At 43.0% G+C, this 126,228-nt stretch overlaps 9 protein-coding genes across 19 annotated transcripts; 3 read left to right on the forward strand and 6 right to left on the reverse strand.

Moving 5' to 3' along the window:
• Nucleotides 1-1,549: 1,549 nt before the first annotated feature.
• cyth1a (cytohesin 1a) lies at nucleotides 1,550-44,604 on the reverse strand. Of its 4 annotated transcripts, none has more exons than XM_053444352.1 (13): nucleotides 44,468-44,604; nucleotides 15,466-15,548; nucleotides 13,371-13,435; nucleotides 12,156-12,222; nucleotides 11,949-12,067; nucleotides 10,689-10,769; nucleotides 10,401-10,513; nucleotides 9,484-9,632; nucleotides 9,084-9,196; nucleotides 5,365-5,443; nucleotides 5,186-5,254; nucleotides 4,060-4,214; nucleotides 1,550-3,508 (listed from the first exon to the last, which is right to left on the reverse strand). In XM_053444352.1, the coding sequence occupies exons 1-13, from the start codon at nucleotides 44,484-44,486 to the stop codon at nucleotides 3,430-3,432; spliced, it is 1,191 nt and encodes a 396-aa protein (XP_053300327.1). In that variant the 5' UTR covers nucleotides 44,487-44,604; the 3' UTR covers nucleotides 1,550-3,429. The 4 variants fall into 4 exon arrangements, with proteins under 4 accessions (XP_053300327.1, XP_053300325.1, XP_053300326.1 ...); XM_053444350.1 differs by lacking the exon at nucleotides 44,468-44,604 and adding an exon at nucleotides 39,344-39,692 and having other exon boundaries at nucleotides 5,365-5,441; nucleotides 9,085-9,196; XM_053444351.1 differs by lacking the exon at nucleotides 44,468-44,604 and adding an exon at nucleotides 28,524-28,753.
• A 1,013-nt stretch (nucleotides 44,605-45,617) lies between these two features.
• usp36 (ubiquitin specific peptidase 36) lies at nucleotides 45,618-61,037 on the reverse strand. 3 transcript variants are annotated; one of them, XM_053443286.1, is made up of 20 exons: nucleotides 60,932-61,037; nucleotides 57,114-57,379; nucleotides 56,774-56,995; nucleotides 55,933-56,043; nucleotides 54,092-54,194; nucleotides 53,929-53,996; nucleotides 53,187-53,257; nucleotides 52,991-53,073; nucleotides 52,753-52,864; nucleotides 52,525-52,665; nucleotides 51,703-51,803; nucleotides 51,481-51,619; nucleotides 51,010-51,372; nucleotides 50,349-50,573; nucleotides 49,775-49,845; nucleotides 48,977-49,672; nucleotides 48,371-48,585; nucleotides 47,938-48,129; nucleotides 47,736-47,851; nucleotides 45,618-47,651 (listed from the first exon to the last, which is right to left on the reverse strand). In XM_053443286.1, the coding sequence occupies exons 2-20, from the start codon at nucleotides 57,364-57,366 to the stop codon at nucleotides 47,520-47,522; spliced, it is 3,414 nt and encodes a 1,137-aa protein (XP_053299261.1). In that variant the 5' UTR covers nucleotides 57,367-57,379; nucleotides 60,932-61,037; the 3' UTR covers nucleotides 45,618-47,519. The 3 variants fall into 3 exon arrangements, with proteins under 3 accessions (XP_053299261.1, XP_053299259.1, XP_053299262.1); XM_053443284.1 differs by having other exon boundaries at nucleotides 49,775-49,899; XM_053443287.1 differs by lacking the exons at nucleotides 55,933-56,043; nucleotides 56,774-56,995; nucleotides 57,114-57,379; nucleotides 60,932-61,037 and adding an exon at nucleotides 54,301-55,289 and having other exon boundaries at nucleotides 49,775-49,899.
• A 952-nt stretch (nucleotides 61,038-61,989) lies between these two features.
• On the reverse strand, nucleotides 61,990-69,193 carry timp2b (TIMP metallopeptidase inhibitor 2b). Its single transcript, XM_053443879.1, has 5 exons — nucleotides 68,853-69,193; nucleotides 64,224-64,324; nucleotides 64,025-64,130; nucleotides 63,546-63,670; nucleotides 61,990-63,433 (listed from the first exon to the last, which is right to left on the reverse strand). Exons 1-5 carry the CDS (start codon nucleotides 68,980-68,982, stop codon nucleotides 63,236-63,238), a joined length of 660 nt encoding a protein of 219 aa, XP_053299854.1. The 5' UTR covers nucleotides 68,983-69,193; the 3' UTR covers nucleotides 61,990-63,235.
• Nucleotides 69,194-75,469: 6,276 nt separating this feature from the next.
• Nucleotides 75,470-79,145, reverse strand: LOC128458024 (galectin-3-binding protein A). Of its 3 annotated transcripts, none has more exons than XM_053442617.1 (6): nucleotides 78,932-79,145; nucleotides 77,787-77,892; nucleotides 77,415-77,618; nucleotides 77,135-77,269; nucleotides 76,733-77,024; nucleotides 75,470-76,641 (listed from the first exon to the last, which is right to left on the reverse strand). In XM_053442617.1, exons 2-6 carry the CDS (start codon nucleotides 77,869-77,871, stop codon nucleotides 75,642-75,644), a joined length of 1,716 nt encoding a protein of 571 aa, XP_053298592.1. In that variant the 5' UTR covers nucleotides 77,872-77,892; nucleotides 78,932-79,145; the 3' UTR covers nucleotides 75,470-75,641. The 3 variants fall into 3 exon arrangements, with proteins under 3 accessions (XP_053298592.1, XP_053298591.1, XP_053298590.1); XM_053442616.1 differs by having other exon boundaries at nucleotides 78,923-79,145; XM_053442615.1 differs by having other exon boundaries at nucleotides 77,787-77,893; nucleotides 78,915-79,094.
• Nucleotides 79,146-79,190: 45 nt separating this feature from the next.
• Nucleotides 79,191-86,950, reverse strand: cant1a (calcium activated nucleotidase 1a). Of its 4 annotated transcripts, none has more exons than XM_053442621.1 (5): nucleotides 86,837-86,949; nucleotides 82,646-82,784; nucleotides 80,850-81,503; nucleotides 80,237-80,440; nucleotides 79,191-80,146 (listed from the first exon to the last, which is right to left on the reverse strand). In XM_053442621.1, the coding sequence occupies exons 3-5, from the start codon at nucleotides 81,478-81,480 to the stop codon at nucleotides 79,776-79,778; spliced, it is 1,206 nt and encodes a 401-aa protein (XP_053298596.1). In that variant the 5' UTR covers nucleotides 81,481-81,503; nucleotides 82,646-82,784; nucleotides 86,837-86,949; the 3' UTR covers nucleotides 79,191-79,775. The 4 variants fall into 4 exon arrangements, with proteins under 4 accessions (XP_053298596.1, XP_053298595.1, XP_053298594.1 ...); XM_053442620.1 differs by lacking the exon at nucleotides 86,837-86,949 and adding an exon at nucleotides 84,334-86,762; XM_053442619.1 differs by lacking the exon at nucleotides 82,646-82,784 and having other exon boundaries at nucleotides 86,837-86,950.
• A 782-nt stretch (nucleotides 86,951-87,732) lies between these two features.
• Nucleotides 87,733-91,259, reverse strand: syngr2a (synaptogyrin 2a). Its single transcript, XM_053442622.1, has 4 exons — nucleotides 91,048-91,259; nucleotides 89,513-89,750; nucleotides 89,237-89,373; nucleotides 87,733-89,096 (listed from the first exon to the last, which is right to left on the reverse strand). Exons 1-4 carry the CDS (start codon nucleotides 91,144-91,146, stop codon nucleotides 88,899-88,901), a joined length of 672 nt encoding a protein of 223 aa, XP_053298597.1. The 5' UTR covers nucleotides 91,147-91,259; the 3' UTR covers nucleotides 87,733-88,898.
• On the forward strand, nucleotides 91,050-103,085 carry LOC128458023 (transmembrane channel-like protein 6). Its single transcript, XM_053442614.1, has 19 exons — nucleotides 91,050-92,548; nucleotides 92,827-92,930; nucleotides 93,280-93,438; nucleotides 93,552-93,684; nucleotides 93,783-93,855; nucleotides 93,940-94,203; nucleotides 94,283-94,485; nucleotides 94,573-94,717; nucleotides 95,152-95,295; nucleotides 96,470-96,633; nucleotides 97,384-97,474; nucleotides 97,919-98,016; nucleotides 98,105-98,200; nucleotides 98,290-98,365; nucleotides 98,444-98,577; nucleotides 102,037-102,213; nucleotides 102,506-102,584; nucleotides 102,774-102,852; nucleotides 102,949-103,085. Exons 1-18 carry the CDS (start codon nucleotides 92,421-92,423, stop codon nucleotides 102,849-102,851), a joined length of 2,346 nt encoding a protein of 781 aa, XP_053298589.1. The 5' UTR covers nucleotides 91,050-92,420; the 3' UTR covers nucleotide 102,852; nucleotides 102,949-103,085.
• Nucleotides 103,086-103,220: 135 nt separating this feature from the next.
• On the forward strand, nucleotides 103,221-104,994 carry LOC128458028 (uncharacterized). The gene is made up of 5 exons (XM_053442623.1): nucleotides 103,221-103,505; nucleotides 103,681-103,763; nucleotides 103,881-103,976; nucleotides 104,089-104,235; nucleotides 104,393-104,994. The coding sequence occupies exons 1-5, from the start codon at nucleotides 103,427-103,429 to the stop codon at nucleotides 104,525-104,527; spliced, it is 540 nt and encodes a 179-aa protein (XP_053298598.1). The 5' UTR covers nucleotides 103,221-103,426; the 3' UTR covers nucleotides 104,528-104,994.
• Nucleotides 104,995-105,566: 572 nt separating this feature from the next.
• cenpx (centromere protein X) lies at nucleotides 105,567-108,978 on the forward strand. Its single transcript, XM_053443317.1, has 5 exons — nucleotides 105,567-105,630; nucleotides 106,185-106,236; nucleotides 106,336-106,389; nucleotides 106,474-106,562; nucleotides 107,634-108,978. Exons 1-5 carry the CDS (start codon nucleotides 105,592-105,594, stop codon nucleotides 107,646-107,648), a joined length of 249 nt encoding a protein of 82 aa, XP_053299292.1. The 5' UTR covers nucleotides 105,567-105,591; the 3' UTR covers nucleotides 107,649-108,978.
• Nucleotides 108,979-126,228: the final 17,250 nt, after the last annotated feature.

Genomic DNA, 126,228 nt, shown 5'->3' on the forward strand with positions numbered 1-126,228 from the left:
ACGTGATCTAAAAGAAAACGTGATTCATCAGATTAGATCGCTTCTTCCTGTTGCTCCATGGAGCAGGTCTGATGCTCAAGTGCTCATTGTGTAGCAGTGCAGTCACTCGCCTCTGGAATTGGACCACACAGGCCAATCTTTCCATCAATGAGCCTTGGCTGCCAGTTGTTGCCACTTCACAGGTTTGTTTGTTAGCTACCAGCCACACACCACATAACCTGCTGTTTTTAAAGATGCTCTCAAACACATCTTGAAATCCCAATGTGGCCCTTGTCTTGTCCATTTTTATTCAAGCACTGACTGTTCTCAGTGTTGCTGTGTCACATTCCCTATTCTCTTAAAGATGCAAATATACCAATGTTATGTTTTTCAAGGGCGTATGAAATTTCAAATTTCCAAAATTTCTAACCCTAACCCAAGATTTGACAATGCTGGTTATCGGTGTAAATTGTTTAAAATGCCAAACAATGTATCCCTCTGGATATGGCGTGTACAGTTTACCATAATAATCCCACCTGATGGAGTCCACACTCGTCCTCAGATGAGGAATACAGTGTTATATATATATATATATAAATAAAGGCTGGAAAGCCAGATGAGAGGAAATTAATGATCAAATGGTTCCATATAATAACTTATAAATATATAAAATATTTTTTGTCCTTTCTTTTCATTCCGCCTCTTCTCAACGCTTCAATCGACGCATTCTCTGTTAGAGCTTTTTTTACTTTTTTTAAAATTTCTGATCAATTTGAAAACTTAGTTGGAAAATGTTCCCATTCATCTTCTCACTACTTGGAAATTCAACTAATTTGAGCTTTGAGGCCACAATACTTTCAGCTCTGGAATTTGTATTCAGGTTTTAAATGCGTCAGCACCATTACAATCTTTCCAACGAGGACTCCTACATCCTCATGAAGCTGATGTAGTAACTTGCACTCGCACCTGTCCTTGTAGTATTTCTGAGTTGGCACTGGATGCCTAACCGAGACTCTCCTAAAGAACTTCTGGTTTACTCATTTGCATTTCCTTTGGTAAAAAAATACAACCTAGTTCCTCCTCCACAGACCGTAGAGAATTCTAGATCTAGTGGTATGGAACATACAAAAAAAAAATATTCTTCTCTTTGTCATCTAAACAGTAGTCGAGTGAAAATAGTTAAAAAATTTGTTCAAATTTCACAGAAAATACCTCTCCAACTATAAAAACCTTTGTGTGAAAATTCTCTTTGTACACAGAACTTTAAATATTTCTATAACTATAAAACTTTAATCTGGAATTCATTTGATTATATTTGGATATGGCAGCAAACCAGCACCATTTCCTCAGAAATTGCATCATCTAGTTTCATTAGTAATTGATTTGCATACTTGGACCAAGGTGACTTGGTCCTAGAAACTGCATGTAAAACTTCCTGGTTTCCTACAGTCCTATTAACTGTACAAAGCCCAGTGCCTCAACGGTCCTGGTACCATACTGCCACCTACTGGGGCAACATGAGTTTGTTTTGACTTGCAGTTGCCTGTCAGCCATTTACACCCACACACCATTTGTGACAAATCTTTATTTCAGCTTGATTAAATGTCGATGATAGAAACCTCAAATCAAACATTACTGAATAGAAGAACAAACAGAAAATGGCACAACTAATAAGAAACTAGAATTAAGACAAAATAACCACTATACATTTAAGTATGTACAACTCTGATAAATAAACCAATACTGTCTAGAATTATGATTGCTTAGCATTTTTCCATATTTCTCTAAGATTAGTGCGCTGAGAGGAGAAGAGAAAGGGAGGGAAACAGGAGGGGGGGGGGGGGGGCAACTGCTCGATACACAACTCACGCTGCACTTGCAAAATTGTACCTCGATGCAGTTTTGGATACTTGACAAGAGGATACTTGTTAGAACGGCCATCAAATCAGCCGTCCTCCATCTTCTGGGGTCACCACAGTTCCTGATATGAGCAGTAGTTTTGTATTGTTTCATGTCGCGCTTCCTGAGACGGGGGACAACCCTGTTCCTTTCCGGGCATCTAGCTTCGCCACACATTGATTTGGGCTGCTTTTAACCTTCTGCAACAATAATGTCTCTCATATATATATATATATCATCTTATACATAAAACAACCTGAAGCACACAGTATTGTAAAATGATCTTGGGGATGGCTAAAATGCCACGAGTCATTTATAGCTCTGAAAAGGCAGCGGAAAAAAGATTAAATGTTCAAGTGGGAAAAGAGAAGAAGTGAATTACTGTCGCTAACCAGCAGCATGTCTGGTCACATTTCATCTCGAGCGCCAGGCACCGTGCAGCAGTAAAGTAACTTTTCCCCCCAAAAATAAAATGATGCAGTAATAGAAGTGGGTTCTTGTGTTTTGAGACAAAGTGAAAACATGAAAAAAAACATGTAGGGGAGCGGAAACAACAACTAAAAGCCTAGAGCTCAAGAAGAGGCCCAGGGTGATGGACACTCGTCCCTTTAAAAGAAAGACACTAATGCGTGGATATGAATCTCCAAGACCTTCAGGAAATGAACAGATCTGGCGCTGAGACCCGGCCCAGACAGGCAGACACCCTCACCTGCAGCGGTACGCTTCACATTTACAATAAAACTGAAGAACAGTTGGGTCCGGGACACGGGCGAGGTTCTTCACGGCTGAGAGGATCCACGTCAGCGGCGACACGGAACGTTTCAGAACATCGTAACAATCTCCTGAGTGGTAACTTTTTTTTTTTGAAACAGACATGTTTTTTTTTTTTATATATATATAAAATCACTAACAGTTGGCAAATTACCCCTCTTCCCCCCCCAGTAGTTTCTCTTGCAAGACCATCTTATTATAAAAAAGTAAACAAAACAAACGAAGGACTCAAGAGGAATCTACAGTAAAAGCTGTAAAAAAAGTATCACCCAAACATGTTAAAGCACGTCCGAAAAGGTCCTAACTTTTCTTCCATAAAGCGAGCAATATTTTGGTTTGGGGCGCCACACGCGATCAGACCTGCTGAGTTAAAACGATGTGTGCTACGGGTGAGGGTATGCATGTTGTGCACATTACGCGTCGTAATGCGGGAACTGTTTTTTTTTTTATTTCGCTGCAGCAAGATTCCCTTTCTGCGTCCGGAACAGAGAGCGCACACAAAGCCGAGACAGAGAGAGAAGGGAGACATTCACACGAGAGGTTAGAGGAAGCTTTGGCCTTGACTCTTATTGACCATGATCCCCGGCATGCTTCCTGTTTTCTTTTTTTCTGGCCAGTAGAGTCCCAAAGCCAGAGCGAGTGTGTGTCCAAGAGAAGTCCCCCTGGAAATTGTCTGAGGATGTCCTTAACCTTGGCCTCTGCACCGGCCCAGAGAGGGCGAACGGATACCCGGGACCCCCTGCTCCGGCAAGCGCAAAGTCAGAGAAGCGTTCAGTGGATCTAGTGCCTCTTCATGGAAGACACCTTTTTTTTCCTGGCCGCCAACATCTCGTAAAAGGGATCCCTGCTGATTGCGGCTCTGTGGGCACAGGCGGAGAGGAGAATGTCAGTGAGAGGCATAAACGGTTTGAGCGTGCAAAGTGTAGCAGCCGGTAGAATACTGCAATTGGAGCTCCTTTTTTTTTTCCTTTGTTTTTCTAAAGTTTATCTTTCGCTCTGATTTAAGGTCGACATTGAAATAAAAATTGTTAAACTAATATTTGCATGCGTCATTAATCATTTCTTGTTTATTTGGAGGAGTGGAGGGAGAGACGCTTAATCTGGCCCACCCACTAAATTTTGGGGGATTTAGTTCAACCTATACTTTTTGATGATGCCTAATAAACACCTAAATAAACCTTAATTCATAGAAAATGGTTACAATGCAAACAGGAACTGCTAATGATGTATTGGGAAAACGTGAGTGGGGCCAGATTACCAAAATGCAAGTGAAGGCTTAACTGACTGGACATGCAGACATTATTTTTCATCCAAAACAAAGCCCCAAACTTGTGGGAGCTTCTGAGGTGAGACCACCAGATTCAGTCTTTGAAAACTTAAAAAGTATTATTCAAATAAAAAAACATTTACTTGATGCTGTTCATCCACTCATCTTTCTCCTCCGTGGTGGGGGCAGAAATGCGATAGAAGGTATGGTTCCCCTCCACGACGCGTCCGTCCGCCTCGGTCTTACAAGCTTTTATCACCTGGTCCTTGTTGTCCGGGATGAAAAGCTCAAAGCAGTTCTGCAGAAGTAAGAGGTGGGAAATTACAGCAATTCCCTTAAAAGACAGATTTAAACACTGTAATGCAACTTCCTGTTGAGCAGTTTCATCCCTTTGGAGTGATCTTAAAATGTCAACGTGAAATCACAGACATTTTCTAAATGGGCAGCGCAGGGGAGAGTCCGCACTAGCGAAGCCTCTCCCACAGAGAGGGCTGCAGCAGGCTTGATTGCCCCTCTTTTGTCGGATCACTTGTGCACAGGGAGACTTGCACTTTTACTGGGCTTTGCATCAACCACTGGATAATGTTGGCGACATCTTGCTGAGAACACACAGGAAGGCAGCGATTTACCCGACAACTTGTCATCGAGGGGCAGTGAATACTATTATTTATTAGCCTTTCAATCAGGACTGCTCTCGTTAAGTTCCCCCGAATTCAATAATTGCAAGAAGTTATATTTAGTGGTATGGCTCTGAGGAGGAGGGGGGTTGCTGAAAGAATAAGAGCAGTTTAAATAGAGAGCACAATATGAGCTTTGCCAATCGAATGCACAGGAGGAGAGGGGCTGAGCAATCATCTGATGGAGCTGGCGTAGAGAATAACTACCGTCAGATCAGATACTGGATCGACTTTGTCACCCGCCTTCATCTTTTTTAGACAATAAACATCTTTAAATATATTTGAAGACCCCGCCATGTCCGGTTGCTATTTGATTCCACAGATTTACCTGCGTTTGGTAAAAAGATGGGGCTTCAGCTACGTCTGCGGTTTTAACCAATGAATCAGACATCAGCGTATGTCTGATGTGATCGGATGCAGAAGTTGTAAACGCATCCGAGTGTAGGATGAGTCATCAAACAGTTAAGACAGTTTCAGGATTAAATCTGGAAAAGTGGATTTTTCATTTAATGGGACCTTTGCATAGTAGTAAAATCCATCTCCCTCACTGTGTGTAACCATATATTAAACCAGCAGAGGGCGCTGCACTTACTGGCTTCTTATCTTCCACCTCCTTGATGCTCAGGTTCTCCAGGGGGATGATTCCTCTGGGCTCTTTGTCCTGCACAAACATAAAAGGTGTAAATCCACACGGGCGACAACAGGGACATCATGAGCAGCTGCCCCCCCCCCCCCCCCCCGAGTGGGCCTCAGGAACTGAGCTGTACTCACTGTGGTGTACTCAAAGTAGTACAGACAGTTGTCGGTGAGGATGAACCACCTCCTCTTCCAGGTTTTTACTCGTCCCCCTGTGGAGCAGAAAGCGAGCGTCAAAGAGGCTCAACATGAAAAAGAAGAGACAGAGAGAGAGAGAGATAGAGAGGAGCACCGAAGCACCGGGTAGAGCAGCAGACAGGCAGACAGATGTATGGGCAGACAGACAGATGACGGCTCCTTTTACCCAGATCATCCCCATATTCACCGCATTTCAACCATGCACCTACCATCCCCATGACTGCATAGCCTTCAGCTCTCTGCCTCACTCGACTTAATAACGGTTTCTTATTTCCTCTTTGATGTGTTTTATGATAATTGGAGTAGATGTGGTGTTGTAAAAGCAACACATCTCCGTAAACGTCTCTCTGCATCTGGAAACTCTCCTCACGTGGCCTCGTTTCTTTATCCTCGCTGGCCGACTCGGCGTAAATCGGTGTGTCGAGGCAGGACACAGATCTATGAGCTCGCTGAACTTAACTAACTAGAAAATACGAAAAAGAAACGTGGAAACTACCAAAAATTACTGTGAGGAGTTACTGAGGATTAAAGGGATAGTACACAGAAAAATGAAAAGTCACTCAATATCTATTCACCACTATGCCGATGGAGGCGTGGGTGAAGAGTTTGAGTCCACAAAACACTTTTAGAGTTTCAGGGGTAAACAGCGTTGCAGCCAAATGGTTTTATGAAAAGTGTTTTGTGGACTCAAACACTTCACCCACGCCTCCTTCGGTATACTGCTCAGTAGATAATGAGTGAAACTATCCCTTTAAGTTTACTCCTCTTTCACGCCCAGTCGGGGCTCCCTGGTTAACTCTGCTGCTCGCTGATCTGTGGCTGACCTCTGACCTCCTTTTGTCACCCGCACTTCCTGTGAGAGGAAACCTGATGGCAGGAGCAGATGGCGGCCTCGCTCTGGGAGGATGGGATACCAACAAACTGTGATCGGCAGGGAGCTCAGCGCCCGCGGCTATGCTCAGGTACTCTACAGGCATCTCAGACTTGAATTTCCTGTCTCGTCTTTGAAAAGTAACTTCCCGGTGAGCAGGGGGACAGGATTTCATGGTAATCATCCCGAAGACCTGAGCCTTGACTAGACCAGACATTCCCACCACCACTGTTAGTAAAAAAAGCTGCATTGTGAAACCCCATCCACCAGGATAGGAGGCTTTACGGATGAATATTTACACACATATTGAACACACTTGTTCTATCATATAACAGCACTGGCGCTGTATATGATACCCCATCATTTCACACAAATCATGATAGGTGGCACACTTGAGCCTACACTTGTTATTGTCTACAGACGCTAATCGCCACACTTCAAATGGGACAGGGCGGAGATGGACAGCTCCTCGCCGCCTCATCCGCGCAACAAAGAAGCAGACAAACAGACAACACACAGGCGGTGGCAGAATCACAGAGCCAGCGGCCTCTAGGGTTGATTGGGTTGGTCGGAGGGGTTTGTGATTTGTGGGTTTTATGGTCACGTCAGTTCCCGTCATCGCTCACAGAGAGAGAGAGAGAGGTGACCGTTGTTTGATGAGGCGGGGCGTCCCAGCAGGCTGCTGCTGTGGCTGTGGGGACGGCGCTCGGCTGGAGTGGAGCTGGGTGGAGCGAGTCACCCATGCAAGACGGAACTGTGGGAGGCCGGGCAGGTGGAGGATAAGAGGGAGCGGGTTTTCTCCTAAGTCAGATCCAGTTGCTGATTTATTTGTTTTATGATTTTTGTGCAGGAAAAAAAAAATTCAGACCAATGTTAAGACTCTAATTTATAGAAGAGCTTTGTTGTTGACTACAAAAATGCACAAACTATTGAGCATATTAATCATCCCTGAATCCCTTTTCGACACACTCCTCTGCCCACGCTTCTCTCCCACAGTTTCGTCCAGTCCGATCCAGCACCACACGGTTGCCCTTCAGATTAAATAACGGCATGAGATAAGGAGAGCAGAGCCACGTTTGCGAAAAGGTCCAGTATTCCCTTTCCATGCAGCTGGAGAGCAAACAACAAGAAGCCAATGGATAAATGGCTTCATGATCAATTTGGAGAGACAGGCAAAAGTGCTTTTGTTGTGCTCGCTGCATGGAAATCAGGTATAATGCAGCTTCCAAAACAAAACAGATTGAAGAGAGTGACCACCACAGCATACAGAGAAAAAGAGGGTCAGACTGCTGGGCAGAGTGGTCACAAAGCATTCGGCTCCCAGAACCAGGCCCCGGGTGGCAAACGCACCCGGCGACCACCCACAGAGATAAAAGGAGTGTGGTGACACCACCAGCTCAATGGCAGACTGAACAGACAAACATCTGAAATCCAAATGAGTCAGTGGAGACACAATGAAAAAAACAACAACCCTGTATGGATGTAAAAAAATAAAATAAAAGATGAGAACGAAAAGCATGGCAGACCACCGAAAGCACCTGAGAGCTGAGAGACGGGCTAGTGTTTGGGAAGAGCAGGTGTACATACCTCCTGAGGAAAGACAACAGCCAAAATCATGGGAACAAACGAACAAACGAAGAGGAAAAGGAAACAAAAAAATGTAAATTAAATGATAAAGAATTATAGCACCACAGTCCTGTCCGAGGAGGCTTTGATGCACTGCTTCACAGACTTTATGCAGGAGGGTCGGTCGATTTGTACCCATCTGCTGTTAATACGTCGGTCCACAAGGGGGAGTCTTACTCGGTGTGAACTACTGTAAAGCACTACATGGAATAATCACCTCTACTTGTATCAATTTCAGTTTTTATCTCCAGTAGTTTACCTTCCACCATGATTGATCAAACCTGTCAATATGGAGTCATTGGAGAAAGAGAAGTCTTCACTCACTTGCGAGTGGGTTGTAAAGATTCACAGCGATCTGAAGATTTAATGTCAGTTCACTTATTCACGTTTTCTTCTTGTTTTGCTTTCAACTAAAGTTCATTGTGAATCTGTACAACAGCGAGAGATCTCAGAGGAAACAGAGGATGAAAACAGAACAGAAAGTGTACCAGATCGGGTGACTTCCTGTGAGACCTCGGTAAAGACAAAGGTGGGCCTACGTGTGTGTGTGTGTGTGTGTATGTGTGTGTGTTTGTGTGTGTACAAATGATTCAGTAAGAAACTGGCAAAGAATCAGGAGAAAAATACGATAGAAAGTTCATCAAACACTCTAAAACATTAATATGGGACAAAGTATGCATTTCAAATATTAAGGGAAAATTCTCCCGAGACCAAAATGTCGGACAGAAAAAAAAGGGAAAGGTTTACAATTTTATTTATAAATATACATATAATTACAGTAAAATGAAATCTGTGTATGTGCACTGACTTGAAAGTCAGCATTAGTGCATGTCCGTGTATGAAGATGCGTCTTAAATAATTTAGAGGCCTCTTCATGTAGTGCTCTGATCTCAAGGCCACATTCATAATACATTAAAGCAGGAATGTCTTCAGATGTCATAGGTTGAGCGTAACACACACACACGCTCACAGGTGCTTCTCTCACACACGCAGGTTATCGACCTCAGGGGCAACATTCGTTATCACGTTCTGTTGTGGATTTTTGTGTTGCTATGAAACGCAACGCAAGGTTATCCGTCAGCACAGGGATGAGAACCATCTTTTGAGCAGTTATACATTTCAGTGTACTGAGCATACGCTGTATTTCTAGTGCCACTCACCCAGTTTCAGCAGCCAGCCCTCCCTGTCTGGGTTGAAGAAAGTGTGCGTGAGGTCATTGCCGTCGTCCTCTGGGATTTTGAAAGGCTCGTTCTTGATGCTATCATACAGGTTCTACAGCGAGAGAGAGAGAGAGGTGACCATAAATACAGAGCTGGTCTGAGGTCTGCGGACAGTGCAGGGCCACAGTGGAGCAATCACACACATTCTGAAAAGAGTGCAGTTCGGGTCGGAGTTTTTCTGTCAGGACCCGACCAAGCCCAAGAACAAAATTAGCTGAGCCCGTCCCGAAAGAGATGTTTCCCCGATAACACGTGCAGCATAAAAAAAAAAGTACATGGCCCATCCGAACCCAGCCTGACTGGTCGGGACCCAACGAGTCATCTCAGGTCCCCACTCACCCTGAGCAGGTCTTCAGGCAAGTCCCCTCCATCGTTGATTCCTCTGTTCATGGAGATGAATCGCTCCACAGACGGCTTGTCCTTCACGTTGGGGTTGTGGAGGCTGGTGTTAAGCATGATGATGGCAAACGACAGGATGTAACAGGTGTCTGTAGCACACACACACACAAACACACACAAAAAAAGCGGTGAGATTTTACCAAATAGCAGAATGTTGCCGTTTACCACAAAAATGCTGCCAGTGTTTTTAAACCTGCTGTTTAAATATGAATTGGAAGCTGTGCTGAAAAGATTGCACTTTGAGGGTTGCAGTATAACAGATTGGAGAACCTTCGTTAGCTAGGGGAGTGGGTTGGAGTGAAAGGCCGCATGTGGGCAGCTAAGTATGCATATGTATAAGTGTGTGTATGCGTGTGTGTGTATGTGTGTGTGTGTGTGTGTGTGTGTGTGTGTGCATGCTAAGAGACAATGTGGCCGGCACACAGCTGACACAGCAGCACTTTATCTGGCCCGTTAGGCTGTTGAGAAGTTCCATGCATTATTCACATCCATCTGCAATCATGTTAGAGGCAGTCGGGCTGTCTGCTCGGGGCATTATTTCCCAAAAGCCAGACACTTTTCCATAACACAATTAACCTCAGAAGACTTTGTCCGAGTTAGATAAAGACGGTTCGATGCGACTTCTATTGAAATTCCACTAGCTCTCTGGGAAGTATGGAAAAAGATGGCAGAGAATAACAGAGAAGATAAATAACTATCTGGTTAAGTTTCTTAAGAAATAAAATAAGTTAGAATGAACTTTAATGTAGTCAGGTTAGAAATATAACTGTATCTATCAGTGTTGCCAACACACTAACAGCTCTTTTATCTGAGGGCTGCACTGAAAGCCCAGGCTGAAAAAAGCAGGATAGCGTTACCTGTGGACTGGAAAACGCCTGCGTTGCACTGGCAGTAGCGCTGAGCGAAGGCCTCCATCATGCGGTCGATCTTCTGAGCTTCTCCCGGCAGTCGAAAACTCCACAGGAACTGTCTGTCAGGGGGACACGGCTCAGTCGTCAGCAAATACTTTCACTTCCACTGTGAAGAAAAGCTGAATTATTCCGTTCGGGCAGAGGACTCAAACCGAGAGCTGCATCCTAACTCAAGTTAAATAAGGTGAGGATCATGCAAAGTACTCGATACAGTGTGGAAACACGCTGTCTTACCTTAGGGCCTGAACCAGGTTGAGGTCTGTGAACTCATGAAGCTCCACAAAGGCATGGAGGACTTCGATATTGAAGTCATCTCTATAGGAGAGAAAACATACATTTTTTAAAGGCAAAATTAAATATAGGCACAAAATATTATGTCTAACTAACTAGTATTTAACAGATAATAAACAGTTTTGTCCATAAAATCAGAGGATGAAAGATTTTCATGTAAAGAGAATCTGGAACCAGTAAGATAAATGTGCAGTTGTGCTTGGAAATTAACCTAAAATGATTAAAAAAAAACTATAATTCAAACAGCAGGTTAAGACAATCGAACGATAAATTCATAGCCCAGATCTGACAGAGTGAATTTTAACTCTAATTTAATTTCATGGATGTTAAGACCAAACAGAGCCTGTACTGTTGTGGTTGGCTTGAAAATTCTGAGAAAATTCTTATTGCTGCATCAAAATTGAATAAAAGTAGATCTCATCATAAACGTGTCTGAGGATTTAGCTCAGGGTGTGATCTGGCTGGAATGGGCGTATGATGTCAGTGCTATGCTGCGTCCTCCAATCATCACAAAGGAGGAGGAGAGGCCACCTTTCACTTATCATCTAATCTCAGCCATGACATCATTCTTGACCTTCGCGCCCTTCAGAGTAAACGATCCGCCCTGTGGGATCTTGGGTCGGCTCTAAAGAGCTCTCGTTGACAGAGTATTATCCAGTCACTGCTATTCCCAGTGGAAAAGTGACCAATCATATTGGAAGAGCGCCTCACTCCTCAGGCTCTACCCTAAAAAAACATTACTCAGACACCGTCCAAAAATTTGACAACCATCAAACAGAGAGCGCTCCATTTCCCGGTTTTCCCTCACAGACCACGCCCTCACCGTAACGCGCCCTGACATAGAGCAGGGCGTACCGGCCATTTCCTGTATTCTGCGTTTACTCTACAAAGCATGCTCTCGAGTGAGAACTTCAAACGCATGCATTCCGATTCGTGTTGTCACAGTAACTTAGGGATGACTAAGATAATCAAAGACAGATGGAGGCCATTGAGCAACAGGCAGGACGGTCTAAATGTGGGACCAATAATCTGTTTGGGAAAGGAAGGGTGTGTCCCTGACCCAGAGGAAGCGGAGCAATACAGAAAGTATGTGCTCGCCATTCGATGATATTATCAACCACGTGGATGGGAATGATGACGGTGGAGGTTAGACGGAGAAAGAGAGAAAAACCAAAGTGTCACAGAGACAGTTTAAATCCAGACCTCTCTCCGAGGTAGTCGCCGATGGCTGTCTTGTTCAGGCCTTCGCCCTTGTAGAGGAATTGAGCGATGTCGCCGCTGGTATTCTTCAGTAAGTCGTTCTCAATCAGGAACTGGATCCCCTGAGGAGGAGACAGGAGCCCCAGGTTACATCCTGCTCGTGAGGAACATGTGGGGGAGAGTAATGTCTCCTCAGTTACTTCTTCCTACCTTTTTGGGGTCCATGTTGAATTTCTTACGGCCCATCGCCACCTGTTTGTTCCTCTGCATATTTTTCCTGAAAAATGAGAGACTAGTTGTTAGTTTTTCCCTTGAAAACCTTATGAAGCATATGTAAACAATTGCTTTGTATTATTGATTCATTCATAATCCATCAATAATTGATGTCTTGATTAATTTATAAAGCATTTTGTTCTAGATAATATTAGAAGACTATAAAATACCAAATCACAACTTCCCAGAACAGTCTGAGTGACCAAAATACACGAGATATTAAATCTGATCAAATCAAAGACTAAGAAAACCAGACAAGCTGAAACCAGTGACTCTGGACCTTTCTTCCAGAATAAATCACTCTTATATTGGATTCAAATTACATTCAAATTAATCTATCACAATATTTAATCATCGTGGCTCAGAGAACTACAACAAATAATTCATTTCCTGAAAGTATTTTTCCCATTCACATTTTCTCATGTATTTGTCTGGGGCCGGCGTTTCTCCCCCCCCACCCCCACCCCTCCTCCGTGTTGACAGAGCCTTGATGAAGCGTTTAACATAATGCATATGGGAAAGTCTCATTTCTCAGGGCCTGGAGTTATTCAGGGGTCAAAGTGCACTCCACGAGTCCGCCGTCACTATGGCGACATCTTCATCCCCAGCCGGTGAGAGGTCATCACTTCTTCCCACTGACTCACTCACACCAGCATTCCTTTGGCTTCTGTCTGCCAAAGTCCGACACTCAGCTGAACCGATTCAGACGGCCTTTCCGTGCACCGTCTTCGAGCCAATCAGCGGAAACTTTGATCACAAGGAGGTGCCTTATCCCTTAATGGGGTTTAGATCCAAGTGCTTTAGGAATATTCGCCAGCTGATGGGATCCCTATACACTTGAGTAGACCGAACACGAGCGCTCCCTCCCCTGAGACTGTCCATTGTCTGCCTCTGCCCGTACACCCACTGCATTATTCAATGAGGCCGGGGGTGTGCCTGATGAAACATTTAAACTGCCTTAAAAGCATAGCCAATAGGGGGAGGGGTTTTCGGTGTGATGGGCTGGCCCGACCTGGCAATCAAACATGAATAATTAACAGCTTCATTTGCTAAGTTAATAGAAGGCAAACAACACGCCAATTTAGGCTAAACAGGGAGGGGAATGTGTGTGTAGGGGATGAGGAGGAGGAGGGTCGGGTCCGGTTCTCTTACCTCTCCTCAGTGGAACCCAGGTTCTCGATCTCACTTGTAACTTCTGCTATCTCATCCTTCAGCCGCTGAAGAGAAAAAGAAGGAAGCTTTATGAGTAATGGCGAGTAGAATAATTCATTCATCATTAGTATCCTGACACCAGGAGGGGAAACAAACAAGAGTTTTCCATTAAACAATTCAGAAAGGCAAACATCTCTGAGCTTCAGATTGGAGGCAGACGAGGAATCACTTGGCGGTCGCTGATCACAATGTGTGAACTTAAAAGCTTGAGGGGGGTCGCCGACGCTTCACTGGTTTCTCGCATGATTATCCAACTGGATGTGTTGATGACAACTACACCCAATCCCGGTACAGGACAGGGTGAGGTACATGTAGTGGTGCGGTGATCCCTGATTTACTGAGGCGTTTCACCTCATCCCAGTCCCTGTGAAGTATGAACTCACAGTGACTGCATGTAAGTCATATCAGAGCGTGTGTGTGTGTGTGTATGTGTGTGTGTGTATGTGTGTGTGTGTTTGTGTGCGTCTGCCTCCAATTCTGAATTTGATTAGGAGAAGAACATTTGGGGATAACCTCGATACAAATGGAGTAAGAAAGCTTAAAAGTGGATTATAGCTTGTGTGGCTTTTTTGTAATTGATGGCCTTAGAGGCAGATTTAGTCGATCAGGCCGGCTGGTGCCAGACTGGCGCAGAAAGGCAGATGCAGAGGCCAGGAGGGATGGAGAGGGTGACGTAGGGTTGACGAAAGTCTGGAATAATAGAGTGTAGAATAAGAGAGGTGCTGTATACAGTCAGAGCTCTGATCATAAGACACTACAACGCTTCAAGTAAAGGTTACAAATATCAAGGCTCTCCATTCATATCCAGCCACAGTGTTAGTTTATTATTTCTCCTGCATAATACCAACTCACTTTATGCCAAACCAGAAAGGGAACATCTGTGTTTTCTGCGCAATCGCAACACATTCCTGAGATGCTTGTCTCTACAAACAAAGGCCATGCTCATACAGGAAAGTGGGTGGTTGTGGTGGTGGAGGGGAAGTTTCTGGCATGCTGTCCCCGGGTGTGGGAGTCAGGGAGGAGGAGAGGGGTCAACGTGCAGACCACGGAGGAGGAGGAGAAGGAGAGGACTGGGGTGGTGGTGGTGGCCAGAGAAGAAAGGGGAAGGGCCCGGGCTCATAAAAGAGAGAGTGTCGGATCACGATATTTGTCTGTCAGGTTCCAGCGGAAGTTGAGACACCCACTGGGACATCTGGAGGCCGACTCTCCTGCCAGGCCGGGCATGGAGCTAGTTACTGACTGACAGAACTGACCTGACCTGAGCTAGAGTAATCAGCTGCAGTTTCACTTGGGTGAAGGCAACAGTTCAAAAAAAAAAATATTATCAGCATCATGGACAGGAATCAAACCACATAAGGGAAATTCAGCTGAGCTGATTTGAATCCTGGCTCTGTCCGGGAACCGGAGAGTACACAAGATTATTCTAGCGGCTGCACAGGCACAATCCTCATAAGAGCATTATGCTGTTTTATCTGCATGTAGAATCATTTGCTTGATTTATTCTATTAATAATATTATAGTCAAAACGACATTTCAATGAAAACGCCCCAAAAAAGACAAGTTGCACTCATAAAAAGAGAAGCGTGGGCACTTGGTAATAAATATCTCACATTCCTCTTCGGGTGAAATGTGTGAAGGACTCCGGGGAAAGAGGAACTACAGCAAAGGCACTGAGTCTGGCTATGAAGTAAATGATTAATCACAAAGCAGAGGAGGAGACAAACCAGTGCAGTGTCTGCAACTTGTAGGTACAAAACAATGAGGAGATTCAGACCCTCTTGACCATTATGTCTCAAACCTGGTCATTTTAATGGGGGCAGCACCTTAGCATATTTTTTACTATGGTAAGTTCAACTGTGATTTATATGGGATATGGGATTTCACTTTCACGATAATGACTTGCATTTTGACACCCTTTTAAAAATACTGATATTTCAGTATTACAAACCTCTACTTATCAGAATAAATAAAACCTATCTCACGTTTAAAGACAGTTTAAAAAAAAAGCCCTTGAATTGATGTCCACCAGTGTTACCTGAATGTCCTCCAGCAGCTCCTGTTTGCGCCGGCGGATATTCTCCAGCTCCTGGTGCTCCTCTGGGGTGAGGTCGTCTGGGACTGTGGAGACAAGAGAGAGAAGAGGAAGTTTAAGACAATGAATCCCGAAATGAATGAAACCTTTATCCTTTTCTATGTATATCTGTCCGTTGAGGCACATCTCTGATATTACAGTGTACGGGAATAACATTATTTCTCTAACATCTCTTGATTTTACGAGGTGAATGCCGGTGATAAGAGGTGTGGAACCACAGTGACAGTCATGAAAATGTGTTTTTCAGGAGCAGGTGATAAATGGTGGTCAGAGCAGAGGAGGGAAGGTTTCACGACTATTAAAAGCAAACTTAGCCGTGCCTTTAACAATCGGTAAAAAGGCTTAAAGTGTGCAGGGCTCCTACACCAAGTCTGCAGCAGCACAGTGCCCTTTAAACAGGATTTAACTTTGACTAAACGTCACCACTCAGGTCAGCGAGGCAGCGCTGAGCATCAGTGCCAGGGTAGCACAACTGTGACAGGTCTCCCAGCTCCGTCACGCCTGTCACTCACTGTACGCACCTATAATTATCTTTGTCTGTTTCGAGGACTGAGGGCCGAGCAACGTGTCCCCGTTGACGGAACTGAGAAGCACGACTAGTATCAGCACTCTGATCATAACAGCAGCACAAGCACAATCTCAGTTTCATTGACGTTAGCAGTGCACCGCACGCACTTCCTCTTGTTTTTCTTTCAGACGCCATTTACCAAACCAAGTAACTCATGAATCAGATCTCCTTCATTTGTTGCTTGCTTGCATGTGATCGGTTTATTGTCAGTCAATATGGAAAAAATGTCGTGACTTGAGGGAACAAACTTTGATGCGTGCATGTTTTCACTTGCTGAAGAAATGCATGATATGCTGATGCATTGCATAACAACAATAATCTAGTTTAATGACTCCAGACTCTCAGAAACAATGCAGAGCTCAGTAACAGTTCCAGACATAAACTAATAATTAACTACACAGGGTGAAATTGAAATAAAAACACAAATAATACACACATTTTGTCACGATTTAAGTGACAGACTGAACTTCCTTTGGCGTGAAATGAAAGTCTCTGATCTCTGAGGTGAGAAACACTAACCATTCAGCCGCTGGGCTGCAAAACAACTTTTGCAGTTTCACAAGACTATATTGTTTTGCACATGTAGGCCGAATGGCAGTTGAACCCTCTGAACCCAAACAGTGTCAGAGGCTGCTCCGGTCCCAGCGGTTGTTCTCTGTTAGAAGATCATATCTGTCACTCAGGGGCTCTTCCTCCGATTCCCCAAGTGGCCGAGCACACGTCTCCCCCTGTGACCTCTCCTCCTCCCCTCATTGCCTCAGGAGCAGGGTTCGAAGGTTGAAGGGGTCTCGGGCCGACTCTGTGAATGTCTGCAAACGGTTAACTAGGTGTTGGTTATAGAGTGATGGAGGCTGAGGACACAAGGTCCTGTTTAACTCTTTCTGCAGCTTTCCATGATTCCACCAGTGAGTCATTGACCCAAAAAAACAAAGCTCTTTTTTCCTCCAACTTTTTGAAATCATGAATTCAACATTAGTCCCCCATTATCCTGACAAAACCGCAGAGGTAGTAGTCACATTTAGATGTGAGTGGGGAAGTGGCGTACGTGCAGTAAAGGGTCAGCGGACTTAAGGTTAGAAAAGCTCAACAAAAAAAAAATCTGGCTCAGCAATCAATAAAAACAGGGATGCAACCATCCATCCAGAAACTATGAGCTTCATTGGGCTTTGAGAAACAAACACAAAACACACCATCATCAGCTAATTTCTAAATTTCCTGCACAGAAGCTTTAATCCAAATATAGACATTTAGTCTTTCCAGCCTATTTTATCCACTTATTTTAATAACAGCAGGCATGCAAACCTAAACATCTCGAGGCAAATACCCATGACATTGACTGGAATGTCTGCTAGAAGAAAGCTCGGAACAGGAGCCTTATGTCAGGAGACTCCAAAACAAAGCAGTGCTGTCTTCCAGTATTGTTTTCAGACAGCTGGGGTGGCGCTCCATTCCGGGTTGACCTTTCACACACCATGCCTCGCAGCCTACAGTATTCTCGGCGAATGATCCGCAGCCATCCCAAATGTTCTGGGTTTCCATGGAAACCACGAGGACTAGATGACGGTGAGTTACGGCAAAGATAGGAACCAAAATACAATTGTTTGCACGGCCTTGTTTTTCACTCGGTCAAACAGGTCCCTCGAGAGCCTCTCATATCAGCGAAGACATGAGTGTTTAAGATACAGACTGGGGAGCACAAAGAGGCACAAGTTCACAAACACAAAGCCATGATATACGTGGGTGATCTTTATTTATTATTATTTATTTCCTGCTGAGCACAAGCAGATAACTGGTCCAATTTCGTGTGGGCGTTGGAAGTTGTATTATCTAACCAAACAATCCTGTAGTGTGAGGAGGCTACAGAAATAATCTTAATGTCACCCACTGAATCTGAGCCTCCCCGATTTTGAATCGTAAGTATCGAAGATGTTTGACATTTTTTCTTCCGAATCGGGGAGAATGCAATATGAAACCAACAGCTATCCGGGGAACAGAAACCCACGATAGCCAATAACAGCGAGCTGATGAGGAAACGCCATCAGCTGGACGTCATGTGCTAGTGTTTGGAACCAAAACATGTCTTTCTACAGCGTAAATAAGACTTTTGTTTACCTGTAGAAAAGGACAACAAACCTGGTGGTTGTGCAAAAGTCTCTGGAACTGTCACTCAAAAATCATGTGTTTAAACAGCAAGTGTGTGTTCCTGCGTCTCGACTGAATTAAAGATTAAAAGATTAAAAATCAGTTACACGTGTTGCAGTGACTGTGAAAATCCTCTTGTGTACAGCTGGCATTATAGATTTACTCCCGATCGACTGGACAACTTAATGTCAAGCTGAACAAACCCAGATCTGGGCTTTGTGTTCCGACACACAAATAAAACCGAAAAGATAGGACGAAATCAAAGCATGAAGTACATTCCTCTCTCTGAAAGCGTGAGGTCAGGTTGGTTGGCTGGCAGAAGCTAAAAGAAGCCACGCCACACAGCACAGGACAGCGGGATCTAACAACTGCCACCACAGCGCTCTTGGCGTAGAGGAGCACCACAAAGTGAAGGAGAAGAGAGACAGAAAGGACTATAATTTGACAAAGAAGAGGAGACGGAAAGGAATTGCGCAAAAGAACGTGATCATTTGGGGGATGGACACTGTCCGTCTCCCTTCTTGAAAGGGACACAAACAAGGAGCTTTTGGAGAATCCGTATCTCACCCCATCAGCAGGGCAGATGTACGACGACACTCTGAGCCTGCGATTAAAGAGAAGGTCTCCTGCTCAACGGGCCGCCCTACTCCTTCACCCGTCATCCGACATCACCCACACAATCACGACTTCACAGAGCCAATCAGGTGCACCCCTCACTGCCTCCCTGACTTCGCCCAGAATTGTCAAGACCACATCAGGGAAGGGAAAGGCCCCACCCACGCTTGTTTCAAGTGGGTGTCATTTTCCAGGACACAGCAGATGAGAGGGGGTGAGGGACCCGTCCATTTAAGTAAGCGCTGAGAGCTGCTTGTTTCCCTTCTGCCTCCTGGGTGTTTTTCAGCAAACCACTGCACTGGCAGGGCCCGTGAAAAGAGGCCGTCATCAGAAAAAAGACAGGAAGTGAGAAAGACAGGAGGGTAAATGAGGTCAAGATAGAGTGATGAGAAAAGCAACTGGTTCCTTGAAGACACATTTACTGGTAGTCTTATAAAATACACTTCTCATTGATGCAGTGACTTTGATAAAAAAAAGTTTGATATGACGCAAGAGGACATTTTGTGTTTTTCTGCTCCTTATTCACGAGATGCGATTCTGCCTTGTCTATATCTGCCTTCAGGAGCCTCTTAGAAGCAAGGGGCCCCTACAGTAATGTCTGGGGCGAGCCTCTAAGTGGTGATTTCCACAGAGCCGCCCACATCTTCACTCATTTGAGCACTCGAGCTGCCTGGAAAACAGGTCAATCAAGGGGAATATGCACATGGGGGGTGTGCATCCAATGAGTGCAGCCATATAAAGTCAAATTTATACCACGTGCACACACACACACACAGACATCAGCAAGGGTGATGTTTCCTTATCAGAGGAAGTAGAAGAGGCTCATTCGGAGGTCCACAGACTCCATTTTCTGCATGAAATAAGTTGCTGAAACCAATGTGGGGCAAATTGAATAAAAGAACATTCAGATCAGATACAGATCACGAACTTATGTCCACCGTAAATGCTCTTTTGCCAAATCCAGGACAGAATTATCCAGGGAGATTTGTCCTGACACAGCCTGGCCCTCATTACTCTCGAGTGCTTTTGAGCCTAAATTTATCCCTCACTACATCCCATTTTAAAGGAAGATCACATTCAGATCACATGCATGCCGATCCCCTTCAACCCGACACAGTCCTTCACTTGAGAGGCCAAATCTTGTTTAATTTATATTATTGACCACCTCATCTTTTGTTTCTAAGAGTTCACGTATGGGAAAGCAGTTTTCAGGCGAGGGCTGGGTCAGCGGAGCGAGCTGGGGAGGTGACATCAAGGGAGAAACCAATTATAGCTCCCTGTCCCACCGCGGCGGAGCCCACTTATACGCACCGTGATTACCAGCCTGGCAGTAAAGGCAGATGTCTCATTTCCACCCAGATCACTTGAGAACTCCCCTCGGAAAATAAGGAAATTAGAAGTCTGAGTGCTCGCAGGGATGTTTCACCCTCCTCCTCCTCCTCCTCCTCCCTGCAAATGCGACCCAATTTAGGGAGCCCAAAAAAACAACACAGACGTATTACCTAAATAAGCTCCGTGTTTGGCTCCGTAGAAGTTTTACACCATAGTGTGGACTCTTGAAGCTCCTCAGCCGTAGATGGAGACTTTGTTGAATGTGTTTCCACTTCAATACTGCCTAGTGATTTGCTGACTTTGGGAATATGCAAATACATACAAATCGATTTCCGTTGCCACACGTTTCTGTTCCTGTACGTGATCACATTTTGATGTAGTGCACAAACTGATTGGAGAAGGATGAATGACCCCGGTAGCAGTGATCGCTCCCTGCACAAGGTTCTTCATCTGTTCTTGTCCACAGCTTTTTGCCTCCATATCCAAACAACATTAATTTGGTCCACACACACACACTTTTCATTAGAGGTGTTCATTCTCCTCCTGCTGGTCCTCCATCATCTCCCCTGCTCTTTCCGTCCAATCTCATCTCTAAAATGCAACCGGGAGCATCAGTTTTCTCCACCTTCTCCCATCCCCCATGCCCCCCTGGGCTCTTGTTGTTGCTGTACAGCCTTTTGTCTTCGTAGTATCATGGACAGTTCCCTTTAAACTTGTTAAAAGGGCGACCTCCCACCCCAAGGTCCCAATCAATCGCCCTCGAGGGCCAGATGTGAGGAACAAGCAGCCTCTACTTCATGTGGTTGAATATATCTACCACTAAACACACACACACACACACAAACACACAGGATGGACAAACACATATGATCTCACACACACACACACACACAGTCAAGATAACACAAAGTGTATTAAATAGATGTGAGGTTCCTGATCTGTTCTGCTGTTTCCTTCTCGAACAAGCATAGGTGATTCAAAACGTGATTGTCTCGGCTGCTGATCTATGATATGAGACTAAATCTCATTACTAAAGCAAATCCCAAAGGGACCCAGCCTCATATATATTTTACACACACACACACACACACACACACACACACACACACACACACACACACTTACATTATATTGATTTACATTCATTTCCAGAATACATACTTCAGCCCTAACCTGAACCTTGAAATTCAATGACTTGTGATGTAGGTAGTAGGTACTTGCCTCAACCTCATAATAAAGACATTCCAAGGAAAGTAGATGTGAAAGCAGGTCGCCACAACATCTCTAGACACAAACACACACACACACACACACACACACACATCTTCAGCCTTTGAACCAGACAGTCTGTATCAAAGCAGAGTGCAGGGGGTGTGAAGGAATGCAAGTTAATAAACTGGGCATGAGCCCAAAATAACTCGTTGAACTCTGACCTCCTGATCCATAGCTGCTGCTGCTGCTGAACACAAAACAGAATCAGAACGAGACCAAAGAAAGGGACCCCCATCTCTGGATCAAAAAGCCACTCAGCGTCCAAGCTGACCTGGCCTGAGGGTAGGAGGAGGTGAAGGGGGAGAGAGAAGGAGCCCTGTGTTTGGTCGGGGAGGTGTGGGACGGCGAGTGGAGGGACAACAGAGAGACAGTGGGGAGAGCGGTGGGATGATCACAGCTCTCCCTTTGTGTCTGCAAGCTGCCTCTGGGGACATTCCTCAAAGCAAAGTGACGGCTTAAGCTTTCTTGGCATTACATCCAAGTTTAGACCCTTTGTGTCCGATGAAGTGGCCTGACGTGAAGTGAAATGTGAAAACTTTGTTCCACAGCCAACAGGGTCATAATGTGCATCTGGACTTTTACAGCTCCGATATATGAGCGATGATACCCCCTCCCACACACCCACGAAAAGACCCCTCACCCACATTGACAGCACCACACTGCCCTGTCATCTGAAGTGTCAGTCAGTGGTAGCGACAGTCATTGGCCTGAAGGCAACAAGCTACAACCAGGGACGAGGCTGGAGAAGCATTCATTATCTCCACTGACTCAATCATCAATGCTGTCAATGTGTGGAGGGAGCAGGTATACTCAATGAAAACTGACCCACATGACAGCAAGGGCCAAAGACCACAAGCTCCACACACACAGGATCAATTCAGCAAACAAACACACAGGAACCATCATTCAAACTGCTGACCTGAACCGAGAAATCCCCCGAAGTGTCACTTTGTTCCGTCTTTGCAGGAAGCTCCTTGTCTTTTTCTACTCCATCTTCATGTAAATTTAAGAAAAAATTAAATAAAAATAAAACACCCAGCAGTCCCTGCCTCTGTCAGCTGCTGTTTGATGCTGGCCGGCCGCACGTCAACATGTCGAGCGGCAGAGAGAAGGAGCCTGCTCCCCCGATCAGGCACGGAGATACTGCCGGCGTTTTCATCCATACAGCAGAAATATCAGCTCCCAGCTCAGAGCACACACACACACATACACTGACTCAGTCCAACTGGGGAAGGAACCTTACTCACTCACTCACTCCCTCCCTCCTCTCTCTCCCTCTCTCTGTTTTGCTGTCACTACCATTTAACATGGAGGCTCCACCCAGTGGTCATTCCCTTTTTCTGCCTCCTGACTCACACACGCGCACACACACGAACGCACACTCAGACACAAGTCTATACAAATCAATAAAAATATGACTTTCTTCCAATGTTGAGTTGATCTGAGTATATTCAGTTGTAAATGTTATGTTTATTTATCTTCCTGACCAATTCAAATTTTTAACAAGAATTGACAGCGTGCACAAACAGTTTGGTAACTTTTCCTTATGGAAAAATCTCCTGTATGTTCATAATGAAACATTTAATCTTAATAACTTCTTTAAAACTGCGTCAGGTTACTATTTTTGTCGTAGATTGAAATGACAGTGATATCATTTACTTTTCCAAAAGGAAACAGGTGCAACATCTCTGAATTCATTGGCAATAAAAGAAAGCAGAGATTATCTCCTTTCTTGATGTTTTAAGTGTCTCCATCTGATGGCTGAGCCTGATCTGGTGGCCACCGGTCATGTCGGATCGAGCAGAAAACCGGCCAATTTTCTCCAGACAATCCTAAAAACTAAAACTAAAACTAATATTGACTGACCCGATGGGCACACTTAGTGTTTTACAGGAAAAGATGCACTATCATGTCCACCAGGGCCACGGAATTTTCATATTTAAGTCTTAAACATCCAAATGTTTCATTTTCGAATAAGCAAGATAAACAAATCTTAATTCGGTGCCTCCAGAGCCAATATGTCAAAAAAAAAAAAGACATCAACTTTTAATTAAGATGAGTATGAATTGTTCTTTGGACACATCTGGTCAGGAAGTGATGAGCGTTTGTCATGAGTCAGCACTTGAAGCCAGGCCTGCTCTTCCCTGACCAGTCATCCAACCAGTCATACTATCATTAATCCTTAAAAGTCCACATTAACGATTGAGCCTGCGCTGAAGACAATCGTGTATTTTTGTCACGTTCAGGATGGTGTCTGAGCCTCATCCCCCTGCTAATGATGCATGCCCAGAGGATTGCACACTTGCCTTGGGTGAGTCGGCAGCACGGAGCAGACGGGAGCAGTTGCCTCATGTCTGCGTGAAGCGGGATGAGTCAACCTGGAGCCCTCTGCTGTGCCGACTGAACTCTGCAGTCCCACAGTGACGGGGCTTCCTCTGACTCATTTCAGTATGGGATCCATGTGTTTGCATTTTGGGCAAAAGTCAGTTAAGCTTCTTTATGATAAAAGGAATCTAAATAAAGTGATTTTAATCTACTGTTTTCCCCTCTTTTATACATTTTCTGTGTTTTATGTGTCTCGTATTTTTATGTAAAGCATTTTGAATTGCAGTTGTGTCTTTTAAATACAGATAAAACCTCTCATTTAAAGATAAGGTGTCTTGTCTCTGTGTCGTTCTGGGAAAATCACAGAGAAATTAAATATTAGGTATATTAACAATGGATTAAAAACGTTTTGGCCTCCTTTCAAAAGAAGCAACGTCTCATTGGAAACAGGCTCATCTGCTGAAGCACAGTTCGTCATCTGGCACAGCAGCAAATTTCCGTGACAACTTTCCAACTTGTAAACCACATGTCTGTGAGAATTATACTTTTGTAATTTGTAATTTACACTTTGGACTTCCTGAATCTTAAGAATCTGAGTAAAGATGTTTTAATAGAGAGTTAAAAAACTAAAAATTACCCATATTTCACAAAATGACAAATTAATTTAAGCTGAAAGAAAGTCAGGAACTTTACTCTACCTTCATTTTGCTGGTTCTACAGCACTTAACAATTTTGTTGGAAAAAAAAGTATAGCTGAAAATAAATCTTTGCCGGATTTTTTATTTTATTTTCTGTAACTAAGCAACAAACTACAAATAAATAAACCGCTCCCTCTTTACACCGGCACACACTTGTCAAGTGTACATGAATGGTCTGGTAATATTTTCATGTGTGTTTGTATGAGCTGAGATTTATTCTGATATGATTTGATGCTGTCAGACCTCCAGGAGAACAATGGCCACCCCCCCCCCAACAGAGTTCGCAGCCAGTCTGCTAGCAGTGGTAACGCTGCTATGCAGGAATGCTGGGACCAGAGGATGTGACAGGGTGGGAACTGGGAGCTGGAGAACGTATAGCTGGACCCACCACCACACACACTGCTTCAGTGTAAAGCAAACATACAGATACTTCCACAGCACAAACATCCTGCAGCTGCTCACACACACATACACACGTTCAAGCCATCATTATACGCACAAAAGCTTTCTCTACTAATCTCCATTCTATTACATTGGCGTTTATCATCATTAAATGTTTTGATAGGCCAATGTGTTGTTTTCCCTGAAAAGCGGGACAGTTATTTCTATCAACAATGCGTGCTTTTGTCCGCTGATGCTATTGGCCTTGATTCTTATCGGGGCTGTGCTACTGTCAACTTCCTCCCTGGCCAGTAGAAAAAAAAAAATACACACACACACACATTCAGAAAACACATGATGGGAAAGCTGAAGGAACCACACATTTTGTATTTTTTTTACATCCCTTTCAGCTCGTCTTGTGTTCACTTTTTCTGAAGCAGAGCAGTCTCGAACATTTAGCCCACACACACAAACTTCAGGGCATCACTTCCCGTCAAGCACAGACTGTCAAGCTCTCGGCTTCCTGTTTGTGAGCAGTTAGATCAGAGGAGTGAAAGCTGTGGCTGAACCCTCCCATCCTGTGGGAAAGGCAGTAAAATAACCGTTCTTTCTTACTTTAAACCTTCTAATCTATCACAACACAGCTCGAGCGGAGCAGAAGAACCAGGGAGATACAGAACGGTTCCAAAGAAAGCAGTGTTCAAAATATCTGCTAATCCATGTGAGGAACAAAGTATGTAATGTCACGCAGAACATGCTTTCAGTTTTATGTCTGAATTACCTGCAGCGCAAACACTGAATAATGCTGAGCAGACTATGCTAGTACAGCAAAACCAAACCCTGAGCTGTAAACTCATTCACAATGATATCGCTAGCGAGCTCCCGTCAGCCGCCATCTTGAATTTCTGGGCCTTATCAACACGGTGGCTCACAGAGTTTATTCCTGTATGAAGAAAATGACTCCGGGCGTGTCTGTACCTGTTGTGGAACAAACCTGAGACACACTCAGATCAGTGCTGGGAGAGAAGAGAGGAACATGAACAGCAGGCTCAGACGGACGGAGAAAGAAAAGCTGTATGCCAAACTCTTATCTACTGTATCGTCTGGTTCAGTTAAACGTTCAGAACCAGATGATCTATTCGTGGAACACAGAGGATAGCGTGGCTTGTCCCTGGCCTGTGTGACGACAGGTCGACATAAAGACACACACAAACCAGTCATTACTGTCAACAGCAAGTGTGTAGGTATTTAGGGCTCTACGGGTGACTCCTCCTGTTTTCCTGACAGCCAGCAGGACGTTTCAGCAAGGCCAACAAATGACAGTCGCCTTTGTTCACATTTAATCAGTCACTTGATACTTTAGATACTAAGTTCCTGGATCCAAAGGTTAAGAGGTTAAGAAACTTGACTTTGACTAGAAGATATCCACTTACAATCATAACAGAGAGAAAAACTGTAAGTCATCATTGAAAAGCTTCAACCAGCAGGAAATCTGGAGTTTTATCTTAAGCAATTAGTACTTTGTCAAACTTTTTGTGTTTTCTGTTCATTTGTTCTCTGTCAGTTGAATACTTGATATATTTGTAGCACTCTTGAGCTTTCTATTAATAAAAAGTGATTAAAAAACAATGAACACAGTTGAATCCCACAGGTATCTTTACGTTACCATGACAGACAGTGTTTAAATTCCTATACTATCGTTTTTTTTAATCCTTTTCATTGACTTGTTAAACAGCCCTTCCTAAAAACTGTTCAGCAGTCAAACATTAAAACTTACAACGCCCAGATGACCTGGACAGTAAATACTTTTTGTCTACTGTAGGATCTATAAAAAAACTCAAACTGGCCTGGGTGGAAAAAGGAGAACTGCAACTGATACAGAGCAAAGGCTAAAAATGTGATTATGGGGCGAGGATGAGGGTTATCAAACCGCCGGGGCATTAGTGCCAGGCAGGGCACATGGTTCTGGAGAGCCCATTAGCGCTCTCAGCACCGCTCATTAGGAAACCATTACTGACAACTACTTCAACTTCCCAGACCACCCAGCCCATAAACAGCAGAGACAAATGGAGTTGAAGAGAATCGACTGTTCCCCCCCCTCTCATCTCTGTGCATGTACCAACAATGCAGCTGTGTGCCAGCCGGGCCGAGCCGTGGGGCCGCGGAGGCAGAGAGTGTGCAAAGTTCTCCCAATCCATCAGGAGAACAAAGGAGCAGCAGCGTATAACAGGATCACTCAGTCAGACGTGCACTGTTCCCTAACACGATTAATAGTGACGCAGGTCCAGGGTGCTGCTAATTAATGCTGCGAGGCTACGGGACGAAGGCGTCGCACTCAGAAACAAGGGGCTTTCTGTCAGGCTTCAAAGGCGTTTCGTGCTAATGCAATAATACACTCCATTAAAAAAAAAAAAAAAAAAACTCATGTCAAAGTGTTACAATCGTCTTTTCATACAGGTTAGAGGGATATTGCAGATGTCAGAACAGGCTTCAGAGGGAGAAATGTCACTTTTAAAACTGAGCCAAGCGAATTAAAAGCAGGGATCACACTGGAAACTGAAGTGCAACATGTGAAACAATGTGTTGCCTCCAATGCTGACAGTGCAGGAGTGAAGCGCCTGCTCTCACACCTGTTGCTGCCCTCGCTGAAAGCCGACACTAGGGATGTTCCCTCGGAGGCAAAAAAGCTGTTCAACTGTGAACACTGCGTGAAAGGCTGAGGCCCGACTCTGATACCAAACTAATGAAAACACAACACACGCAGCTATACAGCAAAAAGTATTAAACCTGGCGATGCAGACTCACAGATGCTAAATGGTGACAAAAGAAACAGAAAGGGAGCAGATGCTTCAATAAGTATACAAATCAAATGTATAACTAAGATATCTAGAGCCTGATGTGGTGGCAGATATGAGAAATATCAGTATCTGTGTTTGTTTACCCATATGAAAACTTTAAATTTGCAGAATAAACAATGACATTTGCATTTTATGTCGATCCAAGTTCTATATATTTGGTTTGTTAATCGGTTGGTTAAGTTTGATTTCAGTCTCATAGGTCTATATCAGTATATTAAATAGTGCGTAAATACATGTATTTGTGTTTCCTTTTAATCTATAGTTATTTATAATAAAAGTTGATGGTTTAACTGTGTACTTACAATTTGGAAATTACATCTTGGGATCAATGCCAATGTTTTCAAATATATATCAGCTGATTAGTCAGTTTTCAAATTGTATTACACCCTAATAACAGTGTCAGCTTCTGAAAACACCAAAACATAAAACTTGTTTATTGTCCATTCTTTTTTTGGAATCTGTTATTACTATACAAATGACAATATATATATTTTATTAAGTCTATTTCATATTTTCAGGAAAGGCATGAAAAGTGTATCCTTCTTAGTTAAACCACAGCTTTTGATGAATCGTGCGAGGATCTGATTGTGAACATAAACAAACCACAGTGATAGTACAAATGGCAGAGGAGTAAACACTGTAAACAAGGCCACACACACGCACACGCACGAAACTACTTCACGCACACATTTGGTTCCTGAGAGCGACTTCTGTAAAAGCTGCTGACGCCTCACATATTATAAAAATCTAATAAATGTGCGTTTCTACTTCACACGTTCCGGTAAAGAGGTGAAAATGTCTCTCACTCACCGATCCCGTCTTCCGACTTCAACACCATGCTGTCCGTCTGTCTGCGCCTCGCACGTCCGCGAAAAGTTTCAGCCGCGTCGGCAACTTCGTCGAGAGCAACCGGGATTATCGCCTATCGACGAACGTGTAGATTTCTTTAAAGTTTCTATTGTGTAAATGGAGAATTCCTCTGGGTGGCGGATCGCGGGGAGAGTGTCGACAGACTGAAGGAGTGGTCTGAGCAGCCGGGGGAGTTTAACCAGCCAATGTTTCCTGTGCGAGACTTTCTGTCAACGCGCCAGACACAGACACGAGGCAGCTTCCCTTCCACACTTTCATAATAAAACCCACCACGAAGCAATTCCTTCAATCTGACAGTCCCACCTGTTGTTTCGGGTGAGAACGAGAAAAGTGTTTTAGCTCCGATTGATGGAAATGTATTTATTTTTTATTAGTTATTACACTTAACGGCAGATGCATGTGTTGTGAATTATAAACTGTAAGAAAGGGTGGTAATAAAATGCTTGCGAGGATTCAGATTTAACTTTAATCCAATGTAACAATATTGAGGCATATCCATTGCAAACCTGAAAATCCTAATAACAACAATAGATTTTTATGAAGCACTTTTCTTACATAAAACACAGCTCAAAGTAAATCAATTTACAGAAAACTGTGCTGAGTTGTTGTGAGAATCAACACGCAGTGATAAAAGAGCATAAGGAAAAATCAATAAGCACGTGGTATTGGTTGACTACAAATGGGGTTCAATTAGTAGTGCATAATAATAATAATTATTATTATTTGTTAGACTTATTTTGAAGGAGAGCTTGATCTGTATCCGCTAACATTCCCCTGTCCCTGCTGATGACACTGCTCTGCCTGAAGGTGCAGAGAATGGGCCAGATGACGCGTTTGGTGCCGCCTGCGTTAACACCCTGTTGCGCTCTCTCTCTCTCTCTCTCTCTCTCTCTCTCTCACACACACAAACACACACACACACACACACAAACACCCTGTTGTTGAGTCAGGAATGAGTGGGGGCAGGGAGAGTGTAATTAATACACACATATAAATATTGCACATCCGCCAAAAGTATATGTGTGTGTGTGTGTGTGTGTGTGTGTGTGTGTGTGTGTATATATTTAAAGGGTCAGGAATTATCCTCCCTTGATCTACTGACTTAGACAAAGTCAACCTCCCGAACAAAGTGTCCACCGTTCTGGACACCGCCTGGAAAATCAGTCACCATGGGAACCCTCACGCATTGTGTGTGTGTGCGTGAGTGTGTCCACTGCTACACAAGTGAAAGTGTGGTCCCACCCTCTCAAGGCTGGTAACACATTCATTTGGGTGCGTCATTAATGGTGAAACTGGTTCCGCCATATCGGGGTGAGACTGAGAAATATATTATATATAACTTTAACCAGCTTCTCGTCACAAGCAGTCCCTCTGAATTTATGGTTTTGAACACACAGTCACCCATCTCCCTGTGAGAAGTGAATTCATCAGCCTGCTGTTTGTAGAAGTTCAACTGTGCTGCTGTGAGACAGGAGCAGGCCGAGCTTGTGGCTGCCTGTTGATGAACACATGAGGCCAAGAGGAATGCTGCGCTCACAGCCAATGAGAGAGGCCAGGTAGAGGGAGAGAGAACAGCTCCTCTCTCTGCGTTTATTTCTCTCTCTCCGTCGTTCTACCAGACGCACGAGGGGAGAAGACACATGTTGAGTAGCGACAGCAAATACTGGGCTTCACCTCTTGTTTGAAGACTTCATCAAGACTTCTTTCTCTGAGAAGTGCGACAGTCTGCACAGCCACTCCATTGCAGGCGCTCTTCTTCAAGCTGTGCGACGTGAATGGCTCGGTTGTGCGGACCTAAACCCGCAACCATGGACAATGAGGCCCTTTGTGAAAGTGAGCCCCGTACACACAAAGTTTCAATTCATTGTCATGGGTTCGTCTGTTCCCCGGAGCGTTGCTGTAAATCGGTGCTAAAGAGGCTGGAACAAGTGAAAGCAGAGAGAGCGGCGTGACCTTTCTAAACGATCAGCAGAGATCATGAGTCGATATCAGCACACAAAGTTGTCGTTTGCAGCTTCCATGTGGGCACAAAGGCATGTGACAAATTTATCGAAAACCTCCAATCAAATGCTGAACTATGGAGTGAGAAGAGGTTTTGGTTCATGCATGTTAAGAGATAGAGAAGAAACTCTTTGAAGGACCTTCTTCTGCTTTACTTATTTTTTCAGCAGTGAGTGACAGTTTGAAACAGGAACACCAGACAATTTAAAGTCATGCACATGTAGGGGTGGGCACTGAAAAATTATCTAAATATAACCTTCATCAATAGCAATACAACAAACATCCGGTTAGGACATTACGTAGGATAGGTGATGGATGGATGGATGGTTCCTTAAGGATATATAGAATTAGCTCTGTCTGAAATGAAGGAATGCTATAGCTTCACAACCTTCCAGCGGCAAAATCAACAGTCTCAGTTTGTTACAGGCTTATAAAATGTATACTCTCCTATCTCAAGCCGAGATGACCCTAATCATATCATGGGGTTGTGTTCTAAAGGGAAAACTCCAACCGCACACAGACGACAACAGGTAAAGTGATCATATTCTTTAAAAAATCCACGGAATGACCCTTTACATTGATGCTTTCCTGAGGAGAGTCCTCACTGGTTCAAGCTGTGTTCTCCTGAGGCCAGAAAATAACCTGTACTCATCCTATGAGAGGAGATGCCAATAGTGACCCCTGCTGTTCATTTGACATATTTACAGTTGTACCAGCAGGAAAAAAAAACAGAAACAACATGTAGGGAAGCATTACTATTTACCTTTACCAGATTAGGTTATGTTTTAAGAGTTTTTTCAATTTGTTTGTCTGTGGGCAAAATTGCACAAAAACTACTGATCTAATGGTCAGATACTGTCACGCAGACAGATTTATTCTCACATTTAGAAACAACTAGTGGTTTCGTAAGCTGCAGGGTGTTGGGTCATCTCACACGATGACATGCCTGTTTTGGTTCTCTGCCTCTTTCACATACAAACAACAGCCTCATATAAGCCCAAAGAGGCTTATTGAGAAACAGGAGCTTACTATGTGCATAGCAGACATTCTTTGGCAAAAGCTGTTGCAGTCGTTTTATTGCTCCATGCATGACTAAATGCAAGAGCTGATTTAAAAAAACGCTGCTCAGCTGACACAGGTAATGAGAGCTTTGGAGCAATCCATCATATAATTTTCTCGGGGATAGGGAGTGTGCCCCTTCAGTTCGATTGCTGACATGAGTCATGTAGTAATTCGAGTTTATATTTAGCTTTAATGTTACTTTTCTTGTGTGTGTGTCGTGTGTGTGTGAGGGAAAGAAAATATATACCAAGCCAAACACTTTGCAATGACAAACATGCTGTAAATATAGCATGCTCATCACTTATCTCGAACAGCATATTTCCTTAATGTCAGCCTGCAGCAGAGCTCGCTCCTGCCTCTGCACATATGCATGCAGGAAAACTGTGTCAGAGCCTGTGACTTTGCAAATCAGTTTTAGGAGGAGGATGAGAAATGCAGCGAGCGCCTGATGAAGCTGGGAGCCTGGCGAGTCGCTCTTCCTCAGGCCAGGCTCACAGCAGTTTGCACGGCGCTCATTGCTGCACTTCACATGTTCACCAAACACGAGCACAACCACTGCATTGGAAGACTGAAGGCTAAGGAAGCAATCCTCATTATCATCATAATCAATTGGGCAATCAAAAAGTCCCTGCTGGGAGTGTGTCTTCAGGCATGTCAACACAATGTCTACACAATCACACAATGATAACAGGACTTACAGTAAGAAGAGTCATGTTGCCGTGTCATTTTAACAGCCGTCACTGCACCATCCTCTCCTTTACAAAAAGCTGATTTGGCAAATATTCCCGAACAAGCACCACCGCCGCTGCCGCTGCTGACGGACTTATCTGTGCTCTCAAACAGATCAGTGTGTCCCCAGCGGACCCGGGAGCCCACATGACTAATTTCTACTGTCAGAGAGGCCAGGAAAATCCTGGGCACACCTGCCCGACTCAGCAGATGCAAATGTGTGACTCACCACACATGTAGCCGCGTCCTGTGCCTCAATCGAGCTGAATCAAAAGCTCCAATAAAGTAAAACACGCGCCTCCACTTCTGTGTCGGCTTTGTGACCCGTGAAGATTAAGTTGGCAAAAGATTCACAGGAGCCTTTAAAGCTGGGAAGAGCAACAACACTGCTGAAATCGAACAAGTTATATAACAAGAGAGAACTTCTTATTAATAATTACATATTTAGGAACGATGTCCTCGTGCTGCTGATAAAATGTGATGGTGCCAGTTATAGATGAGTCACACATGAATCACTTGCATGATTCACCTTTAAAAGCAGAAACAGAACCACCACCGTCCAGCCTCCTCCCACCATTAGAGGTGCAGAATGTATAATGGCTGCCACCACAACTTTACTGTTATCACAGCTTATGACACGTGCAGGCGGGTTGGCAGCTGAAGTGAATGTGCGGCTTCATGTACTGGACTGGAGGCTGAATATTAAACCCACAAATTAGTATTTTAAAAATACAATTTGTAAATTCAGCCACTAGGGGTCTCTCAATCAAAATCAATCAATCAATCAAATTTTATTTGTATAGCCCATATTCACAAATTACAATTCATCTCATAGGGCTTTAACAGGGTGTGGCATCCTCTGTCCTTAACCCTCAGCAAGAGTAAGGAAAAACTACTAAAAACCCTTTTAACAGGGTAAAAATATGTAGAAACCTCAGAGAGAGCCACATGTGAGGGATCCCTCTCCCAGGACGGACAGAAGTGCAATAGATGCCACGTGCAGGAAAACATCATCAATAATCAAAGTCTCTAGCAGCATTTGATGAGGGTAGACATCCCGAAGGACAACCCCAACATGACATGCCAAGCAGTCCCGCTGCAAGCACAGTCCATGGTCAGCAACCATCCAGACCACGATCCACCATCCAGACCAGACGCCACTCCAGTCCTCAGTCACCGTCCACCGCCGCCCACCAGGACCCATCACAAGCCACCACCGCGGTCCTGGTCCACCGCCCGTGCCCAATGCCAACGCGACACAGGGTCCGCCACCAGCACCACGATCAGCCCAGAATCCGCCACAATGGATCCACCACCGCGACCCCCGGTGTACGATCCACAAACCGCAATCCATGGTGCGGCCACAGAGGCCCTGGATCTGCGGGTGATAAAGCAAAGGGATTCCGGGGAAGGGGGATAGGGATGGAGAAGAGGAAGGAGAAGCTGGAAAGAGAAGCTCCGTGTGTCATGTGTCATAAAATAGAACAAGTAACGTTCTGGCGCACTAATTAGCTCTAACTATAAGCTTTATCAAAAAGGAAGGTTTTGAGTCTACTCTTAAATGAAAAGATGGTATCTGCCTCCCGAACTGAAAGTGGTAGATTATTCCACAGCCGAGGGGCTTGATGGCTAAAAGCTCTGGCTCCTACTCTTTTTTTAGAGAATTTAGGGACGACAAGTAGGCTTGAATTCTGGGAGCGGAGTGCTCTAGCGGGTTTATAAGGTACTAACAGCTCTTTAAGGTAAAAAGGCGCCATATTATTAAGGGCCTTGAAGGTGAGGAGGAGAATTTTAAATTCTATTCTAGATTTAACTGGAAGCCAGTGTAGCGACGCTAATACTGGAGAAATGTGCTCTCTTCTCTTTGTTCTCGTCAGGACACGTGCTGCGGCATTTTGGACAAGCTGTAGAGTCTTTAACGACTTACTGCTGGAGCCAGATAATAATGAATTACAATAGTCCAGTCTCGATGTAACAAAGGCGTGGACTAGTTTTTCTGCATCTTTTTGGGAAAGGACATGTCTAATTTTGGAAATATTACGTAAGTGGAAAAAAGCGGTCCTAGAAATTTGTTTTAAGTGAGAATTAAAGGATAAATCAGGATCAAAGATCACTCCCAAGTTCCTGACGGTTTCATTGGAAGCAAGGGCAATGTCGTCTAGCGCAGCTATATCATTAGATAATGCATCTCTAAGGTGTTTGGGGCCAAGTATTATAACCTCTGTTTTGTCTGAGTTTAATAAGAGAAAATTGCGGGTCATCCAGGTTTTTATGTCCTTGAGACATGTTCGAAGTTTAGTTAATTGATTACTTTGTTCAGGTTTTATTGACAAATATAACTGGGTGTCATCCGCATAGCAGTGGAAATTTACAGAGTGTGTCCTGATAATGTTTCCTAGTGGAAGCATATATAATGAGAATAAAATTGGGCCAAGCACAGAGCCCTGTGGAACACCCTGGTTAACTTTGGTGCGCACAGATGACTCATCATTAATTTGCACAAATTGGGAGCGATCAGAAAAATACGATTTAAACCAGTTAAGGGCGGTTCCATTAATGTTAATTAACTGTTTGAGTCTTTGTAATAAAATTTGATGGTCAATTGTGTCGAATGCTGCACTGAGATCTAACAGAACGAGGACAGACACAAGTCCCTGATCTGAGGCTATTAAAAGGTCATTAGTGACTTTTGCCAAGGCTGTCTCTGTACTGTGATTGGCTCTAAACCCCGATTGAAAGTCTTCATATATATTATTTTCCCGGAGAAACTCACACAGCTGATTGGCAACAACTTTTTCTAAGATTTTAGAGACGAAGGGGAGATTAGATATTGGTCTGTAATTGGCTAAAACCTCTGGGTCTAGGGTGGGTTTTTTGAGTAGGGGTTTGATGACAGCTATTTTAAAAGACTGTGGTACATAACCTGATGATAATGACAGATTGATGATGTTAAGTAACGAACTATCAATTAGGGGCAGAATTTCTTTAAGTAATTTGGTAGGAATGGGATCTAAGATACAGGTTGTTGGTTTAGAACCTGAGATTAATTTGGTAAACTGATCACGGGTGATCAGAGAGAAGCTGTCTAAGTAATGGGTAGGATTCTCAGCTGTTTCTGAGATCTCTGTTGTTGGGAGGGTATTAGTGCCAATTGAGGGCAGGAGATGGTTGATTTTATTTCTAATAGTTTGAATTTTATCATTAAAAAAGGTCATAAAGATATTGCTATTTAGGGATCGAGGAATACTGGGTTCGGTGGAGGTGTGACTCTCTGTCAGCCTGGCTACAGTGCTGAAGAGAAACCTGGGGTTGTTTTTATTCTCTTCTATTAGTTTTGAATAGTAGGCGGCTCTTGCTTTGTGGAGAGCCTTTTTATATTCTTTAACACTATTCTTCCAGTCTATTAGATTTTCAACATGGTTGCTGGAGCGCCACTTCCTTTCTAGTTTTCTTGATAATTGTTTTAACTCATTTGTCTGGGAATTATACCACGGAGCTAATTTACTATGTTTGACATTTTTCTTTTTTAGAGGCGCTATTGAGTCTAATGTTAATCGTAATGAGTCTGCAGAGCTATCGACGAGGTGGTCGATCTCAATGGAGCTCAGGGTTTTAAAGAATTTTTTATTTATATCTACTGCTAATACGGGTTTAAATGTAATTGGGATTATTTCCTTAAATTTAGCTACAGCACTATCAGGTAGACATCTAGAAAATGAATTTTTTATTAGTGGCATATATTCAGTTATTGAAAAATCAAAGGTTATTAAATTATGGTCTGATAGAACTGGATTGCGCGGAAGTACTGTTAAATTTTCAATTCCGACACCGTACGATAATACAAGGTCAAGTGTGTGGTTACCACAATGAGTAGGTTTGTGCACACACTGACTGAAACCAATAGAGTCTAGTATTGAAATAAATGCTACGCTAAGGCAATCTTTATTATTATCAACATGAATATTAAAGTCACCAACAATAATAATTTTATCGGACTTTAGGACTAAGTTTGATAAAAACTCAGGGAATTCCTTTAAAAATTCAGTATAAGCCCTGGGAGCACGGTAAACTACGGCAAATATGATTGGCTGTTGGTGGTTCCTGGATTGGCGTGGAAGACTAAGAACCAGACATTCAAATGATTTGTAGCTGAGTTTAGGTTTAGGATTAATTGATAGACTGGAGTTAAAAATAGCAGCAACTCCACCTCCTCGCCCAATTTCTCTAGGAACCTGTGAATTGATATGACTGGGGGGAGTAGATTCATTTAGACTGACATATTCATCAGGATGTAGCCACGTCTCAGTGAGGGACAGTAAATCTATGTTGTAATCGGAGACTATTTCATTAACTAAAAGAGCCTTTTTTTCCAGTGATCTAATGTTTAAAAGACCACATTTAAAAGTCTGGGTTTCCTGTATTGTTTCAGAGGTTGTTTTTATTTGTATTAAATTTTTGTGTGGAGTTCTCGCTCTGTTATTGTTTAATTTCAATAATTTAATCGGACGGTGAACAGACACAATCTCTATGGGGTTTTGTGATTGATCCAGAGGGAGCGCAGAGAAGTGTTTAGCACTGCAGCTCTGCTTCCTGGTCCCAACTATGGGTTGTCATGTAATAGACTGAGTAATATTCCTAGATAAGGGAGCTGCTCCATCCCAAGTGGGATGAACGCCGTCTCTCCTAACAAGACCAGGTTTTGTCGAAAAAGTTAGCCAATTATCTATAAAGCCCACGCCGTTTACAGGACACCACTTCGACAGCCAGCGGTTAAAAGACAACATGCGGCTAAACATGTCATCACCTGTTGTATTAGGGAGCGGGCCAGAGAAAACTACTTTGTCCGACATCGTTTTAGCAAAAGCACACACGGACTCAACATTAACTTTAGTGATCTCCGACATGCGAAGCCGGGAGTCGTTGCTGCCGACGTGAATTACGATTTTATTGTATTTACCTTTTTTAGTTTTAGCCATTAACTTAAGTTTAGATTCGATGTCGCCGGCTCTGGCCCCTGGGATACAATTAACTATAGTCGCTGGTGTCGCTAACCTGACGTTTCTCAGAACCGAGTCGCCAATAATCAGAGTCTGTTTATCAGCGGGTGCCTCGCTGAGTGGAGCGAATCTATTTGAGACGTGAGCTGGTGGCTCTTTAATCGTGGGCTTTTTAAGTCTAGCACTATGCCCCCTCCGGGTTGTCACCCAGCTGCCCTGCGCTCCCGGCTGCACGGGACTAGTCTGGGGACTGCTAGTTAAGGCTAAGCCACGTGATAAGCTAGGTGGCTCCGCGGCTAGCGGGAGCCGGCTAACTACAGATAACGGAGTTTCTAAGCTGCTGAGCCGAGCTTCTAAGTCGCTAAGCCGAGCCTCCATCGCTATCAACACACTACATTTATTACATGTACCACTACTGTTAAGGGAGGCAGAGGAGTAAGTAAACATAAGACACTCGGAGCAAGAGAGAGCAGTGGAGCAACAGGGAGAGAGAGAAGACATCGCTGCTATAGAGCTGCGAGGGTGAGCTCAAACAGAACACAGAATCACTAAGCACGATAGAGTAAGGGTTGGTATGTGCGAGTGTTTAACTACAGACCGGTGATTTTAGCTGTAGTGCTACAGAGAAACAGTTGTGTTTTAGCAGCGGAGCTAATTCGCAGAGCGACCACCACCAGTGGCAAGAAAACAGGAAATGACGCAGCACGCTTACCGTAATGACGTCAGTCAACCCCCCGGCTTTCTCAGTTCCTCCAAAACAATAACAAAAGGTTTGAAGTTGTTGACCTCAGCGCCATTGCTGTTGAAAATCTGCCTGACATCTTCACAGAGGAGGTCATGTTTGAGTTTAATTCACGATGTGCAGAAAACGACAAAGAATAAATGTGACCTATTACAAAAGTTACAGCAGCGGCAAAGTAAACAGACACGAGCCGTCCTATTTGTGGATTCTTCTGGGTTTATCGTAAATATTTAAAGTCTTCTTTCATTTTAAAACTTGAGCTGTTCTGCGTCATTTTTATTTTTTGCTTGATCAAAATCGGTGAAACGCTGCTGTCACCAGAAGAATCCGGATCACTTCCCCCTCTTCAGTTTTCGTGACAATTTTCCCATCGTTCACACACGTCCCCGCTGCTGATTCAGGCGTTCTTAAAACCCTGAGACAGCACCGCTTCCCCATTGGTACACACTCAGTCAGCTGATTCACCACAACACGGGGAGGTTAAGTCATGTCAACACTTCAAGGTAATACAGCTGCAAAACCTAACAACCAAACCACACACACACACACAAACACACACAGTATTAATACAAAATTAAAGAGCAGATCTGGACACATGGGGACAGACGGCGAGTATAAACAATCTCATGAAGAGACTCAGCCAGTTCCACTCGTCCCAGTTCCCCTCGTGCCTGCTCCTCCATCTGTAATTAAACTGGGAAGCAGTGAGGTCTGTTTATCCAGGTTAGGGAGGTGATCTCCTGTAAACACAACCCCGGCCACCAACACGTCAACTATCAACTGGAGAGAGAGAGGGGGGACATCTCAGTTTGGTCGACTGTGGATCAACTTTAACCGTGAACAGAGTCAGTTGGAATGAGCTCGGCTGTGAACGTGTGTGAGACCTGCTTAAGATTAGATCTGCTCGGTGGAGTAATTACTTTAGCTCGGCTTCTCTCAGCGTGTGTGTGTGTGTGGGGGGGGGGGAGCAGAGGTTTAAGTTGAGCTAAATGAGGGAGCCTTATTAAGCCATGAGAAGCTCCCGCTATTTCTGTCCAACTGCCTGTTTGTTCCGGTCGTCACACGAGCACAACGCATGGAGAGAAGTCTGTCAGTGCTGGTAGTGAATGATGGTTTTTAAACATGATCACTCAACACTTACAGGTGAACCAACAACTACACCAACAGCTAAACAACCTTATGTCAATGGAGCTTGCCCCACATGGCCCACAGGTCTGCCTTTACTCTACCTGGAGCTTGTTGGAGCGCCTTCACAGCTGGACACAAGAACGTCTGAAGACTGGACACGCAGAGTTCACTCACTGTCCCCATAGCTGCAGACCGGCCTGCGTGCGTTGAGGTCTAAAGCTGCTCCCTCTCAAGTCGCACTGGGGTGGAGGAAAGGGGAAGTTGCGAAGGCCCCTGACTCCGACGCTCACTCCGAGCCCCTGGACATTGCGTCCGTGGAGAGATCCCAAGTGTAAGGTCCTGCTGGGCGTCACCAGTTCTCCCAGTCGGATGAATTCCCCTCCTCTCTACTGGGAGGCCGATCCCTTCGCGTTCACCTACTTTCTCTTCCTTCCTCGGTTCGAATGTGCAACTTGCTGAAATCACCTTCTGCTTTTCTCCCTGTTCCCCTTTTGTGCCGCTGTCTCAGCCTCCCTCTATCCTCCTCTGTTCGTTCTCTCTCTCTCTCTCTCTTTCTCCCTCCCTCTCTCTCTCTCCCACTTGCACTCTCTTGCTACTTTTGCATACTGATTCAAGCATAAATTGCTGCGACCCAACAGACTGCACATACAAATACAGAAGCCAGGATGAAATCATATACAAAATGTTCCTTTGAGACAAATCTGTGTTTTCTATGACTTTTGCCAAGGCCGGACCAATTAAAAAAAAACACACTCGCAGTGAAAACCAACAGAAGAAATAAAAGAAAACAATTAAGAATAAATGTAAAGTTTCACACAACACGAGAGTCACAGTGACCTGTCGTCGCTGCTTCTGTTTTGTGCTGTGCAGTTTTAAGTTCCCTTTCTACCCTCAGTTGCTTTTAGCTTCTGGTCGCTCGTCGTTTTTTTTGGCTTCGCAGTCTTGTACATAAAAATCAAGATTTCATTGTTGCTTAGCAACAGGGTGGAAGAAATGATCTGCTCCTGGGCAAAACACTGTGAGCCATTTGTTTTGATTCGATCATTTCCACTGCTATTGGGAGTCGTTCACCACGGCGAAATCACATTTTGGGGTCTTGGAGCCACGTTACACATATGGACACACACACACACACACACACACATTTGCAAAGTCATACAACAAAATAATTGGTCTGGTTCTGGCACAGATGTGCTCCTAATCACCCACAATTGATCACTTCGTCTTATTTGGAGCAAATTATAAATATTTACCTCCACTCCTGAACCAAGTCCGCTCAGCCTGCCACTCTGAATTAGCCGACCTGTCAATCACACAGAGTCTCCTTAACAACAGCCCCCTTCATTCACCCTCGGTCATTAGCAGATCTTTGACCGTGCCCTCTCTGTCAATCACGCCATCAAGGGCAGCGTGTTGGCACCAGGCCGAGGAGGCCGTGGCTGAATGCGATGAGGTAGCTCTGTCACTCCCCTGCACTTGTTTGTTGTTCACATGGGCTGCGACGTTGATGTGGCCATCATCGGCCCCGGTTCAGTACCACGGGGCCGAGTGGCTCGCGCTGACCCCTGGGTGAACTGCAGAGTCAGTCCTGGCGACTCTAAAACGCTGCAGCTGCACATCACCCAGAGGAGCAGCCGCCCTGTCACAGAAGGAAGAGCAGCAGAGGACACAGTGAAGTCAGCACAAATCTTTCTCTTCTCTTTTTTAAGCATGCAGATTCCTCTCCCACTCGTTAACTCCACCACACACAGCTTCATTTGCATGTTAACAGATAGATAGATAGAACGATACAGTGGATGGATGAATGGATAGATAGATAGATAGATAGATAGATAGATAGATAGATAGATAGATAGATAGATAGATAGATAGATAGATAGATAGATAGATAGATAGATAGATAGATAGATAACTATCACTTACTGACTTCTATTTTTTGACAACCCTCTTGCTGCTGTCACTGCAAATTGGGACAAATAAAGGATTATCTTATCTTATCTTATCTTGTCTTATCTCTTCTTATCTCAGGTAGATAGGTCGTTCTATTGGTTACTCATTAAGTAGGTTGGTAGGTTTACTAAACCATTCATGATACTCAAACTTCTAGGTTAATTTATAAAGCTCAAAAAGACATTAGAGACTCACAGCACCAGTTGCTCTCACTGACAAACCCACAAGGGCCCATAGGTGGCCAGACTGCCCACACTCAATGATCACTTATGCAATAGGTCTCTGTTAATGACGAGATCCCACAGAGCTCCGGTTGCTCTCGAGCTTCACTGTCCAAAACATCCTTCAAATAACAGGGACGGATTAATATATAATTAATAACTATCTGTAACTTCTAATAGACTCCTTATATAGACTTATTATTATCTGGCACAATCTCAGAGATGCTCAGATGAATGAACAGGAAATAGTTAACAAACCCTAGTGGAAATATAAGAGAATTGCATAATTGCTGTAAAAGCCACTCAAAATCCACAATAGCGTGACAATACAGCAGTTATCTTGTCTAAACTCAACTGGTAACTAATTCTATTCTTTTATAAAGTGGAGGGTGGGGAAGCATAACAAGAATTATCCTCAATCTGAACCTAATCCGTCTATTTCGTAAATTACTATGAATCAAGACACCTTCAAATCACAAAAATTATAATTATAATAATCAGTGAATGTGCCTCGGCACCATGTTGCAAAGCTCATGTTTTTAGTGGCTGTTCTCAGTTCCTTTATGGTATCTTTGTGCAAATATGCCACCATGTGGACATATCAGGCAACAACACCCTTATTCTCAGCTTCCTGGAGTTGACCAGACTTTGCTTTAACTCATCTGTAACAAGTAAGTGAAAAACCCATGTGCAGACAAGTCAGGGAGAAAAGCTGCTTCTGCCAGAGTAGACAGTAGACCATGTGTTTGTCTTTAAGAAGTCAGGTCTGTAGTTTCCCCAGCTGGATGCAAACCTGCAGAGAGGTTTGTTGTTCTGTGTTGGCGGAACTCCCACACTGCCGCCTAATGTTAGCATCCCCTCCAGTGACTAACACCTGTCTGTGGTGGGAGCAGAACAAGCACCTCTGCTGGCACGGCTCAACCGAACACACTCACACCACACAAGGGAAAAACTCACCCACCTAAATAAAGACTGACTGGGCTTAGTGAGACCTTCGTGTAAAGTTGCAGCACTTCCAGATTTCCGTTTCAGCTGCCTGCTCAATGTGAAAGGTTTGATATCCTTGTTTGTGTGCAGCTGAATCAATTGAATGATAAAAAAAGAAGGATAAGTCAGTTGCCTGTGTTATCAGGATGTTTATTTCTGGGTTGTGTCAGAAGATGAACTCCGAGAACTTTCTCACACTTTGAAGGGAGAGATTTCAAATTCTCATTTATATCTTTTGATTTTTTTTTTTTGGTGACACACTTTGTCTGCTCGGCTGCGTGAGTCCACAGAGACTCTGCTGCTGCTGCTGCTGCTGCTGCTGCTTTGACAGTGTAGCTGCGAGTGTGCTTTGAACACGAGAGCAGCTTAGTGCCTCGCTCATCACGTGGGCAGGGTGGCAGAATACAACCAGAAATAACAAAAAACACACAATACAGGCCAGTGGAGGCAACAGTAATCTTTTTCGCATGTCAATCACTCAGCCGAGGAGGGAGGAGGAGGAGGAGGGGAGATCGGGCCGAGAGCAGCGATGGCACATAACCACAGCAACCACACGTATACCTGCCACGCCCATGAACTTCCTTTTGTGTGTTCAGGTTTCATTATGCAAAGAGGAACCAGGGCTGCGTTGACGAGTGCAGGTAGATGGCAAAAGTGCAGCAGGGAGATTTTGGTTGACACCCTGCAGTTCAGAAGCTTTTGAAGCTTGAGCTACACCCAATGACTCCCAAGATAACTGATGCATCAGGCAGCAGCACCTTAAGCAACATCACAGGAGCATGCAGTAAAAAAAACAACACTATTTTTTAAGGTTACTGCACTTACATCATAGAAAACCTATTAAACAAACAGGTTAACCAGCCAGTCACCTCACGGATACAACATTTCCTGTTGCATAAGTCCTGTCTACACCGAAATAAAGAGTCTTGACAATGGATGGAACAGTCCCTGTGCTCAGGGGACAGACGAGATGCTTTGACTTCATTCAGATCCAGGAGCAGCTGATTTGACTGAGGAGGTGTCAGGGACAGTGTGAGGGTTAATTTGCATCTGCTGGGAGCATCAACGTGTCCCTTCCCTTGCTGCCTCGCTCTTTCACAGATTATTACATAACCATCCAGCAGTTGTTCAGCTGAATTGAATGCAAGTTAAGAAAGGGACAGCACTGACGAGGCGAGGGCTGCTGCAAACAAATAGGATTATCCAGCTGCAGGGCGGAGGAGACACATGCAGGATGGGCTGTCCAGTATTTTTAAACCTCAACGAGAATTCCTTGACACTGCACAAAACATTTATGAAACTGCAGATCAAAAATCTCACAGCTGACTCGAAGATGAGAATAAAACTTTTTTTGTCTTTCATGCAACCCAGACCAAAGCCCACCCTCCTTCTGACAGAGCACGAGTTGAAACCTCCAAATGAGGCCATTGCTGCTGATTCTATTTTGAGATGCTTTAAAGCTCACAGAAAAACTAAAACTGCTAAATAATTGAGATGAAGACTCCATCACGGCCTGAGACATGCAGCCATCAGCTCGATGAGATGATGTCAGGACATTAAAGATGACTCGTCTCAGCCATGAGGGCCTGTGTATGAGATGGTCTAATCGTGTGAAGAGCCTCAGAGCAGAGGCCAACATAAACAAATCGGTTTTTGATGAGCACGAGAACTTTTTCTTGGCTTGTCGCTGCTTTAATTTCACAGATATGAAGATTAGTTCCAGTTTCCACCGAGCTGTCATACAGCTGCAGTGTGACGCTTAATAATTCATCACACAGACCTTTTTATGTTGAGCTCCATGGAGGCCACCTGGTTTATGAAACTGCCAACATGTCCTCTCCTGTGCTTGTATTCAACTGTTTAAACACCACATGAGGAGATGTGGGTGTAGATCTGTGCCATGCGGTCACTTGTGCATTAGACTGGCACCGAGATGAACACATATCAGATCACTTGGCACAGCAGCGCATGGACACTGACGGTGAATAGAAACTCTGTGTGCGCGTGAGGAGCTTCCTCTAAATGCCGTGCGGGCTATAAGTGAGGGTGGGTGGGATGATGACCAACCGTAATTCTCGCCCTCCATCCTGGTGGTCCTGATGCTGCTGCACGCGTCACTGTCCGGGGATGTCTCTCGCCGAAGCGCCCTATGGACTCCTTGCTCTTCCTCTTCCTGCTCGTCCTCCCTCCTCCTCTCAACTTCTCTCTTTCCTCCCAGACTTAAGACACAGACTCGCCACTTTTCTTAGCTTGTTGAATTGTTTTGTTCAACCAGGGCAGTTCTCCGTGCCGTGCCGTGCCGTGCCGTGCCGCGCCGCGCTGTAGATGCTGCTGCGTCCGCTGTTACGCACCCAAAGGAGCCGGTGGGGCACATGCTGGCCCTGCCCACCCCGGGAGTGACGTCACGCTCCAACTTCTCTTTTACCAGCAAACTTTGCTGAACGAACCTGAAACTCTGACAAACGTATTTTTAACATTTCAGTCACTTTGTGAGACCAACTGAACGGAGGGATTGTTTTCTGTGTAAATCTAATCTTAGTGAGGAATTTGACTGTCAAACGTTATTTCACATGTCAGAGACGAGAACTATAACATTGTTCATGGTTAGTAAATTTCACATCCAGGATGTGGCTTAAAAAATAAATATCGAGACTTTTAGATACACAAAAAAAACAACTCACAAAACCGTCTAAATGTAGATTGAACTTGATAGTATTTATTTACTTATCTATACGACGGTTTAAACCATACTGCCACTTCGCTGGATACTCTCTGTGTTGATCACCTTTCTGCAAAGTTTGTGTATATACACATTTGTAAAGTGGTAAACCGCTGAGTTAAATTTAATAACAGGCCTCTGAATCTGCACATGGAGATATTAATCCTGAAGTTATCAACTTCCTTTTGTTTATCACATGTGGATAATTCGTTTATTTTTGATAATTAATTTTACTTAGGTTTTCATTATTTGACAGATATTGAATCTTATCTCATTTAATCTGAAGTATTTTGCATTGTAATGTTGGACCGTATAGTCTCTTCACGGTTGACGAGAATATACAATGGCTGTCTCTTTTGCACATTGACATTTAAAGTGACATTTATCATTGATATTTGTTGTCCAATGCAAAGATACATTATCATACATTATTTGTGTCTTAAGTGGGAAAACACTTCTGTTAATCAACTTTCCAAAGGCTTTAAGAAAACTGCAGCATGTGCTCACAAAAGTCACAACTTTATTGCACCTTTATAGTATAACTAGTGTGGTAAGAGCCACTTTTCATTATGAAAGGTCTCCTCCTTGGTCAGAAAAGGTGGTGCAAAATATAGAACCATCAATGCAAACATGTGGACCGTCCGTTCACAATGGTAAACGTTCCTCTAAGTGAGAGTCACACCTTACAAACACGTCCTATGGAAATCAGTCAGTCGTGGCCTCTCCTGTACTGTACACACTACAGTGACATAGGGAAGGTCTTGCATGAAAACAGACAACTCTCTTTTACACAAATGAACAAACACATTTGCAGATAAATTCTCAAGTTAACATCCACCAACTGATCCAAGTATTAGTAGCACATTAAAGATCTGTCTTTTCTTTTAAATTATATATTTATAACATCATATTCTATACTTTTTTTTGTAGCCAATTCAAGGCAACATCTCTAGAATGAATAGAAATGCATGGGCAAATCTTTACAGCATTGGGAGGGAAACACAGGTAGCACGAGATGGACTGTACAGTCTTCTACACTGGCAAAGCGTTTTGCTGCTATGTTAGTTTCTCTATACGCATCTGTGTCTGGATTGGTGCAAGATGATCCCATGGTTTCCACACCTGAAATACTCGGTATAAAACAGTTTCTACAGGATGTACAGGATGCAAAATGGTGGTTTGTCATCGTATGAAACAGGGGGGGAGGTTTGAACGGAGGTGAAGATGCGATACAGGATGTCTGATTCCTGAGTCTCAGCCCAGTTTGTAGTGTGACCAGCATGAGCATCAGAAAATTGCATAGAGATACAAGGGGGGAAATAAATTATTAGCATGTGGCAGTCCCGGTTTAACACAGTGCCCTGAAGTAAAAAATGTAACCCTTTTATTTCAGTATATAGGTTTTGTGGTGAGGTTGGTTACAGAGTGGAAAACATCCAGAAAGAGCCTCCGCCCTGTGGAACTGGTGAGATGAGCTACAGAGTTGAATAGCTGCACAGTAGAAAATAAATGCTCTTGTCCGATTTCCTCAAGCAACCACAACGTCTCCTCTGCAAATGAACGTTGCACTAATGTGTTGATCTTCAATGTTTCCAGTGAAAATGTTCGGCTGAGCACTCATTTGTGGTCTTAAATGTATCAAACAAACAGTACATAACATGGCATATAACCAAGAGAACAAAAATAAAAACAAACTTACTGTATAATGTTTCTGAACCAATTTAAACCCTAATTTTACCAACAGGCAACATCTGGTCTTTTAAAAAACAAACCATAACGCTGATGGAGGTATAAAATAAAATAAAACATTATAGATTTAATATAGTCATTTTGGATCATTTCATTTTAGTATAATTTCAGTGGAGAAGGATCTAAAAAAGGTCACTTTTTTAATGTCCAATTAACTGAACCCTTGCGTCTGCAAAAGCAACAGGTTATGCTTTAAAACAGATTTACTGAATTTAATTCCATTGTCATTCAGAGTTGCAGGGCAATAACTGAGGCTCACAGGATGCCAACATACAGTAATTCATGTGACATGGATGTGTGAGGCTTTTCTGTTAAATACTGCATGGATTAAAAAAAAGAAAAAAAAAAGCTTGAGCCACCTACTAATGCGTTTCTGATTAAAAAAGGGGTAATGAGTTGTTAAATCCAGCTATGATGAAGACACACTTCAAGTTGGTTAGTTGGAACTTGATGGTGAAGGTGCTCTCAGTCAAACAGTTAACAGTCTGCTGTGCTGCTTTTGGCTCAATCCTATTCTTAAATTTGGGTCTGAGGTGAACACAAGATAAAAAAAAGTTTAAAAAATAAGAAGAAAAAAAAAAGGTAGAGAAGTTTGGTATACAGTATTGTCTCAATATCCAGTCGGCATGATCTCAACAGCGCTCTGGACTCTCAGCGACGGACTCCAAACACTCTCTTCCCTCCGGGTGTCACAGACCACTTGTTCCTCCTGTCCTGGATTTTCTGGAAGATGCTGCTGCCACTCCTCCAGCTTTCTCTTTTATAGTTCTTTATTTTCTTCACCTGTGACAAAGTGAGAAAAGATGAACTCAAATTTAAGAGATTATTCTTAAAATTTTCTGTCCCCGTTTTTTTCCCCCAACTCACCTTTCCACTGTCAAAGTCTTCATCCCACTCATCGATCACAGTGTCGTTCTTTGCGTGGTGTACATCTTCGATGGCATCTCTACTGATCGCAGATGCGTCTCCATCCCAGCTTAGGACTAGATGACACAAACAAAATGTGTAAACGCACACAAAATCTTTTGGATAAAATTACTATTAGGTATGCAGAGACTGAGTTTCTCACCGCTGGCTCCGTAGGCCTTATCTGTGGCGTTCTTGAGCAGCTCCTCTACCACACCACTCGTCTTTTTTCCATCCCAGGCTACGGGAGCAGCACGGGTCCCAGATTTATCTCCTAACTCACTTCTATCAGCCGCTGGAGCCTGGCTGCGTTTGTAGCCGTCCTTCACTTGGCTGTCCCACACCACCACTGAGGCTGGATATGAATACAAAAATAAAAATCAGTAGAAAGAAATAAAATAGCACAGATTAGACTGTGATTGAATTAAAGGCTGAGAGGCTGTGGTCGCGCTGCAGTGATTTTTGGCAAATGGCTGATCAGTATAGAAGGATATTACATGTTTTGTGTTGGCGCAGCAACAAAGTCACACATTTCACACTGTAGTTTGCACAGCATGAACCTACGTGTGTGTTCATCTGAGTCCACGCTCACGTACCTGTGCTTTGATTTCCCAGTTTGTCATTCTCTGTGATCGTCTTTTCGGAAGGGGGCTCTGCCACGTCCCGCTCCTCATCTTGCCCGTTTGAGCATCGCCTGCTCTCCTCCCACAGTCTCACTTCTTCTTTTAGACGCTTCTTCTTCTTCATCTTTAATTTCTTTTTCGACTCTCCCTCGTCCTCCTGAACAGTTGCAGCCTTCACCTCAGAATTGCTGTTGGGGAAATAAGTACTTTAAGGAAACGTGCTTATTGCAAAGAGTTATCTTTGTATATTTGTGATCATAGATGAAATGTCACGAAGCACATGCACTTGAGATTTTAAGATGGGAGAGCAATAATAATAGTAGTGAGGAACTAGAATAAATTCATTGTGGTTGTATTACTCCGCTAACCAGAGCAGTTTTCATGCACATATTTCCTCATACTTTCCTCCAAAGATTGATATAAGATCTCCGTGACCTTTGACCTCTGAAATATATAACTTTATCTTTGAGTCTAAGTGACAACTGATCAAAAGTTGAAGATATTCCCTGAAACAGTCACTCTAGAGGCCAAAACAGCGACACAAAGACTGACATGTATCAATAAGAACCTTCCACCAACCTTTCTGATGCCGAGCAGGTCGACGTCGTGTCCTGCAGAGCCTCCGTCAATTGCATCATCTTCTTCTTTTTCTTCTTCTTCTTCTTCAACAACCCAGAGTCCCCTTCCTGTTCTTTCTGAGGTGACTCACCCTGCGTTGGAACTGTGGAATTTGACTGAGGCTTTTGCTTGGACTGTTCTGCACTCGGATTGGACGTTAGACTCCACATGCCGCCCTGACACCAATCCTCCTCCTGATTTGATGTGTCCAGATGAGACGAGACGCACTCCCTCTCCTTCGCCGGGTCTTCGTTGTCAGTCTCCCTCTTTCGCTTCTTCTTTTTCTTCTTGCGCTTCTTCTCACTGGCTGACTCCACAACAATGGCCTCTATCACTTTAGCCGGCGATGTCACTGGTTTTGCGTCACCCTCCACTTCCGAGTGGCGCCGCTTCTTCTTCTTTTTCTTCTTTTGGTTGACCTTTTCAGCTGAAGGGCTGTTGAGGTCTGGCTCTTGGGCCGTGGAGCTGAGGTTGTTGGAAGACTTGGGGCTCTTTGGGCTGGGACTGTGAAGCCCGTTGGTTTTCGGAGAAAGGCTGGCGTTTGGTTTTTGCAGTGTGGAGTGAAGAGACTGTTTCTGAGGGCTCTGCTGTTTGAAGGAGCCACTTGAGTGGACAAAAGGCGATGACTGGACATTAGGGAAATGGAATGGACCAGCTCTGAGGAGAGAACAAGGGATAACATCTCAATTTACCCTGCCAATGTCATTTCACATGGACAAATCTGTATTTTATGTGTTTTCCTACTGTCGCGTTTCGTACCTGTGAGCGTGAGAAGATGAGGCAAAGGTGGGGGGATTAAGTTGATTTTGATGCGTGGGGTCACTGGACAGCTGGCGTGACAAAGGGGGCAGAGCATCAATGTTGCTCGGACTCCGGTTGCGAGCCTGCAGTTATCGACATAAATAAAAACTTGGTGGTCTAAAGAAAATAGCCATGAATGTGACAAAAACAAGGAAGAGAATCAAATAAGGAAAGGGGGTGATTAAAAAGGTATGGCAGGAAAAGATGGAGGGAGGAAAACAAGGAGGAAAGGGTATGGCAGAGAAGAATTAGAAATGGTTAGAAAAAAAGAAACTAAAAAAGGAAAAGAAGACAAACTCTAAACAAGTGCTACGTTGTGGTTGATTAGACAGGAACACTGGAGAAACAACACGTTACATACAGCAGAAAATAAACTAGGAAAAGGAGTTTACTTGCCTTCATAAAACTACAAATTGAAATCAATGGTCAAATTTGGGACAGCAGTGTGGAGTAAGGGAACAGGAAACCAAGGTATCATGAGCTTGTACAGAGACAGGAAGTGGTGCTGCTGTGGATGGACAATGAAGTTCACCTTCTTGGCTGACAGGGCCAGTTTCTTGGCAGGTGGAGGTGACATGGTGCTGGTGGCTTCGGATGTGATGTTGTTGAGGGCTGGGGTTTTTATTTTCGCCGTCTTCTGCTCCTCCGTGCTCTGGGAGCGCTCCACACTCTTGGCCGGAGACGACAGGCCGTTGGAGCCTTTCCGAGGGGTGGAGGGCGTCTCTCCTACCGGCGCACTTTTGGTAGACAAGGAGTCCTGGCAGAAAGCAAGGCTGTGGTTAAGCTTCTGTGCATCCACAGCCACAAAACAGGCACGTGGATTTAATGTAATAACTGATCACTATTTTTTGGGACTTAATCAAACCAATGGGGAAAATAGTGAGTGAGTCTGTGCCACAGACTCACTCAGACTTTTACATTCAAGACGGGTACACATTGTTTTATGAACACCTTCCATTTAATATATGAAATTTGCAACTAAATGGATAAATGGAAGTTATTCCATGCCCTTAAATAGTTGTTTTTCCAGATCCAATTTCTTTATGACAAGGATTTTATGAGAATCTGTGTCTTAAAGCTTTCACATTTATTTTATTTGTAATACTCTTTGCACAAGAGAAGTGATCAGATAAAATTGACCTCGATCCTGCCTCTTGAGATTTGCGTTAGCTTTTTTTCACTGCCAGCCTTACCTTAGATTCAGAGGTGTCGGCAGAGGAAGAGTCAGACAGAGACTTAAATGAGGTAGATGCCGCAATGCCTCTGCCCTCGCTACCTTGCTTCTTATCTCCCTCCGTCCTACTGACCCCGTTGTTGGAAGGGGTCGGAGTGCTGCTGCGGGACTGCACTTGGTTCTGGGGAGACGGCTTCTTCAGCTTCTTGAAAGGTTCGTCGATAACGGTGGGTCCACCTGGCGGCTTTGGTGGGCCACTGGACGATGAAGTCCAGTTGGAGAGTCTGGGCTGTGGCTGAGAGCTCAGACCGTTCCTGGAAACGGGCTGGCCCAATCCACCATCCACAGACTGGATCTTACGCAGTTGTGCAGGCTCAAGTTTCTGTCAGAAGGGGAAGTTGCACCAAAATCATTGAAAACCGCTGTAAAAATAGGGCACATCCTTTACCAATATACCAAAAGTTTTAATCAAACCACTAATGTCTTATACCTTTGTGACCTGAGGGGAGGAGAGAGGCCCGTTGAGGTTGGCCCTCTTTATTTGCTCAGACGACGTGCTGTTCTTCCCCTGATACAGCATCCCCTGTTTGGTGGTCTGACCCTCTCCATTCTTTTTAGTTTCAGGGATCCTATAAGACATTGCATTGAATTAAACATCCAGGAGGAGCAGATAAGACATCTTTCCTGATCTGTTGCAGTGCTTCAGACTTACCTCAGGTAGAAAAGCACATAGGCCTGCTGGTTCAAGACCACTTTGATGTTACTAGAGTGCACCATTGAATCATTCATTTGGTACCACTGTCCGTTGCTTGCCTGAGAGAAAACAAGGAAGATATATACTTTTTTAACATTAAGATCACAAGACACCAGAATTCAACCATTTTACAATGATAAGCTGTGAAATATATTTTCTTTGCTTGTATTTCCTGCTGTACTGCAAAACAACAACAACTTTCTTAATTAGGACAAACAGTTCTGCTTCATGGCAATACTATTACAGAATAGTTGCAACAATGTGATAACAGCAGACTTGTCATTTTATATCTTATATAACTGAATTTACTGTGAATTTTTCATCATAAAAGTTGATACTTCTGTAAAATACATATCAAATTATTAATACAAAGAAATAAAATGTTATCCATCTTTTACATTCCAAGCTAGAAATGCTTTAAAATAGAATTAAGACACAATTGTACAGTTTAAAATCATAGCATCAAATATTTATGATACTTCTGTGTTAAATCATGTAGTTCCTGAATAGAGATTACAAAAAAATAATTGCTGAGTCATTAAAAATGTTACCAGTTGCTATTTCTACTCATTAGTTGTGATGTTTCGTAGTACTCCTATTATACGAATCCACCAGGTATGGTGGGAGGACATTTTAAGTCACTTTTTTACTTTCAGCCTTAAAACCATTTCCCTCAGTTTTTGTTTGCCTTTAGTGTCCGTTTCTATGACAAAGAAAATCCTTCAGAAAAAGGAGGGACTTTAAAATAACTATAAGAAGATGTGCATCTATTCGCCTCACCTTAACATAGCAGTAGTAGTGGCCAGCGTGACAACTGTACCCCGAGTGCACCAGGACAGCATAGAGGCCATACATTACAGGGTCGCCTGAGCTCTGGGACATGTAGGGGCGGATGTTCAGGAATTCTGGGTATCCAACATCCTGAAGAAATAAGATGGTAAAATTAGACACACTGAGAAATGAGACTTTCTTTCAAACGGTGGACTGTGCGAGGATTTCCTTGTTAACCTTTGTGATTTTGCCACCGCTGAAGTTGGCGAACCTCTTCAGTGAAAGAGTCAGTACGTTGGATGGTCGATGGAGCGTGAAACGCTTGGTTGCTGGCACTTTCTTTTTGCACCTAGAGAGGGGAAAAAAAGATTGAACCCAAAAAGGATGTGAATAAAGGAATATATATGTATATAAAAAAATATTTTGATGTTCTGCTCTACTTAAAAAGTCACGGACTAGAAAAAGTGACACTAACTTGGCACACATGTAGGCATTCTCTCCGCATAACACGTCTGGTTTAACAAACAGCTCCAGGGCTCGCACAATGTTTGCCGCTTGCTAAAAGAAAATAACAGAAATCTACTGAGTTCTGTTGAAGTTAAAATGAACAATGATCAAGTATTAAAGTAATATTTTCATGAAAATGAGACATTAAACTCTTGTGAACCTACCCGAATCTCCACAGCGATGTCCAGGTAAGGGTCATATGTGTCAGACACACTTTTACAAATAGAGCATTTCACTGAGAGACAAAAGCGAAAAAACAAAATCTGACTTTGTGACTTGGGGTCATTTGTGGAGAAAGAAAACCTGTTTATGTCAAAGGTTCACAATAGGGGTTAGTACTCTGTTCAACTTTTATGAACCACATGAAAATATATTAACTTGATATAATTATGATAAAATCATTTTTGCATCTTACAAACACGTTAAAGCTTGAAACTTGCAGAATCCGTAATAAATCAATTTGTCCAGAAATATGCCAAATTTATGCATTTAACTAGTGTGCTCGCAAATCTCATGGACTATAAAAGTATCAACACTTACTGAGTCAGTCAACACACCAATGAGATGTATGAGGTTTCGAGATTTTAAACTAATGCTGAGCATCAGAAAAAACAAAACGAGACAGTAAAATAATTAAGCAGTGAGACCATAGAGAATGACTTGCTAATTTCCCCATACAACTTTTTCACTGGAGGCATCTTAAACCATGACCAGATCCAGATGTGCAGTGTGCAACTACTGCAAGCAGTTTTCACTATAAACATTTTGTTGACATTGACATTAGACCTACTGACGTCTGCAGGGAAATGGATTAATAGTGCAATACTTAAAGTATTAAAGGTGAAAACTCATGTACAATTTTCGTTTTCTATTGGTTAAACATTTTTTTGCGAAGATGGTCAATACCTCTTGACCTGAGGTAACCTCCAAAGATCTGGTGAACCAGCGTTGTGGCCTGGGTCTGCCTGTCTAGCCTACAGACAGGAAGTACACAAAGAAAAAGATCAAATCAATCATCATAACATAAACAAAAACTTATGAGACCATAATGATAATAAAACAGCTTTACTTGGGGTAGCCATTGAGACAGGCTTTCTGCATGGCATCGATGGTATACCGCAAAAATTCATGGGCATCCTCCTGGCTTCCAAAGCGAAAATGTCTGGCAATTTCTGTGGGAGACAAAAGTGGATTTTTAGCTTTGTGTTAATTCCATGTTTTTAAAGGTGCTTTGTGACAATTACTCAACACTGAGTCAAAGCAAAAATGTTCATGCACCTCTAATTGGCAGGTTATGATCATTGTAGTGAGTTCAATAAACTGACTGACCACTGACTGGTCAAAGTCAGTCTCTGTTTAGTGGTGGTCTGCGGTGGCTGAGGCGGTAGAGTGGTCGTCCTCCAACCTGAAGGTCGGTGGCTCGTATACCAGCCCAAGCCGAAGCGTCCTTGGACAGGATGCTGAAGCCCGCATGGCCCCTCATAGATGTTGAATGCACTAATTGGAAGTTGCTTTGGATAAAAGCGTCAGCTAAATGATATGTTATGTTTTTTTTGTTGTCACAGACAAAATATCAGCATCATCACTTATGCTTTGTTCTGTAAACACTCATGTCTAAAACTGCATTTTCACGAAACAACAAAGAAGTAACAATAAAAAGACAAGTGATCCACACAGTTACTGCCACTAGACGGCTAACTAACGGTCTTTGATTAAAAAAACACTCATACATTATATTAGAGCAGGTTACAGTGGGAATGTATCTATTAAAAGGACGTTTACGCATGGCCAACAGGCACATTTATAAAGTAATAATCTGTAAAGATTAAAGACTACTCTTTCGTGGGTACTTAGAAGCCTCTACTGTTTGTACCTCATTCAACTCAGACAAGCAGTTCAATAATGATCTAATAAAAAGCTTACAGTCACTTAGTGACTTCAGCAGCCTGATGTCTCGTCTAAAAGACTCGCATTAGAGCTAATGCAGCTGTGCCTCTGCTGTTATTTCCTAATGGAAAAGAGGGGAAAGTATGAGCTGGTTGGTCATCAGCACATTCCCAGCATAGCATCCCTGAAGATTTATGACAATGAGTCACCCTTGAGGGGGAAAAGGGAATAAAACCATGCTATTGACCTTTTCAGGGAACTTAAGAGAAGAGGACGCCCTGAAGATTAGAAATTTGTTGGCAATACACTGCAGGGCTGTGGTTTCATTCTTACAGACTCCCTGCTGTGAGATCCTGCAGTGATTTCAGCATCAGTTGTAGAAAGCTTTTCGATTTTTATGTGATGACATTGTGCTGTACTGTTTTGATGAGGGGGGGGGGGGGGGGGGGGGGGGGCATGCTGAGCACATATGTGGATTTTTTTTTTTCCAGTGTATGCATTTACATCGTTCTCACTGCTGTGGCAAATTTCATGAAGGTGGCCAACAACTAAATGAATGGCGAGGGAGATTCTGAAACTCGTGGGGTGCTAAAGCTGCTCCTCTCATCCTGCAGTCACAAGGAGACAGAGAGGGCATTGGGGAGGGAGAGGAGGGAGAAGGGAGGGAGCGGCTGAGGGAAAAAGAGGCGCAGGAGGTGGAGACTTGATTGCAGCAGCACATAAGGATGTAGCTAGCAGGCAGGTAGGGAGGAGGGGAGGGGAGGGAGGGAGGGCTCCTGTGCGACTACAGCACAGTACCTCACCATGTCAAGGTTTAACTTACACCTCGTCCCTGCTCTCTACAGGGTGTTCACTAACCCTGCAGCCACAGCGCTCTACTTAAGCACTGCAGTTACTGGCTGTCGTCACATGGGACACTGTGGCCCATTGTTGCATCATTGTGCCGCTGGCAATATTAAACCAAGAAGGTGGCTGTGATTCCTGACATAATCCCACAGTGTTGAGGGATGGTCGCTTCCTTACTTTTCAAGTCTCTGATGAAGGAGACGGGCTTGATGGCATTGCCTGTGTTGGCAAAGGCTTGGATGATATGGTTCTGCATTATACAGATCATACAAAAGCCTGGCTGGTGACCTGAAACACAGACAAGAGCAACGACACAAATGTAAATTTAAATTCCTCTAGTGGACGATGTATTGTTGTAGAAGAAGAGAAAACAAAAAGGGAAATTTTTTGGAGGCAAGGGACTAAAAATCAGCCTGACAAAAAAGTGCGTCACAATCCATATAAAGGTATTTTTCATCGAATGTTTATAAAAACTTATTATAAGCCTTCAATAACATTCTGCCCTTCAAGGCATTTAGAGACACATTTGACGCAATTTCAAAGGCTTAAACCACTTCAAGTCTTTTTCACTTGCAGGTCTTGAAAATGTATTTATCTATTTTGATTTTATTGAATGTATTAAAGGTTATTTAAATGCAGCTTCATCTGGAAGAAAGTAGAAAATAATGCGTTTTTTGTCCAGTTTCAGTGCTTGTCTGTACAAACTAAAAGGTCAGTGAGTTTTAGTTTTCTTGGCTCGTTTGAAAGGATCATAGACTGTTGAAAGAGTCGGGGCCTGAATACAACAATCAATGTAAAGAGCATAAAGCAGCTGTTTTCTTCTGAAGCTGCTTGGGTTTCTATTTCACGGTGACGTTCAGTGAAACCGGTCTGCATGCAGATTAACAGCTGCAGGGTAACGGCCTTTTTCTAAACTTAAACCTATGTGTCCCCATGCAGTGTTTAGGAAATGTAAATAAATGGGGATTGTAAATGTTGTGACACTGACAGCATTGAAGAAGAAGAGACAGGCACTTACAGGCACGGCTGTGCTCCTTTGAGAGTAAGTAGTTGGCAAGTGGCGGGGTGTAGGTGAGACACTGCACTGTGGAGTTGAGGAAGCAGGTGTTTCCTAGGTTGTGGAGGCCGGCTCCCACCCTGAACACACGCTCCCATTTGAGGGTAAGCTTGTTTCCTGGAAAGAGCATCTTCTGTGGACCGGGGATCCCATCGGTCTGGCCACCAACCATGTTCTCTGAGACTGAAACAAAGTGTGGTCAATTTTGTGACACAAACAAAAATAAATCATGATCTAAGCTTTTAGAACAAACCCCAAATGACAAAAAGGAACATATGGAAAATTTCTAAAGAGAGCTTACCTTGCCTCTTAATTTGGAGAGGCTCTGTTGCCTTCTGCCCTGTAGCCCCCTCATTCCTTGGATTGAGGATGACATACTTGTTCTTTAAGCTGTCCAGTTGATAAGAGAACCCCTTGCTGGCAGGCTCGAACTCTATCTTCTGCAAAAGGACCTTCTTGGCAGAAGAAGCCAACAGTTTATTAAGGTCACCCTCATCTCCGGTCTCCTTCCGGCCGGGTTTTAATGCCTCCTTGAGTTTATCCACTATCGGCATTGTTGGAACATCACTGCAGAGGAAAATAGACTAGGTGTCAAGTGTCGTACATTTTCTTTGAACAGTCACATAACATGAAGCCGCACTAAGAATTAATAAAGCTAGTTTACCCAAATTCCCCAAAGGGATCTATAGCAAGTCTTCTGATCACGGCTACACCCCAACGCACCTCACAGTACTGTGGGGTTCAAAGTGGTCACGGTAAAACTTGTGTTGATCTAATTAATGTTGAAATAATCCCTCAGCTAAGTGTTTATTACCACCCCTGTCTGTTTGTGCTACCTAAGGTACCTCTCCAGGCCACATATCCTGACGTGGCTCCACAACAGATATGAGTGCATCTGAGGAGCCAGCTGGGTCTTGGCAGCTGTCCCCACAGTTATGCAAGCCATCAGACGTTGAGAACAGAGGGTTGGGTGTGTGAATGAGATGGAAGAGGGGATGAGCATTGAGAGGACATGAGGTGTAAGCAGCTGCTGTTAACTGACAAGCCAAATTCCAATACATCAAATTCATTCACACCAGTATTTTCCTGGATACCTTGATTCTGTAATGCGGCGTGATTCCTACAGTACATTGTGTCATCAGTAATATGAGAGATGCAAAAAACGGCTTGACAATAGGAATGCATTTGCATCATTAGCCGTCAGTTACCCCCTTTAAATACAGTGGAGCTGAGAGCACTAAAAGGGCCATTTCAGTTCAGATAATAGTGTGTGCACATTTCCACAGCAACCCTCTGCCAGAGCCGGTCCAGTGAATGACTTCTGACGTGTCATTTTCTACAAAAGGCAGCAGGCTGACAAAATGTTTTCAGTGCTGACTGAGCGGTGAGTAAAGCAATCATTCAGTCCCCCTTTTGCCTCAATCTACTCCCGGTGTAGTCAAGGTGCCCCGAACACAACACAACCCCCACCGACAGTGAAGGCAATGCATCATGTACATTTTACTGTACTGCACTAAAAAACAACACCAAAAAGGCATGGAGCGGCATAAGTGTCGTGCTCATCAGAGTGGGCAATGACGTCATGAGGAGAGAAGGAGGCCTGAACAAGCATTGTACGTACAAGGACATTCTGACCTTCACTTGCTGCTGATACTGATACGACTAAGAAAGACACAGAGCACAGCCACACAGCTAACTGCAGTGATGCTACCGCTAGGACCAGGCAGCCTTGTTGTTGTATTTAGCGCAATTCAGGTGTTTGAATTGATTATAAGGTCGCGACAAGTTGTCATTTTATTATTTCACAGACACATTTTTAATGTTCACACTTATATATTAAACGTCTCAGCAGCTACACTGACAATGAGCCAATGTTTTGATAATTTTAGGAATCTACCCATGCATCTAAGTATCAAAATTAGCTGAGCCTACCAGTGTGGACATCTGTGCATGCTGCTGCTGTAGTTTGACAGGCCTGTGGCTGCACTTACTGTCTCTGCAAATCTCCATGTATCGATAATACTGCAGATGACTCAGTCAAATCCCCTAATGTCCAAAACATACTGACACCGTTAGACTCAGGTATTAATATATAGCTTTACACTTGACTTAAAACACTGTTTACTTAAACCACTGCAAGTAATTACTCTGTGATTAATATGTAAAAACTGTAATAAGATCCCCAATGGATTCACCGCAAGCGGCCGGGGTTATTTTTTAGACACCAAAGAAGATGAAAGAAGATGTCAAGAGGGTTGGTGGTGAAAAGAGCTGACGCCGGGTCTGTGAATTGTGAGTTAATACGTCACTTCCTGCCTCTGTCTGCTGCACCCGGCTTCTCCACCTCTCTTCTGAATAATGTCGAGGATTTGTTGCTGTTGTGAACACGTCTGTGCAGAGAACCTCTCGCTGTGTCGTGCATGTGTGAAAGGCAATCTCCGGGAAAATTCCGTAACCAAACTCCGGATTTTACTAGCAGGTCATGTCTGACAACGTCTTATTTTAGTCATCTTGTTGAACTGATGCAGTCATCATTAACTCCTACATCTGATGATGCAAATACAAGCCAAACATTACATTTCCCTCAAATTGCAGGCAGTGTAAAAAAAATAATCAGCAACGTGGACTCCAGACTCATTTTTATTTATCCATATGGCCAGACTCCTAACAATACCTAATCTTACCAGCTTTCTGAAACACTTACATTTAAAATATATAGATTTTATGTAAGTGGCAAAAAACATGTCATGTATTGAAGTGAAAGTGCCTCTGAAATTGTAAACAACAAAAGGTATGGTGCTTTTGTGTTGTTTTGTCTTGGGTTACGACAAAATCCCTTCAGGAAATAAGTATCAAAATAGTTTCCCCCACCTTGGTCAATACAAACTAAACACACTTAGTTAAGGTGAGGTGATTAGAGCTGTAACAATGAGTTGATAAATACATGTACAGTCCTTGGGTCTCTTGAAAGGGACTACATAAATGCAAGATAGTATTACTATTTGGCAGTGAACTATGCGTCTCGGGGTTTTGCACAGTTGGGATGAACAAAAACCTTTGTTTAAGTCTTCTACGGTTCTCTGCCATTTTATTTACAAAACAGCAAATGTTTGGCCGTTTAATAGTAATATCACCAAATACTGATATTACATGTTTGTGTCCATATCACTTCAGATCACACAGGTTGAACTACACCTGAATTACAACAGTGGGTTACATGTGATGACTTCAAGAGCTTCCAAAAACATTGTAAATATGATAGAGAAAGGTCGAATCAAATGGCGATGTAGAGGTCTTTGGATAGATGATTTACCCAGACAGACTTAAAACATTACTTTTAATTTAAATAGTCAACTATCTTTTAGCCAATGAATGATCAATACAACTGATTTGTTAGCACTAAAGCCACTAGATCTCCTCATTGTAAAACACACACACAAGTCAGCCACCAAAGGGCAAACACAGTTGCTACAACATGATTATTTACAGGAGCACCTGAACGCACATGTGTTCACTCGTGGATTGCAGATGGGGGACTTTAGAGGGAGCGCCTGAAGGCAGCACCGTTACGGCTGTCACTTCTAAAATCCCTCTTTTAGTTTAGACAACTAGTTATCTCCCTGGTTCGGCCGGTTACCACTTCTCCGGGTTAATAACCATCGTTATAAACACCTAACAGCAGCGGGGCAGCCTCCTCCACACAGGCTGGACTCTGCTCCCCGCACCAGTCATCTTAGCTTAAAATGCTAACATGCTAAACTCAACCACAGCTAACATCGACCGCAAGGGTCTCGGGTTCAGATATAAGACGTCGGTGTCACCTTGACAAAGACGTGCAAGCTTCTATAACTGAGGATTTGTATTTCTGCTGTCGACTGCGTCTTATTTCGCAGTTTTTGCTCGCTTGACAGCGGCTGTAGCGGTTTAGCCTTCGAGCTAGCTTAACGTGGCGAGAAGCCTCCGTCCTCGCTCAATGCAGCAATGTGGGTTAGCATCTCTGTGTCCGGGTGGCTAACGTCCCCCTCAGCCGCCACATTGCGCCTGTCTGCCTGACAAAATCCAGCTGGAGACAGACCCGGACGCACGGCGCGTTTACCCGCGCGACATCGGTTCACTCACCTTGGCCCCAATCGTGCTAAATCGTTGACGGTAGAGCGCCTCGCTTCCTCAGCTGTAGCTTTCCGATCTGCTATTTTCGCCCATGCTGCATTATCAGAGGGCGGTGACGACGGTGATTGACGCGGATCAGGGCCCAATCGGGGAGCAGGTCGCGCCGTCGCTGACCGGCTCGGCCAATCGGCGCTCGGGAGAGGAGCACACGTGATTTACAGCCAGCGCTGTTTACCACTTACACTGAACATGTCTAAAAATTATTAATGTGAGCACGAAACAAACATCCTGTGCTGTATCTGACACGTTTGCTTGTCTACATGTTTGTCCACACGTATGTTGACATGTGTGTTAGGGATGCATCGCTGTCACGCGCTTGCAACTAAATCCCTCGAGACAACAAATCTCTTCCCTCATGACAACTTCCCACATTTCTACTGATTGACACAAACATGTATTATTCTTATTATTAGTAGTAGTAGTTTTACTGTTGTATAGACATCCCGATGCAGGCTTGTAATTTAAGTTTACCCTGCTGTTGAAATAAGTATTTTCTACTTAATTCTAATTTATTGTATCAATAAATTATTGCACTGCCAATATAAAAACCATAAATGATTTGACATTGTGTCATGGTTGAGAGTAACGCATGTGTGCACATGGATGGGCCCGTGGAGGAATGTAAATGACTTTAACATGTTGTCTCCAATAGGTGGCAGCAGACTGCTGCTGTAGTGTTGCACCGTGTTTCACTGTACTGGCTTTTGCAGATCCGGTTACATACAAGTTTAAGAAACTAATAATAATAGATTATAGACGGTTTAAGTATATTTTACTGTTGATCTAGTAGTTTTCTTCTTAATTCATGCCTTTCTCAGTGCCAGTTCACATCGTTAAAATAAAGTTACGTTTCTGATTGAATTTGATTATTCAAATTACATAACTACCAAATAAAGGCACTGTGATTCTCTGCTGGATTCAAAGACCCTTCGGAATAAGATGTAATCTAGAGTTTTTACTAAGTCTGTACACAGAGCAGTGATGTAAAAAATGACCAGAGCAAAGAGTTAAAACAGGGTTTGGGATTTAATAAAAAACTCAAATGTACAGTATTGATTCAGTCAGACATGCATGCAAAACTCATCTCATATCAAAAGTCCCATGTGAAACCAGCACAAGACATCATCAAACTTGACTACAGATTCCAATCAAGATTGTTTTTTCACACTCGTTAATTTATAAAGTCACTTATCATCCGTTATACACGTTTATGTTCATTCCCATGACTCTGAAATAAAACTGATACCTGGTTGGAATGTGCTATGGAATTCAGTGCCCCACAGGATGAGCCTGTAAACAGTAAGGCCAACAATTTGACTTCTTTGTGTATTTTGAAAGAAACTGTTAAAATGAACTGTCTTGTGTCATTTGTCTTTATTTTAAGTATCAAAATAAGGGCTTTTCTTTTGAATACATGCTTGAATCACAATATCTTCTTAAATAAAATATGTTCCTACAATAACCAAAGCATTAAGAGAAGAGCTGTATTATTAAAAAACAAAATACATCATACAAAAAGGAGGATTCAATCCTCTTTTTTTTGGACAAGAGACCATATGACTGCTGTGATCATTGTGTTCAAAGTGCATACTTGTCTTTTCAGGATTATTAAAAAAGAAAAACATAATCCAAAGCATTTATCAAGTGCACAGGCAGTTACATGCCACTCTTTTATTCTAAACAGATTTCCCACACCTTAAAAAAAACAGAAGCCAAAATATTTGCATATAATCAGCACATAAAGAATATGACAGGCAAAGGGTATTAATTAACTCCGTGGTAGCTCGGCTGCCGATTACCAGCTCATGTTATTAAACAACACAGAGACTCACAGAATTAGTACACTGAGTTTTAGCTATGTTTGTATGTATGAGTTTAATTATAGAATCAAAGTTCCTTTGGTTAAAACAGGAAATGAAAACTAGTAATGAGAAATTACTAGTGCATAAAAAATCAATAGGACAGCAAAGAGTAACCTTAAACTGTGATGATTATCCCTTTATTACAGCAGAGGGAGAAGTGGTTTATGAGGAAGTGCTTTAGAGTTTGGGGTAGAAGCATCAGAAAGTGCTGAATTCCTAAGACTGATTGATAAGAATAAAAAATAACCCTAATGAGTCCTGCAACTAAAATAATCAATTACATTATTTCCCCCCCAATCTCACCAGAGTACACACCCTGCAGCTTGCGTGTGGCATTTAAACCTTTGTTTAAACTGTGGACATCCTCAGACCATGTAGGACAGTGGTGCATTTAAGGGTCCTCGATGTCCAGGAAATCCTTTTTGGGCGGCGCAGATCCTCTGTACCAGGCACAAGAGTCATCGCTCCTCTTGATGCAAGCGTAGTGTTTGGCCTGCTGTCCGTAGACGACCGTCTCGGTTAGCCAGTCCGTCCACAGGCACTCCGCTGGGCCGCTGACCGTGCAGGGGACGGAGGTGCAGCGAGTGATCTGAGGGGGGGGGGGGGGGGGAGCAGACCGAGATCAGGGGACTGAGCTTACAACACACAATGCATCTCAAGATTTGTTTTCACCAGCTGATTCGACACTTCAGATTCTCTACCTTGCATTCGCAGCCCATTTCATAGCGCTCAGTCAGGCTCTTCCTCTGGTGGGGAGTCAGGGCAACCCAGGGCTCAATGAATTGGCACAGTGTGACGTGCATCTTCCCGTCACTCTCCAGACGGCCTAAAGGGAAGAGAGGGTGATGTAGAGGCAGTTAGATGATGTGAAAACTGAAAGGAGGGAAACATGCGCATTATATTCTATAATGCACGATTTAGTAAGGTTCCATGGTTCGAATCCCAGTTTGGCCAGGGTCTTTCTGTGAGGAGGCTATTGCACAATGGCATTAGGTTGGAGAACCGGAATGGACCATAGGTGTGAATGAGAGAGTGAGTGGTTGTTTGTCTCTGTATGTTGGCCCTGCGATGTCCAGGGTGAACCCCGCCTCTTGCCCAATGTCAGCTGGGATTGGCTACAACCCCCCCCCATTGACCCTCAAAGGGATAAGCAGTATTGATAAAGGCAGGTGCATTATACCTGTGATCAGATACTCTTCGCCATCAGTCTTCAGATTCACCCCACACAGGGCGGAGGAGGAGGCGGTGTAGATGGCTTCGATGGCCTCGCTCGGACCTTTGAACATCTGAAATGTTAACCAGAGGAGTAAGAGGCGAGAAATGAGAATTGGGTGCATGACCAAATGTAAACGGCAAATGAAACACTTTACTCCATGTACCTTGAGCTGCTTGATGTCATACTGGATCTGTGTGATGGGATATCCATAGATATTGTTGCCAACTTCAATCTGCCGTGATCCAACTACCTTTGCCCTGATAACTGGAAAAAGACACAAAAAAAAGAAAAACCACACACATTTAAAAAGGCATTATGTTTGAAAACAGAGTTTCTGAGTGACACACTATTGACATGTTAAAACTAAACTACATCTAGGTCTGTCTGCGTCTGATCTAAGCCCTGCCTTGGGTTCGGCACGCCACAGTTGGCCACAACATATTTCTGTGGCTTGGATCTGTGGAGTTTGCATGTGCCAGGTGCTGGGAAGACAGAGGCACATGAGTGTTTCATCAGCTGCAATCAGAGAGGAGGAATGTGTGCTGCCTTCTCCCCGGCTCCTGGGCCAACACAGGAGGAAGCCAGTCAGCAATCTTAAAAAAGCTGAACTAGAAAAGCTCCCCTCGCCCCGAGGCCTCTCTGCCAGCCTTGCCTCTCTGTCTGGATTGAGCTGCTGACATGCAAATACACCCCTCTCTCTTTTTGTGCACAGCCCCCCCCCCCCCCCCCCAACTGTCCCCCTCTTTCTCCATTAAAGTTCCAATTCCTGGATTCATTGAGGTTTGGATGGGCAAGAAATATAACGGTTCAAGTGGAAAAATATTATCAGAGCCATGTCGAATGAGCCTCTGGGTATTCAATAAAAAAAATATGACTAATGTGTTTCACAAACATGTTTTCCTTCCTGTGAATCCAAAAGCTGAAGTATAGCAGGGTAATTAACATGCATCAGTCATAGCTAAATAGCTATGAATTACAAGTATTTCCCAAGTTGCGGTGGTTAATTTAAATGCACATGGCTACTGCTGAGAAAAAGGTTTGCAAAATCTATATTTTTAACGAAGGAGGCTAGCGACAGAGCTGAGACGAACCAGATGTTCCCTCTGTTGTCCCAGATGAGTCGTCTCTTTCCCAAGGTGTCAGCTCCCGTCTGCCTCAGACCATCACAGGCCACCAAATAAAGACAAAGCCCTTTAGTTTGGTTTTTACACGGTGAAAGGCATGAAGCTGTGAGCCACATGTGCCCTAATTCAATGTCAATAGAGTCTTCCAGAACATCTCCTTTTAAGGGACTAAAGAGTCGACCTTTCACGAAGGCAAAACAAGTGTGGGGGGGGGGGACGAGAGTGTGTGCACAGACGGGGAGAGTGGCAGAGTGATGAGGGGAGAACAGACGGGAAGAGTTTCGCAGAGGTAGTGACAGTGTCCTGCAAACAGGGAGAAGACATTCAAAAGCAGAACTGAGATACTGTCACAAACATACGAGTTGACAGGGGGAGGAGGAGTTCGAGAGCAGAAGAGACTGGAGGGGTGGTGGGGGGGGGGGGTTGTTCGTTCGTAGCCAGGAAAATGTGCAAAACACTGAGCTGGCACAGCCTGCGTGAGCCTCTCTGCGCTGGGAGCTGCTGCAAAGTAGCAGATACACTCGCAAACAAATACGTGGTTTAGAATGACATGCTGCACCTCGTGATGATCCGTCTACACCAGTCAAGATGTTTCTGGTTTACAAGCTGACACACACACACACTCCTCGCCCAGAGTTAAAGACAAAATAAATTTAAAAAAAACTCAAACTTCTCTGGCTACAAAGTGGATTAGTGGTAATCCCCCTTTGCCTGAGTTTGCAGAAACGCACACAGATCACTTCTCATTCTACTGCTGTAAAGTAGGCCGGGTGGAAATATGCACAGTATGTACAAAAAGAAAAACACTGAAATATGAGGCTTTGGGTGGGTTAGAGTTAGCTCTTTTAAAACATTCAATATGCTGAAAATAGACAAATTATTCAGATGAAGACGCGGATTAAAGTTCTATGTGTTTTCTCCTATTCATCATTTGAAGAACATCCATAATAAAGCAAAGTAAACAGTAATCCATCAAATACGAGCTCTAACTTTGCCAGTGCAGATTCGGTTCGTCCTCTGTAGTTGAAGTAGTGTAGGATTACAGCAATTCTCTGTCCTGATATTCAGTGCAAATTCTCTCAGGAAAAGACGGTGTTTACTGGAACAGGCTGACCATGCCCTTTAGCAAAATGATGCGTTTCATAAAAGCGCGAGCTGTGGGAAACATCTTCTCGTTGCTCAAACAATAAACACATTATTTTGTATGAAGTATGGTGGTCGTGTGTGCTAAAGAAAATGCATTTCATGTAATTGCAGGGCCTGTACATTCGTTTAACTCTCCGAGAAGCCACAAAGCGGTCAGACCTTGAACGAGGGAAACTAACCGGTGAATTCAAACCAACTCCTCTGCTCATCAGGATGTCGCTTTAAGTGAAAGACAGAATTTTCCCTAGTGTTTAAAACCATCTTCTTTTTACAACTCTTGCAGTTAAGTATAATAAAGCTGATATACACAGTTGAAAAGGTACATTTCAAAGTGAGGTTTTTGTACATTGACGTGAACCTGCCGCACAGATTGATCCATTGCACTCTCACCAGAGGATGCTGGAGATTAAAGCAGCTGTTGTGAGAGCTTGCACACAAACTCAGAGAGGAAATCTGGTTTTAATGTCAGCTCTGTTTGCACAGCTTGCAGGACAGCGTTTATACCGGAAGCCACGTCAAATGCCGGCTTTCCTTTCAGGGTCCCGAAGTGACTCGCTTGCCCTCTTTTCACAGAATAAAGCTGCGCAGGTATAATCACAGAGGATTGCTAAACAAACTGCAGATACATGATGAGTTCAGCATATGACTGCAGGACATTCCTGTGCCTCGGCCAAAGTACCAGAGGATGGATTTCCGATTCACAAGGAAAGATTTGTTTTTTTGTACTTGCTGTGTCAGATAAAAGAAACTCGGTGTTTACAACTCAAGTTGATCAGTTATTTTCTTTATGTCTACAGGGGAGAAAGATACATTAAGCCAGGGTGTAATAAAATTAAAAGTAAAAGGTGTATTATAATTAGATAAAACTAGTCTGATAGAACTAAAACAGACTTTTGGATTCGTGGCTCTGCTACTTCAACTTTCTATCAGCATCTTTCAAAGGTCTCTGCTTTGTCCTTATTCACTGTGCGCTGACTTTGCCTCACGCATAGGAAACTATTTACAGTGTGACGTCATCAAAACACACAGTGAAAGTGACACGTTCACACACACGGCACAAACCTTGACTTCTCTTGAGCAACTTGTAAACCCTGAAGCCAAGTTTGCAACCTACTCTTGTTCTTGTTGTCATCACTAAGCAGGAATCAATCAAGGCAATGTTTAACTATGTGTAACAACATGGGAATAATTAATTGTTTGTGCTTTACATTAATACTATATTGAATAAGTTCACTGTGATATTAACTGCTAACTATTTCAGCAGAGAGTAGACAGAGTTCTAAAGAATGCCAAAAAAGCATGATGATGCTGGGGCAATTAATGGTGACCTTCATTTTGAATATGACAACTCAGTGTAATATTGTAATCACACAACTGTTAATCCCCTCACTACCTGGCAACGTACCAGTAACTTTATAAGCAAATTAACTACAATTGTTCCTCTCTGAAATTACCGTTTGCTTTTTAGCAAGTTCACGATTGTTGATCGAACTGGATCTCGTCAAACACAACATCTCACTGTACTTATCCCCATTGGACTCTAGATGGGATCATATTTATGAAATAAACACTTTGCTGTATTGAAGAAGACTTGAAACTAGCTATTGAGACCATTAACACGGTTCACAACCAGTGGAGTCGCCCTCTGCGGGTCATTCAAGAGAATACAGGTTTCAGGACCTTCCGCATTGGCTCCGCATTCCGGAAACAGAGTCTATGATCCCTTTTTTATATGAAGCAGATGGTGAGGGGGTTAAAGGTCATTTTAGGACCTGACCTCAGAGGCATGTCAGTGGCCCCTCTGACCAAATGACTCCGGGAATCCATCAGTGAAGAGAAACCTGTGAATGAGACAACTTCTGTATACAGGCCACACATTCGGCGTCCAACCAAAACCCTCAATTTAAATAAGTGCACAAGCCGGTCACTGTTTGGGGCCGTGAACTTACGGCTTATGTTTTAGGCGGCAACAAGCCGGGTTTTGTAATAGGGGAACTTTCTTCATTGGCCTTTGAGCAAGAGAAGCTTGAATGACCTTTTGGCAGGATCCACTTTACAAGGGAGGAGGCGAGGAAAATACTTAAATTACGGGCTGCTTTGTTTTGTCTGTTTGTTTGCGTGACACATAGATTCCAGAAATAACAATTATAAGGGAGTGTAAATAACACTGATGGGAATTCTGATCAGCATCAGGCAAGGGTGTGGCAGAGGTACTAATACTGGTGAGGGCTTCTTTTTAACTATAGGCTGAGCAATAATTACCTCAATGAAATACACATAACAATGAAAAAGTAAAGTACACTTCTGAGGGTTTAAATAAAAAATTGAATATTAAGAGCTGATTCGAGCAGGGGAGGAGGGCAGTGGAAAAAAAAGAGTGAGGGAGAGAAATTTCCATCCTCCTCATCCTGTTGTAAACATGAGAGTAAGGAAAGTTTGGAGAAGTTTCCCCCTCGGTACTAAAACACACAAGCGTCGACACTTTGCAAATCAAGCAGCTTGATATCCATCCATCAACTCACCGACATCCGAGCTGCAGAGAGCCTGCTGAGGATGAGCCGGGGAGCAGCTACAGGCTTCTGCTCCTTCCTCCACCCGCCACAGACACAGGATGGCCAGGGTCACAAAGCAGCTGCTCAACGTCCAGGTCATCTTAGACGCACGAAAATATTATAACAAGGAGCTGGAGGGAAAAACAAGTGTGACGGCAGCTGCGCCAAGTTCCTGGAGAGGAAGCTTTAAAAATGTCCCTTTGCCTCGAAGGAATCAACCACTGAAGTCTACTCGTCAAACTCTAGACATGCACAACTCGTGTGAGGTTCCAGCTGAGGTCTGCAGCACTGACGCCTCCTTCTGTTTTCCTCCACAGTCTGGAGCAGCCTACTACTTTATACCCGCAGGCTGCAGAAGCCTCCTCCCACACCGAGGCCTCAGCCAATGAGGAGCAGGCTTCGGAGGACAGGGTCTCCCAGAGTTTACACATCCACCACAAAACCCACGTCACCGGGGCTGCTCCGTGATGGGCTGCCTCACTGTTTACATCTAAACACTGATGCACACAGAGACATGCATTTATCCTCCTGTACATTTCCTATCTGCCGCCCCACAATAAACACATAACCTTCAGTTTTCCAAATCTAAAATTCCACCCATCAAAATACCCAGATTTAGAGCTCATTTAAGTTTTCTTTTATTGTAACTTTATAAATTTAGTTACTTTATAAGTTGTATAAAAAAGTATTAATAAGAACACATGTACAATCTTATTATAAGATAACATAACACCAAAAAACTGTAGACAATACAAATAGAAAAAAATATGACTATATTTACACAGGGCTGTTATCTTCCAAAATGAATGGAAAATAAAGATAGGGATTAAAGTTACAGAATGTCATTCAGTTCTTCTTGAAATGTAGATTTTAATATAGTTAACACTGGTTTTATTAGTATAAAAGAGAAAACTGGACATATATTATACAACGGAAAAATACAGAGAGGGAATTATTTATGTGATAAATAGTGTATTTTCATTACAAATTGAATATTGAAACATTTGAAACCTATCCAACCATAACCCTTAACAGATTATCTCAGGAATGTCCTCGTCTAATTATCTTTGCGAGTACATTTGTGTCTCACGAAATCAGCAAACAAGTTTTGTTTTGTTTGTGTTTTTGCCGTGCCAGCTTAACTATTCACGGAAAATCGCTAAATGGGTCCTCTCAGGAGCCTGAATATGACTCAGTTCAGTTTGTGACAAAGACAGACAGTCAAAGTCAAAAGGGGGAATAGGGTTTCTACAATCCCTGAACATCTGCAGTAAGATTATTGATGTTGTTTGACATTTTGGGAAATATGCTCCTGAGAAGATAAGCAGATGACAAAATGTGAATCTCCAGTTGTCAGTCGGTTAGTTTAGCTTAATCCTTAAAACTTGAAACAGCTAGCCTGGCTCTGTCCAAACAAAACCTGCCTTTTACCAGCACCATGTTATGTCTTGGTTGTTTAATTAGTCCAAAAACCAAAGGCGGCACTGGCCCCCTTACAACCGCACCCCAGTAATCATTATAATTATCTGTGAAGGTGTTCTGCTCTGGTCTGACCTCCATCTGATCCACTAATCGCAGTATCCGTAAGGAGGCATGAAGGATGAGTGGAGGAGGAGTGGCGCAGAGGAGAGAGGTGACATCATCCCCTCAAAACTTAATGGATCCAATCTGGCGGCATTTCCCCCGGTGTAAGCTACCCTGACCCCTCCACCCTGTCTGTGAAAGAAACATTATGCTATAGTCGAATTCCTCAGTGATTTCTCATCCCTCGCTCCTGCGTCAAATAGGTAGTTGCTCAGTCGGAATGTTCACCACTGGAGCTACACCTCAGGAAGCTGTGGATCTCCAGAGCTCTGGGTTTGTGGACTCCCGTGTTGGTTCTGGCTCCGACATGGGGAGATCACAGTGAGGGCATGGTGTGTTTGATGATTAGAGCTGTTGATGGATAGTGAAGACAGAAAGGAAGAAAGAGAGACAGAGAGAGAGAGAGGACTGTATCTGCATTCGCTCCCTGACATCATATTTGGCCACCGACAGTTGGTCTTCTGGCCAATGTGGCAAATATTTTCTCTCTTTTCCATAGTTGAGCATTTTTCGCCTGTTTGCTTTTCCACAGGTCTCTGATGTCTGTGTAAGAGGGAGCAGGGAGGAAACTGGGACACCCAAGTTAAAGTCATATCTGGGGTGACTCAAGTGCCCCTGCGTCTTCTCGCTGAGGGGAAATTTGGACATTCGTTCATAGTTGTCTTTTAGAGGGAGACCGGCGCCATGTTAGATAAGGAGAATTTCCACATCGCTAGTAATTTTGCAAGCCCGAATGACTCGTAAGTGGAAAGCGGAATTTACCAGACACAAAAGTGAAACGCAAACACGAACATCAGCGCAGATGTCGTGTGTGCAACAGAAGTTAGGACACATGAAAGGAAGTGACACATCCAAGACGGAATGGCTGGAAATTTACTTCCGTTTCTCTCTGCCGTTTACCAGAAGCATGAGAGGAACAGCGGACGCCTTCTTCTGGGCTAAACCTGCCGCTCCCTGTCCAAACACTCCGCTTCCTTTGCACCGAGATGCCGAATGATGTGGTTGGCTCTGCTCAGATCTCTGCCGTGTCCCAGAATCCCAGCCACATTGCAAATGACCTCACAGCGCGACCGTTCTGAGCTATTTCCAACGCTACAGCTCTACCTAGAACAGGCTTTTTCTCGCCGGTTAAAATCTGGGATTATTGTATCAACATATGGTTTTGATTTGTTGAACGTGGGCGGAATTGTCAATGAAGTGCAATGTAAGCAGCCCCCCCTGTGTACATTACCCACTACAAACGGCAAAAGGGGCTTAGGAATGGCCCGAACCTCTATTCCCTAAATTACAGACTTGCAAGGCCAGGAATACTCCTAAAAAGAAGTGCCCGGTAAGGCAGAAAAAGAGGGTCTCATTGTGGGAACTGGTGGGTGCTGTGGCAGTGACCCACATCCTCCGACTCCCACCCCCTCGGCCCTGTTGCCTCCGCACATCCCTTTTGACCTGACCACCACCACGCAGTGCTTCAACTATCCATTCCCCCTGCTGCACCCTCCACCCCCGCTGCCCCTCCTACTCTCTACCATCTTTGTTTTGATGAGACCCGGCCACAGCCCAGTGGTAATTCCCAACATTTTCCATTCATCAGAAGGGGCCTATTCGAATCTTATTGTTCACCATGTGAATCAGCATTACCGAATTCTCATAAGGTGGGACAGTGAGGAGGAGGGAAACATCTGCTCGGAAGAGAAAGTAATGAGGTCTTACCATTGCTCCAAGTAAAACCAGAATTTCTGGATTGTGCTCTGGAAGTAATTGAAATCCCTCTGACATTTCTAACGATGCCAGTAACAACCATTATGATGAAATGATGAAATCGGAGCAGAGCCTTTGTCAACACCTCTACATAAAAACGAATTAAACAAAGTCAGTGTCAATGAAAGTGCCTGGTGCCCATGCTGCCATGCTGTAGCTTGTAGGTGCGAGTTGGCAAGTAACATTTAATTTGTGTTTGCAGATTTCCAAAGAAATCTCAGTACACAGTTAGAGATTATTTTACACATGAGGAAGCAGTGACAGTAGAGTCTGCTTCAACTGCTCAGGTTGAAATAAGTGAAATTGGGCAGACAAGAGAACGTGATGGAGAGTGAGGGGCTGTACTGGATGATCACTGTAAGTAAGGCAAATAGCACATTTCAGATGAATGGAAAAATAATATCATCAGATTGCATAAAGTTGGGGAAGCTACTGAAACAGGACTTTTTGGGGTCAGACGGTGACAAGTCTCCACAGTCTGGTGTCACTGCTGTTGGGTTTCCCTTAAAATGTAACACATACTTTCCAAGTAATTTTCCTCCACGATACCGGGATGCTCCATGACAAGGACGTCTGAGGATGCAGCTGAAATGACTAACAATTTAAACAGCGAAGTGGTGGTGTGCACATCTTTAACCTTTTCAACCCCGCAGACTCTTGAGCAACTCTACTGTACTGTCACCAAAGACTGATCACGATTATGATCAAGACAATGATGATTAGGACGAATGTCAAAGGTCATGGCCACAGTGACCTAACAAAACACGTTTTTGGTCTTGTGAACTCAACATCTCAGGAACAGCCTGAAATGTACAAATATTGGTTTATTTGGTACAAATATTCACTCGATTTTTGTGGTCAAAGGTCAAGGTCACGGTGACCTCATACGTGTCTGAGGATATGTGGGTATGAGACTAAAGGGGGTGCTGGTTGGCAGCGGCATAAAACCGCAAGACGATAATACTATTTAGGTTGTCAAATAAAGACTATGCACTGATAGATGTTAGATAGATAGATTACTATACAAGGAGGCAAAAAACATTTGTGAGTTTTCGTTTCAATGTGTGATGTGGCAACTAATCAAACTGAAGAATCCATTTCTCAAGAATGAACTACTTCTCCATACTTCACCATACACAACCCCTGCATGCCCCCTTAACACATAGGCAGTTCCCTTTTACTATGAACAAAGTCAAAGCTAAAAGGTTCAGTGTGTAGAATTTAGTGACATCTAGTGGTGGAGTTGCATTTTGCATCTGAACACCCTCTAACCTCACCCTCCCTCTCCAAACATGATGGAGAATCTGTGGTAGCATTCAGTTGTCATAAAAACTCAAAAGGTGTTTAGTTTGTCCAGTTTGGGCTACTGTTAAAAAACATGGTGGCCTTCGCAGAGAGGACCCACTCCTGATGTGAAAATAAAGTATTTAAATATAAAGCGCCCATTCAGGGGTAAAAAAAACAGACAATAATTCATTCAATTCAGATAATCACACATGAGTAAAAACATTACTAGGATTATCTTATCTTCAATTTCTGCAGATAGCTCCATTTACCTACATCTTAGACACTGGACCTTTACTTCTGTTCCTATTTTATTTTCTTATTACAACACAGTTTCTTCTAACATAAGGGGAAACTGGAGTATTTCAACAGATAAATCAGAGTTCAATGGGTTAAATGGGTTTGCCTAAATTGTAGGTCTTAAAACCACAAAGTAAAATTTCTAAATTCTGTTGTGACTTTGTGGTTGATTGTTCTAAAGGTCAAATGACACAACAAGGATGACACAGCCAGTCACTTACAAAACCAGTCTATCCTGTGAGGAAATATTTAAACTTTCCCTTCTCATGAACACATGAGTTTACATTGAGCTCACCGTCTGACATGCGATTACGTGTGAATGAAAAGACGCCACTATCTCTCTGTTTACAATCGAATCACAGCCCAACCGTGAGTGTATCTCAGAGGAGTCATATTTAAATATACTCCTAGATCACGTCTTCTTTACAAATAATCAATCACCTCCTACCACGTCATGTTTTGGTGCGGTCACCGACGGATACGTTTCTCGGGAACTCGTGAGTCACCGTGTGTTGTATGTGGTGGTTCAGCCCACCTGCCCAGGCCTGCATGTTATCAGAGCGAGACCGTGTGACGCAGAAATGCAGGAGGATTTGAGAACAGTAGTCTGGTGTGGAGTGAAAACAGAAAAGCCCTGGGGAGAAACGACGATTCCCGAAAAGGAAACGGTCATCATATCCTTAATCAACTCCCCCGTAACCACAAACACTTTCAAATCCAGTCTCTTATCTGATGTTGAATCAAACCCACATGTTTGAAGGTAGTTTGTTTTCACATACTGCTGCAGGAAAGGGTTGATAAATATGATACAAATGTGACTTTTAACTATTACACCCAAAAAGTAGAATGGAACTGAGTGGAGCACATACCTCTGCCATTGCCCAACAGTCGTTTTAAATTAAATGAAGCTGTATCAAAATTTGTTATTGCTACCGGTCCTCTACATATGCCAGAATTTTTTTCCATCGACATCCATGAATGATTTCTTGGGAAAATGGGGAAAATGCTGGGGGAAACAAATCCTGTATCCACACCCACATTTAATGAGTTTTCTCTGACCCATTCTGCACCCTTCCACTAAGTTCATATCATAATCTGTTCACAAGTATTTGTGTAATGTTACTGAAAACAATGGTTCAACAAATGAATTTGAATCACTGTTGAATCAAAATCTGTCTTTAAAGCTCATTAATCTTATTATCATCATACCACATTGGTTGAAGCAGTTCAAAACACTGAACAATGATAATTTGATGTATTTGGGAGGTTTCATAAAGTTTCTGGGAACAGCAAAGATATACCCCACAAAATACCCCTTGCAATGATGTGAATTTAAAAGTATTAATAATACCTAAGTTGAGTATTGTTACATATAGTCACGCTGATTAGTAGTTTTGTTAGCAGACTTTTTTTACAAAGCTACCTAACTTAAATTAAGCTAATATTAGCATGACATTTAGGATAACAATAATCCTCTGGCGCACTAATATATATTCATTGTTAGCTTAGCCCCCCTTGAACTCACACACTCAGTGTATGTCCGGTGCACAAAAGCTAAACATTTGTCTGAGCATTAATTGAACTTGGCCCCACTTGTCATCTTATCCATCTCATCTGGTTACACTGGGTCTCAGAAAAGGAAAGTACCAACACAGGGACACAAACACTGTAATGTATTATTTATTTCAGAATTTAAAAAAAGAAGCAGGCAAGGAAATGATTGATGAATTAATACATTTGTAGATTTGGGAAAACACACTCAGATACACGGATGTAGACGGTGATTAGCTGATACGCGATAAGTAGCCGATTGCAATCTGTAGAATAACAACCTGATCAGGTGGCGACATATTCCGGTCTCACTACAAAGAGGTAGGTGAGCTTGTCATCGGGACACGGGTAGGCAAGCGTACTGTTTCCACCGAGATAGGCCAGGTTGAGCTTGAAGTCCTGCACCTGACAGATGTACTTGCCTTCGCACATCAGCAGCAGCTGGTTTCGAAAGAGGATTTTGCTGCGGTCGTAGTTGCTCTGTGGATACAGCCTCATCATAGGGAGCGACTTGCAGTTGAGCCCTCGGTTTGAGCATTCATGTCGATTGGTGAAGAAAATCGCCTCCCATTGAATCCTGTTGTCCTTAAAGATCAGGCTGTTGTGCAGAGGTGTGTTCAACCACCTGCTTTTGGACTGACCAGGGGCAGAGCCAAGAGACACGCTCCATGGACTGGCAGTGTAGAGCCTAGGCTTGAAGTCATCATCGTCTCCGTTGAACTGTGGGTTGGACAGAAGTTTGCTGAAGAGGAGAATGTTAAACTGAAATGCTTTCAACATGTTGTCACGATACAGTCTCGTATGAGTGCCGTAAAGAGAAGAGTTGGCCTCAAGCTCATAGAGTTTCTCCGCAGGGATCATGGGGAAACGAACGCGATTCAAGAGGTCAGCCTGGGTCTCCAAACTGATGGAGTTGGTATTCTCTTTGATCCAGCTCTCTATCGTCTGGAGAAGAAAATACTCATCTGGAACCACCAGGTCTGAGCGGACTAGGATTGATCCAATGAGCTCCACGGGCAGGTGGGCCCAGGCTGGAGATCTCGTCAGGTTTTCATAGTTCCAGGCCAGGTACTGGACACAGTTCTCCTGAAGAACCAGGTCCTCGGTCTCCTGGGCATATTTGTATATGGACACCTGAGTGTGAAACAGAGGGTCCTCTGGAAGGACTTTCGAGAACAGCCGGCCCATGGCCTCCATCAGCTCCTTCATCCCAAATCTAGAGGCCATCCAGTGGAAGCACTGCACAGAGGGCAAGGTCACTTCTATCTTGCGGGTGTAAATGTACCTATTGAGAGGAAAAGTATAGAACATTTATTCAATTTTTGGAAGGACGTCTGAATGTTGAGGCAAAACAAATCCTCTTAGTTTCAGTATACCTAATGAAGGAGGAGAAATAGGGATCGCAGGGTTGGCTGACATCGACAGTGATGTTAGAAATGTCCTCTGAAGCATTAAAGAGAGGGAATTGCGAGAGGATTATTTTGTGTGCATGGATTGTTGTTTCCACCGTTTCCAGAGTACCGTCCTCCCGTCTGTTTCCAGTGGGACTGTTGACCAGGATCAGGAAGTCACAGCCGTTTTGGCTGTCAAACAATTTTCCGAGGTCACCAGACAGATTGAAACTGTGGTCCAGCAGGTGTCTAGAATCACCGGTGGTGGAATTAGAGCCTGGAATCACAAATGGGATGAAGATTTAATTTAAAGAGGAACATAAAAGAACTTAGATCAGACAGTATCTACTTTTGCTGAATCAGTGCTGTCGAAGTTTCACTACCTACTTTCTGTCTCACAAATTATTCCAACATCCTCTTTGTGGGTGCAGTCAGTTACTCCCCAGCCTTTGAATCCACAAGTAAACAGATGATTCTCTGTTCCTTTACAGTTAATATCATCCAGCCAGATGGGTCCAGACACTGTGCCAGGTGAAATCAAAGAGAATCCATTTGTTACTCGTTATGGCAACAAACAGCACATACAGAGGGCCTGAAACCACAATTCCTCACTCATAACAACAATTTCACTGCCCTCTGCTGGGGGATGAATAGAAGTAGAGGGCACCTTGTCCATAGTCCTTGCCGATGACAACAGACTTCGCCCCGGAGAATTGGAGCTGACGACACACCACCTGGGCCTCAGCCATGTCCCAGCCGTCGTCACACACTGTTCCCCATTTGCCTTCATGGTAGACCTCCACGCGTCCCTCTGAAACGCTCTGAGAGCCAAACAGTCTCAGGTCCCCTTCCTGCTGCTCCGGCCTCCTCACTGTGTGTGCAAACACAGGTCATATTCACCAAGGCCCCGAGGTGTCAAATTAGCAAGATCAAAATGTGTAGCTTAATGGTGCCCTTGCAGAATATAATCAGTGTTAGCCTTTTTCCATCATTAACTAAGTTTAATAATAACGATGATGAAGTGTATGAGGTGACTCACGGAACAGGTTGAATCGGTTCGCATTTCCAGGGACATGAAGAAGTAGCAGAATCCCCAGAGTGCATAAGTTTCGAAGCGTCAGCATTTCTACTCACCACTGCAGAACTCTGATAGACGACAGAAAGGTCAGCGTGAGAGTTATGCTCTCGTTTCTGACCCTAAGATTTTTCAAATTATTATTCTGTTTAATGGTAATGTAGTGCAGGGAGTATATCATGAGTTTTGGGGATTCTTTGCACATGGTTTAATGCATTTAATGCTTTAAAAGAAGCCATGGTTGTATTCATCAAATTAAACATCAAGTATGGTTGAAAATGGCTGAACTGAAGTAAGGCTTTCACAATGTCATATTTCCCTTCAGTTATCATGGCAAATTAATTATGAATATATTTATATATAAAAAACATAATTGTGATGGCCGCACCAGCAGCCACACACTGTACCTAGGCAATATGGTGGTAACCTTTCTTTCTTCCCTTTAATTTGCTTAGTTTAGTTTTTCTTTTCACACACTCCTAAAATGTACATACACACATGTAAAAAAATAAATAACAGGACACATAAGATTTATTAGCAGTTATCGGTTCCTTGCGGAGTCGTCTGGCGCGGCCATCAACAGCAGGTCCAGCTGCAGCAGACAGGCTTCAACAGTCTTCATTTCCAATTGGACTGCACCACCTCCCTCATAATCACTGGGAGGGACATTGGTTGGTTTTGTAGATTTTTGGCTGTTAATCTTTTGACTCGATTTTGATATCGATGTTTAATTATAGCTCATCAGTTAATATTAGATAGAATTAGACCAGCTTGTTTTGTGGTTGCTGTAGTTTGTTTAAATGTTAATATTTCTTAATCTACCACCCCCCACCCCCCCCCCCTTGTTGTGTTTGAATGGCCCGATCAGCCACTATATATATCTCCCCTTTGTCTCAGTTGAGGTCAGGTTGTATAGCAAATTAAATAAGATAATAATGAAAATGCTACTCATCAAATTCAACTATTTATCTGATATCATAATAAGTGCATTATTAACATACAGATTTTTTTAAATATCACGGTTCTCCTCATTGTGACACCCTGGAATGATGCTTAGAAGAAAACCCCTTGGATATTAAAAAGCCACATTACCTTATTTTTCTTCTTCTTCTTCTTCTTCTCTTTTCTCCTCAGCTGTCTTGTTTAACATGTGTGTTACAAGCATCACATCTTTATGTCCTTCTAAAAACAAGGAGGGGTTAAAGCTTCACTTCTCCAATTCTGCTGCTTTCCCTAAGTTTCGTTCCCCCCCAAAAAAAAACAGGCTGTTGCAAAACAGTTTTTTGCCCAAACAAAACCGAACACTGGTCTTTGTTTATCCAGTCTCATAGTAAAGAGGATCCGAATAATGATATATATAACAAGAACTCAGAAAAGAGGAATCAAGAATTTACTTAGTCAGCACACCCGCCAGACATAAAACACATGACATACAATATCATTCTAATTTCCTCAAATCCTTCAAATGATGTCGATTTTTTTTACGAAGAATAAAAACAGGCTTTCAGTGATTTGCCCTGACAATATTAATGTCTTGTGTGTACAGAGTGATGCAGTTTGACCTGGAGCAAAGGGGGAAACGACCTTTGACCTTTTAAGAGTGTAAAGTATGTGCATAAAAATGGATACTAATCACATTCTGATGAATCAATCGTTAGTACATTCATTATAAGAAAGGCTACAGTAATGTTGAGGAAGGAGATGATGCACCACGAGAAATGCTGGTATTGTTCGGTCTGACGGACACTCTCTCTGAAGCCGAGGCGGGACCACGCTTCAGTCTCAGCCCGCGTGTTCTCCTCCTCGCACTGAGGAGGGTCCTCCAAGGGCCTGACTTGTGCCTTCTGCAAACTTAATGAGGAAGCAGCGAGTGCATTGACTTCGACAGTGACTGGCTTGTAAACGAAATAGAACTACAGTGCAGTGGTCTCAAGACCGAGTTTCCGAGTTCCTTTAGATGAACTCCAAGCCTTCATACTTCACGTCGCCAATCTTGGTTTCAGGTAAAAGGATGTGTCCGTCAACCGTGAAGGCCATGATGTACGTGGCCACCTTTTCGGCGACCTCCTCCGACTTGAGCGCCAGAATGATCTTGTCGTCTGTGTTGGGGACGAACTTGAAGGAGGAGAAACCGTGAGTGGGGTTGAGAGGACCCACCCGAGCCATGACCATGTCTTTGAAATCTGGCGAGCAGCTGAGGACAAGGTTCGTGGCGCGACGCTCGTCCGCCGCCTCTTCGTAGCGGTCCGTGCTGGCGCGGCGGGGGAGGAAAAACCAGCGCTGGAGGGTGTCGCTCCACGCCGCTGACTCGTGGATGAGATAGCCTGCAGAGATTTAGAGGGATGCAGTGAAGGGTAAAGCATGGAAAAGAGAAATGGAAGCAAATGTACGCAAAGCCAGATTTACACCCTCACCTGGAGGCTCTATCCCTGCAGCGGACTTCAGAGAGTTGTACCTGGGGACCCAGTTCTGGTGTTGCACATCCCCCCTGAAGCCAATTACTTTGACCCATTCTGGGTTGTTGTTGACGAACTCGCCCTCAGTGGTGGTCCACTCCTTCCCAAGGCCACCGACGTACAGGTGCTCGTCTTTCACTGCCAGCCACTCAGCTTTGAACCCTATTAGGAGAAAGTAACAGCACGATACACTGAAGTAAAAATACTATATTATTATTATGCACCAATTATGTGAAACAAGCTCCCACAGAACATCAGGCGACAGTGGTACAACTCTCAGGCCTTTTAAATCAATGCAGATGACATTGCCTTAAAAATAAATTAAAAAAAAATTTAAACTGTACTATTACATTTTCTATGCCAAACCTTTAAATTGTATTCTTAAATTTTATTTTTTCCATTGTGTTATGTGGCTTTTAAAATTGTCCAACGTGATTTGATGTTTGATGTGGAGCACTTCCATCTGAATGGGACATCTCTCATACAACTCATCTACATCTGAAAAGAGTCATGAATCTCTAACCTGACACTTTAGTTAAGTAAGAAGTCACTGGTTAGCATACATGCTGACCTTTGGCTACGCTGCCATCGCCGTCAGGTAAGATGACCCAGGGCACCGCCTTGTCGCCGTCGATGTGGTAGACCACGCCCGTTCTGTCGTCGACGCTGTACAGCTTCCCGTTGAACACCACCAGCTCAGACAGCTCCATACCCCTGCCTTTCTCCGACAAGTGGCTTTCCAGCACCACCCTGTCCGCGTCCCAGTCGATCGCCACCTTGTCGCCACTATCGGACACCAGCAGGTACCCCCGCCGCAAGTAGCTGAACCACGTCAGCTTCTTGTCACTGCGAGAGTTTGTGTCCAGGTCAGCGATGACCCCAATGCGATAGCGGGTGCCCTGCGGCGTGCTCTCAGGCAGACTGAGAGGGTAGGTGTCATTATAACGGCCATCGGACTGCCGGATGTCACCGTGCGCGGCACTAAATTGACGCGAGCCAAACACTGAGCTCAAGTTCGTGAAGAGCAGCAGGAATAACGAGAGGGCGAAAACAGCGGCCACGATGGGCTTCCACTTGAGGCGGAAACGAGGGTCCGTGCCGTTGGCCATAGAATTCAGAACGGGGAGGCCTCCTACGGAGATCCGCAAGGAGTTCATCGGCTCATTCTGCTTCAGTCGAGTGTGGCCTGAGGGAGCAGACATGGAAGACAGAGGCCTGGAGGGACCTAAAGAAAAGAGGAGAAAGAGAGATGATGAGTCATTTCCACTCCTCCGTGGTGTTCACTCATTCAAAGTTTGGCTAAAGCTTCTTTCAGACATGCACTGAACTGGAGTCAGTTGCTTTGGGCATTCCTTGGAAATCTCCAGAGAATGCCCAAGTGAGGAATATGTCCGGAAAATTCACCATGAGCGAGTGGATGAGTCAATGATATTTCTAACATGTGAAAGACGCAAAACAAAATAATGATTCAAACTTCTCCAGATAAAAAGGAGGAGCAGAACACGTAAGAGATGTCAAAGATAAGGTCAACTTGGAAAGATGACGAGGCTCGGGAGCTTTTGATGGTAAGGGCCGACGCCGGGGTTGATGTGCTGTAAAGAAATACAAATTATCTCCACAGCAGATTTTATACGTAATTTCCTGCCTCTTTAACGCTCCTCTAAGGCATCCACCCCTCGTCTGAACTTTACACAGGCTCTCCTGCTGCAATCTTCATATGTGAAGGACAAAGTCCGGGAAAGACCAAACCCATTATACTAAACGTCCCACAATAAATCTACAAGTAAGAAGAGTTCAGCAAATCCTTTTCCATTTGTGTAAAAAGGCTATTGTCACATTTTGTTCCTTTCAAAGCCTCTTCTAGAAGGAGACTGCATTATGTAACTGTTGTTGTAGCTGCTCTCGTCTCAAATGAGAATTGCAGGATGATCAATGTTTATTGTTGTTAACACATTTAAAACATTATCCACGATTCTAGCAACCGAAGAATACAGTGGACACCAGGTAAAGAAACGCCTGCATGTACCGAACTGAGTCGGGTTGGGTTTGACTCCTTATGGATACAATGTTTCACTTCTAAAAGCAAGAAAGTATTATGTCTTCTTTTTAAAAGTTACAGTCTCTTTTTTTATTAGGAATAAGCCACAGTCAATTGAGGTGAAGACTGATGAGCTATGTCACTTGGCAGGAAATAGTTGTTCCACCCGCTTTCCCCTTGTGAGTGTCACTCGACAGACGGGTTTGGTCTGAATATGTCTTAATCCTGCTGCTCCACATGAGAACTGAGGAAAAACAGTCTTTGAAAAATAAGCTTCCTTTAAACCACCACATCTGTCACATCTAGATAATAAACCCAATCTTACTCACCTACTCTCCATCCGTGTGCACCTGAATGAAGTCTGTTCTCCTGACAGCAGGCAGATCACTCATTTAACGCTGTACTCTACACGTCACTAAATAGATCCTGGTAGGCGCTCACACGAGGGAGCGCATGCAAGGTTCAACACTAAATGTGGAGAAGAAAGAAGTGGCCCGGCGTCAGGTTGGGTGAATATAATGTGGCCTCAGTAGAGGATTGTCAACGTGGAGGATGGGAGGAGCAATCTCAACAATGGATGGTGAACAGGTGGAACAGGAAATACATTGAGATAAAAATACAGATGGCTGATGTGGGCCCAGCAGCTCTGAAAAATCACAGAGCTGAATATGTAATCAAACTAAAATGTTGATATTCAGCTCATGATTAAAGTCCTAAATTAAAGGTTCAGTGTGTAAGATTCAGAGGAAATGCATCTTTTGGCAGAAATTGACGATTTAATAATCCTAGGGATGTTTTCACTAGTTAGTTTCATCTAAACTGTTTGAATAGTTTTTTTCTTTACCCTATAATTGGGGCCTTTTTATTTAAACTTAATATTTGACTTCGGCCGGTGGTTATATTTTGTTGATGTTTTAAATAATAATAATGATAATAAAAAAATGTATCATCAAATGGATCGATGATGGAAACATAAGTTGGTTGGAAGAACCTTTTGGGATCTGATGCTGATATTAAGGAGTAACACAATTCTGATGCCAACACATACAAATTTGCAGTGATTCCTACCATGTCATTATCAAACCCTTATGACAAAGAAATATAATTGAGGCTTGATATTTTACAGTTTTAACATAAACTTTATTACAAGTAGCCATGAGTAAAAAGAAAAAAACTAATACAAGCAAACATATTGAACGTGGAAATGAGAAAATAAACTAAACAAACTTCTATTTGCCTCACATCAACACTGATTCTGTCTGTGAGAGGCTCGTAACAGCCCATAAATCAATCAGGCATTATCTAATACAGACCTTTATACCCTGAGCTTCAATGATTAGTTAATAGCAGGAGAAGTTTCTAGCTTTATAAAAAGGTTCACATCAGATTTTCTACTTTTCCTTATCTTATATGAAAGAAAGTGAACTATTTTATACATCTTAATATCCAAGGATGTTTTCATTTATATTTCCTATTGGGTCTAATGTTAAACATATCAAATGATTAATGGAAAATAATCAACAATCAGCATTTTACATAGCTGAAGAAAACAATGTTCAGAAGTAGATTGCTTCATTCTAGTACAAAAGAGGTGGAGAGGAGGAATATTTATTTATATGATGTTTCTACATAAAGTTTAAAAACTAATGAGACGTTTAAGTTAAATCGTCACTGTGCTGCGGGTCACAGAGTCGGGCTCTGTGGTCTTTAACTCTGTGTCATTCGCTCGCAGCTAAATTCCTCTAAACGTGGCCTCGGGAGCGTCACACACACACACTGGGGCCTGAACACGGCTGCGTTTCTCTATAAGCAGAGCAGCGAGTGAAAGGGTCTTTCATGAGCGAGGGACCCGAGCCAAACAAAACAGCCCATTATGACAGCAACATCAGGGCCCACACACTCCTGGCAAGAAAACCATCCTTCTCTGAAAACCACCACCAAGTTGCTTTTTAGTTATTTAGCTTAAAACACTTCTTAGAGTCCGATTTGAAACTTTAAATTTACTAAACCGGCTTACCTCTTCCCTTCCTCCGACCAGAACGTGGAGCCGGCATCCTCAGATTTACCTCCACGACCAAACCCTGAGCTCTAATGGCTCGTCCTGCTCATTGTTCGTGGTGGAAACATGAAAAGGGCTTGTACTAGAGCAGGTGAACTTTACCTAGACTTGGAGGATTATGATTCAGTCCAAAGGGGCAAATCTGCCAGGAGGCCAACCCGGTTAGCGAGTTTAACATTCGTCTAAGCAAGTTCTCGGAGTGGCTGGGTACCAGAGGTCAGGAGAACATTTGCACAATAACTTGACCTGCTTAAAAGGTGGAAAAGCTTCAAATCCTGCAGGGTGAATAGAGAGGAAAACCTGCGGCCGCTACAACGACTCGATCACTTCATATCAGGGGTGAACCTGTGACGCAATGAGCCTCAGAGTGCTCTGACTGGACCAAGGCCAGAGATCGGCCTGATAACGGCGGCAGAGCATTGAACGCTCGGGCCACAGGAACCATCACTCACTCTGACTCTTAGTAACATTAACTGATTGAACTTGTGTGGCCTTCGGTCCAGAACAACACGCTGGGAGGATGAGTGATGATGCAGAAATCATCAAACGAGACACTTCAGATATTCTCAGTCGAGCCCAGCCGCCTTATTGGTTGGCCAATTTGAGACGTAGTTGCGTTAAAAACGTAATTTCTTTATTCAAGTTCTGTTTTATTTGGTTTTGATTTATTTTGTGTTGATTAAAATGGTTATTAATGAAGTTTAAAAAACATTTAAATCAAGCCTCGACCTCCCAATTTCACAAAATATAAAGCCTACATTTCATACAGGTTTGATAACAACATTTTAGGAATCATTACCGAATATATACAATACATACATCCGCAGATATATTGGTCACATTGATATTCAGCACCCTAATATTGCTATCAGCATGAATCCCCAAAAATGTATAGTTTCATATGCATCTATTAGAATGTAATGTGTGCACTTGTTACTCTCTGTACCAGTGGGACTGAAAATGCAAATTCCCTTAAGTCAAATCGTTTGCTTTGAATATACTTTAGATAGCTCTGTGAAAACCTCCTTCAGTCTTACAAGCTGCGTTTACAAAGCTCACATTGACACTTAAGTATTAATTTAGCCATTAACAAACTGGTGTTCTGCTGAGGCCGTAGTTTGCGTTACACTGGGAGGTGTCTCTAATGTTGTGCCCAACCCATTGACAAACACGATGGCAGAAGAAGATAAGGAGCAGCTCTCTGTGGAGTCTGGTGAAACAGCTTCTACTAAAACCTCATAAATAATTCTGTATAGGAATAAATATCAATAAGTCCTGTTTCATTAGATCATTGAGGCCAGAGCAGTCAGTTATTAAATCACTAGATATTTATAACAGTATTGTAATCTCAAACGATATACTCTGATACTACACTAATCAATAATCCTACTGAAAACTGACTTATAGTAACGTGTCGTTCTTAACAGGGAGAATTTACAGGGGTGAAAATGTCGAGAGTTCCTGCTTTGATCTCCCTGAAGGAGGACATCTGGGTAGTGGGCCCCGAGGGACGAAGATCAAAGAGACACGAGAGAGAGAGTGAGTGTGTATGTGTGTGTTCTGTCTACTTATTTGTGTTGCCTCTTTAGGACTTTCTCCAGCATAAACACTGACCTTGTTAGGCTCAGTAGACCTCATGGGGACCGAAGCCCGGTCTTTATGAGGCCAAACTTCACTTCTTAGCTCCTTTTATAAGTTTAGGGATAAAGTGTGAATTGGTCATGGTTAAGGTTAAAGATAAGATTTTTAGGTTAGGCTGTCCACAATGAATGGAACGGTGCCACTGTGTGTGTGTGTGTGTGTGTGTGTGTGTGTGTGTGACGCCCATAAATAGTTCAAATTTAGCTTTAAGGCAACATTTGCACATCAAGGCCTCCAAACAGATGTGTGTTACATCGACAACCTGAGTGTTCATGTATTTTTGTCCAGAGATATTTAAGTATCTGTCATTTAGCTGCAGACCCCCAGGGGACCCCAGAATGGCCCCTGGGACTCTAGTACTACTGCTCCACTCTTCTTCACACACACACACACACACACACACACACATACATCCAAGTGGTAAGTGTGTGTTTGTCTGTGTTAGCTGATGTCCCAGTATCACATAGGTTAACACCCACACACACAAGTGGGATGATTGTGTACGTGTTGAATGTGTGTTAGCTGCGACCCTGCCCTGCAAGCATCATAGAGGCGCACACACACACACACACACACACACACACACACACACACACACACACACACACACACACACACACACACACACACACACACACACACACACACACACACACACACACACACTCAAGTGGGATGTTTGAGTAGGTGTGTGTGTGTTGGATGTGTGTGCGTGTGTTAGCTGGTGTCCCTGCCCTGCCAGCAGCACAGAGGTTAACACACACGCACGAACACACGCACACGCATGCCATCACAGATCTCAGGGAGCAGGATCACTCACCGCAGATGTTCGATGCTGATCCTCGGCTCACATGTCCGTCTTCCTCCGCTCGGCTCCTTATTCCTCCGCTGAGTCGTTTAGCAGAGACGCGATCATTACTTCCTGTATACTGATGACGACGTAATCGTGCACGGCCTGCGCGCGCCCTGGATACTAGAGGCTCTGTGGAACGCTGCCTTCGCGTGCACTCGGGATTATGACGACTGCAAACTTTAGAATAAGAGCTGTGGATCATGTCTTCACTAGAAGTGTAGCCAAACGCGTATCGGGCTACTTGAAATAAATAGATAACTTTGTTAATAAGCATACAAGTGTGGAATAGTTTAAAGACCAGGGACTTATTAAAAGGCTGAGAGGACCCCGGGTCTTATATCTGCAGAAAAAGACCTAAAACTGCTGTAAAACAAATAGATGCAAAGTGGCCACACAGAAACTACCTCAAGCGTAATGTTGAAATGTTGCACAGCTTTGTGCCTTTTCCGCTAAACTGCACCTGTCAGTGGGGAAATTGTGTTTCCAGGTTTCGATAACTTCAATATTATACCTTTGATCGAAAGGAAAATAAATGTGTCGTTCTTATTGTGAATGTTATTCCTATTCTATTCGTTTAAGTCGTGTTTAGCTGCACTCTCAAGCTGGATAGTTGGCTATTTCAATCAGTTTGTGTTGGTTAATCTAGATATGTGAGAATATTTGAGTCATAAATCTTTCTTTTGTTACACCTCTGTATAAGATCCATACAATACACTTGCTGTGTTCCTTTGCAGCATAAAGGTTCCGTCTCCACTCTCCACAATGTCCTCTACACAATCACAACTCAAATATTTACCAAAGGAGATCACATCCCTGCACGGAGTCCGGCTCCTTCTCTACAGGAGGATATAAATCACCAGAGCTTCAAAGCCAGATAATTTTTTATTTGACACACCTTGTGTTATACAAAACACTGTATAAGGCACTTCAGTGGGGAACAATTGTAAAGCCTCTGAACCTGACAGTAAAACTGCAGCATGTGTAAAAAGGTATGATTACAAACAAGGACAAGCTAGGGGGGAAAAGAAACGTCGAAAACAATGGTTTGATTGTCATGCACCTTGACTGAAAGGGATTAGGTTGGATAATAAATACATCAATTTCCACAACATTAAAGAATTCCTGAAATCAAACAATGTGAATTATATCAGTTAAAGAATACAAAGTGAAGGTGAACTAAATAAGGCATACAGAATTCTACAGAGGTAGCCGACATCATTGGTTTGGCTACCTCAAAAAATAGAAATTAAACTTAAATAATAAACTAAAATGTCGGATTTAAACCTTCGCAACCAATATTTAATCAGATATGGGAAATTAACTGCTCCCAGCCTCAGTGCATAAAAGCCATTTTTTCAGTGGTTGGTGATTTAAAAAAAGAAACAACATGGCGTTACAGTAGTTACAGAGAGAACATTGTCAATGCACCCATAGATTAAATAACAAGGGTTTGTTTTATGAGCAAAAAAGACACCTGGATCATTTTAAAGGGACTGATTTCTGCTGTAAATGAATTTTACATTCAAGAACAATGTGTACTAAACAGAAACATGTTCATAACATTTTTTTTAATGCATCTGAACAATGCAAAGCAGATTTCCAGACAACACAAAAACCTAACCTGTTTGTTGATTTGTGCTTTGACATCAGCAGCTCTCAAATTGCACAAAATAAAAGGAGAATAGAAGAAGTCCTTATGTTTTGGCACAAAGAAAAAATGGCACAGTCATCTTCACTCTTAACAAGACAATCTCCTTTAAAAAGAATTTGACAACTTTAGAGTTCACTTGCTGCGTGTTTGTGTGTGTGAACAACTGGGAAACCAACAACCGAAATGGACCAAAACTTACAACATCGGAACGAACTAAAAACACATCATGGCACCCAAAAACATGCAAACACTTGTGCAGGAAGAACATTGGAGTGCAGAGAACCATCCAGGTTGTAAATTCAAACATTGGCACATGTCTTTACTTGAAAAAAATAAGAAAACTCCCCTGTTGGTTTCATGCATTTGAATCTCAGTTCTTCAGTAGGTTGGAGGTTTGTAGTCCCCTGGCGCCTCCTGATTTTGGGAGAAAGGTGACTGCTGGTAGCCCGTGGGACCACTCGGGTACGGGGCGGGTGGGTATGGAGTAGTTTGCTCGCCAGCTGGGTCTCTGTAGTCCTGGTCAAAGTCACTCACGCCCTGAGTATACCGTACATATGCAAAGTAGGACGAGAGACCCTGTTGAGAGACGTGTGAAACAGTGAGTGAAGTGTTTTCCCAGCCCTCAGCTTAAAGCCAGCTCAGCTGTGTGTTATCAAATCAAAAAACGTTGTTAGTCAAATGATGGCCACACCAGGAGGAGAGGATGAGATGCTTACCCAGGTGATGGCTGAGAAGAAGGAGAAGGCCACAACAGCCTGCGCGGCATCACCATGGAGAGCAGTCTTATCGGCAGTGTGGGACCACAGGCTGGCCAGGACACAGAAGCAGATGAACCACAGCAATGTCCAAGCGGCTATAAAAAAATTAAAAAATACAGCTCAGACGTGACAGAAGGTGACAACATTTACCTCGACTGCGGCACTTCCTTTTTTTATTTTTTATATATACATTTCCTTTATTTTAGTTCAACTGCAGTGAAACCAGACTCTCACCTGAGAAGACTAAATCTCCTATGACAATGTATTTTCTCTCCTTGGCGTTGCTGATCTGTGGGAAGTAGGCGTCCAGTATGAGGAAGACAACACAAGCCAGGAAGGCCAGGACTCCGATCCCCACCCCATAGCTGCAGGCACTGTCTTGGCCGTTGAACATGCATGGGGCTTCTTTCGATGAAGCTGGGTTAATGTAGCCCTCTGCTGTGATAGTCGCGAATACGACAATGGAAAACAACTGCAGAGAAGGGACACACAGGGTTAATGCCAAGAGAGGGAGGGAAGTAAAAGGCAGCAGCAGGGCTGCCTGCTTCCTTTCCTATCATATGATTCACATCACATGAAGCTTTCCCCATAAACAATTTATTGAAACATCTCTTGAGCCCCTTCTCACAGTGGAGCTGAGCAGACGACACTGGAGAATTTTAAAACCTGATCTATTCCAACACTGAATCCTCCGGGATTCCTGTTGCTCATCCACTTTTCACACAAGAGCGGAGATTAATCCATCAGTCAAATAGATGACTGAAGATAAACGAATCAGCAACAATTTTGGCGATAAACTACATGTTATGGTTTATCCAATTAGCTGCTTCTCTTTGTTTTTAATTTCATATTGAAGATCATTGGGTTAAGAATTGTTAGATGATCAAAATAAAGATATTACAGGTACTCATAACTTAGATTGACTCTTAATGATTGTACCGTAATGTTAGTGCAGTTAGAGCCTCGGTAATTTTATTTTTCTGGATTCAAGAAATAAGGTGAAAGTGCTTTTTAACAACAAAACCAGTGTACATTGTTTTTTACTGATACTGTAAAGCGAATTCTAATCAAGGATCTTTATTGTCATTATACTGTATATATTGGAGGCTTCACTCTCCCAGTATATATAGGAGTGTGTGTATAAATATTTATAAAGATGGTTATGTTATAGCAGCAGCAGCAAATAACTATAACCAAGTGATAGAATAAGCGTGTAAAAGTTTATGAATGAGGACACATAAAGAAAAGTGACTGTTACTAAAATGAATCATCCATCTTGCTGAAATGAATCGTCTGAAGAAGACCGTGCAGGGCAACAGGTGACGCTGCAGAGCAAGTGTAATGGTTTCTGACGCGGAAACCCCCAGCGAAGAATGAGTCACGGGTTCCTGCACTTGAAAACAACACTGGTCTCACTTTTAAACCAGAACTACTCGGAGAAAAACTATTTAAAATTAAAATGCCGTCCCCTCATCTGGCGGCGTTTAGTGCGGTGACACAGCACCAGGACGTGCTAGCTAACCTGAGTTAGCGTCCAACTATTGCGACAGAACAAAACTTATTGGAACTTTATTTAATGTGTATTTGAGGTTGTACGCTTCCCTCCGGCTCCTGCTCGGTGTGAGCGGCTCATTACACCGAGCGGCCGCGGCACGGACCGGTCCGTGTCGAGCCGGGCAGCGAACATCTGCTCGCACGGGGTCGGTGCGGTGACAGCTGGCTAACCCTGATGCTAGCTGTGATGCTAGCGCCGTGGCGGTCTCACTCACCCAACTCAGGCAGCGCAGGATGGTCTGAGGCTTTCTGACAAAGTCCAAGACATCGAAAGTACCGCCGGCCAAAGAGGCCCCGTAAGCGCTGCCCTGCATTTTCTAGCGATTATTGATTTGTCAGCGATCGAGGGTCGAGCTGCTGGATGAGAAGAAACTTCCTGTCAAACTTCGGACAGTTTCGGTTTTAAGGAAAGTCACACTTCCTGAAAACTTCACTGAGCCCGCCCCCCTGCCGCGGTGCGTTCAGGAGCTCCCCCTTCAACTGCGGAAAGCTTAGAGTAACGTTTCCACCTTCACTACCGCACAAATCCGAGAAATAAAACAAAATTCCCCTCACTCCTCACTTTAAATAAAGTGGTGAATCCTTCTTTTAATATTCATCCGTTATTTCCCCCCTCCAAATTATTTTAACTTTGGCAGTTCCTCACCGTGACCACCATCACGATTAAAACCCTATTAATCATGATTCCGAACTAAAATGTGTTCAACTGATTAAGTTTCAGGAGCTCCTAGTAAACGGAAACTGCTAAAAGAAAGAAGTAAGAAACTCACTTCACTTTTGTTCCTATGAAAAAACTAGAAAATTTAAATCCTTCCTCTGTTTGTACAACTAAAAATAAAACATCTAATAGTAAACAGCAACCCCTGTGTTTATAAAAGTAACGGTTCACTAAGTGAAAATCAGCTTCACTTTTAGTTCTACGTACAAACGTAAAAACACGCACAACTACAACCACCAAGTCTAAGCATCTCTTAATCCTACGTCATTCTGATTTTAATTGGCACCTGCTTCTGTCTTTGTTCCCCCTCCAAATTACTGTAACTTCTGTGTCTGCATGGATGGACATCGTTTTGAATAACTTAATTTAGCATTAACAGCTTCGCTCTGTGGCCACTAGTGGGCAGTAAAGAATCGTGATTCTGAATGCACTCAGTTCAAGAGACTGCAGCTCAAAGCAACGTCAGATTGATAAAACACCTATGAAACCAGACTGATGCTTCCACGTGAACCTTTTAGAAATAACACTTTACACTGCAAATGTTAATGTAGACATTGTTTAAAGATACGCCGGCAGGTAATGCTTGGCACCAATTGCAAATAAGTCACAGCTGTGTGGAGAGAGATGGGAAAGAGGAAGTGACACGTTGTTTGATATTAGTCAAGGTTAGACTGCGGCTGACCTCCTCTTTGTCTCTCATCTGCATCCTCTCTACATTTGTGACATTTGGTGAGGAGGGGGTTGATGTCCCAGCAGCTCGGTGATAAGGGTCAGACCGAGGATGGCCGAGAACATCAGCAAAGAGCAGTGAACAGTGCTTGACTTTAAATAGTGGAAGGATAAACAGAGGAGCCGATGGTCCTGTATTGAATGCAGTGCCAGGTGAGAAAGAGAGATCCCCTGGGAGCTGTGGTTTGCAGTAAAATGGGATCATCACGGAGCGGGTCGCGCAGCGTGAGGTTCGATGTTGACATTTGTCCAATGGATTCTGACTATGAGTAAGTTCACTTTCTGTCTTTCTGGTCTGTTACTTCTTGTACTTTTGTTTTTTAGATACATTAAATGTTAGTAAATTCTTTGTCGGGACACAACAATGCTAGGCCAGTGTGCCTATTTCAAGCATCTGCATTACTGTATAAAAAGTGGAGCCACTCTGTACCTGCAGCTTCAGCCGTTGACAACTAAAGACGGTTCAGCTTCAGTTTGAAACTGTACATGCTCCTGTACTGAGGGAGGTCAGTGTTGAGAATTTCCATATTTCGTGGCTCTCCTGCAGGAATCTGAGTGAAGGTCAACCAGGTCAGGGCTCCTTCGGTGAACCGGCAGATGGCCCCCAGGGGCGCCCTGAGACCCTGCAGCTGGATATGATGGAAAGCACAGGTACAAATACAGATTGATGTAGTTTAATGCAACGCAAATCTTTTAAACTTTATAGTTGAGCCCATATATATATATATATATATATATATATATATATTTATAGTAAAAATAAATATTCCACTTACACTTTAGTTCCAGTGGTCAGTGTTCAAATAAACTCTCTCAAAGGACTCAGGACATAATGACGATGCATTCTGAGAATATACCATCACCCTTGCATCCAATAAGCATTTGCAAAAATACAGAACGATAAATCAGGTTGAGTTAAAACTATTCTTGGTTTGATATCAACCTGCAACCATAATTGTGTAAATTGTCATCATCTAACCTTTGCTGTCTTTTCAAAAAGGAATAGAGCATCACAAAAAAAGAAATAGGAGAATATATACAGGGGAAGACGACATGGGGGAAGATGCTCTTGATGCAGAGCCGATCACATCTCTGCGGAGGCCCCAGTGTTCAGCTGCCACCCAGAAGGTCCTCTCTCACATGCCGAGCAGCAGAGCTGGTGAGCTGAAATGGGCTTTTACTGTTTAAGTTGTCGACAGGCCTGAAAACATTTCTGCGGCCATTGGTGGGATGAGATGAAATATTCAAAATATTCTCCTTGTGCCCACACAGGGAAATATAATGCTGCAGTAGTGTCCAACAAGAAGGACGAGCTGGTGGCCGACCTCCGGGGCCTCTCTGTGAGGGAGGGCAAGCGGAAGCTGCGGGCCATGCCACTCAGCCTGGGCAGTAAGAAGGAGATCAGGTACGTGTGACCCTGGAAACATGAGATTACCAGTAAAATAGATTAGCTGCAACTGCGATAACAAGTTTTAAATAACTCCCTTGCCTGTCATTTCCTAGGCGACTTGCTTTTAGGGACATAGGTTCAACTACCAGCAGAGTTATTCCATGCTGGAGTGGGCACATTCTAAGGGTGAGTACAAATGTTGTGCTTATACGTGATGAGGTTTAAATGATCGTATGCATCAGTCACACGCTGGTGTTTTTCTCCCCTCAGACTTGTCGTCAATGCCTGTTCCGCTGCCTCACCGTCCTCGGCTCCCTCCAGCTGTGGCATTCAGCCATGAAGAGGGTGAGCGGACGTTTCGGAACCGGAGTGCTCTCCTATTTCCTGTTCCTCCGAACCCTCCTGGGCTTGAACCTCCTGCTCTTCATCTTCAACGGCCTGTTCGTGGTCATCCCTCAAGCCATCCATCCTCCTCCTCCTCCTCCTGGTCATAACCTTGACACTTTCACTGGTCTTGAGCTTTTAACAGGCACGGTAAGGTGGAGTAAGGTCAGAGCAGTGTATACATGTTTATTCCTTTCTCTTGAACCGGATCTTTCGTTATCTGTGGCAGGGCTACTTCTCTCATAGTGTGATGTTTTATGGCTACTACACCAACACCAGCCTCACAACTTGTCAGGTTAATGGGACCCCTGGTTCCACTGGGGAATCCTCTAACCCACCTTTGTGCCAAACGGGGACATACAACATACCTGCAGCCTACTCCCTCACCATCGCCTCCACCTTCTTCATTATCTTAATCATCCTGGTGTACAGGTTAGAAAATGGGTGAATTATTCATGCATTTATTTCATTTCAGGCCACGTGTGCTGTGAGTTTTATGTCTATATTGTTCTCCTGCAGCATTTCCAAGTCCTTCGGGAGAAGCTTTCACGTCCTCAAGTCGAAAGGGAATCTGGCAGTGAACGTTTTCTGTGCCTGGGACTTCAAACTGAGCAAGAAGACGTCTGTCAGATTTCAGTCTGAGAAAATCAGCAATCAGCTCAAAGTATGCGTCCGTTTAAATATTCCTTCAGTCTGTCTTTAGTGTGAATACGGACAGATGTCAGAAAACCTGACGTTGACGTCTCCTTTTCGAAACCAAAGAGTAAATGTGAGGTTGTAAACCATAAAAAAAAAAAATAACATGTCATTTAAAAAATCCTGATAACAATCATTTTGACAGACTGAGCGCAGTGTCACATTCTTCGTCATGATCATGCTCTGTTAGTTTCGGCTCAGCAGGTTCACACAGGGGAAGTTTTAAAGATGCATTTAGCAACCTGGCTCCTCAGCCTGCACGCAAACAAACTTGAGATGGCCATTTTCGCACAAGGGGAAGATTTTTTTAATATATAATATATTATCATCAATCGCAGCAGTCACGTTTAATAAAGCTGAGACACAAATGTCGCTGGTCATTAACGCTGCTGTTTCCAACAGGAGCTTCTGTCTGAGATGATCACAGGAGACGGTGAAAAGAGCTGCAACCAGCGACTCTGCCACCTCATCGTGCACTTGGTGGCGTGGACTGTGTGTCTGGCCAGCATCGGCCTGTGTGCCATGGGGATCCACTTCCTGTCAGAGGTTTGAGAAAACTTGTGCAGAAAATGAAGTGCAACCAGACACAAAATATTTCATGTACATCTGCAAAATGATGTGTGAAGTTGCTCAACACTACACCACAAAAATAACCCTGATAATTTCCTTCCTGTGCTGTTTGTAAACTTCCCCTTTTTGTTGTCCTGTCAGACGTTTTTTGGTATATGTGAAATGCTCTTAAAAAATATGAGACGAAGAGACGTGTTGTCCAAAAAATTTGTTTCCCCCGTTTTTAATGTCATAAACATTGTAAAAAGCCATCTGGCAGACAAATTTTATCAAGAGCATGAATTGCATGTGTTCTCTGCCCACCCTAAAACACATATTTCTCTTAAGTTTCTGTTGTACAAAACGAGAAATGGAAGTGGAACTGTCGAAGATTTTAAACCCAAATGACACAGTGACACTTACAGGCTTTTTCCTAATATAGATTTGTCTCATGTTTACTTCATATGAGCATCATCAGTTTGTTCTCTTTACCTTCAAAAAATGTGGGTTTCGCATTCTTAATAATAATAATAAACTTCATTCTTACAGAACTTTTTCAAAACAGAGCTTTGACAGCCCTCAGTGCAAATGAAGGCTCTGTGGTGAAAGGATACTTTGTTTCTATAACAGTGAGAACATCTCTGCCGGAAGATCTCAAGTTATGCAAATTATCTCATGGTATTAAAAAATATCTCAAATACAACCAGGAGCCATTTGATCAACACAATCTTAGAACCAACCATAAAACCAACGGGAGCCGGTAAAAAGAGGCTAAAAGGGGTGTATGTGATTACTGAAGCTGAGCATCTGAGTTCTGAACAGACTGTACTCGTTCCAAGGTTTTATCCTTTTATCATCAAGAAGCGTGGATGATGAAAGAAGCTACGACTGTTTTGTCATCTCTAGGATTTAAAATAATTTTAATTACAGCTCTGAGGTAGAGATTTTCCTTGAAACAGGTTTATCATGATGTAACAGGTAAACAGAGTAAAGCTTGCCAACACCATTCTGAGCATTCCTGGCTCATGGCATACGTGAAGGAGATTCAAATATTTTTTCCACAGTAGCCATTTTGACTCCTCTTGCCAGGAAAAGCAAAGTTAGAACCAATCAATCAATAAATTAAAATCTTGGCAAAAAGGTTGATTCAACTTTACTCTTCCCTCACAAGGTTACTTCAGAGGACACCATTAAACATGAAGGAGACACTAAGTTGCTGCTCTTACCTGCAGTGGTGTCGGGCATCAACCTGCTCCTCCCGGGCCTCTTCAACCTGTGTGCCTGGGTCGAGAAACGCGACTCACCCAGTGTCAGTGTCCATGTTTCCATCTTCAGGTGAGAAAGAACCACGGGTTAAAAAACTACAAATAAATCACAATCAGTCACAACGCACCAAAATTTCATCTTTTAACAGAAACAAGTACATTCAAATGTTCTTTTATTATTATTATTTTATTTACAGAGGCAGTTTTCTCTGTTCGCAGGTTTTGAATAAAGATAAACCAAAAGTTGTCTTGTTTCTTTACCATTTACTTGGTATTTTCATTTGGAGCTTCTATTGGATGAATACAATTCTGGAAGATTTCAGTCCAAACCTTATAATTACTTATGAAGTCCATTGTATATCTTTGATAATTGAGATCTGTCTCCTAATACAAATAGGGAGTCAAAGGAACTACTGAAGTTTTCTCGTAATATATTTTAATGATATAGCAAGTTCATCAAATGTTTTAATCATGAAACCCATAAAACCATCCTTGGAGGACAAACACATTTTGGAACATGACAGCACATACACCCCACACCACTGAGCCCATATATTGATATTGGATTTACAAGTGCAATATTGTTATAGATAAAATAGAAGAAAGTGTGGCTACACTGAGAATGTGCTTCAGTCAGGTAAATAAAGGTACAATGCCATTATGAAAGATAAACTCAAATAACATGAATACATATACTGCATTTAATTTAAATCAAGTACTATTTAGATTTATAAAATTATCACATCTTGTTTGTATTTAGTGAAACCTTGAGCTGCTTTTGTCAAATGGAAAATATGTTGTTTCAATATATTTTTCTCAGGAACCTGTTGTTGAAGATCACTATTGTTGGAATGCTGTGTTACCACTGGCTGAGGAGAATTTCTGTGGAACCAGGAAGGAATCAGTTCCAGGTTGAAAGAGTCTCGTGTTACATACTGTCAAAATAGTTTGGAGAAGGTGGAAATAATGTTGTTAAGACACAATGGGGCTAACTGGAGGTCAATGCACAGGATGTCGCCTCTAGTTATGCACTATGAGATAAATTGTGATTGTTAATATGGGCTAAAAAATTTAAAATTTGAATGATATATATATATTGTATTATTGGGAAAGATTTTTTAATAAATAAAAAGAAAACACAAATACAAACAAATGTATAGATCCTGAATCAAGACTATACACAATGTTAACACAAATTGTTAACATAAATTAATTTCTGCATTGTTTATTCTGTAAAATAAAAATGTTCATATATACAAACATAAACGCAGATATCATTCTAATTACAATTCGGTGAAACGCCCTTGAATCCACTTTTTGGCGTTTTTTCACGTTTATGTCTCTGCTGTCCACAGTGCTGGGAGAACTTTGTGGGTCAGGAAGTGTACCGCCTACTCCTGATGGACTTTCTCTTCACGCTGCTTTACACCTTTCTTGGAGAGTTCCTGTGGAGGCAAGTTGGTGCTCTACCCGCAAGTCATGTGCCATATTTTTCTGAAAGCACAGTGCTCAGTGGAGCTAACCGCCATCTTCCCCTGTAGGCTCTTTTCCAAGCAAGTGAGGGGAAGGGACCGAAAGCCAGTGTTTGACATTGCCCGTAATGTGATGGAGCTCATTTATGGACAAACTCTAACTTGGTTAATACACAGTTACACCACATTTTGGAAAGCATTTCAATTCATAGGAAAGGTGAGTTCAACATTAACTGGTCCTCTGTTCTTCCCAGGATCGGTGTGCTGTTTGCTCCACTTCTACCCGCATTGCAAATTATAAAACTGCTTGTGCTGTTTTACATCAAGAAGGTCAGTTAATGTTTGACTCACAGTTGCTCACTGTGACTGATGTTACAAACAATGTTGTTTGTCTGCTTTCTTCGACAGGGCAGTCTGATGGTAAACTGTCAGGCCCCCAGAAAGCCCTGGAGGGCCACACAGATGACAACACTGTTCATTACTATGTTGTGTTTCCCATCATTTGTCGGCGCTGCCGTGTCTGTCTCTTACATGATTTGGACGTGAGTGAAATTTGCATGTGCTCGCACGACTCAACACAAAAGACACATGAGAATTCCACGTCTTCAGCAGCACTTACTTCCCTAAATACCCCGCTGACAGTAGAACATTTAGTACACAATACTACCATTGACGCAGGCTTAGGATTCTCTGCTTTTGTTTATGGTAAAAGATGAAAGACAAAAACAAATAAAGATGTTTAACACTGACAGGTATGGTCTTGACCAACCTGCACGCACTCATAATTATCAGTCCTCTTAAAAAGCCTGTTTTGTTTTCGACTGAGTTATCAGTGAAAATGTCAAAAAATTCCCTGTCCCTCAACGTTTAAGAAAGTGTAAAGGAAATGTCTGCTTATATCTACGGCACCAAGCTGTTTAAAGTAATTCATTTTAAAATGAAAATTTAGCAATGTATTCCTTAAAGGAATATTTTAAACAAAATGACAAACTATAGTCTTTTTTTAAATGTATGTAAGGGAGAGCGGGGTAATGTGGGACATTGGGTAATGTGAGACACCCCCTGTATCTAGGCAACGGAACACATTTGTGGTCATGTGATCATTATGTTTTCAAGCCCCTCCCATTCCCCCCTTGCCATGAAGGACAAGTTGGTGCTGTGGAAAGTATGTTTTTTCACAAAAAAAACTTATATCATACATGTTGGTGAACTTCCAACACATAAAACCATGTGATTGATGCTAGCTGAAGATTAGCCTGAATTGCTAAGAGATGTTGTTTTTCTAAAACGGTGGCTGTGGGGTAAAGTGAGACACTGTCTCACTTTACCCCACCATGAAGCACAAGTTAAGTTTAGTCTTAAACATATTCTAGTGTTATATTTATTTTTAATGCCTTAAACATTGTAGAAAAGCCATCATGCCAAGAAACTACACACCAGGAAGACAACCTGGGTCCAAACACCCCTCACAGAGATGGAGAGTGCAGCCGCTGAGGTCATGCAAGGAAAGAAGTCCTTAAGAAAAGCTGGAAGGGATAGAAATATTGACAAGACAACCCTCAAAAGATTCATAAAGAAAAGAGAAAGGGAAAGTAAAATCAGTAGCGTTGGGTGCAGTAGCTGAGGTAAAGAGAATATTCACAGATGAGATGGAGGAGGAGCCAAACACTTGAAACAACTACAGTGCCTTGCATAAGTATTCACCCCCCTTGGACTTTTTCCCATTATGTACTGTTACTAACTGGAATTCAAATGGACTTAAATAAACTTTTTCCCGTTTGATCAACAAAACATGCATAGTATTTTGAGGTGCAAAATAAATTTTATTGTGACACAAACAATAATGAGAACAAAAAAGTTAACATCTGTTGGGTGCATAAGTATTCACCCCCCTGTGTCAAAACTTGGTAGAACCCCCTTTCGCTGCAATTACAGCTGCAAGTCTTTTGGGGTATGTCTCTACCAGCTTTGCACATCTAGAGATGGAAAGGTTTGTCCATTCTTCTTGGCAAAAAAGATGAAGCTCAGTCAGATTGGATGGAGACCGTCTGTGAACCGCAATCTTCAAGTCTTGCCATAGATTCTCTATTGGATTGAGGTCTGGGCTTTGACTGGGCCATTTTAAGACATTAACATTCTTTAATCCAAACCATTCCTTTGTAGCTCTGGCTGTATGTTTAGGGTCATTGTCCTGCTCGAAGATGAACCCTTCGCCCCAGTCTCAAGTCTTTTGCAGACTGCATCAGATTTTCTTCAAGGATTTCCCTGTATTTGGCTCCATCCATCTTTCCCTCTATTCTGACCAGTTTCCCTGTACCTGCTGAAGAGAAGCATCCCCACAGCATGATGCTACCACCACCATGTTTCACTGTTGGGATGGTGTGCTCAGGGTGATGGGCAGTGTTGGGTTTTCGCCACACATAGCGTTTTGCATTGAGGCCAAAAAGTTCAATTTTGGTCTCATCTGACCAGAGCACCTTCTTCCACATGTTTGCTGTGTCTCCCACATGGCTTCTGGCAAACTCCAAACGGGATTTTTTATGGATCCCTTTCAACAATGGCTTTCTTCTTGCCACTCTTCCATAAAGGCCAGATTTGTGGAGTAGACGACTAATAGTTGTCCTGTGGACAGATTCTCCCACCTCAGCTGTGGATCTCTGCAACTCCTCCAGAGTAACCATGGGCCTCCTGGTTGCTTCTCTGATTAATTTTCTCCTTGTCCGACTCTTCAGTTTGGGTGGACGGCCTCCTCTTGGTAGGTTTGCGGTTGTGCCATATTCTTTCCATTTTCTTATGATGGATTTTATGGTGCTCAGAGAGATGTTCAAAGCTCTGGATATTTTTTTATAACCTAACCCTGCTTCATATTTCTCCACAACTTTATCCCTGACCTGTTTGGTGAGCTCCTTGGTCTTCATGATGCTGTTTGTTCAGTAATGATCTCCAACAAACTCTGAGTCCGTCACAGAACAGGTGTATTTATACTGAGATTAAATTGCAGACAGTTGGACCCTATTTACTAATTATGTGACTTGCAAATGTGACTTGTGAATGCAATTGGTCGCACCAGATCTTTGTTAGGGGTTTCACAGTAAAGGGGGTGAATACATATGCACTCAACACTTTTCAGATTTTTATTTGTAAATAATTGTGAAATCCATGTAATATTTCCCCCCACTTCCAAATGATGCACTATTTTGTGTTGGTCCATTACATAAACTCACGATGAAATAAATTTGAATCTGTGGTTATACCATGACAAAATGTAGAAAAGTCCAAAGGGGGTGAATACTTATGCAAGGCACTGTAGCTGACCAGTTCCATGGCCTTGCTCCAGTTAAGTGCCGTGAACTGGCATTTGAATACGCAGAGAAAAACAATATCCCTGTCTCTGCCAATTGGACAGAGAAACAATGTGCCGGTAAGCTAGGGTGTGCAAGAGATCCTATGAATCATAATAATCATAAATGTGCTTTATTGACCAATCCCCATGATTCTGTTACTAGTCCGATATTAGTGGTTGTCAATCTAGCTGTCGGGATTTTAACTATTACAACATGTGTTGTTATGGTAGTTTTAAAGTGGAAAAGGTAAGTTGACCACTTTACCCCGTAGCTGGGGTAAAGTGGGACACAAGACCACTTTTTTTTAAAACAATCATATTTTCACTGCCCTTTGTCCTGAAGACATTCTGATCATCTCCATTGCTAGAACACATCCTGAATTAATGGGAAATGTGTACATTTTACTGATATATCATTTTAGCTCGCCTAGAGGGGAGCAAATGTAAAAAATGTCCCACATTACCCCGCTCTCCCCTACCTACAGTAGAAATAAATGAGCTTGAGGCTGCGCACCATTACAAATACACTGTTCTTTTTTCAGACTTGTTTACACCATGAAGAGTGTAGCAGCCATTGCCAACCCTGTTTTATTTTTTCATCTTGTCAGTGTGTTGCTGCCCAAGACTACAGTGTGTATTCTCTTGTTTCAATCTACAGGAGAAAACCCTCATCCGGGTACGGACCATTCAGGAATCTCCCCACAATGTTTGAGTCAGCGAGCCTGTGGGCCCAGGAGCTGAAGAACACCCACCCAGTCTTATCTTGGCTCAGCACGGTCTACAACGCTCTGGTGGAGAACCCAGTTTTCTTATTCCTCACCAGTGGCGTCTTCTTGTGAGTGGTGACACCGTCCAGTTTCACCAATCACTTCTTTCGCCGTATCATAGTTGGATATGTAGGATTTGCTTATTCAATGCTGCTAGCAGAGCCTAAGATTCTCCTTGCATAGAAGTTGAGATTAAAATGTAGCATCAGGCGACTGTATCTCGAATTTTGAATGCATTGTCATGGTTATATTGAGAATCTGCAACCTTGAAACATTTAACACTTGTGACCTAGTGTGAAAAATATCTTTAATTATGCTCTTTGAGTCTAAATGGATCCCTTGTGCTTTCTGTTGTTTCAGATTGCTGATATACTTTCATGCCCAAGTTGTTGATGGCCAAAAGAAAATCATCAGTCAGTTAGAAAGTCAAATAGAAAACGTAGGCATGATCATTTTATTTAAACAATGCTATGAGAACATGTGAAATGTTTAAAATCCCCACCAAGGTCAACACAATCTCTACAAATCACTCCTCTGTGCTAGCATTGCTAAAAATGCATGACAGCTGCCTGGCACATTGATATTGAATTCAGTGTGTATTGTGTGTGTGTTTTGCTCTTAAATACAGGAGGGTAAGGACAAAAAGTTCCTCATCACCAAACTGCAAGCGACTTGTGAACAGAATAGTCTGGTTTCTCATAGATAAGGTGAGTGTTGTCATTGCTGTTTATATTATTGTGGTTGCAATGTATGGTTTCACTGTTTTAAGGACCTCACATTTACATTCTTTTCTTATTTTCCAGGTTGTGGCTGAGCAGCTCTGATCCCATCTCTGCCAACAGGGTTGTTGTTTTATATATACTGCTTGTATACTGTATATGCAGAATTATGATATTAAATGTGTTGTGCACAAAGACAAAATAAATGGATTGTTAGTTGAGTGACCATCTTGAAGTGTTTTGGGGAAATTAGTAAAATTGTTTCATTTATCTGATGTAATAATAACCACTCTTAATAATAATGATTTTCTTGTGTGTGATTTCCAAATGTGTGTGCCACATTCAGCCTGCCACATTACACTATGTGGTAACACTAACCCATCGGAAGGGGAAATAACATGCATTCACATACCTGTCCATTGTCAACTGTTGAAAATTCACCTGCCTCCTGCAGCTGTTTCTGGAAAACACTGGCAGAACAAGTTGAGTGACTTTGAGCAGTAAATAAAATTACTTCAACCAAATTTCCAGCGAGGAGGTGACGTAGAACGACACTATATGAATGCACATCGCAGCAGGTCACGGAGTCAGTCTTCTCTGTAGAGCAGGTGCAACTCACATCAACAGCTCACTGAACTCTGGTAAGTAAACACATCCATGATTTCACTCCTCATCTGCAAAGAGAATCAGATTGTTAACAAACATGTTCCTAATTTGCAGAAATGAAAAAGTAAATTAAAATTTTTTGCAAATTCTACTCATTGTTTTATTTAAATCATTTTATAATCAACACTAATGTTTTCCTACTCCCTCCAGATAACATGGACGCACCAAAAAAAAGAGTGTACATCAGTCTTCCAAAGAAATTCATGTCTGCTTTGGGTGAAAACTATGACCTGGTGAACAATTTCTCTGATTCTTTAACTTGGGCTGAAGAGAGCATCACTTTTTTCTTTCTTTTTGACCTAAGCTGCAGTATAAATGTATGACTCTGGTGATTTTCTGGAATTTAACAGGATCACGGACTGGTGATAAAAGATCTGAACCCGTATTTGAACGAAGGATATATACGAGCTTACTTTAGAGAATGGGGCACCATCACAAGGTGTAAGGTGAGGACTTAAGCAGATACAGCTTTATAAGTGACTAATGTATTTTTTGTATTAATCATAAAGATCTGAGATTTGTCTCAAAATGAAATTTTATCTTGATATGGATTTGCAGATAAGCAAGGGCTCCAACAAGGAGAATAATAAGGCTGTGGCCTATGTGAGGTTTTCTTTGGAGGATGAAGCAGACAGAGCAGACTGGGCCGGTCCTCACTTTATTGGAGGCAATGAAGTGGGAGTGAGACGAGTTGTGAGTCCAAAGGTGAGCAGACGCCAATGTCCCTCTCCTGTCAAAGCCTGTTCTCGTGATTGGATCTTATGTGAAGAAATGCTTCTATTTGCATTTTAAAGTAAGGATTTGCTCACTGTGTCCTTATTTAAGGTTTTAGTAAATAAGAAAAAATGTATCTATCTTTTAGATCGAGGAGGATGAATCAGAGGCGGAGATCATCGCAGCAGCTTCAAAGCCGAGACCACGGCGATCAATGGGTCTGGGCTACATACTGGAAGATGCTCAGTGGTTAGATGATGGAATGGAAGAAGAAGAAGAATAAAAAAATAAAAAACGCAACCTTTTTTATATACCCAGAGCAGCCTAGATAGCATAGCACACTGTTTGCTCACCTGATTATGAAGCTCGGGTGTAAACTGCAGTGATATAGACCATATTAATCTTATTTAGCATATTTGTATGAGTTGTTTGTCTACTGTGATTTGGAAATGGGGCGGATGTGGCTGAGGAGTAGAGAGGTTGTCCTCCAACGAAAAAATGTCGGCGAAATGTCAGTCTTCCCCACCTGCATGCTGAAGTGTCCTTGGGCAAAATACTGAGCCACAAATGGCCCCTCATAGATGTTGATGGACTATTTGTAAGTCACTTTGGGTAAAGCATCTGAAAATGACATGTAATGTGATAAAATAAAGTTGTAGTCATTAGTAGGGGTAAGATATAGATTATCAGCAAAAATGTCGCCATTGTTTGTGAATTCATGATTTTTGATACACAAATAAACTACATGATTTTCCCACATTGCTGATCTTAACCTCTGTCTCTTTGTTTAAAAAACACATGAATGGTCTTGACAGCTTCTGGGTTCATTTTTGCCTTCTTTCCTTTCCCTCTTACAGAAATTCAGTAGCAAATGGAATGCTAAGAATAATAAGCTTCAGTGAAAAAATTGTTCAGGCAATATAAACATGAGAAAATAATATTAGTAGAAATATAAACCATGTCACATGATTGCACGTGGTAAGATAATGAGATTGCAAATGATGGGAGACATTAATCTACAGTGTAGGCTGTACAATACGCAGTAATTCCCATTTTCATTATCATAATTATAGTAATAAGGATATGTTGTGTTTATGGGGCACTTTTCAAATTTAAGCACAAAATCCTTGCAAAAAAAGATAATAATAATAGTAATAATAATAGCAGTTACATCAAAGTATTCACACATTGGCATTAAAGTAAAGTAAAATAACTGACGTGAAATAAAAAAGTGAATGGATATTTAGTTGTTTTAACTGCGACCGTCAACGTGGGACTGTGCGTCCGACGTCAGAGATCGGTGGCCAATCCCTGAGCAGAGCGCCAAGCTTCTCTCACAGAACAAATATGGCGGAGCAGCAGGATACGGCACCAGGCTTTAGAAAGGTAAAAGTAAACGATTCCTCTTCGTAGTCAGATATTCACTCATCGCTACCGTCTCTTCTTGCATCTTTTGTATACTCATTAAACATTATCAGTGACCCAGATGCGCCTTTTAATTTTCCACATGTCGCTACGAGGTATTCACTGGATTGACGAGATGTGTGCGCGGAATGATAGAGCAGTGCACGATGTTTGATAAGTGTAGCTCTGTTGTCACTTTTCTACTTCACTACTTTTGACTAAACAGTAGATTTAAAGTAAATTGACGGTGTTTTCGAACGCAATTTGATACGAGGACAACACGTACGTGAACGCACCACCAGGTTGCGAGATAGAAACCAGTAGTGGTCTGTCTGAGATGTCAAGTTGGGGACTTTTTTGTATGTAGGTGTGTGTTTTTGTACTTTTTGTGGGTTCACAACAACCCTAAAGTTGTCTTTAAAACCCCGACACAAATAGGTAAAGGTTCTGGAGTGTGAATTTACCCTGAAAAACTACGACTATCATCTTATTCTCATCCCTAAAATCCACTCGTGTTTCATTCTCCTCACTCACAGGAGACCGTGGACAAACTCTTGAAAGGTTTCTTCAAGGAGGAGAAAAACAAACGTGAGTTGTGTAGATGTGGTCGGGACACAAGTGACCTCCTCCGTAGTTTCTGTTTTTTCTTTGTAATTCTACAACTCAACCGTCCTCCTTCTGTTACAGTGAGCGGGGATGCCGCCCTGCTGATGGCCGAGCTGCTGAAAGTGTTTGTGGAAGGTAAGAGGCCCGCGTGTGTCAAAGTCTGACACACAGCGATCAATCCATCAAATCACCAAACTGATATTTCCATCTCCTTTGCAGAAGCTGCCGTGAGATCACTGAAACAAGCCGAATCCGAGGACTGCAACCAAGTAGATATCGAGCACTTTGAAAAGATCCTACCTCAGCTGGTGCGTACATCAACCCCCTTCAGGCCTGTCCTGAGTGATCCAAGCACAAGTGGTCAGCGCTAAGTCTGAATGCACCCAAATGTGTCCTGAGATCAAACCACATTAGGATGCATGTGAACACAATCTTTCCTCTTTTTGAACACACATGTGAAGGACCGTCCACTAAGCTGACATCCTCTGACCCAGAATGAATCAAACTTATTTTTAAGCCTCTCAGTGCCAATATGTTGATTTGTCTGTAGCCAGTACTACAAAATCAACACGGATCAGTTGCCTACTTTTCTAAGCTTGATCTCATTCCCTCTCGCGTCAACACACACCGACACACAAACATTTTCATCGGCCGCACTCAGACTGGGTAACATCAACATCATTTGGTCTTTGTGAACACAAATGTCAAGCATGTTTATTTGCATATAGAGCGGGGAAGTGAGATTCAATCCCAAGACGTCACAGGAGACTCATTCAGGATGCAGTTGTGAACATGTACTTAGATCTGACCACTTGTGACCTCCATTTTCATATGTTACTCCAGAGCCACAAATTATAATCATGAAATGCCAAAGCCATTATGTTACCTGCTTGCTCAGAAGAGGAAGACTCTCAGTAGGAGCTTTCTTGTTTGGTTCCTGAATTCTGAATTATTTTAATGATATACACCCCCCCCGGATTCTTTACATTACACTGTACAATTGATTTTCTGTGCTGATAATCTGCACTTCTCTATATTATCTCTGCTTTTATTACTCGATCGTGAGAACAAGTGCAGGCTCAGATGGACGGCCAAAGTTCTTCCTTTTTTTGAGTTGCTAACTTTAATAATGTTGAAAAAGTTTTATTGATTTATTCATCTCAACAAAATACATCTTGATTGGGGTTCAGGTTCAAAGCCAAGTGATCAGCATGGGAGATTTAGATGTTTTCAATGTATCGATTAAGTGGATTCCTGAAGTTCCACGTTTGACTGGTATTCTGTATGTAATATGTAGTTTAACACATGTATCATTATTGGATGGACATATTTACGTTCCAAAATTAATCCCTTGGTTTTTCATCTCTTCTGTGCTGCAGCTGCTGGACTTCTAGCACAGCGGAGCCACAAGATGGAGCCAGAGTGCTGCCTGCATGTCCCTACATCAGCCCTACTGCAACACGTCTAGTTTAATGAGAACATTTTATCTGTTTTGTACAACTGCAATTTCATAATCTCTATCATATCAGAGATTCATTGAAATTCTCTCTGTCTTTATACGAGTTGTGTGCTTTTTAAGTGCAAATCAGCAGTGCTGTCCACTCGCCTCCATGCCACCACGACTAAGGCCCACCTGTTCTTCTCTGTGCAACAACAGGTGCTTCCAGCGTGCTCCATGGCGCCCTTCATCAAAGCCTCCTGGAGCAGTTGGAAGCAATTAGAGTAATAAGGGGAGCAGCCAGTCCCTTAGATGATGACAAGTGCCAGGAAAAAAGGAGTACCCCCTCCAGCCACTTTGAAGTTCCCTTTTGCTGTCCTGCTATGTTTAGTTAGAGGTGGGGGGAAGGGCAAAGGGGACCTCTGGCACAGGGGGAAAGTTGAATGGGAGTGTGCATGCACAAATGTGTGCATGTGTTAGCCAAACATAGCAAGAGACCACACGCATAGATATTCTGTTTGAAAGGAAACATAACAAAACACATCGGAACACGGTCCAAGAGGAGCAGGGTGTAATTCTGAAGGTAAATAAACAAAAGAGGCGAGTAGTGGAGGTGCGCTCTCTCCTTTCATCACAGCAGAGGGGGATGCTGGGGCTGCAAGGAAGAGGCTAATGTGGGGTTTTCTAACCCAACTGCCTCTGATGATTTTCCACCAGTGGAGTATTAAACCGACGTGTCTTCACCATGAGTCAGCATAGCTGCACAACACCTCACACTATTTATTTGTGCGGCTCTCGGGTGACTCACTATGCTTACAAATGCTGCCCACGTACAGCTGGAAGCAACTCGGGCTCAAGCCTGAGAGCCCAGGCATCGCATAGGTGATCAAGGACGCGGCACCTGGAATTTGACCCAGCACCTTTTTTAGTAGAGCCGAGACTGGATTTGTGTTCCCCAGGAGTGACTTCCACAGCAGGCCTTCGGAACCTTTGGTTGAGTGATGTTCAGTTTAATGATCCCACGAGGACCATTAGGACAGAAAACTACTTTTTGTGAAGAAAATAATTTGTTGGGCTAATTATTACAGTCTTTAATAGCTAGTTGTGACCCCTAGTTTTGTGAAATACTGTAAACTGCAGAGCTGTTGCTTTGAGAAGCTGGCCGTTGAGATGAAATGCTGTGAGCAGACATGGACGCAAATGATCACAAATTTGTATAAAGTGTATTTTTGTATAGATCTTTTGTAATGTATAACATTTCTGTTGAATAAAATAAATTAACCATGCTCTTGACCCAACAGATTTTTTTCCCTGTCCGCATTATAAGTTGTCAGAAGGTCTCTGCACTGGTGAAGTGGTGCATTACTGTACGACTTTCTCCTTATGCGTCTTAGTAGAACAAATTACATCTGAAGGCAGTATTATTAAACATACGAAAGCAGTTAGGACAAGAATGGGGAGGGGCGTATAAGAGAGTAATGAGTTAAAGCTTTTCTTGATCATACATTAAAGGCAGGGAGTGTCGACAGCCAGTCCAGACGCTTTGGAGAAGCTCCGGAGTGAGAAGCTTTTCCCAGGAGACTGATCTGTCTCCAGCTCTCAGGCTGGGCTTTGAACGTCACCGCACATGGGCTAAGGCCCTAATCACTGCTGCGATATGTCTGTCTGATTGTAGCCATCAATATCGGTGCCGATTTGTATAGATAGACAAGTGACTGCCAGGGTGATTCTTTATCGTTTTTTAATGTTAACGTCGAGTTATATCTGGTTTTTTTTACTGATGTGACTGAGATGTGTTGTGGACAGAGCTTAAATGTCTTAGAGCAGTTTGGATAATTGGTTATTATTTCTAAAAATAAAAGCACCATCAGGATAAAATAAATATAAGGACTATCCAATTATAAGGTCAGGGAATACCTGTCTTCTGTAAGCAGATAGAGGGCTTATAAGTCTGATAAGGCTGTGTGGTAAATAGTCTGGGTGCAGGGTGATGTTTGACGGGGGTTTAGTCATCTGCATTGGCCTTCAGAGTTCCTGTGAGGGTATGTTAGGATTATGTCAGATTTCTCTCCTTAATTCCCTGCTCACTAGTTTTTTTTTTCTCTGTCAGAATGACACAGCTTGTCCCATCTTTCCAGCTTTCTGTCATCTCGAAGCTCCTTCTCCTTCTCGGGCCCAAACTAGAGTTCCATCTGTGACAACTAATGATAATACACCCATTTCCCTGACTCCTGGCATCTCTGAGATATCTGCAACGACATCCAAGCAAGCACAATGTGAAGTGCACAGTTTGTTGGTGTGTTTGGCAGATAAAACATTCTCTTTAACCAGTAATATGAGCATAAAAACAATATACTACTATACCACTTTCATCTGTGCATCATTAATGATCTTTTAATTTGCTCTTTTTAACTGGTTCCTTTTCTAACCTAGTTGGTAGAAAATATGTAGACCATTAAGATCTGCTGTCAGAAAACCATAATATACGAAGAAGCTACAGGTGTTATCTGCCATAAGAGCCATGTTTGCCCACATCCTTTCGTTCGCACACAGTTGTGAGTACTTGTATGATAAATATGTGATGGCGTGCATCTGTTCTCAGATGTATGTGCTTGCATGCATGTTGTGCTTAATCTGGGGCTGTGATGCATTAGTGCTCAGGAGACAAGAGGCCCTTGTGGCCCCCTCATGGGCACAGAGCTGTCTAACCATGGAGGAATGCTGAAGGGGACATAGAGCGAGCACATTCTTCTAAGATGCTCCACACGCAACTCGTACACCCAGGAAAACTTCCAAACATTTACAATTCAGTTTCCCAAGTATAGTATACATGCTGAGGAATAAAATGGATGGTTTACAATCTGCAGTAACACAATGTTTGATAATGTCGGCATTCCTATCTGTAAAAAGACTCATTCTTATGAACTGGAAAGTGAGAAAACCTAATTGTTTTTGTTTAAATAATAGGCTGAAGGACTTCATGGAACTGATGATCATGGAATGCGCAGCCTCAGTCGTGCAGGAGCATTACAGAGAATGATTTACAAGGGCCATGGACACTTATAAAAGAATACATCAATAAGAGACATTAGTTTAAGGCTCTGTTTTATAAATAAAGTAGATATAAACCCTGTAGTTAGAGCAAAGAAGCACTTTGACTATGTCTTATTTTACTGTATATTTTGTAACCTCTGGTGTACTGTGTTTGTGTTGTCTCCACGTGATGTGTGTATCTGTTCTTTGTCTTGTGTATTTGTGAACAAAAATGTTAGTTTTTTTAATTACAAGATTGTCCAAAATAAAACAACACAAACAAAACACGGTTGCTGGTGTTTGGTGCACATTCGCTTGTGTGTGTGGAGAGAATACAGCATCTCTGCTGATGGTACTGTAAGTCAGTGACATGCTAGTTTCCCGGAGGCCCGGAGACTCTCTGAGGGGCCTGGGGTCCTCAGGCTTAGCTTTGTTAAGGAGCCACAGGGCCCATGCCGGGGTTGATTAGAACATACCTGGCAGTTTGAACCACTTGGGCGCTCTGCTGGGATCACTCCTAACTGGTTGTGGCGCTTGGCTGTTAGTCTGAGGCTGGAGATGGTCTGCTGCTGTGCTCTTTGTATCGGCCGCGGCTTTGGTAGCCACAGGGGGCGGAAAGGATTCTTCCGGAACCAGTGAGGTGGATGATAAGGTCAAAGACCTTGGCATGCAGCTGAAGAGGGAAAAGGGGAGCAGGAGCGATGCACAATTAGGCCCGCAGCTGGGTTATTTCTGGAGCTCTGTACTACTACCTTGTCTACATTACCCTCCTCTTCCACCCCAAGTCCCCTCTACCTTCTGTCTCCACCTCCCTCATCAGTGTGGTGGCCTACGTGGTCAGGGCATAGGCAATAACAACAGAGTAATCCCCTTATATAACACTGCAGAAACTTGATGAAACAAGACCGTTCAATTAATAACTAACTAAAAATAAATAAGCCAGTTGAATGGTTAGTTCAAAGGGATGTGTGTGTGTCTGTGTGTTTGTGTGTGTGTGCGGGGAACTGGACTTGAACAGCAAGTTGATGCTGAGGACAGGAGGTCAGCGGAGCACGCTATTTTTAGGTCCCGTACAAAAATAGGTGGATACAAAAATACTCCGGCATTGACCCTCACGAGATCCGTCAGTCACGCTTAGAGCTGTGAACCTGAAGGTCACACACTTGGAGTGATTAAAGGGCCAATGTTTGATGATATTTAAAAAGGAGCAAGTAGTAACGACCTGAATCTCTTTATCTGGTGGCGGGTGGCCCAGTGTGAGGTTTGCCTTTGTTAGACCTGTTAAAGGACTTCATCAGCAGACATGTGAAGCCCTCAGCGACGGGCTAATATTAACTGTAATAACAACACGCAGCTGTGGACAGAACTGGTGAATGTGCCAAACTGCTGCCTGGCTTTGATGTCAACTTTAAGCGATGATGGAGATCAGAAGAGATCACAGGTTTTTAGGATCGGCACAGCTTTATATCAGATTATCTGTGAAAAACCTCAAGCCTGAATGAAGTAAACAAGAGTTTACACTGTGGGCATGTTCCCATTATTTTTCTTGGGATGGGTGTGTCTTAAATTGTTCTCCTCACAAATCTAGGGGCCAGCATGTTGACTGTCTGTCCTCACAGTGGTTGGGGGCACCGGAACTCTAAATTAGCACTGGCGAGTCAACAGGACAGCTTTCATGTAGACAAGGGCTCATGTCAGATTGCAGGAGAGGTCAGGATGTAGGGGTCAAAGGTTGGGATGGAGTGTTGGTCCTTGTCTTTAACAGCTTCCTGTCTGCTGTGTTGTGCAAACCTTAGAGGTAATCCCTTGTGATACAGATTCAAAGCAAAGAGATTCCTTCACTCTCTGGTACAGGTACCGGAGTCATGACTTGCACTCGGCCACATTGCTAACTTGCTACCATTGGTCCCATAATACAAAGTTAAATGAGAACCCAGCCAAGGTTCTGCATAGTCTTACTAACAATTAAACTAATTCATTTTAATCATAGACTGTATGCAAAGATGGAAGACAGTTTCCCAAAGCTTTAAGCCAGATGTGTTTTCCAGCAAGTTTGGTTTTTAATTAGTTATTTGAGGCTATAGAAACGTGGTGAAACATCACAATGGACACCTGAGACTGACTTGGTCGAGAGTAAGCATCGGCGGGACATCAATACCATCTCAACAATAAGCGGAGATGGTTGCACCTGTTTCTGCAAGGGAAGTTGAAACTCTCGTCAATCGGAGACACGGCAGGGTGCTCTGCTGTCCAGTGTCTTTTTCTCTTTGAAAGCAAAGAGAAATGGGAGAAGCAACTGGGGATCTTTTTGTTTCTCTAGCATGAAAGAAAGAGTGACTAGGAGAGGTGATTTACCAGCCTGTTTTGACATCAGACTGGAAATAAACTAGACCTACTAGAAACATGCTGGCCTAGAGGACGAAGAGGTGTTTGGAGTTAATGCCCCATTTTACATCACACAACTGGAGCTTGGATAATGTATGGTTTATGCTGTCTTGCACAGTCAGCTCTGAAATATGTCTTAAAGTCAGGTGTTTAGATTTTTTGTTCTTCGGGAGAATTTCAGACAAATAAGAAAGATACAGTAAAAGGCGTTGCCAACACAAAATGATTTCTGACTTTTGCAGGCAGGGATGCTACATTACTCTCACTCCCATAAGTGTTCTACCTTCATCTCCCTTTTTCCAGGCATAAAATATAAACCCTCTCCAAAACAGCAAGGGAGCAGATCCGCTCACAATGAGCTGTAATGTAAAAAACGCCTCTCCTGGAAAACAACAATAAATTTGAAAGGGCTTCAAAGGGGCTGCTGGTGCACTTACTTTTCTGTACATAAAACAAAGCACCGGCATGTAAAACCACTCAATCGCTCAGCCTGAAATGAAACACACATCTAACAACACACTAACCGAAACAGGGAGAGAGGCTCCTTTGAATTTGACTTACATTGCAAAGGCTTTTATGGTGTCTGACGGGACTGTTTATCTTTTTATCCATTTTCTCACTTCAGTCAGCCTTAATATGGCGATATTATCCAACTATATAAGGAATTTGTCCACAGAGCTCCAAGTTTATTTGCATGCTCCCAATCTGTTTTGTTATGGCATTAAATGACCCACCAGGTGTAATTTGTGATAAAAGACCTAATCTTCTGTCATATACAAGTGACTCACAAAAGCCATTTTCAGATATTAAGTTTGACTTTGACATATGCAGCACGACATTGTTCGGGTCAGACGTGTTCCCAACAACAGGAAAATGTTCTGGAGATCCAGGCGAGGGATGGTGCCTTGATTGAGCATCCTGCTGCATAAAACCATGCTCCTTTCTTTACAGTACATCACCATCAACTCTCGATTCTCCTTTTTTTTCTCCAAGTTGAAATCTTCATCTACATCTGATAAATATATGGATGCTCTTTAAATCCTGACATATTTTCTATTATTTGTTTGGCCTCAATCACATGTTAGAAAACGTCATTGACACACCCACTCACTCACTCGGAATTTTCCTGGCATTTTCTTGATGTATTCTGGATATTCTCCAGGAAAAGTTCCTGCAAAATGCCTGGAGCAACTGACTCGAATATTTGCAGTCTCACATACTGCCCCTCTAGAAAATTTGAGGAAATTAAGAGTTTATGTTTGTGAATGTCTGAGCCAAAGTGGAAACGAGACCATCCACTGTAACCAGACACCCTGGTGGTGTTAGATGTTGCATTGATGCACAGGCTGAGGAGCTACAGGATGCACATCAATGGGAGGGCAATATCCTGCATCCTCATTCTGTCAAGAGGCACAGCAGTGACATGTGTGAGCGCCCAAAGAGAAAGGGCCAGGTGTCCCCTCAGTTCCCTTCCATTTCCTCCCATCCAGCACTGATCCTGCTAACTAATGGAAGCACGGATCTACCACCCCTGGTACAGGAACCCAGTTCACTGAGCTGTAGAGATCTGTGGGAGTGAGGTATTAGTTGACTTACAATTGCTGCCTGACAGACAATTTAGAGAGAAAAGTAATTTAGAGAAACGCTTCAGTGTTGACAACAGGATGTAAGCCTAAGACTTCTAACCCTGATTAAATGATCTGTATAATTACACATAATACACTCTGTCGTCCCCTTCCATTTGACACCAAAACATTAAATTAAAAATTGAGCTGAAATGTTTAGCAGTGCTGGGAGTGACATTTCTACTGCAACATGCCTTTGATTAAGGTCTGTGAAGTGAGCTGCTGGTTTCTATTTTCTGGGCTAGATGAAGACCTTTCCCTAAGTGAAAGCATTCGACAGAGTTCAGAGTGATGATATGAGTTGTATCAACTACAAAAGACACCACTGAGCAAACACTGATAGAAAGAATGCCTTTACTCAATCATCGTTGAGGCCAACTGAACTTGTATTGGTGACCCAGGCAGGTGAAGAAAGCGCAGACAGGGCAGGGCATGAAATGCAGGGTGCTTTTGAGGTTATGAAACTCTGTATTTGCTGACGGGCAGCCCTATCTCCTTCCTTCATCTTTCACAGTTAAAGAAATATTGTCACAAAATGAGGAGGAAGGTCAGATGCTCTGCAACAATAAAGGAAAAAAAACGTCATCAGAGCAATTTTATTCTTCACTGCATGTCTGATGATGAGAGGGGAAGCGGAGCTTGTTCATCCACAGCTGAGTAAACTACTTAAGTCTATCTTATATGGCTACAGACATGATTTTTGAAATGGAAAACCCTCAAAATGTGGTAATGATAGAGATGGACAAACACGGCCATGTTCGATTGCCAGACTTCCTATTGTTATTTCACTGTGTTTGAAGTTGAGAGCGAGTGAGTGAGTGAAATCTTAGAAAAATGTCTTCAATTTGTGCACTTTCTCTGAATAAAAAAAATAAAACTGGCGATAAAATCAGCTGGACAGCATTCACAGAGGAGAATGCTTTGACAACACACTGCACTGAGCTACCAGATACTACACAGGCAGCCAGAGCTGTGTCTTTCCGTGAAATCACTTATTGTCCTCTCATACCATCTGTGTTAAACCTGTCTGCAGTAAGATAAGTGTGGGTCTGTTTCTGTGAGTGCCTATATGGCCTAATCCCTTTCCAGTGGAGCTGCTGGGACAGATGGTACAGTTGCATCCCACCACTTCGCCGGAGCACATATTGATGGTTGACAGACTGTTTACACAGATTTCATTCATCTGTGCTATGACCATTCTCTGCTGGATCCATTTGCCAGCCAAAGTCAGTTGTTGTACATAGCAAGAGCCCTCTGGCATGTGGAGCCTGTGCTCTGTACCCTCGGCTTGTTTCGTGACTGCAAACGAGCAAAAACAAAGATGTATGTCCACGAATCCTAGAGGAACTGGCCTGGTGAGTACGGGATCTAAACACACACTGATGACTGTATATGTGTAGTAAATTAAACAAGTGACACAGAACATTATGCTTTGATCTGATAATTATGGAACAAATTAACCTTGCAACAAGTGACTGATGGCATGACCCTTGCAAACAACAAAACTGTCCCAGACGTAAATCTTGAGGCCCAGCAGGTGGAGCTTTGCTCTATACTTGATTTTTCAATTATAGTGTTTACAGAACCACAAACAAATGATTCCTCTCTTAATAGTCTCAAGACGTGTTTGGTCATTTGGGACAGTGGAGTTAAAAACACAACAGCAACATATTATCACCTTATAGGTTGATATGTGGAGCAACATTACCAAGCATTTTGAGTCGACATATGCTCACTGGACGAATGTCCATAATTCACTCTCTTGTAGTTCAGTTTTCCTCTCTACTGCTGTGTCCCACTCAGGGGACTGCATCCTTCTGAGGCTGCAATCGAAGACTGATTGATCCACAGTGATGTGACTAGATTTTCCCAATTTCAAAATGCTCCTTCAAAGACAGTCGACAAATGTGTCCTTACATTCCCATACAACGACGGATCCAATGGATGGATCCTCCTCTGTCCAACCTAGCCCAGGATCGAGAGCAATTTTTTTTTACTATATTGGTAAAGTTGCAGGCAGTTCAGCTCAGTAAGATACTGATGCTCATAAAGCATTTTTCAGGGATATTTGTCCAGAGGGTCATCACAATGAGTAAACCCCTCATACATTGTTTCCACAATGATATTATCAATTCTACTATTGTTACTTTGCACATTTCAATCCTGTATAAAGGTTAGACACAAAGACCCAGCTCAAACAAACTATATCTTTCCACAAAAGACAAAGGAAACTTTCAATTGCTGTTTAGTTAATACCTGCACCTTGGTGATGCCTTTACTTGCCATTTAGCATTAAGCTGGCTGAACAATAAAGCCAAGGCTGAGGGGATGTTGTCAGGTTTAATGAGGCCGTCAGTGAAAGAGGGCTGCTGTGTCGGTACACCAAAGGCTTCTCCCTGAATTCGCCTCCAGTGGACCAGAGCGGTCCTGCTGCGATTTGATGGGGTGGGGGAGCACAGACTGTGTCTCCCCCACTGTTGGGGTGTGAAGGGCTGCAGTGGCATCAGTAGCTCTTGCTGTGCATGGCTAGGCGGGCAAAAAGCACAGAGTGGAAGAGGTAGTAAGTGCAGTGCCATGGAGCAAGGTGCCACAGAGCAGAGTGGCGTTGTGTCACTGAGAAAGGCAGGCGTTTGTGGATGAGCACACTAAGAGAAGATGCCTTTACCAGGCCCAGTAGCCGACATGAGTCTTTCACATCAACTGAGCGCAAAGAGCAAAAATATGAGCCTTTTGGCCACATCTGACAACTTAAAGAATGAACAAATTAAGTCCCAGCAAGGGTATAAACAAGTATGGACATATGGAGACAATGACATGTAAGAAAAAGGGGACCAGAGCCAAAAACAATGACAGCTGTGAAATCCTGGCCCATATTTTAGAGGGGTACATGGGTCACAGTTTCACATGGAGTCCTCCGCCTCCAAACCCCATTCCAGTTACTTTGATTCTTTATTCATCCCTTTCCCCCCACTCCCTCAACCCCCTACCCACCCCATCCTTAGGTCCAGCTGATGGAGGCTCTTTTGTCCAACAGCACCCGGGCAACAACATCAAAGGGCTGCTGGGTGTAAATGCAGAGTGCCTGAAAAACAAAACAAAACTGATAAATAAAGAAGTCCCGGAGGGGATGGGAGATATTCACAGAAACCCTCCCGGAGAGGGAATGAAATAGAGCTACTGTGTACAGGAGGATATAAAGAAACTAAAGAAAGAGAGAAAGAAAGAAAGACAGAAAGAAAGACAGAAAGAAAGAAAGACCATCTCGCTTACTCAAAGTCGTTTGTCAGACATTCATCATCATTTACTGAATACACAAAGGTGTGGGTTGGGTCATTCTCGGTTTAATGACAACAATAAGCAAATGAAATAAACGACATTAGGCTTTGTATGAGACCATTATGACGCTGTCTTTGTGCTGGATCATCAAAGCCCATTAGGGGACAGTGAAAGGCCTTCCACTGCCGTTCACGACCACTTCCTCATTCACTGACAGCTGAATTGGAGGCTAGATGGATTGTTGTGCAAGACAATGTCTAGCTTTTGGACTGAATGCTTCGCTTTGATCTGGTTGGATGTCCTTGAAGCCTCAACAAGGGCTGATATGTTAACAACCAGTCTGGTTACTCTGGTTCTATCCTCCACCTACGGCCCTGCCAGTCAGAGCTCCGAGGGGAAGGGGACAGTGGGAAGGAGGGGGTTCAAGGAGAGACAAAGGCCTTTCATCTCTTCCCTCATATGGGTCTCCTGTAGAGTCCCGCTCGGTGTGGTGGCATTCCCTTGTCTCCCACCGACAAAGTACCCGCCAGTGACACGCTGACTCCAGAGCCTGGCACCAGGTCTCCTGCCAGCTCCGAGCAAACCCTCTATTCAACAAGATGGAGGAAACACATCTACATCAGGGCCACAGCTTATAATTAAAAGTCCTAAGCTTCAAAGAGCACAGCATCTCATTCTTAATGGTAGGCTTCCATATGAGGCATTGGTTTAATACTTACTCAGTGTCCCATTAGATAGTGATGTAGACAGAGAAGGAAAAGAGACATAAGGACTACAAAGAACACATGTGTCCCATCCAGGATTAGAGGTTCACTCTTCCCTTAGTAGCCTAAATGCTGGATTGGACAGATCAAAATCACTTCATTGAGATCAAGGCCACTGTCTTCATCTTGTCTCACTCTTCTGTTGAACAGTAACTCAACAAAAGCAGCAGCGGAGGGGAGTCCAGAAGTCGCGGAACGAAGATGAATGTAGCTCATGTTTAGAGAGCATGTTGTGTGATTAAGGGAAGCCCACATCAAACGCTGTGGCTTAAGAAAACCACCAGTTGAAAAACAAGATGCTTCTTCTGTGCCAAGCAGCGCAGACTGGAGATGCTGTTGTTCAGAAGGCGGACCAGCCCAAACTAACCCGCCTGTCTGTCTCTTGAGACAAACAGGGAAATGAGAAACATCATAGATTCCTGAAGGACTCATTTTGAGTAAGAGAGCAGAACAGGTTTTAAGTTTTAATTCAGTATTAATAACATGCAAGTGCATAAAATAACATGTAACTGTAGCCATGTGTGATAATTATTCTTAACCTTTAACACACTACTCCAACATTTTGAAAATGGAAATTTCTATGAAAACAATTATAAAGGGTTAAAATCCAGTGTCCGCACAATAGGTGTGTGAATGTGAGACATATTAACAGAGATATTCTTCAGTCATTTGTTTGGCTTTGTATTTTGGACAAAACCTCAAGGCTCCCGCAGGCTCTGTCATGTATCAGTGGGAAACACTGAATGAAAAGGATGGATAACATCCCCCTTTTCCCAAAGAGAGAACTGCTCTGGACAGAGGAGCAGCAATATTGTGGCCACATGTGTAAGCTTGTTTACTTACGCTTGGTTTTTAACTGAAGGAATCTCATGATTCAAACCACGACATAACAGACTCAACTATTAGCATGTTACCGCACTACACTCTCTTTACCTTTGATTGGAACAAGAGAAAGTGTGCATGTGTTGACCAACCTGCTGTGACACACACCCACACACACGTCAAGGACTCAGCATTCTCTTAGGTAAAGAGATGGAAAGTTTATTTCTAAAACGTTAATCATGGAAATCTCCCCTTTAAACAATAAACGTTCTATCATTTCATCTCTCTCTCTCCGTGCCAGGACCACATCAAACAAACCCTTAGGTCAACAAGGGTCAGCAAAAGGGTTTTGGATAATGACGAGTGTGGTGAAAGAGAGATGGTAGAATAAGGGGAGCCACTGGGAACACAAGAAAGGATGGGGCCGTTGGAGAGAGAGAAGGTGCAAAGGCTAGGACTTGTAATGACAGACCCCCTGATTACATTGTTGCACAAATAAACAGGCCCTCTGCAGGCTCCCTGGAGTCCAGATGCGGTGCAGGACAGGAAAGCTTTCATTTCAGGGGGCTGAGGTCGAGCCAGGCAAGTGATGGGATGGGGCCCGGCTGTCTACCTACACCGCTTCCTCACATCTCCATCAGCAGGTCGGTGAACAACATCTCATTTGAGAAGCTTGTTGATTGTGTGCCATTTCCTGCACCTACAGGCTGCCCAGAACGGCTGTCAGTCTCAGTGGAAGGAGGAGCTGCATATAGGTTAAAAAGGGAGCAGAAATAATGCTGGAAATTTGCTTTTTGATGATGATGAGGGGGCCATCTGTATGGGGTCAGATAAGTGTTAGAGGAAAGAGGCTGAGAGAGACAAGGTTCAGAGGCCCTCCAGCCACATCTGCAATCGTCTTTCCTTCACCTCCGTCCATTACAGAGTCCTGGTCCTCTCTTCTTTCTGTGCCCTGCAGCTATAAAGGCCCACATCAAGGCATGCCCCTGCCAAATGTATGCCCCCCCATTAAGGGGCCATCATCAGATAAACAAGATAAACAAGTCCAATTCCTGGCAGGACTGATCAAAGGGCTCAATGTTAAGCCCATGGCCAATTTCAAGTAGGAAAAAAATCAAACACAGATGAGGTCACATGGAAATGGAGGAGGCTAATCTATTGTCCCTTTATGGGCACAGAAAGCAGAAGGGACATTGAAGAGGGGGGAGGAAGGAATGGAAATGGTTTGTAAACAGGGTCTCAAGTGCATCCTTGCATCTTAATATCCCACTGGGAATTATATCATATGGTAAAACCTAAATTCCAACATAACTTTGCATGGACAGGTGCACCTGTTCACCAACACACATCAAGAATAACAGACGATATACAGCAATCGACAGGGGATTCCTCAGAAATGTATTGGAGGTAGTACCAAAGGCTGCACTCCAAGATGTTTAAATCATTTTGGCCATCGGAGCTGCTAAGACTTGGCTACGAGAATGATACACATGCATCCCCACTTTCTTTGGATATCCCTGGCAGGTAATTGCGTCATCAAGACCAAAAACTTGCTTTAGTGGTATTACATTAATCTTTTTCCCAAGCTCATGTGTCATCTGTTCCCTTGTAAATCACCTCTTCCTTGAGTGCTCGACCTTTCCACATGTAAAAATGAATAAATTAAAGTTGAAAGATGAACTCTTGCCAAGAATGCATACATGGATACTTTTCTGATTTATTTTCAGAATTCTACTTAAGACATCCACAAAAGCAACAACAACATAATTTGTATGATGAAAAATGGTAATAAATGAATATTTGTTAATTGGAATGTCTTCATGGGGTGTCAAGGTAGGACACAACAGATGCCTGCTCTTGTGGGAGAAAAGGGAAATTCAACTGGCTGTCTCCCAAGAGGGTCATATTGAATTGTAATCTAAAGATTATCCCAGAATAATAAAAGGGACCCCCACATGGGACCACCCACAGAGAGTAGAGAGACACATGAGGCTGACCACATGTTCTTTTCAACAGGAGCTCCATGGTGTGTCCAGGACAGGAACGAGGGAAAAGTACACAAGGTTTTTCCCCAAACATTTTCAAAGACAGAAGTCCGTTTCTCATGAATGACATCCTCATGTGTTGGTGGCATACATCTCATCTCAAGAATAAACAGTGTTTTTGAGAGCAGGGTTCCCTTTTATTAGCTAAAATCGATCATTTTAGAGCACATCAGACATATATGATTCTACATTATAATTAGGTCATGCTCCTACAGCATAGGTCAATGTTTGGGTTGCTGGCTTATCATATAATGGCAATCAGAAGCTGCAAGTAAACAAAGGCTTCATTCTCCAATGATCCTGATAATGACAGGCCCAATCTAAATTTAGCTCTTGTCTCCATGACTGTTGTTGCTGGAAGGAAGAGCCGTAAACAAGGCTGGTACAGCTTAGACAAGCCTGTGCGCTGTACGAACCATGGGGGTGAGGGGGCTGTGTGTGCACCACATGAAGTTTACAGACACCGCCACCGACTCTGGTTGAAGCTTGTGGTTCATCTCAGAGCTTGACTGACAGAACAAGTATTGAGATAGATGAGGGCAGGGGTGAACAATTCCTGTTACGTCATTAGGGGGGTGTTTACCTGCAGTTTTCTGCCATTCATCACCTGAGTGCCAAATATGCTCTGAGTTATCGGATCTTAAATGCGTCTAGGGTGTTTTCATAGATATAATTATTGTTGGCAGGGCACCTGAGATGCAAGTTAAGGCCAGGCATGAACAGGGCCAATGGCTGTCGGAAAATTGGAGCATCACTCTGCTACCCAGACAAAGGTTTTGCGCCGTCTCCATAAAAGTTTTCAACTATTACATAAATTTTGCACATCGACCATAAATGGTAATTGACCTAAATTTGTTTTCATCATAGTTCTACCAATATGGCTGTCTGATTGAGGAGATATTTTCCAACAGGGCAAAATCTGTTGTCAAGGGATGATGCTCATGCTTGGGGTCAGATAAGAAAATGTTTGCACATCAAGAAAAACTTCCCTTTTCTTCTCAGTCTGGGGTGTTGGGTGGAGGTGCTTGCGGTTGGTGGTGGGTACTGGATAGACAGACCACACCCAATATCTTAAATCCTGGCTAATTAAAGGACCACGAGATTTGATGGGATCAAACCAACCTGGGTGTCTCTGCTGTAATTTGAAATTACTGATTTCTGTTATTAATTATACATCTTAAGTGCCTTTGATGAATGCTGCAGACTATTCTTCATCGGGACGACATCATGTCTGGAGCCAAAAAAAAAGACTTAAGAAAGCAAAGAAGCCTCAAAGAATCAGATGTTCCAGGAAAAATCAGCTGGTCTCTCTCATTGTATCATTATTGTATTTTTGTCTTGTTTTTTCCGTTTGTTTTTTTACACTTAAAACACCCACAACTGATGTCAGTGCACCACTGTCATTTCAAGAATAGTCTTGGGAGCTGAGCAGGAATTGTGATTGAACTCTGTGAGCTGCCCCGAAGCTGTACTTTGAGGAAGAACCGCACAACCACAGATAATGCTTTACAGTCCGCTAGTCTCAACTAATGTCATCGGATTTTCACTTTGTAAGATGCTGAAAAAGATTGTCACTCCGGTTTTCCTCCAGAGCGCAGGGCACCGCATTGATGTAAGACTGAAGACAGGCATAAGACGTGTGCATAACTCATTGAAACTACAACTGAAATGGACGTAGTCTATATTAATGCCTGAGACCTGATAGGTTGTACAAGAATGCACCCATATAAAAAAAGAAACTTGATTTAACCTGGTGTAACTATCTGAATGATCTTTAAAGAGTCTTCTCTCTAAAGCTGTTTTCCCGCATGAAATGTGGATGATGTCCAGATTTTTTTGCGGACTTTTCCTCCAAGTTCACAGCTTCTTCAGTGACTCTTCATGTTAGGCATGTTGGCATTTTATCCTGAGATGTTTGAATGATTTAACTGTTTTTTTCTCTTGTTACAAACTTCATCAACGCACGCTGTGAATCCTCGGAGTAATGTCTCCACAATTCTCTACTGGGCTCAATCTGACATTCTTTCAGTTTTTACTAGGAACTTGCAGGAAAAACTTCAGTTCTCACATATAGCTCCTACAGGTGATTTCAGGAGAATATCAAGAGTTCATTCCATTCAAAATGTCCAAGTGGAACCTAAAATGAAGAGGCCACGGTGAGACCTCGACAGACAGACTCTTCTCACATTGTCCTCACTGTTGGGATCATCCGGGCAGCGTTTGTGGACAACAAAACAAAAGCACAGTGTCAAGCAGACAATAAAAACAAAACCACCTCCGTTGAATGGGTTGAAGACGCGGAAGGCACGAGATGCAAGTTCAAACACAGAGAGTCTCTCTCTTGTCTACTTTCCACTAGTGTAAAGACTTTTCAGGAGACAGGGGAAGAAGGCATGTCTCTTTCATCCCTCACCACAGACAAACATAGACATATAAAACATCCATGTTGAAAAGTGGCAATAGTCCTTTTAATTCCAGACAAACCCAATGTGAAGAACTTAATTATAGAACGGGGGCAACCCAGCCCCTTTGAAAATTACACTTACAGTAAGACCTTTGAAGCAAATACATCCTTTAGCCTATTTTTTTTTTCTTTTGTTCGATGCTTTGTCTCTTGTAAAGCACGCTATTGACTACTGTGGTTTCTAGTGGCTTTCGGTCTTTTCTTGTCTGTCTCCATCTTTGTCAGGCATCTGCTCATCAAAGGCTCACTATTGGACAAACACTAGAGGGCAAAAATGTGTTGATTTTTAACACATTTTTTACATTATCAATCACCAGTCCCAGATTTGCATTCAAAGATGTTACACAAAATAATCAAACAACATCAAAGCCATCGCTTTTGCAGCGTATTAATCATTGAAAAGAACTTGCTAAGTGTCAGAGGGGAAGTATTAAGGCACCACATTTGTTGTTGAGGCAAATTGTGCAATAATATTTTTATTGCCTTTTGTTGACTGAAGTTGTTGCACTGCACTGCACCAGTCCTGGCTGTACTTAAGCAGCCACGACTGGTGCTACAAATGAGCCAGGTGCTCCTTCTCAATACGTTCCAAGTTGCCAGCTGCCAAAAGAAAGAACACGATCATCCATCAACTGTTTAATCAACACAAACATGTGTGAAATAATCTCACCGCACTTAGAACAACCTCAAAAGTGCAGTGCAATCCCATGACATAATGGCCGTAAATGAAAAACAGACATCAACAGACATTTTGTTTGATAAGGATGCTGTTAATTCCTTTCTGTTGTACGTGGATGTCTGATACAAGTTAAAAATTTCCTCTGTATTAGCTCATTAGTTTCTCCCCATAAAGATCCAAATCTCCACCTGAAGCCAACGTAGTAAACCGCGGGAAAGTGAAAGAGGTGCATGCATTGGGGGCTGTGTTTCACTCTCATCTTTCTCTCAGGCAGGCATAGTGGATGTTCTGCCAGGTCTGAGCTGAGGTGTTGGGTTCGGCAGTAAATCAGCTTGGTCTCCCATGATCAAACACTTGTCGTTATTTCCCGCGCTTTCATGTAATCTCATAAAAGGCAGACCGCTCTGATGGACTGAACTCGCCTGCCAAGTCAGTCAGGCCTATAATGCTGGCACCTCAGTGTGTTATTTTTACTATTATTATATGCAACACTTCTTCATTAAAAGCACTAGAAACGACTAGACCTATTTTATATGTGGTCGACTTGTGAACTTACATTACCCACATCAAACCAAGAGACATCTCCAATTTTATTGAAGGTTATGGGAAAATAAATTTTGGTTGCCTTTTGATTGCATCATATCGGCTTTACCCATGGTCCCCGTCTCTGCGATAACCACCAGGGCAAACAACCTATGACGAAGGGAAAACAAAATGCTAGCCACTTAATTGTTTTTTTCTTCCAATGTTTGTATTGGTCACTTGCAATCAATCATGAGTATTCATTGCACTCCGGTAACCAACATGAATATAACTTAAATATGTTACCTCATCTGTGAACATGATATGCTTGTGTGTTGCTTCAAGTAGATTTTCATCAGTAATGGTGATACTCCTCTGATCCCACGCTGCTTCAAGACATCATGAAACTAGGTCTTTGGTGAACAAAGGCTTGAGAACTCTACATTGAGTAAATATTATCGGCAAATGTGCAATTTAGTTCCAGTAAAACATAAAAACTCTGTATGAAAAATAGGTGGCAAGAAGAGATGACACATCTTTGTGGAAAACTAGTAAAATGTCCAAAACTGCCGCATTTCTCTGGCCCGTTTACACTATGGTCTTCATTATCCTCCTCTGCCTTTAAAATAATTTAAAATCTATCAGGGTCTGACATGCAAAGGGAGAATACAGCCTTTCAGCACCTTATTAACTCTGAAGTGACCCTCAGATACACAACATTTACCAGCCAATATCACTTTATATCCTACCAAATTACACATCATATGTGGGATCTGGCATCACATTGAAGAATGGGCAAGAGGGACAAACAACGCTTACACACAGATAGAGTCCTTCCGAAAAATTTTATAAATTGATAACCATAAAAGTAGCTATTAAAGTGTTGGATCGCTGCACATTAGGAATAAAATTGGGATTTTG

Source organism: Pleuronectes platessa, chromosome 16, assembly GCF_947347685.1.
Source record: "Pleuronectes platessa chromosome 16, fPlePla1.1, whole genome shotgun sequence".
Taxonomy (NCBI): Eukaryota; Metazoa; Chordata; class Actinopteri; order Pleuronectiformes; family Pleuronectidae; genus Pleuronectes; species Pleuronectes platessa.

Coding starts and splice junctions, on each gene's coding strand:
- cyth1a (XM_053444350.1), bottom strand. CDS start 39,425: ATGGGGACAGTGAGTGAACTCTGCGTGTCCAGTCTTCAGACGTTCTTG. Junction 10,514..10,688: donor AACCTGGTTCAGGCCCTAAG/GTAAGACAGCGT, acceptor TCCCCCTGACAG/ACAGTTCCTGTGGAGTTTTC. Junction 5,442..9,084: donor GGGCTGGCTGCTGAAACTGG/GTGAGTGGCACT, acceptor TCTGCTCCACAG/GGGGACGAGTAAAAACCTGG.
- usp36 (XM_053443284.1), bottom strand. CDS start 57,366: ATGCCGATAGTGGATAAACTCAAGGAGGCATTAAAACCCGGCCGGAAG. Junction 52,865..52,990: donor AATGCCTACATGTGTGCCAA/GTTAGTGTCACT, acceptor TCCCCTCTCTAG/GTGCAAAAAGAAAGTGCCAG. Junction 51,804..52,524: donor ACTACTACTGCTATGTTAAG/GTGAGGCGAATA, acceptor GTTTTCTCTCAG/GCAAGCAACGGACAGTGGTA.
- timp2b (XM_053443879.1), bottom strand. CDS start 68,982: ATGACCTGGACGTTGAGCAGCTGCTTTGTGACCCTGGCCATCCTGTGT. Junction 64,131..64,223: donor ATGACATCAAGCAGCTCAAG/GTACATGGAGTA, acceptor TTAACATTTCAG/ATGTTCAAAGGTCCGAGCGA. Junction 63,671..64,024: donor CGAAGAGTATCTGATCACAG/GTATAATGCACC, acceptor TCTTCCCTTTAG/GCCGTCTGGAGAGTGACGGG.
- LOC128458024 (XM_053442617.1), bottom strand. CDS start 77,871: ATGCTGACGCTTCGAAACTTATGCACTCTGGGGATTCTGCTACTTCTT. Junction 77,619..77,786: donor GAACCGATTCAACCTGTTCC/GTGAGTCACCTC, acceptor TTGCACACACAG/TGAGGAGGCCGGAGCAGCAG. Junction 76,642..76,732: donor TATTTCTCCTCCTTCATTAG/GTATACTGAAAC, acceptor TCCTCTCAATAG/GTACATTTACACCCGCAAGA.
- cant1a (XM_053442618.1), bottom strand. CDS start 84,370: ATGCCGGCTCCACGTTCTGGTCGGAGGAAGGGAAGAG. Junction 80,441..80,849: donor CGATGGCAGCGTAGCCAAAG/GTCAGCATGTAT, acceptor TTCTCCTAATAG/GGTTCAAAGCTGAGTGGCTG. Junction 80,147..80,236: donor TGCAGGGATAGAGCCTCCAG/GTGAGGGTGTAA, acceptor AAATCTCTGCAG/GCTATCTCATCCACGAGTCA.
- syngr2a (XM_053442622.1), bottom strand. CDS start 91,146: ATGCAGGGCAGCGCTTACGGGGCCTCTTTGGCCGGCGGTACTTTCGAT. Junction 89,751..91,047: donor TCCTGCGCTGCCTGAGTTGG/GTGAGTGAGACC, acceptor CCTTCTCTGCAG/TTGTTTTCCATTGTCGTATT. Junction 89,374..89,512: donor AGGAGATTTAGTCTTCTCAG/GTGAGAGTCTGG, acceptor ATTTTTTTATAG/CCGCTTGGACATTGCTGTGG.
- LOC128458023 (XM_053442614.1), top strand. CDS start 92,421: ATGCAGTGCCAGGTGAGAAAGAGAGATCCCCTGGGAGCTGTGGTTTGC. Junction 96,634..97,383: donor GTCCATGTTTCCATCTTCAG/GTGAGAAAGAAC, acceptor TATTTTTCTCAG/GAACCTGTTGTTGAAGATCA. Junction 102,214..102,505: donor CTCACCAGTGGCGTCTTCTT/GTGAGTGGTGAC, acceptor CTGTTGTTTCAG/ATTGCTGATATACTTTCATG.
- LOC128458028 (XM_053442623.1), top strand. CDS start 103,427: ATGCACATCGCAGCAGGTCACGGAGTCAGTCTTCTCTGTAGAGCAGGT. Junction 103,506..103,680: donor CAACAGCTCACTGAACTCTG/GTAAGTAAACAC, acceptor TACTCCCTCCAG/ATAACATGGACGCACCAAAA. Junction 103,977..104,088: donor GCACCATCACAAGGTGTAAG/GTGAGGACTTAA, acceptor ATGGATTTGCAG/ATAAGCAAGGGCTCCAACAA.
- cenpx (XM_053443317.1), top strand. CDS start 105,592: ATGGCGGAGCAGCAGGATACGGCACCAGGCTTTAGAAAG. Junction 106,237..106,335: donor CAAGGAGGAGAAAAACAAAC/GTGAGTTGTGTA, acceptor CTTCTGTTACAG/TGAGCGGGGATGCCGCCCTG. Junction 106,390..106,473: donor GCTGAAAGTGTTTGTGGAAG/GTAAGAGGCCCG, acceptor TCTCCTTTGCAG/AAGCTGCCGTGAGATCACTG.